The sequence below is a fragment of the Sander vitreus genome, chromosome 8, assembly GCF_031162955.1.
Source record: "Sander vitreus isolate 19-12246 chromosome 8, sanVit1, whole genome shotgun sequence".
Taxonomy (NCBI): Eukaryota; Metazoa; Chordata; class Actinopteri; order Perciformes; family Percidae; genus Sander; species Sander vitreus.
In genome coordinates, this window is record NC_135862.1 from 27,250,562 (window position 1) to 27,394,740 (window position 144,179).

General features: G+C 40.3%; 4 protein-coding genes across 4 annotated transcripts in view; 3 read left to right on the forward strand and 1 right to left on the reverse strand.

Moving 5' to 3' along the window:
- Window positions 1-5,877: 5,877 nt before the first annotated feature.
- On the forward strand, window positions 5,878-7,949 carry LOC144522547 (phosphatidylinositol N-acetylglucosaminyltransferase subunit Y-like). Its single transcript, XM_078257718.1, has 2 exons — window positions 5,878-6,162; window positions 7,253-7,949. The coding sequence occupies exon 2, from the start codon at window positions 7,649-7,651 to the stop codon at window positions 7,859-7,861; it is 213 nt and encodes a 70-aa protein (XP_078113844.1). The 5' UTR covers window positions 5,878-6,162; window positions 7,253-7,648; the 3' UTR covers window positions 7,862-7,949.
- Window positions 7,862-22,944, reverse strand: LOC144522546 (uncharacterized). The gene is made up of 3 exons (XM_078257717.1): window positions 22,765-22,944; window positions 12,362-13,874; window positions 7,862-9,309 (listed from the first exon to the last, which is right to left on the reverse strand). Exons 2-3 carry the CDS (start codon window positions 13,868-13,870, stop codon window positions 9,175-9,177), a joined length of 1,644 nt encoding a protein of 547 aa, XP_078113843.1. The 5' UTR covers window positions 13,871-13,874; window positions 22,765-22,944; the 3' UTR covers window positions 7,862-9,174.
- Window positions 22,945-23,051: 107 nt separating this feature from the next.
- On the forward strand, window positions 23,052-116,668 carry LOC144522549 (F-actin-monooxygenase mical2b-like). The gene is given in 38 exon segments (XM_078257719.1): window positions 23,052-23,218; window positions 35,689-36,075; window positions 39,797-40,004; window positions 46,167-46,283; window positions 49,229-49,330; window positions 50,196-50,351; window positions 50,519-50,619; window positions 55,316-55,573; window positions 55,677-55,792; window positions 56,986-57,112; window positions 57,520-57,610; window positions 61,341-61,488; window positions 67,349-67,548; window positions 73,246-73,340; window positions 74,675-74,743; window positions 75,476-75,592; window positions 80,305-80,496; window positions 81,128-81,433; window positions 81,515-81,640; window positions 82,862-83,383; window positions 84,724-84,825; window positions 84,986-85,078; window positions 88,418-88,604; window positions 88,896-88,969; window positions 92,228-92,309; window positions 97,077-97,235; window positions 99,172-99,222; window positions 100,120-100,241; window positions 100,417-100,500; window positions 100,502-100,627; window positions 100,826-101,001; window positions 101,177-101,547; window positions 103,082-103,155; window positions 103,242-103,331; window positions 113,686-113,779; window positions 115,110-115,212; window positions 115,341-115,414; window positions 115,517-116,668. Coding segments are annotated over 37 exon segments (5,598 nt in total). The 5' UTR covers window positions 23,052-23,218; window positions 35,689-35,811; the 3' UTR covers window positions 115,738-116,668.
- A 26,916-nt stretch (window positions 116,669-143,584) lies between these two features.
- The window catches only part of LOC144522550 (alpha-parvin), a 27,662-nt gene continuing 27,067 nt past the window's right edge, over window positions 143,585-144,179 (forward strand). The window contains exon 1 of the mRNA XM_078257720.1: window positions 143,585-143,904. Within this exon, the coding sequence (XP_078113846.1) occupies window positions 143,754-143,904 (151 nt within the window). The 5' untranslated portion in view covers window positions 143,585-143,753. The remainder of the gene's footprint in view (window positions 143,905-144,179) is intronic.

A 144,179-nucleotide genomic window follows, 5' to 3' on the forward strand; every position in this document is an offset into this window, starting at 1 on the left:
GAGAATGTAGTTTACCAGTTTCATTGAACGCACCGTCTGTGTTGTTTCTCCAACAGCAGCTGCAGATTGTTACATACCGGTGTTGAATCCTCTACAGTAAAACACAGTCAAATGATCGCGGATTGTCGTTGAGGAATCTCAGATTTGATTGTAGTTTTTGCAAGTTCAACGTGGATTATAGGTCAAAAGTTGAATGAACGAGTACTTGTGTCCTTTCGATTTCTTACAGGTTGAGTCGTTGTTGCCCATAACACGCTAGCATTCTGCTAATGAATGCTGATTGGTCAGTGAAGGACTGATTACGATTGGAGATCCCGCTTGACGGCATCCAAAGCAGAACCAGAATGTCAGAGTGAATATTTCGGCGTGGTCTTTAAAACATTAGCAAACCTCGTTCTAGCATGTGTATTGACAGAGAGAGCCTAACCTGTCAGCTGTGTTGTCGAAGCTTCGAGAGAACAAAGGAAGCGACTCAGAGCTTGCCGTAAAGCAGTATCTCTGGCCGTATATGTGTATGACGTCATTGACATTTTAAAAGTCTTTTTATAACAAAAAAACACCCAGCAGTGTGTATTTTCTTAGCCTCACCTTTCGAATGCAACATTCAAATTACTAGACAATTATATCCTGAGAAAAGTGGATTTTGAGGAGTATAGCTCCATAGACTCCCATTCATTTTGCACTGGCCTGTGAGCTCCCCCTATATGGAACTCTGGTGGAACTGCAACCAGTTCAGAAGCCGGAAGTAACGAGAGAGTGGAACTTCTTCCCTTATTAGAAATTCTTTGGTTTAATCCAGCTACTAGCTAGCGGTAGGCTGACGTTAGCTGCTGTCGAGTATAGTGTTAACTAGCGTCATGTGCAGTGGTGTTTGTGTTTCAGAGCATCAGAGAGAAGTGCAGACATATCAGTGGCACCAGATTTCGGTAGCCAGGGTTGGCAGGAAGAAGACGCGTTATTTTTTCTCAGATTAATTAATTGAAATTTATTATTATTGTTATTTTGACAGCCCTAGTATTTTTTTTTACTCTTTCACTGAATTTTTGCTGCTTCAATCCAGATGAGTATTGAAAAGTATTTTCCTCGACTGAAAAAGGCACGCGTTGAGGATGAGGACCAGCCTGAACCAGAGGTATCAGTCTGAAACAGAGCTGAACAGTCCGACCAGTGTAATTAGTTATGTTATTAATTTGTTTACAATATTTTCAGGCTTCAACCAGTGCTGCTCACGCAGAAAGACACACTGGGAGAGAAAGAGATAGATTCGTTAGGCATTGAAGAAAGAGTAGGAGAGGAGGACAGCATCCAACAGCGTGTCAGGAAGTTTGGTTTGCGCTTTTGTTTTTCATGAATATCACATGCAATGCTTCGGAATCGTTCTCTCAGTTTATAAGGAATTTTTGAAATGACAACTTTGAGGTTTGCAGACATGTCAAGTTCTCTCATGTCCTGCAAATCAGAAAAGGCGTAATCCTGGAGGAAAGACACATTTTCAGCCTTACCCTAACCCTAACAGGCCAGTTGAGCACTTTTTCAATATAAGCTACTGTGATCTATGTTTCATTGCCAAAGTGGTCTTGTAGGAGAGCTTTGGCTGCTTCAAACCCTCTTTCAGGACTCATGTGTAAACAGCTTTGTACAAGGTCCCGTGGGCGCCCTCTAGTGTATCTCTCCAAAAAATACATGCAGTCCACTTTAGTAGTACTTTTCTCTTCTACACAGTGTTTAAAGGCTTGCATGAAAACTTTGAACTTTAAAGGATCACCTTCAAACACTGGTATCTCTCTTGGTGGTAGTTGACTTGCCCTTTGTTAAAACAAACAATTTTGATATTTCATTTTGTCTTTGCAGAATCTGTATTGTGGAATTTTGATTAATTGCATGTTCAACATTTTTAATCCTTGCTCTTGTGACGGGTAAGGTTTTATTTTCCACCCTGGAATCTTTGAGCATTGAATCCGAAATGACAGTTGTTTCTTTTGTCATTTGTTTCTCACCATAGGATTCCATTCCATCTTGATCTGAAAAGGCCTGCAAAACTGCAATTTCTGCACCAGAGGCTTCAATCTGAGCATCCATTTCCAATTGCTCCATTTGTTTGAGCAATGACTTTGCCTTTTTCTCCTGTGCATGGTTCCGTTTCATAGTTGCTGCGTGCGCCAGTAGTGCGGCTCTCTTGGCTTCGGCTTGTGCCCGTGCAATTTCAATTGAGGATTTGTTTGATCGACTCGAAACTCTTGATCCAACATTTGACACACTGTCCATTGGTTTTATTTCATTGTCATCAATGTCAACATCCTCATTTCCAGCGGCTCCATCATTTGCATTTGTCAAACGTTTTGTCAAATTTTGGTAAAATTCATTGACACTCAAAAGTTTTGCCTTGAACCAAATGTCCTGTTTTTCCTTTTCTTCCACAGGTAACAACTCTAACAGAGTATTTTGTGCATCCTTTGCGTCATTGATTAACATTTAATATTTGTTGAAGTTTTGGTTTATTCCCATTTCATAACCAGATTCACACATCAACCCTCGTATTGTCTTTTTTAGGTTGGCAGCTTTATTAAGTGTAGATTTTCTTAGTTTCTCTAAGCCATCTATTTTATAAAGCAATGCCTTTGTTGTGAGTTTTTCTGGTCGCTTTTTGACAGAGGCCACACCCTCATTGTCAGCTTGAGCTTGCGCTTCAAAATCAGCGCCAGGTGCAGCTGCACCCACATCAACCTCATCGTCCTCCAGGTTACCGTTTGTTTAACCACTCGTCTTTCATTCAAACGTTTTACCTTTATCACTTGGCCTTGGTCAAAGAAACTGTCCTCAGCTGTCGATGTAGCGTCGCCGCACCTCAATGGCGGATCTAGAAAATTTTACATGGGTGGCAAAGGGGTAGCGAGAGATCTTGGCAGGGTGGCAGGGGAAGACGGTGCATGGGAACCCCCATATGTAAACGCACTGCTATGCCCTACTATGCCCTGCAACACCCTGCTACACCCTGAACTGCTACAACTATTATTTCTAGTCATATTTTCATTATCTTTATTGTTACTATAATTGCCACTGTTCATCATACCAACTGCTATAATCATTATGAATCATAATTCTCTATATCTGTATATCTGTATCCATCTCTGTGTCCCAACCGGCAGCGGCAGATGGCTGCCCACCAAGAGCCTGGGTCTGTCTGATGTTTCTGCCCAAAAGGACCTTTTTCCTTGCCACTGTTGCACCAAATGCTTGCTCTTGGGGGAATTGTTGGGTCTTTGTAAATTATAGTGTGGTCTAGACCTACTCTATCTGTAAAGTGTCTTGAGAAGAGTGAACTCTCTAGCTGAAAATGAATTAAATGGCTTGATCATATTTACTGATACAGACAAATAGAACAGAAAATAGAACAGAATGACTTATTTTATCAGTAATTATGATCAAACAAAAGGTCAAACAAATGCTATGATAGAGAAACTGTAAAACATAATTGGATAATCTATGTATATATGTAAATCTTTACATATCTAACCCTATAACATATACAACCGAAATGGAAATAGCCAAAAACTGAAAACATGTAATGTCACTGAGTGACCCTGTCATCTTCATCTGCCTCCTCCTGATCACTCTCTGCCTCTGTCCCTCTCTCTGAATCTGCAGCCTCCTCTTCATCCTTCACAGTTAATTCTTCCTTTCCCTTTTCTCTTTCACTTATTTCTGCATCTCCTTCTGTGGTTGACACCAGACCCTTCTCAGTTGTAACTGAGAGTGGGTCTGGGCAAGGTTCATTCGCAGCTCATTTCCAAAGGGGCGTCATCAGCGGACGCCGCTCAAATGCCTCTGGGCGCAATTGGCTAGCCCTTCAACCAATCAGACCAACGATCTGGGTGACGTAGCAGCAACAGCGGCATCAACTGGTTGCTGTGCTTTGGTAGCTGCCATGTTGAATGTAAACAAAAAGCTGCTCACCATCGCTGCGCTATTGTCATCATGTAAAGCCCGTCTCAACGGTTGTGATTGGTGTAAAGCCCGCCTCAACGGTTGTGATTGGTGCCTCGATTTGGAAAAATTGGACATGGCCTTGAATGGGCTCTTGGCCAGATTGACTTGCAGAGCAAATCTCAAATTTGCCAGAAGTTCGTCAGGGTTTTCCCAGGCTAGACTTCACCTTCAGAGGCTCGGGGGCAGCTCAGTCGCTCCAGTCTTTGCTGGATGCAGGGCCACCACACCGCAGCAGACTCGCTGTGTACAAGCCAGACTGTGCGAACGCCGCTCTGCACGTTTGATGCAGGGACGTAGCTAAGTATTTGAGGGGCAGGGGGCTAAGATTAGATCTACAATTATTATTTATTATGAATTAATATAAATTAGTTTGTGGACATAGTGGCAGTTTGTTTTTACAAGCACAGTTTTTTGAACACCAAAGTTAGGGGGGCAGCTGGGTGTGCAAGGCCCTACAGTGAGGGGTCAGCTGCGCCCCCTTGCCCCCCTGTAGATCTGCCCCTGCCGCACCTGAGTTTCCAGTCTGCACTGCTCCGCGCAACCGCGTCTAGCTGCCCACGATCTCCAATGCGCAGTCCACTGCCCAGCACCAACCTCCGATGTCCAACCGCACCGCGTCCAGCCGCCCACACTCTCCAATGCGTTGGCCGCTGCACCAGCGCTTTCACTGTCTGTTTTTGCCAGCGCGCTCCGTGGCCGTGATGGACAACAAACACATCGGCCCCCCATCATCCGTATAGAAGTCAGTCAGAAGTTTTTTTACTTCATGTTGCCGCACATTTGTTCCTTTGTTTGGTCGGTAATTAACGCAGCATTGGTGTAGATGCATGTTTTTGAACAAACAATTGCCAATCAATAACTTGCTGTCCAAAAGTTCAAACTTAAAGTTGGATATGACAATCTGTTTATTTTAAATAAAAAAATAATCAAACAAAATGATAGTTCTTTTAGTCTTACCACGTTATCATACACTTTAAATCAAAGTTTACTTTAATTTTAATTTAAATCACCAAATTTACAATACAATACACCTAACCACGGTCAAAAAACTGTGACCTTGCTGTGCGCAACATAGCTGAACCAATTAGGCCACATTTAAATAAACTTTTTCAATAGTCTTAATTAGCTTTGTATCAACTCATTTGGCAATGGCTTAATTGTAACGGACGTTCATTAATATCAAAAAGTTACGCACTAAAGCTTTAAGATTATACATCAATACTATCCCACTAACAGATTTTTGCAAAGATTAAAAAAAAGATGTGGATGCGTTATTCTTCTTGTGATATATAGCTACCCTGAAGACATTTTTTAATTTATTATGGAACTCTTGTTCAAACAATTTGTGAATAGACATAGGCCATGTGATCACTCAACTCCCTGACCCAAATGTCTCCCTTTGTTTTAAACATATATTGTTTAGTTTCACCAATTACACTTCTGCTCTACCAAACTAGTATTATATTATCATCAATATTCTATTACCTAAATGGCATTCATAAATGTAAGTAGGCCTACTCTTATCAGAAACCAGTATTCATTGTGTTTGAAAATAAAACCAAACATATAAATATAAGAACTATTTTATATTCTAAAAATAAAAAATAAATAAAAACGCTGAATGTATGTGCTCTCTATAACATCATATTTAATCTGATGTCATGTTTTTCTGCCATTATTGTAACCCGCGTGGCGGTTATTGTTCATGTCAACTTTCAATAAAGTGTGTTAATAAATCTTTAATACATCCATGGTTTAAAGGATTAATAATAAATGTCAGTAGCTATATGCGTGCACAACAACTTTAGAGTTGGCTGACATGATCACGGAGATCTTAGTGTGGGCTGGAATCAATAAGCGGAACTATTGATAATCGTTTTTAGTAGAAAGAGGACTCATATTTTGGTTACACAGTGTCTATAATCCTGTTGGGGAGTTTTCGCTATGACTATCTTGTTGAAAAGTTTAGGACATATTCCGAATGTTTTCGGTAGATTGGTAACGGAAACAGTTCGTGTCCACTGCAATGTGAAGAACGCACCTTTTATACAGAGGGCAATACTCTCCTCTGTGTCGGTCAGCAGCTTTTCGGATGTGAAGGACGAAGTGCAGCAGCCTTTAAGACACCTCAATGCTTGAGCTCCTAGTATGACCGCTGTCCGAGAAGCCATTAAAGTAAGACGATACAGGATAAACATGTGATTTAGGTAACGTTAGTGACGCGTGGATGGAGCTTGATTAACCTTTTTAGCCTATATTTGTTTCGAAAAAGATTATAGCATCGGGGCTTCAATCGCAGCAAACAGCGACATCGGTGGTTTGTAAAATGCACAGCAGATCAACGTTAACGTTTGAGCCGAAGCACTAACGTTACCACACCTCACTGATTTTAATAGTTGTAGTAGGCCTATCGTTACTGTGAAATACAAGTTTAAAAAACCCTGTATTATTACATCGGTTCAGATATGTGCTGTATTAAATGTAGATGGTAATTTCCAATATGTTACAGTAAAATGTTTTTGTTGACATTAAATATAAAGCTTATTGGTGTAGTGTGGGCTTAGATTAGTATCCACTGAGGGTTCATGTGTTTTAACTAAATGGTTGATATTTATGTAAAATTTCACATCATATGAGTCACAATGTGATGTGACTGGAGAATGATGTTGATTAAATTAGCCCATTACTTTTATTACCTAAAAGCAGCCACAACGGGAAACGTTCCATATTAAATTCATTCATTCATTGTCCCGTAACCCTACGTACTCTGTTAATGGTGTGGTACTTTACCGTCCGACATCGAAATTCTAGACAGCAAAGTATTAGTACACGTTTTTAGACGTAGCTACGTCAATATATAATATAACATTACTTTCATGACAATGTGTACTATAGTACACACAATTAAGCCGTTCTTAAATGCATGTTGAAATATATACCTTAATTGTATTTCCAACAAAAATAAATATGTGACCATGTATATAAATACTGTGGTGTAATCTTAGTTAAAACACCTAAATTGATTACACAATCTAAATGGGATTGCCACATTTGGCAAGTTATTAAATTCAACCTTCATTCAAATACTATTGAGAGATGACTTTTGGTAACGGGTATCAGGATTCATTATGTGACCATGGGAAAGTTGCAGCATGTTATGTAAATGTTACACACTGAAATATATAATATCATTTTGAAGACATCAAAGCATTATTGGAAGCGATGTGCATCATAAAAGAATTATGTTGCTTTTGTCCCGCCACAGGTACAAGACTAAGACCAATGAGCTGATCTAGGAGCTTGGTATTGCCTATCCCATAATTGACGGCATCCCCAACATGATCCCTCAGGAGGCCAAACTCATACAGAAAGACACAGATACCTCAACCACACCAGCACAGGGGTAAAACTCCATCACACCACCTTCGGCTCACTCAAGCAAGCCGACTCAACCTTGTGTTTTAAAGGCTGTTGTACTGAATGAGACAATACTTCTGTAACACTGTGACCGGATCCTGTTCAGGTCAAATGCTTTATTGTATTGCAACACAGTGAGAACCTATTCTGCATTCTAGCTACCTGGCTAAAACTACATGTAATATATCACCTCAGGTATTTATGTACTTCAGTAGTGCCCTGTAATAGAACCCAATCTGCAAGTATGTTCTCCCTGTCCATGATGGTGGGGCTGGTACCAATAGTGTCACTCTTTGGTTTGTTCTACTCTGCTGCAGTGGATGAGAACTTCCCTCAGGGCTGCACGAGCAGCAGCAGTTTGTGTTTCTACAGCCTGTTGCTGCCGGTCACCATCCCTGTCTACGTCTTCTTTCACCTCTGGAGCTGGATAGGGATCAAGCTTTTTAGACACAACTAGGCCATTCTGATTCTGTTCTGTTAAAGGAAAAATCTACCTGAAAACACTTCAGTACAATTAAAATCATCTGTTGGTGATGTTTCTTCCATTTCTGGACCCATTTTGTTTGTTGGTTAATAAAAGGTAAAAATAGAATGGTTTGACTTCACATCAGCACATTACAAGCACAGCTACAATGGAGTTTAATAGCAGAAAAAATTGCTTTCTCTACAGTCACTAGAATGAAGTACTGCTGTTATACAAGAATATACATTGTGATTGAGATAACAAGGAAATGGACACATTGCAGGGCATGAGGCGGAACTAGATCAGGCAGGCTGAAGAAAATTAAATGCAACAAAAAATTACAACTCTTTTTTTACGGTGGAGGGCTTTTGTTTGTAATCAGCTGATAAAAAAAGATTATTTTCCTTTTGAGTAGTGGTACAGTAAATACAGGAAATCCTGAACATTTGGTTGGTGCAGTGTGATGCTCCATGTCATCTGTGTTAATTCTGAGCCTTGATGTAGTTCACATTGTATGTCATGTGACAAATTACATATGCACATTCATTACTGCGGAGGGGAAATTAATAAAGTATAGTACACAACCTAATATTGAAACTTCACTGTGTAATTTTAGAAAAACACTGTTAAAACTCAGACAATATATCTTACAGGTTGAACAGTAAGTAAACCACAGGTTCTACACAATAAATAAACATTTATTGATAAGACTTGCTTTCATACGGAACAGAAAACAAACAACTATGAACTACAATTTGATGTTCCCTGAAAACATTCAAAAAACAGTCAAACTGATATTTAAGGAAGTAATACACAGCATCTGTGCACTTAAAACACTATCAACAATATAAGTCTAAGTTGAAAATGTAAACAATGGACAAATGCATCAAGTCATCATTTATATGATGAATATTTCTTTTTGGATTTTTCTCCAGAAGTTCATTTTGGGACAGAATTTCCTTTCTTATTGTTAAATATGACTGCATTTTTCTTTTCATGTGCCTAATAACATCCAGCATGACAAGTTGAACTTTCTACTGTATATCATAAAGGGATTGACTGCCCTTACACTGTTAACATCACCCTTTTCTACTGTGATTATTACCTCTCAAGAGCAAGGTTGAGATTGAGTTTTATCGTAAAGAGTTGAATTTTAGTTAATCCGATACATGGCTGCTTTTAAATGCCAAGCCACTTAAATACTGTTTCAGACATTAAAGGGTGTCTAGCAGACAACGTAAGAATGTGGCAGCCCCTGACTGCAGGTAAGTGTCAGCAAACCTCTATTTCCGTCCTTTTATATGACCTCAGTGGCCCTTTCTGCTTTTCACCTCTCTGCCTTGAGCAAGTTTCATCAGTGGAGACTCTGGTCTGGGTGACTGTCCTTCTCCTTTTGTCTTGAAAAAGAAGGACTCATTAAGTCTCATCTGGACTGCCCTCACCTGAAGTCAAACAAAAAGTCATTTTGTTACTGAACAGTGGCATAATGTGCACTTGAATTATTAGGCACCACAGTTTAAAAGATAAGGGAAGGCCCAAAACACAATTAGTACGTACATTCCAACCTTTCTACCCTGTCTGTGGCTCTCATCCGTGGTACAGTTTTTTCTTTTTAGCATTGTTCCATGGATGGCAAACATAGTTTCATAGGGGCAGTTGTTTAAGGATTATGTCAAAATTATGTCTAAGATCAGAGGTCATTTTACCCCGTAAGTGAGTACTAACTTTATGTTAATACTAATTTAGCAAAATAATGACTCATAGATGCAAATGTTATGTATTGCACTTCAACGCTAGACACACAATACACGATCATTTTATGGTTTAATGAAAGTTGTGTCATTGTTGCCCTATACAATTTTTTTTGCAGCACCCTATTTCTGTTAAGTCAGGGACACACTGGCCGCGAAAGCACAATTTTTTCATTTTGCCTCCCATGTTATCCAATCTGTCTATTCACACCAGCCGCAATCAGGAGCAGAACCCCCATGGGCTGCAGCGATCGTTTGGCGTCTCCTGTATTTCTTGCGCACTTGAATGTGCCAAACCAGGTAGGTAATCAAATACAGGAAGGCCCCAGCGCAGGCGGATACTTTACAAAGTAAAACACATTTCAAAATAAAACACTTAGGTTTATGGTGATTTTGGCCATCTTGACTTTTTAGCTGTGTCTAGAGTGAGACACGTGATCAGGCACATAGAGGGACACACACACACACACACACACACACACACACAGTGGTTGTTGTTGGGTGACTACCAAACAATGGTAGTATCTATGAGAATTGACTCCCTTTTGGAGCCAGCTTCTATTAGCCATTTGAGGAACTGCAGTTTTTGGCCCTTCTGCATTGGCTTCATTTTTCAGCACCGGAGGTTTCGGCTAGACTGTCCCCTATTTGTGTTTTGAGACATAAATCATTAATTATTCTTAGATAGTATGGGTCATATTTATTTGAATTTACATGAGCTTTATATTTAAATTGTTACCTACAGCAGATTTATGAAGAATCATGTAAAAGTTTTGATGCAAACTATAAAAAGGAAGCCAGCTTTCACCAAGGGGCCACATATTTTATTAATAGAAATGAATTTGGCCCACGGGCCACTATTTCCCTGTTTCTATGAAGGTAAATATGGTGCAAAATGTGAGAGCTTGTAGACTTGATGTGAGTGAAGGTTTAAAGGAGAATTCCGGTCGCCTTTAACATGTATCTATGTTGTTGTCACGTAATGCTGTCAGTAGCGAGAAAAACGAAAAAGAATCGGAATCGAACGCCGTGCAACCAGAAACCAGTAACATAGCTCAAACACAGCGTTCGTGATTCGACTGCTCATGACTGTTTTCTAAGATGGCGCCCGCATGTAAACATGAACGCTACAGTCTTTATAATCTATCTTTTTAATAAACTGTCTGTACGCTTACAAAGTTCTCAATGCTTCGGTTTACATGTAGGAACCCTCATTACGCTACCGTTGAAGTGTGGTGCTATTTTGAGCCTTGTTAGTGGTATAAAATAGTGATTTACCATCTGCAAAGGTAGCATTAGCAGCTAACCACCCGTTTGCGGTAGCTTGTTTAAAGCTAGAGACACATTCAATTAGCATGAAAACATGTCCCAGAGAACGTTCGACTCGGTACACATGTTTTTAACCCCTAGGTTCATTTTCCGCCGGAATTGTCCTTTAACATGTTCGAGATGTCATTACAAGTGCCTTGCCATGTGAACTGATTCCTTCCGAGTGAACACAGTGAATGCGTAGATGATAAGTGAAAGAAATGCATTAAAGTTGTGCTAATTCATACCTCTGTTTAGTTCCGGTGTTCCGGTGGTGAGACGGCAAGACGAGTGCTTAGGGACTGTCTACAAACTGCAACACCGAAAAGCGATACAAAAATATTTTCAAAAATAGGCATGTGCTTATTTTTTTAAAGTGCTGTAGTACAACTAGCAGGAGACAAGTTATAATTGAGGTAAGTTTGGAGACACTACCTTATTTAATCATTAAATTAATAAATATTTTTGTTGTATCTCTTTTCGGTGTTGTAGTTTGTTGACGGTCCCTAAGCACTTTCTTGCCATCTCAACACCGGAACTAAACAGAGGTATGAATAACTTTTATGCATTTCTTTCACATCTACTGCAGCCATATTCACTGTGTTCACTCGGAAGGAATCAGTTCACATGGCAAGGCAATTGTAATGACACCTTGAACATGTTAAGAGGCTAAAAGCATGTTTAAAACCTGCCCCGTTTCAGCCTCCTGGGTGCAAACTGTAGCAGTAGCATAACTCAGTGTAGGCAACACCGATTATTTTCGTTTTTCTCGCTACTGACAGCACTACGTAACAACAAACAACAGAGCTACATGTTGAAATTGACCGGAATTCTCCTTTAAAACATTTGGTTGACTAGCCAGTTACTGTACAGGAGCAGCACGGTGTATGTGGGATTGAGTGGGAATAAACTACAGGTGTTTTTATGGTAATGAAGGAACATGTCACCCAGTGCAGCTCATTTATGTATTTTTAATAGGACAACAATAGCGCACAGAGGCATAAGAAATGTGGATACTTTGACTTTGGATACACACACAATGCTTATTTGTAGGATCAACTAATTGTTGGTTTTGGTGGGATTTTTTCATGGGATTTGTTGACAGTATGAAAAATATAGAATGTTGCCAGCCTCATCCCTTTAGAGCAGTGATTAAATATTGGTTAGATTTTTGGCAGTTTTGCACGTTGTGCCAAGTGGTTTTCAGGTCAGATACTTTTTGTACATCATAGTGGTTTATGAAAAGTTTGACAGAAACAACTAAGGCCCTGCAATTTCAAGATGCATTGAATTTAGGTATCTTTTCTCCTCTGTAAACTACGTTTGACAAAAATGAGTTGACTAAATGACTAAATTCCTAAAAAATCCAAGTGTGATTATTGTAAATTGTGCAAAACATAAATATACAAGGTGGTCGAGTTTCATGTGGTATCACCTGGGTCAGGTCTAGCTTGCCAGTGCGACAGGGGGGCTCGTCCTCGCTGGAGATTGTTGTGTCTGCAGACTCTGACTTGGGGCTCAGAATTGTTGCACTTTTACCTTGTGTGCTTGAAGACCAAGTATGTCGACCAGAAGGGTCTTTCTTTATCTCTACATCTTTCATGTCTGAAGAGCAAGATGGATGCAGGTTGGGCTCTTTGTGGTTGATGCCTTGTATCTCTCCTGGTAAAGACAATGACTTCCCTGACAAACACATCCCAAGGTCTTTTCTGGCCCTGTGCGGCAGACTTAGGTCCAAAGGTTTCAAGTCCTCAAGGTGTACAGTCACTCTACTTTTTTGGCAGAAGTTGAGGTAGGAGGAGAGCTCAGTGGTGAAGAAGTTTTCTGTCTGTGTGGAAGTGCTTTCCATGGACATAGGTGGAAGCGCTGATGGCTCATCTGACAGACATGGTGAACGGGAATGTTTCTTTGACTTTGCAGTATCCAGGGGGGAGTTTACATCCATTGGCTCATCCAGGTATTCATTCACCACACTGGGCGTTACATGTGCAGGGCGTGGTCGTTTGGTCTCCCCAGTAAGGTTTGCATTTAACTCCCTCTTTGTCTGGAAGGATGATTTCTTCTTAGGATGCTGATGTGCTTTGCTTAACCACTCTTCTTCCTCCTCTTCTTCTGTGAGAAGTAACTGTACTGTCTTTGGCTTATGCACATGCTCTTTTGTCTTTCTGTGATGCTGATAGAAATGTGAGTCTTGTGGACATCCTTTAAGATGCTGTTTTATAAACGCCATAGATGTGTGCAGCTTGTCTCGTGGTGTTAACGTTTGAGGACTTGTAGTAACGGCTTTGTCACTGGCTTCACCACTAGAAGGTTCGGGGGGCGGAGAGCTGAATGTCTTCTGGGTGATAAACAGGTCCTGGCTGTTGATATCTTCATTAGTGCATTGAGATTCTTCAGCATGTCTTTGACCCTGGCTGTGTCCTGTCACTGTGACCTGTGAGCAGCTCTCACTGTCTCTCACAGCTTCATTCTCTAAGGGGATGCTCTCTTTGGGAGATTGCTGAGACGAAGAGACAAATTTAGGACGTTTGATACAGATATAGCCTGGTGATAAATCAAATGCCACTTTCTTTTTTCTTTTAGTTTTCTTCTTGCAGTCTTGGTCAGGTTTTAGCTTGTTATAACTGTGTGGATTCAATGTTTCAGGCTTCACAGTAGATTTTGCTTGGGCACTACTGCCCTGTGTAAATATTAAATTGTCATCTAGTTCCAAAGCCAATCTCTTTTTCTTCTTTTCTTTTTTCTTTTCTTTCCTTCCATCAATTGCTTCTTTGAATTTTGAGTGTTTCTTTTTCTTTTTTTTCTGGATGTTCTCATCTGTTTTTATGTTGTTTTTGGATTTTAGGCATTTTTTGTCCTTTTTGGAGGCATTTTTTCTTTTTTCTTTCCCAGGTGTCCAGGCCCAAGACTCCCATAATAAGTCTGTCTCCTCACCGTTGCTCATGGGTCTGTTGAACAGAAAGAGGAAAGTGCATACTTAAAAATAAAGTTACATACAGCAGTCTTGAATACATAGTTTTATATTGGTCTAACACTGGTAGACTCACTCTAATGAAAGGAAATGCTAGATAACAGAAGATTATGCTATCCCTAAATGTAATTTCTAGTTGCTACATTTTTCTGTTACTACTTAACGTTGTTATTACAGAATGTTACAAGCATTTCATTAACAAGCTCTGTGCCAAAACAATGTGGTGTCATCCCACTAGGGGTGTCTTGGTACAGTCTCATATTTCTAGAACACTTTTCCAACTGACAGACACAGCCTTGTAATAAAAAAACTCTGTTAAAAGCAATCCAGTACACCACCACAATACCTACTGTGTTTTCTCTACATGATTATATTGTTATTTTTGTAGCATTTGTTTTACTTAGTGTTTATTTATTTTCATTATCAATTAATCAAAGGATAATTTTCTCGATTAATCATAGTTGAAATGTCAAAGAATTTAAAAAAAATACTGCTTTTCAGAGCCCAGGATGACATCTACAAAAAGCTTCTTATGGCTGACCAACAGTCGTAATCATAGACATATTCAATTTACAATTATATAAAACTGAAAAAGCAACAAACATTCTCAGTAAATAAAAAAAAATTGCCAAGTAAGTTTTTAGCTATGGACTAATTCCTTGATCGACTAACTGTTTTAGCATAACTAGGACTGCCTAATAAACTATCAACCGAGTGTCTATTTATTTTGTCTTTTAACTTATTGGCTTCTACGATTTATGTGTACTTAAGTGTTCAGCTGAAATGGTTAGTTTGATTTATCGATTAGTCCATCGGCAAAAAAATTATCAAAACTATTTTGTTAATCTATTAGTATTTTTTTTAGTTATTATGGACTCTGTTCCAGGACCAGCAGGCTCAGGTACAGCTTCTTCCCCTCAGCGTTCACCTTTCAGAACTCTGCATCCAAGGTGACAGCAACATTCTATATTTATTCTGTTAATTCTCTATTGCTATTAGATGATAATCTGCATGTCGTTGTCTTAGTACCTGTTTATGTGCAATGACAATAACGTTGAATGTTATCTAGTCTACATGCAATAGCAACTAGGCCTGCTCCGAGACATTTTTGGTACTACATTGTAACAGAGCACATAAAAAACATAACAGGATAACGTTTTATATGATGGTCATTTGTACTATTTTAGCGCTTATTTGCTTTTTTAAAAGATGTGCTAGAATTTACTTTGAAAAAAAGTTAATTTCAGTTATCTGTGATATATTTGAAAGAATGTCTTTGCTAGTTAACATGGGAAACTGATAGCATTTCGATTTAGTATGGTAACGTTAACGTTACATACACAGGGGTCTGAAACAATGTAACTATCAAGTTGAAGAAGTGATTCTACTTGGAGAAATGGCAGCATGGATTTACAATTACTTATATTTTCGTATAGGGATACTGCATTTTTCACAGTTTTTTACATTTCAGTCTAGTTAATATTCTACTTGTCTAGTGCAAGTAGTCGCAAAATTTACGAAATCACGATGCCTTTAGCAAAACCAGACTGAAAACTGCTGAAAACGGTTTAGCATTAGTTCTCTTCTTCTGACCGTATGTTTTAGCGGTTCAAAAGGTAAACTTTATACCAAACGATTAATTTTGACCCATGTACCATAAACTGTCATTATACAAAAAACGTTTTTTGCAATAATTAGCTTACCTCAGAAGGCAGATTTAACTCTAGCCGGCTAACTCAACTTCAAAGACACCGTCTCTGCCTCGAGTTCATGTTGCATTCATGTGAGTCTCGTAAGGCCCGGCTTTAAACAACCAGAGAGAACATCTCGTAGTTAAAAGCATTGTATAATATTTAAGGAGTTTTAAAACTACAGAGTAGCTTTGAGGAGAGAAAAACAAAACACTTTTAATCATGAAATGTGCTATCCAAGTAGGCTACTTGAAAGATTAACCCCGGACGGAAGTATGTCAAAAATAAAAGCCGTGGGCGGATTGTCTCAGTGGGTAAAGCAGGCGCACATATACATGGAGGTTTATGCCTCGACGCAGAGGTCTAGGGTCGAGTCCGACCTGTGACGATTTCCTGCATGTCTTCTCCCTCTCTCTCCCCTTTCTCAACAAACTGTCCTGTCAATTAAAGGCGAAAAAAGCCCCAAAAAAATATCTTTAAAATAAAAGCCCAGAAAGTCATAAAGAAATAAAGATAGATGGATAGATGGATAGATAGGTAGATCTGGACCAATGGAAGTATTTTAGCAACACTAGTTGATTTTAGGCTACATGATGCGGTTTAATATTGTGCATTTATCCACCTACGCAGCAGCCAAATCTTTGAATAAGGAGTACATTGGTGCGAAAACGTTCGTAATATAGTTTAACCTAAGTAATTATTGCGTGTGCATAGCATAGTTTGTATAAAAAAGGTGCATAAGTTGCACTGTTTGCACTGTCAGACATTTAGTGTTCACCCTCTCACCGGTAGATGGCAGTATGAGTATTTAAATCTCTTTATGTACAGTCTGTGATTTAAATGTATACTTTTAAATCATCCATTATAAGATAAAGGAAAGGGAAATATACACAGTATTTACAGTATTGCACAGAGGGAATATTGATATTGCACAGTTAAGTAAACATTAATATTGCATTAATATGAGCGAGTTGTCAGTTGTTATGTACAGTCTACTTGGAGCAGTGTTGATTGTAAAATCTGATAGCAGCAGGAAGGAAAGAACAGCGGTATCTCTCCTTTAAACATCAGGAGTGAATTAGCCTGTCGCTGAAGAAGCTGCACAGTGCTGTCAGAGTGTCATGCATGGGGACATGTTCTCCATATTGCATGATAGCTTGGCCATCATGATCCTTTCTCGGTTCTGAGGGCATCCCAGGATAGAGCTGGCCTTCTTAACCAGTCTGTTTAGGTCTGTGTCTTTCTTAACTGTTAGCTCATATGCCAACATTTATCCAAGGTATTGATACAGATGTAGAGTATTCTGGATGATTAATTGAATTGGCCTTTTGGCTGCGCTCAGCTTTCTGGGTACAGAACAGTCACCCCAGTGGCTTATCACAGCAGGCCATGGAAAATACTGCAACATTAAAAACAAGCCTAGATTTACCTCTGTTTTCTTCAAATCTGTGTTTAAATTCACCCATCGCAATGCATGTACTGCAGGTGCCTGTGGATATGCAAATGCTTGCTGTTTTTTTTTTACATAATGCTATAGCCCCAAGTGATCAATTATGATGACTTTATAGAAAGGAAAATGGTTGTACCAATATTATGTCAAACTCATCTTACATACCAGTTGAATTTTTTTTTGGTCATGTTTTACTCCTTTGCAGCGAGCGTGTTTGAAAAGACTGAAGGGTGTAGATGATGTGGACATGGGCCACACATTGGTTGTAATATTCATCAGAAATCTATTCAGCAACATAAAATCATATCCATCTATTACATTGTATCTCTCAGTGTGTCTTTTAGGGCTACAACTAACTGTCGTTTATAATTGAATATATCAATATTTGCTGGGAAAAAGCCCCAAATAGAAAACGATATTCCAATTCAAAGACATGACATTAATGTGGCAGATAAGTAAAGTATTGATTAAACAAAGGCTGACCTGTGATTGGCTGCAGTCACTGAAACCCCAGTGGCTTATCACAGCAGGCCATAGAAAACACTGCAAGATTAAAAACAATCCTAGATTTACCTTTGTTTATCTTCAAATCTATGTTTAAATGTACCCATTGCAATGCATACTGCAGATGCCTGTGGATATTCAAATGCTTGCTATTTTAATGGAAAATGTTATTATATCTGACTGGGACAGAGTGCCATAATCTGTAATGTAATCTGAATTTTGCAAATTTCAATTGTATGGATATTTGCAAGCAATATTATAATTAAATAATTTAATTTAATTTTCTGTTGTTGCCCGATCAGTTCTTCCCTCTGAATAATTTATATAATCTCATTTTTTCCCAGGGAATCTCATTTAATCACATCCAGGCTTTGCCACTGAGTTATAGTAATGCACAGCATGTTGTACATATAACCAAAACTTGACGATTGTATTGAAAACATGGGAAATCATACATTCTGTCAGTATTGTCATAGATAAGAAAGCTTTATTTATACTGAGGAAAATTGCTGTTCAGCAATGCAATAGAAAAGTAGGACGAGTGCAAATGTAATTAGTATACAATACAAATCCAAAATATATGCAATTCCAAAATCAGGCATGGATCAGGGCGATTTGAGAATATGTTAATCCAATTGCAAACTAAATTGTAATATACTTAAATGCATAATTATGTACAGTGTAGAATGAAAGGAAAACTCAATCTATAGTTTACGTAATATTGACAAGTAACACGTTTAGACAACTTGATTGATTGACTTTGCAAATCATAACCAAATTCGGTGATTAAACGTTGACACGTTAATTCATGTTGAATAGTACCAAATATATTATAATTGTAATTATTTATCAAACAAGTAACAGACCAATAGTTTACAATTACATAAATAATTTGTTTGCAAAGTTATAAGGTTTACTTTTAAAATGACATTTGTTTTGCTTCAGTTAGTGATTTATGTTTGAATATATTGTCACAAATCTGACTTCCAAAATGTGTATGCACTTCTAAGTGTTATGCATCGATTTATAGACTTTTTAATATCTTTATTTTATTAACATTAAATAACTACTGATATTGTATGTATAGAAATGTGAAAAATAGGCCATATGGTTCTACCTTTCACATAGATAGAAAGACGTATCCTGTTATAGCCTATTCACCACCAGCTAGCTGGATAATCCTAACCTTAAACCAGCAGCCTACAAGACATGGACCATATACTGTGAAGAAGAACTAAACAATACCTTTTATCTTTTAGACTTTCCAAATTAGCTGTAAAGATCGTTTTATTCTAGCAAAACACTAACCGGAAGTCTACTCTCTGTCCTGTAACGTTCGTCTGTAACGTTTCGATTTGACGCTAGTCTACACATGGGGGGCAGCGCACTTATCATGTGAGTGAGGAACAGGTAGCTGAAGAGAATCACAGCGCCGACTTTACGGGTGTGTTAATCAACCTGTGAGGATAGTTTGTGACTTCCATTATCGTCATTTTGTGGATAAAACCGGGAGGACGCCAGCGGGACTGCTGCGTATTTTTCATGGACTCTCCGGTGTAAGTAGCTGAGAGCCGCGCTCGCGCTTTCGTCTGAGCATGAATAACGTTACAGACTGAACCCTAAATCAGGAATATTATTTGGAAATGGTTCATATATCACAAGCCCACACTGCCAGTAAATGATTTTGTGCTGTCAGTGTAATGCTTGTTTGAGGTTAGCGTTAACTGTTATGGGACTTTGCTGCTGCTGAATTATTTATCCCTGGTTGGTTGTAATTTTATAGATGGTCAAGGTACAACGCAGGTGACTGCAGGCTCCAAACAAAGGTTAACGTTATAATTAACGTTAAGTCAACTGGTTTACAAAAGCAGTTTAAGTCTATGAAATGAAATAATTTTCATAGACTTAAACTGCTGTTAATTACATTGATGGCAGTACTGCCATCAATGTAATTAGTAGTTACCAGGTGTAGTGTGGACGTACGTAAGACATAGGCCTACATACTTGACTGTCAGATAATACACAGATTAAAAGGAAGCGTCAAATTAGCTCGATTTTTACCTGCGCTATACCACTGGAAGTGTATTAAAGGAGGTGGCTTCATTTTTTCAGGGACCTGAATTACAATCAGGATAGAAGGCTCGTCTCATTTTAGAACCCGCAGTTGTTGTGGACTGGTTTTCAGTAGTAGGATATACTTTCACTTAATTTGCACTTTTGTAATGTAATGGATTAGTCTTCATAAAACTAGATCTGCATCCAAACCTAGAGTTCAGTAGGCCTACATCAGGCTGCTGACTGTGGTTTGTCTTAAAGGGAAACTTTGTCGATATTCAACCAACTTTGTATCATAATAATGTTGGAAGTATGTGTAAATGAACTATGGTAAACTTCCTTCCATCTTATCAGTGCCTAGATCTCCCTACTCACAGGCCAGTAGAACAACCACCAAATGACGCAAAACGCATCATTTGGTGGTATGCTGCTGGCCCTAGGGCCTGTTGCTCGAACTGCAGACTGTACTTCCATAGTCTCGCTTTGCCAGACCTACCCCCACAGCGCTGCGGACGGGGGTCTGGCTAGTGGTTTATTGGCATTTCTTTAAACCAATCACAATCGTCATGGATGGCGCTAACGGTGCTTCTGCAAAATAGCCTCGGGAAGGAACTTGTTTTGGTGGAACATGTGCACGTTCAAAGGTTGTTTTAGTCGTGCAACAGAAAACTCAGATTGGACAGATAGTCTAGCTAGCTGTCTGGATTTACCCTGCAGAGATCTAAGGAGCAGTCATAGTTAAGTCAAAGACTTAACTAGAGCAGTCATTAACCTGTAAATCTATTGCTGACAAAATATTATCCAAATGTGCCGGTAAACTGAAATTCCTGTATCGCAGGACAAGGCATCTAGATTATTCTATCAAGAAATTACTGGTTGTATCATTGATTCAATGTCATTTCGATTATGCATGTTGTGCTTGGTAGAGATGCTTTTAAAAGGGTAGGGTTGCTGCCAGTACATGTTAGAGTGGAGCAGTTAAAGTTGAACCATATAAAAATGGTTCATACACAGCATAATCACAATACTAGGGCCAGTGTCCGTTCTTGCTTTCCCTCAAAAGTGTAAATACCAGAGGGGCTTTTAGACGCAAGGTTAAGGCTTTTTTATGGAATAGAGTAGCCAATATTTTTTAATTAGAGTAGACTGATTATTTTATGTGATTTATGATTCTCTGATTTTAGAATGCTTTTAAAACTTGTATGATCTGTATTCTATGTTATTGTCTTTGACCTGAAATAGGTCTTCGTTATGTGTTGCATGTTTTAACACCAAGGACCATGTAAGTGTTTACACTTTAACATGCTATCCTTTGGATTATGTTGTTTGTCAAATCCAAAATAAATCAAATCAAATAAAAACCACTAAGAAAGCGGAAGGTACCGGACATCCAGCCGAAAAGAGTGAAATCTGGCGGAATTTCCGGTGGCAACGGAGCAATCCTGGAAGTGGAGCATCGTAGATGTAGACTAGTAATTCCATACAGACACAAAGAGTAGAGAGAGACAGACTCTCTCAATTCTCTATCTGCACTGCAAAAACAGAGGCTGAAAAAACTCAAATGAAACTGTAAACCTAGGCAGCACTGATCAAATAACCAAGATTCTGTTACTGCAATGCCTATTTCTAAAATGTTTTCAGAAACAAATAATTTCAGCTTACCGTTTAGCTGTAATACAAGATTGTTTGTTACCATCTGTATTGACGCCATTCTGTGTCACTCTACCTTGGATGGTTTAGACATAATGGCTAATAATCAAAATCGTTATGGAGAAAATTAATGGGATTTTTACTTCCGGAACCACACCGTTTAGCTTTATTTGTCTGGTGCGATGCAGTGCATTGTGGTTTTTGTAGGGTTACTAACTTGTTTTAGCAAAAAGGAATATCACAGCTTCTTTTCTGTTTTCTCTGGTCACGTAGCACCAATTTAAAAAAATGTTTGGGCCATTCTACTGCATAGACAGCCCAGTTTTATAAAAAGACCCTCTTTCCAGCAGTAAAATACTTATTTTAGGAGAGAGAACTGGGCATCCACTGGGGGAGCATGCCTATGTTCCCACAGCCCTATGTTCCCACATTTCTAAGAATTTTTCTTTTCACTGAAAATTAGGCCCCATGTTCCCACAATTCCCACATTTCTAAGATTTCTTTCCAAAAGTAGGCCCTATGTTCCCACATTTCTAAGAATTTTTCTTTTCACTGAAAATTAGGCCCCATGTTCCCACAATTCCCACATTTCTAAGATTTCTTTCCAAAAGTAGGCCCTATGTTCCCACATTTCCTTTTTCATAAATGTATATCAGATTTTATCCCCCTTTCTCCCAATTTGGTAGCCAATTACACCCAACCTATTATCCAGTAGCAATGGACTACAGATGGAATGTAACTCTAACCCTAACATAGGGCCTAATTTTAAGAAAAATCTTAGAAATGTGGGAACATAGGGCTGTGGGACCATTGGGCTGTGGGAACATAGGGCCGTGGGACCATTGGGCTGTGGAAACATAGGGCTGACCCCTCCACTGGTAATACACTCAGTGAGTGAGTTTGTATGGCTCCATTCATTTACATGTGTTTATGGATTTGAGATAAATAATGGTTAGGAAAAGCAATTGTTCTAAGTAGCTTAGGTAGTTGCTGAATGTGAGTGTTGGTTAGAAGCAGATTAGTCAGCATGAAGGGCTAATTGGTCAGAAGTCCAGGACTTGGACAAATCCTTGTTAAATTATGGTTTTAATCAGGGGTAGGCCTAAATGCAGGAAAAAAAGGCTTGCGTTACCTCGTTGCTCCTGTTCGTACACCATTACTGCTGACTAAAACATTTGCCATGTGCAACTTTGCCCAACCTAAGTTTTTACCCCTTTTCCATTAGCAGGTTGTATCATTCTTTCTGCGTTGTTGAGAAGCAAGACATGGGAACTTCAACAAACTGAAGCCTACATTTACTACCACTTAACAAGTAAACTGCTAATTTATTCTCTGTCTGATAGCCGACAGCTGTCTGCTCTGAGCTCATTCACCGTCACTCTCTCACACTCTACACACTAAGCACTGAGCTATTTCTTGAAGGAGCTACACTTCTCTTATAACACGACTATAGCCAGACAGAACTTCCTGTAGTTGGGCCGAATGTCCAAACCATCCAACAGTAAGGTTTTTCTTACCTTTAATCCAGCAGCAGGTAAATATCTAGATCAGCAACAGCAAAGTCACTATATACACAATAATATCTCACTAGTAATACATTTAAATAAAAAAATAAATATTCCTAACATTTAAATACCAAGTGAAGTTTAGAAAGAATGAAGAACACAGACGGTATCAGTCATTCATCCTGTCCTCTGTCCTCCTCCCTCTGCTGATGTGATTTACACTGCCTGCAGGTACCGCTGGTAGAGGGAGGAGGGGCTATTTGTCTCAGCCAGCAGCTAAGTTTACAAGTTTCCTTTAACTTACACCAGTGGAGAAGAGCAGAACAGAGCGGCACAGTATGCAGAAATATTGGATTTAAGTACTTGTTTTACCTCACACATTCGGATACGGTCAAACGAATCATTCAGACATCTGTGATTTTGCGATTAAATTAGTACCTTTGAAAATGCTGCTGCTGGATCACAGGTAAGAAATACCTGACTGTTGACCTTTCCCTTATGTTTAAATACAAAAATTGCTATGTGATTGAACCATGGAGTAATGTATGAGGTGCTGAGGTCACAGGTGCTAATTCGAACTCAAAGCCTAAAGACAAACCTGCAATGGTTGAAAGCATTGGACAGTTAGTTAATTTGAGTGCTTGTTTGGCTTCATACAGTAATGACGGTCTATGTGTTCATCAACGTTGTCCCCTGTTTGAGTGGCGCCGCAGTTTGTCTCATCATCTTGATTTTTGTATGGGGTCTTGACTCCTTTTGTGTTAACAAATTGTAACTAAACTGAATATTCTAACAATTGTATATAGAATTTCTTTTGTGTTTTTTCTATTTATGCTTTGATCTTCACTTCCTACTGTTATGCAGCCAACCCTCAAGATGTTAATCTCTGACCATTTCATGTTGGCATTTCCTACTTATCTGTACCATGATGCCTGTGGGGTAGGAAAAAAAAAAGCCGTTGCACAAGCTGTCCCTTCCTGGAATGAGTGGTTGACTTATAAGGGGTTGTCAGCCAAGGGGGAGAAGCAGCAGGACAAAAATACACCAGGGAGCCGAGTGTCACTGGCTGCCTGCTGTCAGATGAGACAGGCCAAGTTGAGCTCCACTATTTTAGAAGATTTTTGAAAGGTTGGGTTGAGAACCAGAATTTGAGTTGTAGAGTGATTGAAATGGGTCCTGGAAAGAAAATGTAGGTTAAAAGGAAAATACGCCCATTTTCAAAATTCATAGGTTATTCCTATGGCCTTAAAGGCTCTGAACACCCACACAAGTGATTTCAGTTATTCCGACTGATCAGACTCTGCTCAGGTTGAAGTTGAGCCGGAGCTCAGATTGGAATCAGTGGGGTCGAAAATCAAGCTGTTCCACTTAGCGCTCCCCCTAGAGGCCTGGAGAGCTTCCGTTGTGTAATCTGGATGCAGCGTTGTTATTTTGTTGCATTTGTTTTCGGTTTTTTGATTGTGTATTTTTCTTTTTGCATCGTTTCTGTTTTTGGAGTGTGTGCGCGCTTTTCTTTTTGCATCGTTTCTATATTTGCAGCGCGTTTGTGTATTTGGTTGTGTTGCGTGTATTTACAGCGCGTTTGCTAAATGCTGCTCGTGTTGTCAAATTAATGAAGAGGTTTTCTTAATTTGCTTTTAATTTGTCTATTTGCGTGTGTTTCATTAAGTTGCAGTGCATTTGCCTCTGTCGGCCACCGTACTGTATGATCTTCCCATTTCTGAACGAAAAGAGTGCAAAAAATCTATAGGTAGATAGATGCAACATTTTTCACTTGAAGGTCATGGAAACACAAAGTGCTTTTCTCACACAGCGCTTTGGGGTGAGAAACACTAAGTATAAACATAACGAGCAGCTTTGAGAAAACACAATTCTCTGAACATCATGCGGTTTTACTGATGCACTTTTGACATACTGCTCACAGCTTCCCTATAAATACACACACATTCTGTGCATTTCCTGCCTCCATTCTGTACTTTTACATTAATGACCCACTCCACTGTGCTGTGGTCTCCCACCAAGGGAATAACAAATATGTAGCTGATGAGTAGTTTTCTCCTTCTAAGCGCCCCTTATCTGTGGGTTAAGTATGGGTGTGTTGCTGTGGACCAGTCTGATGTGGTTTATAGATATTTACCCAGACGTTTCCCCTCCGGAAAGGTTGGCTTGGTATATTGTTGCAGTAGATACAGTTTCAACAGCATTGGGCACAAGATATTGATTTATTTCAAACTTATTTATTGTACCAAGAAAAAGTGTTTAAAGAAAACTTTGATAAAAGTAGTTGGAATTTCAGTTGAAGTGCTGAAGACCGTTCAAGTGTGTGCACTGTAAGCAGTTTAAATGTTTGTATGTTCACACTGACAGCAGTGAAGAAGTCAGTTAAAGTGTAAGATTTAAAGTTGAACAATATGGCTCCATAACCAATAAACCCTTTGCAAACACGTGACCATGTGACGATGCCATGACGGACGGCAGAATCACCGGAAGCACAAGCTAAACAGTGTAGTAGATGAGCAGAAAGTTTCATTAGTTTCAATCAGTTTAAAATAAATAACACTAAATAAACTGTAATAATAATACTATCTTCTTCTTTATGGCTTCTTCTATTGAACAACAAGTTGTCGTGCCATTATCGGTCGAGGTAGGGCATCTGGTAGGTGCTCACAAAGAGCGGTATTTGGAGAAGTTGGGAGATCGCAGGATTGGATACCAACACTTACCTTCTTCCTCCCTCCGTTTCCTCATTAAATCGCCGAGTCTGCCCGACTTCAGTCCACACGATGTGTACCACGTTGTGGTAAACGGGGTATCCCCATACACTGGTGCTGATCTCAAAGCTTAAACACATCGAGGATTATGGCGTTTCATAACACCGAGCCAGTTAGCTGCCCTCTGAGCCAAGCCAACTACTGTATAACACAGCTTTGACTCACACGACAGATCACGATCAAACTGTAAATGTGAATAACTTGTACTAACATTTTGAATTTCCCTTCGTATTAAAGGCAACCTCTGAGCAGGCTAGTGTATTTCAACAGCTGACTTTGGGTATGAAACACAAGTTATCTTGGAAGCTAACGTTAGCTAGCAATCACCTGTTGAGCACCATGCAAAGTCTGCAGCCAGCAGCAAAGACAAACTCCCAAAAGAGCCACATAAAATGAAACTTAAGGGAAGTTGTGCACTATTTAAATACGAAGACAAACAGAGTCGGTGTGGTCTGTTGTTGTTATCACTTTAAGATAATTAAACTTAACCTAACTAAATAGAAGCGGTTTAGGCAGGCTAACGTGCTAGCATTACGTTGCTAATAGTTAGCTCTACGTTAAGAGTGATTTAATATGGGCCAGTTTGTGATACATTAAATATCGAAGGAACCTTTTGATATTTGTGTGTTCCCCTTGTTAACAAAATGACTCAAACCAGACATAACACAAAGCCTACAGAAGCCCACCGAACAACAAGAAATAACAATTTTATTATATGAGCAAACACGAACACGTACGCATTTGACTTGCCGTCCGTCTATAGCATAGCTCTTCCGCCGTCTGTCATGGCGTTCATAATTTGTGCGAGTAGAGCGTGACGTCACGTGCAAAGGGTCTATATGGGTCTGTGTTTAGTGGATTCGAAAACTAAAACTTTGATCAAAACTAAGAATGGAGTGCAAATTTAGGATGCTGAGTGAGTCATGGGAGGAAGTAGGAAAATTGCTTTTCTGGGAAAATTACCCTTGAAAGCCTTGTGTTTAGAGAGGGTTGAGGTCAGGGTCAATTGATCAGAGGTCTGTTTTAAAGTTGAACTTTCCAAGTTTATAAACCTTCTTCTACACTTAGATGCTGGTTTATCTATCTATAAATCGGGATATCTCTGTGTGTGTCCCCACACATGCGCAGTAGAGCAGCGGGGCGGGGAGTTGCTGAATCCCTACAAGGCTCATTAATTGCGGTTCACTACTACAGGTGTCTTGCCAAAAACTGATCATCCGCCAAAAACTCATTACTGTCTATTAGTTGTGTGCAATACTGCAAAATTTGGTATCGATCCGATACCAGGTAAATATAGGTCCAGTATCGCCGATACTGATGCCAATCATTTTTTAATAATGAAGGTGGCTGCATCATCACATTGCTAAATCTGAATACATTTTCATGACCTTTTAAGTGGTTTTGTGATTTTTCCTTTGTATTATTAATAACCCAGGACATAATTTTCATATGCTTGTATACATTTGTTGTGTTAACTGTATTTTACAGCCTTTTTACAAATTATACAGCTTGCCGTTCTTTCATTTTTGGCCTGAAAATATGGCTACACAGCGCTCCTCTCCTCCTCTCTGCCATTCTTCTGCTCCGTCTCTGTCCTGCTTGTGTGTGTGTGCTGCTGGCCGCTGCTGGCCGCTGCCGGGCCTGGCTGCTTACATGCTTGTTTGCCTGGTGCCGCTGAGTCACGTGACGGTACAACATCAAATCACAAGTGAGGGGAGGAGGAGCCAAGTGTGCCTGCTCTGCGCTGTGACAGGAGCACTTGCCAAGACACAGACAGCCAGGTCGCCTCTGTGATGAAACCGCAGCGATGCATACTGGAGAGAAACTAAAACTAAAGTATTGATCTCATTACACTGGTATTGATCAATATCAATACCAACGTTGGTATCGATATTATCGATATTTGGATCGATCCGTCTACCACTACTGTCCATAGGGGTGTGACTAGACACCCAGCTCACGAGACGAGACGCGAGATTGTGCTCACGAGATCGAGACAAGACAAGATTTTAACACTATTTTACAGAAAACTTCAATGAAGAAATAGTCCTTTATTCAATCGAAAATCACAAAATGAAAACCAGCACTGAAAGGTTTTGCCACAAACTCAAATGACTGGCTCTCCTGTATAACTAACAGTTACACTTTTACTTATTCCATATGTATGGTGGAGAGATCTGAGTCTTTTCACTCAGAGAACCAAGGTTACAACATAACTAAGAGTTTTCTGGCAGTAGTTGAGTCTGTTGAGACCAAATGTTTTGTACTTGAATTTGTCATTGTACAGTAGACAGAGAAGTAAAGCTTATTTTGCTAGTTTCACATTGATTATGTTCTAAAGCACAAATAAATTACCATCAAACACTCAACAGATGATTTTTGTGAAGACTAGAGATAGATAGATAGACCGGCCGGTGACCGGAATTGGCCGATTTTCACGTGCTCGGCCATGACCGGCGACCGGCAGGTCAGTCTGACGTATGCCGATTTCATGCCGGTCAATGCTACAATTAACTGACAACATAAGTTATACGAGTTACAGTTCTCAAGGATGCACGCACGCAACAGCACAGTCTCTATTTCCTTTCCCCAACTTTTCCGCCGTGTGTCGCGCGTACCCGCTCGCAGTGTGAAGCGCGTGTCCACGCTATTCTCGCACATGTGGGGAACCTCGTGAATTAACCTACAACATGTCAGCTGTTTGGAAATTCTTCAGTGTGTGTGCAGAAGATAACAAGTTTGCAATATGCAACACCTGCAAGGAAAAAGTAGGGCGTGGAGGGATGACACCAAAAACCAAAATCACATTTTTTTTAGTTGGATATTGGATGTGAAAAGAAGGAAATGGCTCTAACATTGCACTTTAGATGTGTGTGAATTTCCCACACCAGGAGTAATTTATATAGTTCTATTTTATAGTGATCCATTATCTGTTCAAAAAATGTGCTATGTTCTGTGCAAAATGTTCTATTAAAGAAAATAAATATTTGTGTGTGCTGTAAAGTGGTTAGAAAAAAATTTAATCGGAATCGGCTAAAATCGGTTTCGGCTGGCCTAACTCAAAGAAAATCGGAAATCGGAATCGGCCTAGAAAGTTGTAATCGGTGCATCTCTAGTGAAGACAGATGCTCTTTCTTCCTCCTCTGCATTTCATTCATTGCAGCAGTAAACAAGGAAGTAGGCTACTCTAGTATCAATTTATGACCATTATAGGACTATGGGAGAAAATTTCTCTTCGTTTAATATCATTAAAAGTAAAGTTAGCTTTTGCTGTCCGCTTTTTTTATAAGAGAAAGAGAGTGGTCTGCGCAAGACAGCGCCACAGTGAACCGTAAGCTGCGGACGCGTGTGTGTCTCGGCCAAGAGAGAGTACTCTCTAATGTTCTAACGCTGAGTTTTACAGGTGTATTTTTCGCTCTGAGTTTATTGCTCGGCAAAAGTAAACTCAGAGTCAACTATGGACAACGGGCGGGGGTTTTTCGAGAAGGTCCAGCTGCGGCCTGTAGCCGCTCACGCCACACCCACAGGAAATTACGCCCACAGGAAATTACGTCAGCCCCCGGTGGCTGCTCACGCCACGCACATTTCCAACTTTCAGGCAATAAAGTACAGCCTCATCTTGCCAGTGATGGCGGCAATGGCTACCGGGAAGCACCAGGTAAGCTACTGATAATAGTTATTTAGCCCGTTATTGCTTGTTTAAAATTAATATTACTATCTACAGCTATTGATGTCAGGTTGATGATAGTTTATAGTTTATAGGGTTGGTTTTGCAGCACAAAGGCAACATTTTACGCTGCAAAAGTATGCTAACGTTAGCTTAGCCTGTCAGAGGGTTTGTGTGTGTGTTTGAGTGAGGTACTTCGCATGATGATATTTTTTATTAAATGAAAAATGACAGAGTTTCAGAAACACTAAAAAGTTACATATAGTCACTTTAATTCAATTTGAGTTATTGAGAATTGGCTACATTTGAAAGTTAAAGCTTTTACTATTCTACTATCTTATAGTCATTATTTGCTGGATTTTATGTGGCAAGATATGGAATATCTGGCTTCATTATTATTGCTACATGACATTTCACAACATAATTACTGCATTGTCAGATGTATTTTAAACACCAGAAGAAACTATATTACTAATAACTAATTACTTTTAATGTACACCCTGACACATGGTCCCTAGGACATTTACTTTGTAATTGAACTTTTGATAAATAGCTCTGAGCATCTGAAAAAGGAAAATTAGTTTTATTTAACAAATAAATAATACAATTACTATTTTTTTAATGTAATAAAGGGGTGTGAAAAAATAATTTAATATGTACTTGCTGCATTTATTTACTCTCTTTTTCTCTTTTAGTGCTTCGACCCAGAGAGAGCCTTCTACTCGAAAATGTGCCCTATTGTGATCAGCCCAGGACAAAGCCATGACAGACCACCTGATAGCATCCTTTTCATCAAAAGAAAGACAAAGTTTCAACTTGTTTAGGCTCGTTTGAACAAAGGACATTTTAAAAATCATCACTGCATGGAGATATGCCTTGTTTTTGACTCACTGAAGATCTCCACTGTTCTGCTTTCAGAAATCTGGCCTGTAAACTGGATGCTCTAATTTCATGTACAGTATTTTGTCAAATGATTTGCGCTCTGCCTACTTTTCAGCAGCTTATAATTCAACTGAACTTTTTTGTTACTGTGTTCCTACTGAAAATGTGTCATTGTGTTCTCATTAAAGAGTAGTATTCCCAGACTCTCAGGTTTAATTTATTGTTCAAAATCTAAAAATGATAGATGGATCTAACATGACGGTGGTCACCGCTCATGGCAAAGACCACGACAACTCCCCAGAAAATGCATGCTGCGATAGCTATCAGGGTCTACCATAATCAATGATCACATTTGTATTTGTGAGTGTGAAATGTATCAATTATTTTATTTAACCTTTATTTATCCAGGTCAGCCAAGTCGATTGAGAACAAATTCTCATTTGCAATGACGACCTGTTACATTCACACAGTTACACATTCATACCTGGAAGCTGCCCGGTACAACCAGAGTCTGATCTGCTGGCCACTGAGCAGCTCCACTGGAGCGGTTGGGGTTAAGGGCCTTGCTCAAGGGCACCTCAGTGGTGGTAATGAGGGAGGGACAAGCGCTGCTCTTCACTTTCCCCACCTAGATTTTATCCCGTTGGTCTGCGGATTGAACCGGCGACCTCCCGGTCACAAGCTTGCTTCTTTCTGCTACACCACCGCTACTACATCATTGATAATGTTGTGACAAAGAAGCAAAGAGTGAAATTTGTATTTATTTTTCTATTATTCCACCCCAAACTATAGAAAACAGGCTTTTATTTTGAAGGTGAAGAAAACAAGGGGCGTGGTGTGAGCGGCCACCATGGGCGTGGCGTGAGCGGCTACAGGCCGCAGCAGGACCTTATTGGGGTTTTCTGTGCTAATTTCAAGGCTGCTGCTCTGCACTTGTGTACTTATATCGCAAAATAAACCTTGATGAGAAAAGTCACGCGAGATCTCGTCACACCTCTAGCATGTCTACTGACATGCAAATGATGAAATAGGGGACACGCTGAATCTTTAGATGTGCCGCACCCAAGTCGTGCTGCAACATGTGTACCAAGTCGGGGCTCTCCAGTAGGTTGTTTTGTTGCGCACATTTCTCCGGCCATTCTGCGCGCTGCTCAGCCTGATTCCCTGCTTCTAATTCCCGGGTCACATCGCCTAAAACTACCACGATGTGTGATTGCTGCACGAAAAAAGCGGACACATGGAGTCTCTACATGAGATGCAGCCGAACCGCGACTAATTGAACCTGCAACATGTGTTACAGGTTGAGTTATATAAAAAACAAATTACAAAAAAATACATTCACAAGGCGCTTTACTCATGCCATATAAAACCGCCTGTGATAGCACACTGCAAGTTCTGCTTTCAAATGTTTAGTTAAAGTAAAAAGAGAGGCATTATCAGCACACTGTACTTAAAGATGGAGATTTTCAACTCTAATATAATGCTGGATAGTTTAATGCATCATATTTTTAATTGTGATATTTTGTAAGTAGAATCTGAATCTGCAATGTTCTCTGTCAGGTAAATGTATTTTTTTAAATACATACAATACAATATGTAAATATACACAGTAAGTCAGTAGTATAGGCCTATAGTTGCATATTAAGTGCTTTGGGGGCCTTCTGTAAGTTATTTCGGAGTACAATGGTTCTGGAGAAAGCTGCAAGCAGCAATACAAGAGGCCAAGCAATTGGCCCTTTCCAAACAGGCATGTTTTGAATGGGCACTGCACTAGTTACATACATTATCAACATTAATTTATATAAATATGTCAATTGTTTAAAGAACCTCTGACTTTTGAAACCAAACCTAATGCTAAACTAATGTATGCCCTTGCATCCACACATTGCACTACTTTTTGTATTTATTTTGTGTCTGACTACTTTGACTGTTACATGTTTTGAGCTTTTCTTGATATTGACAAGTCAAGATTGGTGTCATTATGGAAACAGATGGTCAACTTCGACAGCTCTCTTTTCAGATTACATCTTACAGACTATGAGAATTTCTTTATTTAAAGCAAACGTCAGCCAAACAACATTCATTGTTTGATTTTCATTTTGACACATTTTGCGTTACTTAGTGAAAACTATTCTCAGGATTTCTCAGAATTTCATGGGCCTTTTGTCCACTGCAGTGTGTCTGTCATTTGATCTCTGATGCAGCAGACTTTTCTGTGGTGTGTTTGTAAGTAGGAGGCAGCAGGTCCACACTTGAGGTCTCTGACATTCCAGCTGTTCACATTTCCTGTTTTCGAAGAAATTACTGATCTTGGAGCCAATCAGCAACACATTCAGGAGCACCATTTATCCTGGCCAAGTATGCACTATCTCTAGGCAGATTTAAATTCTATATATAATAACTAAGGAATCTGCATCAGTGTTCTCTGCACCCTGTCGGTCTGTAGAACCCTCTTCACACACAGTCTGTCTCTCTCTTGGATGTCTTTCTCACTCTGTGTTTTCCCTCTCTCTCTTGGCATCTAGTCTGGGCAGGAACTTGTTGACTCAGCTTTCACACACACACACACACACACACACACACACACACACACACACACACACACGCATTTGCGACTAAAAATAGATGTGTGCGAACTGTAAAATTTATTAAGGAGCACATGTGCGAATACCCTACTGTTGGGGTATTTTCACCTTGCCATTTTTGGCAGATGCGGCGTCCAGTAGCTCTCATGAACTTAGCTATATTTTTGTTTTAATTTGTTGTCTTTTGTGTCTTTGTTACTGTAGCATGTATGTACGTCTGTCAGAGGAAATGTAACCACACTGCAGCCGCTTTCCTCCCGCCATTATACAGCCCCGTTTATATTGTATTGTTTGCGTGGAGTTGTGAAAAGTGTAACCACACTTGGCGACTGCTTTATCGGCATTGCCCTGACTCACTGCGATTTAAACAAGGTGCAGAAGCGACATTGTCCCGCTCTGTCTATACCGAATCTCTGCTGTGCCCCATTCAGGAAACAGCGGCATTAAATTGTATTTCACACTATGATGGTTAAACTTTGTAAGAAAACCACAATTCACATGTGTGCTGAACCATAGGGGCGGTCCGTTGCACCCCTACTGTATATTTAACATCACTGACAATTTATTGATCAATTGAAAATAAATTTCACGAAGTATTGTGCTGGGTCCGGATTGGAAACAGCATTTCATTGTGCAACCCTGTGTTTAAAGTATAAGTAATAACATAATTATTAAACGCTCGACTGTCCTGCTGTTACAGACATGAACTAACCATAGACATGTGCCTCAGAATCAGAATGACATTTATTGGCAAAGTAGGAAAATTGCACGGTGGCCGGGTCACCAACTTTCTCAAATAACGCTACACTAAAATGTCTTTTCTCAAACATTTTAGGCAAGAAACAGACAATGCAGTAACAGAATCTTAATTGAATATTTGATCAGCACTCCCTCGTTTGACAGTTTGATCTGAGTTTCGAGAGACTGGTAAGTTACCCTGTACAGATAACGCCAGTTAAGTTCAGCAACTACGCTTGTTAACTACATTCAAACATGAAGCTCCTCTGTCAATCATCGTCTTAAACCCGCCCCACATGAGATAAACAGTTGTGATTGGCCCATACAGGTTCTCTTTAGCTGGACGGGATGGGGGCCAGACAAATGAAACATCTGCCAAAGCAAATGAAACATGAGCTCGGCAGATTCGTCTCGTTCCCAGGCTAAAGTTAACCACTTCCTGTACCAAGACTCCCAGAATGCACCATACCAGATGTGGTTATGTACAGTACAGCTTCCAAAGATCGCAATCTTTCCCATAGCTTTCTAGCTCTGTGTATCAGTGCACACTTTACTGTATTTTTGCAGTATGTCATGGCTGGACCTCAGAGCCAGACACAAGTAGGGCCGTCGGTCTCTGAGCTAAGATCAGGTTTTTTTCAAAACGGATTCCTTAAATTGAGTGGTTTTCTGATTATTGTGTGACATGGTTAACTGTGCTTTAGGGATATGGATGAGATAAAAAATTATGAATAATCTGGGACAAGTATTCGGGGAGACATACTGAAAGTTGAGGTATTTCAGCTCTTACCTTAAAAACTTCAAAGATGTCCTTGGTCTTTCTTCTTTTTTTTTCTTTTTTTTTAAAGATTCTTTTTTGGGGCTTTTCCCTTTATTTGAAAGTGACAGTGGATAGTCAGGAAAGGTGGGAGAGAGATGGGGGATGACACGCAGCAAGGGGCTGCAGGTTGGACTCGAACCCAGGCAGCTGCAGAGGACTCAGCCTACATGGGGTGCACGCTCTTACTGGGTGAGCTAGAGGTTAAGATAAGATCATCAAAGAAACCAGGAGTCAGGACATTTCTCATACTCTGGGTGAACCGTGAATGATGTTCTCCTAATAGTGCAGCAGGGGAACAAAGTATGTAGTTTGCTGTGTACATCTGCTGTATTTTAGGGTTGTTTCTTCTGTATCTTGTGTCTCACCAAGTTGCTGCTTGTGTGTGATGTGACTATTTTGTCTGTAATCCTGCAGCTGCAGTGTTTGAGCTTCTCCCATGACTGCTCAGCGGAACCCCTCTAAGGGCACTCTCTGTCGCTATCATAATCAGACATTCAGTGGAGCTGGTGGGGGAATATATCTTTTTGTTGTAGAGAAAAAAAATGTACAACTTAATTTATGACTGTTTGAACTTTGCAGGGTAAATGTTGTTTTGAAATATAGTCCTTTTCCGGGATGTATGGACAAAGCTGTGTGTGTGTCCCTGGGCACCTCATACAGAAGCCAGGACATGACACTCTGGCTACATGAGCACATGAACACATTGACGTCTGCAGTTTATTTTCAGTGCAAGCTGCAGACATTCCTTACATTTGGAATGTGACCTCTCCTTTATGTTTTAAAGTGTTCCACCACATAGTGTATGAGCTCATGTTTTGCGGAGGATAATGAACATCATCATTATTGCAGGCCCTGTAAGGGGGATTTACAGTAGTTTGAGGCAAAAGTACGAATGGATTTTGTCACAACCTAAGGTGAGGTACTTTCTGATCTGCCACCAAAAATCAGAGTAGGACCTTCTGTAGTAACCAAGAAGAATTGTTGAACAAAAATTCAAATTTAACAAAACCTGGATGTCTTTTATGATGAAGTTTACAACAGTATTAGATGGACCTCTTTTGCTGCTAAATGCTACACTATGTGGTACACACACACACACTAGTCTCTTGTGGGTTTTCCCAAGAAAATTTGCCGATAGATTGCTACTATGGTGCCGCTCAGTTCAGCAGATCCAGGCAGGTGCAGAAAGAGTTCCACCTGCTTGCCACTGCGGTGTCACTCTTGCCAATGTCCTGATATCTACCTAACACCTGTCTGATGCCTGCCAGGCGCTTGCCACTGAGGTGCCAGTGCCACTTGGAGGATCTTGGCCTTGTTGAAAATAAGCTATGAAATAAACCTATAAGGAGGAAAATGTGCGAAAGCAGGTCTTAATTATCAGTAATCACCATAAGAACAACCTGGTTGTTGATTGATTTAATTTCTAGTCTCTTGTGTCTCTGTCTACAAATCGTTTTTATTTGTTTCTTTCAGAACTAGCTAAGCATGACAGCACACTCCGCGTCATAGGAGTCCAGTTCTGACAGTGTGGAAGGAGGGAACAGGAGAAGGAAGCAGGAGAGGAAGAAGAGAGAGAGATTTTTGTAATTGGAGCAGATGGGTGAGACGGAGGATGAGCGTACAGCGCAGGCCAGCGTGCTCTTTGAGAACTTTGTCAAGGCGTCTACTTGTAAAGGGACTCTGCAGGCCTTCAGCATCCTCTGCAGGCAGCTGGAGCTGGATCCTCTGGACTACAGCAACTTCTACAGCTCACTGAAAGCTGCAATCAGCACCTGGAAGGCCAAGGCGCTGTGGGCCAAACTGGACAAAAGGGCACAGCACAAGGTCTACAACCAGAATAAAGCCTGCCAGGGCACCATGGTAAGAAAGACCAACTGGAGAGGACATTTTACTGGAGTTTGAGGCTACTAATACACATGGAAAACTAGTTTGGTTCAGTATCTTTGCAGGCTAGTGCTGTTTTTTGATAATGGCAGGGTATTCATGCCCGTCTGAGCCATGAGAAACCACAAATATTTAAGTTGTGCTGGCACATGAATGCATCAAAGGTTTTATACGGGACAACAGGGCAAGGTAAACGGCGTTGTGACCTTTTAATAGTGTTGGAGGTTTGCTTGTTCATACAAAAAGCAGTAAAGGTGTGATCACACAAGAAAGTGGCACAGTGGAATTCATTTGCACGTCTTCAGAAAATATGTGGTCCCAGAAGCATGGTGACAGAGTGATTACTCACTGTAGTAGCTAGGGAGCTAACCGCTAACCTGCTAGTCAGTCATAGTAGAGAGGTGAAGTCCCTCCCCTTGCAGTGGACCACCATAGGACCTTATTTTGGAGAGAAAAAAATATGTACAGTAGTAAATATGGAGGGACAAATAATTTTTTGATCCCATTGGAATTGAGCCATGAATTATACATGAGATGTTCGTTAATTTAAAAGATAATTTTGCAAGTTGAGACAGTGTTAGTTTATCGTAAAACTGTTTAAGTATAAGACTGAAAATATGTAATTAGAATGCACTCACCCCAAAGTCATATAAGTGACGTCTCGCTGAAGCTGCAATACCTGTGTGTTTCATGTAACGTTAACGCACACGAGCAAAGCATCTTTCTCGTTCTTTTGCTTCTCGGCTAATAAAAGGACGCTGGATAAAACACATCAGGTAAGATAATATTACATGTGTTGTGGAACATAGCTAGCGAGCAAGCCGAGCATCAAGCAAGGTGATGTATATTGTACGTACAATTGTATTTTATGACGAAAAATGTAGTTCACTGAATGGTTTCACACAAAACTAAGTGGTACTACGACAAACCTACAATAAACTTAGACTTTCTTCACTTGCAAAATTGTCTTTTAAATTTACAAACATATGTGTAATTTATTGCTCAATTCAAACAGGATCAAACTATTATTTGTCTCTCACCGTTACTACCATACGTTTCTCTGTTTTCTCTGTGCTGTAAAAATTATCCACTGACCAAATAATGCCAAATATGCCATATGTTGTTGTGTCAACCTTTTTTTTTTTTATTGTAAAGCAGCAGTAGTAGACGTTCTGACTATTCTGTAATGAATACATTGTGTTTTCTTAGCTGCTTCAAAATAAAAGCCCCCCACTGGTTTACTGGTGGAAGAATGTGACCAGCAGGATTAGCTGCAACTCAAAGCAGCCCCAATTGGCTGTAGGAAAGCTGTAAGTTGAAAGCTGAAGTACGAACAGGAATGTAAGATAGATGTAAGGTTTTGAGTACTGAGGCCTGAAAGCAGAGAGACTTCTAAAAAGAGAAATTTCTCTCATCAGCATAGTTAAATTCATATGTATTGAATCATCAGGTGTGCGCAAGACACAACTTTGGTTTGAGGGAGAAGACAGTATAGATCAGCACCCTGCTGTGATGCTGCAGAGGAAAAGCATGTGTACCAGGCACAGTGCCAGGATTCCAGTTTTGGATGGGCCAGACCAATTGTGGGTGGGCCTTAAATTAAAAACGTTATCAAATCACTCTTTAACCTAATACAAATGACTGACTAATATACCGTTTTTTATATATATATATATATATATTATATGTGCTTACATAATAAAGATTGTAATAGCTTGATGCTCTTTAAATATGTTGTTGCATTGTAAAAAGTTTCGGTGCAAAGGACGGACCTATCCGCGATCGCTCTCCTTGGTTCTGACCAAAAGAAGAGCGCTTTGGAATCTCATACCTGGCTGTGCTATAGCGCATCTCTCCTAACCTAAGGCCTATAGACTGTACAAGTGGTCAGGAATCTAATATTTCCCCAAAACATAGTTTAGTTCTGCTCGTATAACATGAGGCCGAATATTTCACAATTTTGTTTAATTGTTTTAGGTTTTCAACAATACAGATCAACAACTTGTTCATTGACAACATCATCTGTCATGTAAAACAAGACTCAAGTTATTTCCTACCGAGACAAACTGTTACTTTAGTGTGATGATTCATGTTATAAACATGTTTAACAAAAATAAATAAATCGCATTATTCTACTTCGTTTAAGAATGCTTGATTCTGATTGGGGCATTAAGCGTCATCAAATAATAGAACAATACGCCACTTGTATTTTTTTTTCTATCACAGAAATTTCAAACATGAGGTCCATTGTAAAAATAAACCTTGTTTAAAAAAGTTTCTAAAATGTGTCGGAAATCTATCGGAGGGTCAGTCGATACATAGTTTCGCAAGCGAGATACAATGTAGCAACTACGTTATTAAACTAACGTGATCAGATGCAGTCTTGTGTGGTTGCTCTAGAAACTAACATTAGCTACAGTTGAGCTAATGTTATTTGTAGTTCTAAACATTACAGTGTTTTAAAAATGGACGAATTCATTGTCAATTTTAATATATTTGGAGTAGGGAAGACATTTGAGGACTGGTTAAAGAGCGACAAAGACGACGGAATGACAAAAGAAAAAGACAAGGACCAGGGTACCCGTTTCCGAGATCTGACAGATGAGGAGCTGCGTACAATTGAAGACGGGGCCCTTGAATCAAACACGAAAAATCAAAGTTGCTTCACCAAAAATAAAGCATCATTGGCCATAACAAGAGAAAACCATGAGGGAAAAACAACTTGACAACAGTAACAAGCTGTTATAGCAATAGAATTTCACCTGCAGCTCTGTATCGATTATTTTAATCCATATATCTCATATAACGACATAATACAATACAGGCAGAGTAGCCTTCACATACCTTACTGTTATCCTCTGGCGGTCCTACACAATTAAACTCGCTAAAGCAGAAGAAGCGACAGATCCACAGGGCTATATCATCCACTCGCAAGTCAGAGACAGAGGCACTAGCTCCGGCGCTGGTTGCGCTAGCTGCGCTAACCGCGCTAGCACACTGGGGTGGCAGAGACAAAGATGTGCTAGGTGTGGATCTCAGCTCTCCTTCATCTCCTGGTTGCAGCGATGACTCTGAGAGCGTTCGTGCATGTTTAAGGAACCTAAACAACGACTGTTGCAACATTGTCCTTTACTGGAAATGATTTTCACACTTTCAGATCACTTGGAGCTAGCCTAGCATACCGACAAGCTACATCCGATCCCTAACCTCACTGTCTGCTGAAATTGCGCAGAAACATAAAAATAGACATGACCATCTTTTTTTAAATTGTTTTTGAAAACTAAACATTTAGACTATTTTAGCACAAATTATGAGATTCTTTGCCGATTTTTAATAATTCTTCACCAAATTATAATCTATTAAAAGTTTTTTTTTTTTTTTTTTGAAGAAGAAAAGTTTTGGGTGGACCTGTTGAAAAGTGGGTGGTCCTAGGCCCGTCAGGCCCACCCATAACGCCGTGCCTGATGTGTACACGGCTTGGCATGGCACATTGCGACTAAAGCAGGCTAAACCGTGCCTGTGACACACACACACACACACACACACACACACACACACACACACACAGAGAGTTAGAGTTCTTTAGAGAGACTATTTTTTTCTAATACTCAAAACTGTTTTAATCATCCCTACCACCTTGTCCTTTACACCCAGCCCCTCCACCCACATTTTGCCATCTTCTGCCTCTTTTATTCAGTGCCTGATCATTGGCGGTGGTCCTTGTGGTCTGCGGACAGCTATCGAGCTGGCCCTGTTGGGCTGTAAGGTGGTGGTGATTGAGAAGAGGGACACCTTCTCCAGGAACAACGTGCTCCACCTCTGGCCTTTCACCATCCACGACCTCAGGGGCCTCGGAGCCAAGAAGTTCTACGGCAAGTTCTGCGCTGGCTCCATTGACCACATCAGTGAGTATAAATCCGTTAGGGTTGGGTACCGAATCCAGTACTTTTTTGGGTACCGACCGAATTACGTCAGTACTACCGAGGATCGATTCACGTTAAATCAAACCAAATTTCGGTACCTATAAGCGCAAACTTATCTGTCCTCTCTGCACGGTGCTCCACTCTGATACAGAGAGGTGTACGCAGAGGTGTTGACAGCACGAAATGATATCGCCTTGGCAGTTTGTTTAACGTTAAGTCACAGTGAGTCATGGCAATGCAGGTAGTTGCAAGTGGGGTTAGACTTTTAAAAATTCCACGCAGACGCTGCAATATAATATAATTGCGAGCTGAAAGTGGTCGCAGTGCGGTTACACTTCCACTAGTCTATATCCTTGACGTTCCACTTCCGGGGTTGCTCCGTTGCGCCAGAAAATCCGCCGGATTTCCATCATTTAGGCTGGATATCCGTTGCCTTGGGGTTCCTTTGTGTTGGAATTTTAAACTCTGGTTGATTTATGAGGCCTATGGTTAACCTTTTCTCAGATCTTTGCAAGGTAAATCCAGACAGCTAGCTAGACTATCTGTCCAATCTGAGTTTTCTGTTGCATGACTAAAACAACTTTTAAACGTTCCACCAAAAAAAGTTCTTTCCAAGCCTATTTTGCAGTTGCACCGCCGCTTTTCTCCAGTGCTTAGCACCGCCCAAGATGATTGTAATTGGTTTAAAGAAATGCCAATAAACTAGAGCACGTTTTCCTCCCATCCCGAATGCTATGTGGAGTAGCCAGATCCTCTTCCAGTGCGCTTTGGAGGAGGGTCTGGCAAAGCGAGACTACACTTCACTAGACCGACAGGCAGTGTTCACTGTTTCCTTTAGGATTCTTTTTAGCAGTGGGGGCAGGTCTGTCCGAACAGCAAACTAAGATAAACAGTTAGACTACAAACCGACAGCTTTTGTTTTAGCTTGTTTGTCAAAATTCGCTATTTAGAGTAGAGTAGAGCTGTGTTTGTGTTAACATCAGATTGAAATATATCGCTTCCTACATGTGTATGCCTGTAGACAGGTGAGTGGGTATTGATACGTATTTACTTTTATGTTTTATTGTAGCCTACTTACAGTAACGAGCGTATCGGTATCTTTCCCACACCGGTGCATGTCCTGCGTGTTGTAACACATCTCTGCTCTGTGTGTGTGTGTGTGTGTGTGTGTGTGTGTGTGTGTGTGTGTGTGCGCGCGCGCAGCGCGGGCATTGCTGTTCAGAATCCCGTCTATCCTCCAAAATGTAGCGCTTGTATCCAAACTAATTGTGCTTGAAGCTGCAGGCCATCCAATTATGACCTCATCCACATTGTCGAAATCATTTAGATATTGAGCCATTACATTGAAAATCTTTTAGATAACGGGAGCTTATGATTTACCGTAGCCATCCTAACAACACACTACCTGAATGCCTTTTTCGAGTCTCCCGTTTCACTCTCCACAACGCTGTCTTCAGGCAAAAAAATCACGTTGTGAGATCGATAACAGTTAGCTAACTAGGCTGTTTATGTTTCTTGTAATGTTAGCCATAGTTATTTATTTCTTACCTTGATTTTGGTGTCTGCGTTTCAAAGCCAACTCCCGCAGTGACGTTTTTGGTGGAGCTGGTCGTTTAATAGTTGACTCGGAAGAAATTACGTTTTGACAATAAACTACATCAACACTACAGTATGTGGAGTTGAACTGGACTGGCCCAATAACCTCTGAATAGTTCTACTTGTTGTTAAATTGCATTATGTCAGCAGGATCATTTAAAAGGCAACCGCGACTATTGTGCGTCTGCCCTATTTCTGATAGCGTGGCGGAAGAAATTTTGCCATGGCGCACCGCCACAATAAAATCAACATAGAGGAAACACTGCTGTTCTCTATGCCCTTCTGACATTCTGACAGGCTGGAGATTGTAGGCCAAACAGTGTTCCCTATGCCCTTTTGACTGACTGACAGGCTGGAGATTGTAAGGCAACAAGGGAATTCAAAGTGCTTTACATTTATAGCAATTAAAAAGAGATGGAAAATAAAAACAGGCTAAAATAGAATAAGATACAAATTAGGGCTGCAACGATTAGTCAACATAATCGATGATGTTGATTATAAAAATTTGTCTACGCATGACACACTTCTAAAGACGCTTATGCACTGAGAACCTCTGCCTGCTGCTGCCTGCTCTTCTGCTGTTCCAATCAAAATGTGTTTGATAAATGCACGCTCTATAGCGAACAAGGCTCACATTTTAAATTACTTATTTAAAAGGGAACATCTGTTTTTTTTTTATTTCTGTTGAAACCTGGCAACGGATCATGGAGTTTATCTATTTAAATAAATTGTGTCCCACAGTGGTGGTCTTGCTGTTGTCTGGAAAAATGACATTGTCAATTGGTGAACACAGAATCCAGCGCCACTCACACGGGTGGTCATACCTTGGACCTTTATTCGATGTTGCTCGACAACGTGGCGCCTTTTAAAGGTTAGGACAAGGGCTATCAGCAACACTTCTCCATAGATGACCGACACTGTCCGTGGCCTGAGACGGAGATGTCGCAAGATAGAACAACTATGGAAAACCACTGGCCTAAAAGTGCACCGCCTGCATCTCAAATATCTTTGTATTTCTTTTAATACACTGGTGAAGGATGCTCGTACTGCTTACTTTGCTAACTTAATATCTTCTTCGAAAAGAAATCTTAAGATTTTGTTTGACACTGTTAATAACTTAGTATCACCGCCACTCTCCGCATTACCATGTTTCTCCACATATGATTGTAATCAGTTCCGTACCTTCTTTGTTGATAAGGTAACTGCTATTAGATCTAGTGTTCATCTTGTGGCCTGCACACAAAATTCAAGCCATTCTCTGTCCTACGTTTTTGGAATCTTTCCAACCTATCAGCTTACAAGACTTGCTAGACTTGATTAAAAAATGCCCTCTGGATATAATACCATCTTCTCTCTTTTTAAAAGTGTTACCAATTATTGGCCCTGCTGTCTCAGCGGTTGTTGACAGGACATGTCCCGTCCTAATTTAGGCATGCTACTATCCAGCCCATATTAAAGAAAACGAACCTAGATATGCTTTGCCCAACAACTTCAGGCCCATATCCAAGCTTCCATTCTTGTTAAAAAAAATTAGAGAAAGTTGTGGCAAACAAACTGACTGCTGTGTTGGAGAGACACAATATTTATAAGTTTCAATCAGGGCAAATCTACGCAATTTAGGGGTGATGTTTGATAAATCTACACTCGCATTGACTCGCATGTAAAGCAACTAACCTGATCTTGTTTTTTCCATCTAAGAAATATTAGCTGTAATCTGTAGTTTCAACTGCTGAACTTCAGATGCTCATACATGCATGCATCTCTTCCTGCATTGATTACTCCAACTCACTGTTCTCTGCACTTAGTATGTCTACCGTTGATCGCCTTCAATTCATCCAAATCGCTGCCGCAAGGCTACTTACAAGGTCATCTAGACCAGTGGTTCCCAACCTTTTTTCCTTGGAGCCCCCCCCTACTTATGTCTAAGAAAAGCTGAGCCCCTCCTCCAAAACCGAAGTTGAGGTAACTCTCGAGATGGAGCCTTACTTTCTTTTTTGATACAGAGGAGTTATCAGCACTTTTACGTTTCTCCGCCATGTTTCATTAATAAAATAGTGATGCTGTGGCGACAGGAAAAACGAAGATGATAGCAAGGGTCACAGGTTAAGAGGTCCCGGAGGTTTGGCCTACTAAGTAGCCTGCCTACAATTTTAAGCGAGAACAAAAATACATAGTTTTTATACAGACTTTTGTGTAAATCATATATTCTAGTGTATTATCATAATTTGTTTAACATGTGCAAATATTTTTTTTTTTTACCTCAACCAGATAAAAACCCCTGTGATCTTTGCCGCCCCCCTGAGGGGTCCCCGGACCCCAGGTTGGGAACCACTGATCTAGACAGTCTCACATCACCCCTGTACTCAAGACCCTGCACTGGCTACCTGTCAAATATAAGATTCTATTTAAGATTCTCACATTAACATACAGAGCATTGCACGGTCAGTCACCTGCATATGTGGCTGACCTACTGGAACCTTATTTGACTGCGTGCCCTGTAAGGTCCAATATGTCTAATTTGCTAACTGTTCCTCGCACCCAGCTTAGGACCTGTAGCCTTCGAGTCAGTAGCAGCGAGACTTTGGAACTTTCTGCATCCTCTTATGCGATCTGCTGTCTCTGTTGACTCTTTTAAAAAGTTTTTTTTTTTTAAAGTTTTTTTAAACAGCCATTTGGTTGACCTGTTCGCACTTTATTTATTTATTTTATATATTACTTTGTGATTTTTATTCAATTTAATTTTATTTTATTTAGTATCAAATCATAATTAAAGCTGCAAGCAGCGTTGGACGGGCCCTCCCTCCTCTGCGCACGTCTGGGTTACTGGCGGACGCCGATCCTTGCAGCCGACACTGCAAATTGCCACCAATGAAAAGGGAACTCTCTGCTGAGTTCAATGATATCTCACACAATACTCTACGTCATACAGTTCTTTAGCTGGGAAAGAGGGCGTGGCTAAAGCAAAGGGGGCGGGCCAAACCATGACCAATGAAAATGGAACTCTCTGCTGAGTTCAATGATACCTCACACAATAGTGTACATCAAACGCTTCAAAAGTTATGAAAGGGTGGTGGTCTGAGTAAGTGGGCGTGGTTAAAGTATAGGGGACGGCTCAGTATCACATGTCGACCACACATTATAAGTTTCATGTAAATCTGAGGATCTTTCGGCTGATTTCCTGTTGCCAGCGCTATGACCAAAACTCAATATTGGCCTGTAAATGTCCTCAGGCCTGGACTTTTGTTGATCATGGGAAATTTCAAGCAGAATGGACAATGTACACTCTAGTTTCAGCCACTTTCTTGTTCATCACTAAACACTCAAAATGGCTGTCATGCCACGCCCACACCGTTGGATGAAAAGTTTTGCTTTTAATAACTTTTCATCATTGAGGTCTTTAGATGACACAGACTAAATTTGAAGTTCGGATGAAATCTCTCTGAGTAGTTTGTTAAAGTATAGCACCTATAGTTTTGGGACTACTCCTGTTGCCACTAGGGGGCGCTACAACTGAGTAAATATCGGCCTTTATATGTCCTCAGGGTTGGATTCTAATGAATCCTGAAAAGTGTTGAGCCAATTGGACAATGTACACTCAAGTTACACCCACTTCCTGTTTCGATGGCAAAATGCACAAAATGGCCACCCCACCACGGCCATGCCCTATGACAAAAAGTTTTTCTTTTAATAACTTTTCATCTTTAACGTCTTAAGATGGCACAGACCAAAATTGAAGTCGATCGGATGAAATCTCTAGGAGGAGTTTTTTTAAAGTACGACGTGGAATTGGCCAAAATCGCAATCGCAATTTCGAACTTTCAATTCAAAATGGCTGACTTCCTGTTGGGTTTAGGGTATGACTCCAATTAGCTTTTTTGAACGTCTTGACATGCTACATATGTGTACCAAGTTTCGTGAGTCTACATTAAATGTACTGCAGGCGCTCAATTTCTTTAATTTTGTAGGGGGCGCTAGCAAGACATTTTTGTGCGCCTATTCCCAAAACCCTTACAATACGTACATTTTCACCAGGCTTGATGCCACTGCCAATTTTGGTGAGTTTTTGAGTATGTTAAGCCCCTCAAAAAGACGATTAATTTATCGGATAAAGAATAATAATAATTCCTTCAGTTTCAATAGGGCCTTCACCGCTGTCGGCGCTCGGGCCCTAATAATAGTATTAATAATAACAGTAATATTAATAATAATAAACCTGGGCAAAACCAATAAGGTTCTTCCCCTTAACCTTCAAGAAATTCCAAGTATCCATCATCTAGAGCATCTTGACGGGGAACATCACTGCCTGGTATGGAAACAGCAGTGAACAGGACTGCAAGGCTTTGCAAAGAACATACAATAGGCGGTGCTCTACCCTGCCTAAAGGATATTTACATCAGACTCATCATACACATATATATGTATTATTATTACGGTTTTCAATGCATACATGGAAGGAACTGACTGATTGCATTTTACTGAAATTGTAATTTTATGATTTCATGTGACAAATAAATAATAGGAAAATGGAATTTTGTGTATCCACTCCAGGTATCCGCCAGCTCCAGCTGATGCTGATGAAAGTAAGTCTGATTCTGGGAGTGGAAATTCATGTCAACGTGGAGTTTGTCAAACTTGTGGAGCCACCAGAAGAGCAGACTGACGACAGTAAGTGTGTGTGTGTGTGTGTGTGTGTGTGTGTGTGTGTGTGTGTTAAAGGGTCATCAGTGGCAGAGACACACAGGGACTCTTCTGCAAATCTCAGCTATGGAAAGCTGTCTGCTCACCAAATACATATGTAAAAGTGATCAGAAGGTTTCCTATACCTCTTTCACACCAACGACCAGGAATGGACCCTGATTATATGATTAGTGTTCAACCCTTATTTTGGGGTCCCTGGTCATGACAATTCAGAAATGACCCCAGTCACAACCCAACAATTACCTTAAAAGATAGAACTGGGCGGGGCTTTACACATCCTATTCAGTGAACAGCTAACTTGTCACATACTCCAGTCTAGCTGTACCACAAAAACTAATGTAGCTACTTGAATCTATCATTGTACAGTAGAGAGAGAAATAAAGCTTATTTTATGATTGTTTCACGGTGATTACGTTCTAGAGCATAAATAAATAACCATGAAACACTAACCTGATTTTGTGCAGACTGATATCGCCTCCTCTGCATATTTATTGGAACAGCTGGACAAGGAAATAGGTTACTTTTGTATAGATTATTTTTACTATTTTAAGACGAGGGGAGAAAATTTGGGTTTTGCTGTCGGCTTCACGACTCATTTTAAAGGGGAACTATTATATAGCATTTTCAGGTTCATACTTTAATGTTCAAAAAACACTATCTTTCTCATGCTGCCCATGGCTGCTGCACCTGTATTCACCCTCTGAAAGCAACACTCGCGAAAAAAAACCAGTCTGCTCTGATTGGCCAGCATGTTTTTTGCAACTCTGAGTCTCCTGGAATCTTCGCTCAGCTGGAGCTACTGCATATAGCAGGACTTTGTACCGTTAAAAATCACCAATAAAGGCTTCTAAACCAAATACTACACAACTGGACATGTCCCAACAGTAATGTGACCCAAAATTGGGGAGAAATGTCCAACATTGGCAGCCAAGATTACAGCTATCTGGCGTTAGCATGCAGCTACTTAATATTTAGCAGTAGGCTAAAGTTAGATTGTAATGAAACGAAACAGCACTTTCTACAGTAAAAAATCGCAGATAAAGGCTTCTTAACCAAATACTACCCAATCTGACATGTTTCAGCAGTAATGTGACCCAAAATTGGGGAGAATTTAACAACATTGGCAGCCAAGATGACATATTTTACGGCCGTTAGCATGTAGCTACTAGGTAATGAATGCAAGGAAAGTTACTTTATGAACTTGACTTTAAGATTTGTATTTGTTTATTATTTATTTACTGTAAACAAAAGAAAAATGTGTGAATCTGTCATTATTGCACAATTCCTCCAAGTACCTAACTAAAAAACTAAAAATCCTTATCCTTACCAGAGTCAATATAGTGTGCAGTAACTTCTAAATAATTTTGATTACTCACTGGGAACCCCGAAGCTCAACACCAGGCCAATACCAAATGTCAAATAAACGTATAGTTAACCCTTGTGTTGTCCTTCGGGTCCCGGTGACCCAAAGGACGACACAAGGGTTAAGACCCGAGTCTTCTATGATGCTGACAGGTCTGCAGTTAGTTGCCACCCATTTCGCAAGAGCTGGTTTCATCAACAGGTCAGCGAGTAGCACTCTCCAAAATTGTGCTTTGCCTGAGCCCACTAGCATCAACCTGAGTCACGTTAACTGTACTATGCTTAGCTCATAGGTGGTATCTCAAGCTTGACGTGCTTCGTGATATTTTAATTCGGCTTTACACAATGTGCATGTGGCATTCGACTTGTCTACTGAGCCGTCCAGGAGTTTTGGAAAATAAAAAGCACCATTCAGAATTGTGTTGCTGCTGTCTTTCTCCATCATGCCTGCAGCCTGCAGCAGCAGGAAGTGTAAGTATGGCAGCTTGATGATAAATAAAGGTGCAGCAAAGGGTCAAAATAGTAGCCTGTTAGGCACGACGCGAAGCCGAGTGAAGTGTAAAATAAATTAATAAATGGCGGCATGCGATTAAAAAAAATATACGCGTTATGCTCGGCCCTTAATTGCATCGCGATTAACACGTTAATGCTGACAGCCCTAAATTAAACATTTACTTATTTTCATACGTTTACGTTCTAACACTGGGTTTTTATAGTCAGTTTTCCACCCAAGCACTATTTTACGAGCAAAATATTTATATATTTAGCAGCCTACATCTATTTTTTTCATAGAGGCAGTCTTCGCTCTCTGCTGTCACATCTCTGCCTCTCTCACCCAAGTGAGGGAGTGGTGTAGCAAATCTCACAGCTGACATTTACATTGATGTAAAAATGCAAATAAATCAGTGACTGCACGGGCAATTAAGTGATCAATCCCAAAGTTGTGGTGTTGAAATAAAATCCCGCCCTTTTTGTCGGAGACCAATCAACACCGAGTAAAAATGCGGTTGATTTTGTGATGAGACTGAATACAACACTGCCGAGGTCTTTCAACACAGCTCTGCTGACTGGAAGTGCACGCAATCTGAATTGAGACGGTAAACAAAGTGAGAGGAGGGCTAAGTAGTTTTAGTAGTGAGTAGTTGTAAAAAATTCTCGCACTATCATAAAAAATTCTGTCGCAGTCTGGAGCCCAGCACTGCATGGTTCGGCTTGATTCCACTCAACTCACATTTGGTACCAGCCAGGTATAGATTTCATTTTCCACTGCTGATAGTACCTCCTCAGTGTAGGTGGGATTCTCAACTGATTGCCATAGCCTGCCGTGACATCATCTTCTACACAACAATCATTGGATCCTTTCAAAGGCAACGATGACTGCACTTTGTCAATTGTACAGCATAGTGTACAGTGTCGTTTTGCGGGCTACCACTTATAAAAAAAAAAAAAAAACTGGGGCGAGTGAATTGGGGTGAGATAGACCAGGGTCAGAGGACTGAGTTGAGTTGAAATTTAAGTGGACCCAGCTGGTTTGTTGTGTTCTTCCTCAGGTCCTGGGTGGCGAGCAGAAGTCCGGCCCTCCAGCCATCCTGTCTCAAACTTTGATTGTGATGTGGTGATTGGAGCCGACGGACGCAAAAACACATTAGACGGTGAGAAAGAAGGAAAACCACAAACAGGAGTGGTACTGTGGGGTAAACTATAGTGGTTGATATGGTTCAAAATAAGTCCTCAGAGGGGTGGACTCTAGCTCACCCAGTAAGAGCGTGCGCCCCATGTAGGCTGAGTCCTTTACAACGGCGCGGGTTTGATTCCGACCTGCTGCCCTTTGCTGCGTGTCATCCGCCATCTCTCTCCCCCCTTTCCTGTCTATCCACTGTCACTATATAAAGGGAAAAGCCCCAAAAAATAATCTTGAAAAAAAAAAAAAAAGTCCTCAGAAAAGATTTGTTCTTGACCTACATTTGCAGGACTGCAGTCAAAGCACTATTTATTTTTTACTGGAAAAGAGGTGAGGTATTGCAAAGCGGATTTTAGTAACTTGGTAAAGGATTTCCTGTTGACATAGTTTTAACTGGAACCTTAATAGTTTGTATGGAGTCAACGGTGTGTACGAGTGAGTGTGCTGGTTTATGAACTGCAAAGGAGTTGAGCTCTGTCAGGGAGTCATTTATGTTATGTGTGATTCGTGTTCATCTGTGTAACTGTTTGTGTGTTGTGCTTATGTTTGCTGACACAAAATAACTGATTACAGAAAGCAAACAATCCTTGTAAATGGTTTGCTTCATAAGCATTTGTATCTCCATGACAGCTGGAAAACTACCTTTTGTGTAGACCTACTGTAGCTAGAAGGGTCAGCTACTCTTTAAATAGTTATTTTTGTTCTTTCTATGAATCCAATTTTGACTGTGAACCTCTACTGTATTTAGATATAAACCAGCCTTTATTGAAATATGTTTTACCAAAGGTTTCCCTCTGCGTAGTTCAATGCTAAGGTTTTTTTTCCCTTCTTGGCAGGTTTTGGTCGCAAAGAGTTTCGAGGGAAGTTGGCCATCGCCATCACAGCTAACTTTGTCAACAGGAACACCACAGCAGAGGCCAAAGTAGAGGAGATCAGTGGCGTGGCCTCCATCTTTAACCAGAAGTTCTTTCTGGAACTTAAGGAAGAGACAGGTCAATTAGGAAAAATTGTGGCACCAGAAACCCATACTACAAAGCCTAATTTTCTCTGTTTGAGTTGTATACCATTCAGGGCTGTCTGTCTGCTTTTCACACTCTAATTGATTTTTCTTGAAGCATTTTAAGTACCCTTTGTTAAGTAAAACTGCTCATGTTTTCAGGAATTGACTTGGAGAACATAGTTTACTACAAAGACAACACCCACTACTTTGTCATGACGGCAAAGAAGCAGAGTCTGCTGGACAAAGGGGTCATCATGAATGTGAGTTTACACATGCATGTGTAAAAAAAGCAAACAAAAAGCTTTATAGAATTTATTTTATATGTGCAGTTGTCTCCCCAACACATGTAGACAGACCTTAATTGTAGCTTAACTTAAATGTCAATGTGTTGGCCTGCCTGTTTTCATGGTGTGTACCAGCAGTTATGTCATTTAACCTATAAAGGGCCTGACACCCCAAGGAGAGGGCAAAGAACTAGTGGTGATGAAAATTTTATTGAATTGAAGCCCGACTGTGGCATTGCCTCACGTCTCTTCAAGTCGCCTGTGTCCTGGCCAGTGCGGAATGGGCCAGAATTGGCACTTCTGATTTTTGTCCACATGAGTACCGTTACTTCTTACTGAGTACCGCCACCTCCTGCGGTGAGTAGGTACGCACCCCTAACCACCTGCATAACTGCGTCTCTCAGCTATAGATAGGAGCTTAAAGGTCTTATGACATGCTGCTTTTTGGATGCTTTTATATAGGCCTTTGGTGGTCCCCTAATACTGTACCTGAAGTCTCTTTACCGAAATTCAGCCTTGGTGCAGAATTATAGCCACTAGAGCCAGTCCCACAATGTGCTTTACTTAGGATGTGCCATTTCTGTGTCTGTAACTTTAAATGCTATTGAGGAGGAGAGGGGGGGCAAGGTTGAGGGTGGAGGTGTGGCCTTGACCAACTGCCATGCTTCGCTTGTTTTCAAGCAATGATGTCGCTCTCTTTCTCATGGGTGGGCCAAATTCTTCCTCATGATGTCATAAGGAGGAGATTCCAGATTGGCCCATCTGAGCTTTCATTTTTCCAAAGGCAGAGCAGGATACCCAGAGCTTGGTTTACATCTATTGCCATTTCTAGCCACTAGGGGACCATAGGCAGGCTAGGGGAACTCCCATTAATGTTAAAAAACCTCATAAAGTGAAATTTTCATGCCATGGGACCATTAAAAATGTCCTTGTTAACATAGATTATTGTATTGGATAAACATATTATTGAAACCCTGATCGCTTTACTAGACTACTATGCAGCCACCCGACGCAGGAGGACACAAGTGTGCAGCACACGGCCGGAGCATAATCCGGTTTCCCCGGCAGTCACCAAGTCCTGCACACCAGACCAGCAAGCTGGCGGATGCAGCCGAGGCAACGTTTGCGATTGTGGCAGAAAAACATTATGACAAGAGGATTGTAAAAGAAGTTGAGATTGCGCACAGCAGACTTTTGCTCTGGACGGGCCCTCGCACTCTGCGCACATCAGGGATGCCAGCGAGTTTCTGGTCAATGTGGCGGTATATTTCGGTGACTGTCGGACTTAAATCCCTCAATGGAGTGTATGGCGTTGGAAATTACATATTTCAAATTGTGTGCACTACTTCCTGTGTCCGCTATGTGGCGCTACAGAGAACACACACTATTTATACGTCATGTTGCTGTATATCATGTTTAAATCACATTATGTAAATTTCAGGTAAATTGAATGATTTTAGTCAGGGCTTATTTCCTGTTGCCAGTAGGTGGCGCTATGACTATAACTCATCATTGACTTGTACATGCTCTCATGTCTGTTCTCTAACTAAGCATAAAAAAATTGGGGCAGATTGGCCAATGTACACTGGAGTTACAAACAACTACTTGTTTCATGATGTAACCTTGAAGTTTGCTGTGCCGCCACGAAGACGCCCTTTGACAAAAAAATCACAATCTTCAAATTGAAGCATCAAGGATAAAAAAAAAAAAAAAAGAAACTTGATAAAGGATGTCACGCTGAATATAAAGTACTCTAGCTAGCTTTATTATTAGCTATTTTCAAGCTGCTCATCTCATCATTATGCTTATAAATCTACCTCTAATTTCAAAAACTTTTTTATTTAGGAAGTTGTGTAGATTATGAATGAAGTGTCATTGAATAAATTCACTCTTGTAAACTCTATGTATGTTAAGGAAAAAAAATCCCCTCTTAAAGGTGCTGTAGGTAGGATTGCGAAGATCCAGGACTTAGCCAACATTTTTTAACATCGACAACTTCTCAGTCCCTCCCCCCTTTCTGCTAAAGCCCAAAACGGTCTCCTAAGCCCCTCACCCCACAAGGGAGAATGAATGCGTGTGCATGAGCAGTGATTTACACATAGTTAGACACCCCCCCTGGCCCTGATTGGTGCATCTGAACAGGCAGCTGTTGATTTTTGCAAATCACACTACAGGTTGTAGGTGGTGCCAGAGGAGCTGGATTTTTTTAATTTTTTTTTAATTGCCATGTAGTTCTACTCGAGCATAGGGTCAGTTTCAGCAAATATGACAGAAAATTAGTTGTATAAGTCTTACCTACTGCACCTTTAAATAGTCAGGTTAAATCATTAAAACAAAACCAAAGGAGAAGGACAAACAATAGGGATTTAGTGATTAGTCGTTAGGTCCACACAAATGTACGTCTGTCTCGTTGCTCATTGGTTGACTGAATGTGCTGCTGCTCTCCCCCACTAAATGAACACACTCAGTCCAGAGAGCCACATGAGAGCACATTCTTAGAATTATTAGCGACTTTGACTAAAATTCTAATAATTATTTTGACTAGCTATTGAATAATATTTTTCCTTGTAGTTTGTGTTGACTAAAGTAAGACTGAAACAAATACTTGTAGACAGGAATGTGTGTGTTTGCCAGGGCGGTGAGAAGCTAGCTTTGGCAGTGAGTGATGGACCTCCATAGGGGATGATAATGAAATTGGGCTTTAATTAGATGGTTGCTCTCTCTCACATTTCTTCTATGTCCCCCTCACACTCCCACACAAAAAGACATGAGTCAGAGGGTCGATATCCTCTACAGAGATTAGACAATACAAATGAGGATATTATTATGGCATCAGGATGCAGTGTGTCAGTAACGCTCCCACCCAGAACACACACACACACACACACACACACACACACACACACACACACACACACACACAGAATAACTCAAACATGCTCGCTCTCTCACACACACACACACACACACACACACACACACACAATATCTCAAACATGCTCGCTCTCTCACACACACACACACACACACACACACACACACCTCGCTGTGCCCTCAGTGGATCTCTGTCTCATCTTACATTGCCCATTAGTGAAGAATCATATCTCACTCTGTCAGCTATATGGCAGCATGCACATATGTGGCCAAAGTCCTCATCACTGATAATAGCTCACTTATTCAACAAACTGGCTAACTTGGTTTTAACTTGTCATTATCTTTTAGTAAACACACCAGTCTAAATTTCTTTTTTTATTTCTTGAGAAATAACGTCATTTTTATTTTGATAAAATATCTCACTTTGGTCAGTCAAAACAACATGACATAGTTATTTCCTGAGTGACTCAAAGGGAGATGGTAGTGCTGCTCCATTATGGAAAAAATCTAAATCACTAATTATCTTGAAATCACGATTGTTTAACACGATAGTCATTGAGGTTGTCTTCTCTTTCTGTTTCTTTTTTTGTGATTAACAATTTTTTTTAAATTTTAACACAACATCTGCCCAGGTATCATTAAGTAAGTTAGTTAGTTATGTTTTATTTCTGTGTCATGCCAAACATTTTGGCCCATCCCACATGGGATTACAAGACACCACAAATTTACTTATTTAACAAACATCTTCCTGTCGCATATACAAATCATTCGGAGAAATACATGAATACAAATATATACATATACACACATATACTACATAAACTACTTAGGACCCAACGTATTATGTGTTTATCTGTTCAGTTTAGGATTGACCCATCTCCCAGAACAAATAATCTTGGGCTGCAATCCGAAATAGGTGATCATGTATCCCTGTCCAAAAGTCCTGGACTTCATCACAGGACCATAGGACATGAAGTAATTGTCCATCGTCTGACCTTACATTTCTGACAATTTGATGTGACTAAACAATCTTGGGGGAGTCCAATAGAAGCTATGCATAATCTTGAACTGAATGAGGTGCACCCTCACATCACGTGACATAGTTGTAATATACCTACAAATTGTTTTTCTTTATTAACGTTAGTTGGTCATACGTGACTTTGTGCTTATGTTTCAGGTGGTTAAACAGATTAGTTTTAATATACCTACAAATTGTGTTTTTTCTTTATTAACGTTAGTTGGTCATACGTGACTTTGTGCTTATGTTTCAGGTGGTTAAAAAGATTTGTGGTTTTACTAAGTGGTTCAGACACCACAGTGTAGCAAATCAGATGATGTCAGATTCATCAAATCACAGAATTTGCTCTCCCCTTTGTGCTCACCAAGCGCTGCTTCTATCACTCCACCATCTTTACTCACTCTGATTTTTAAATGCCACCAGATACCACAAACAGGAACTCGCTGGCTGAGTAGGTGTATCCTTTGATAGGGGCGAAAGTCCGCGTGTCATTCAAAACAAAAGACATAACTCGCAAAATGTGCAACACAGTTGTTTTTCTCGATTACATTGTTTTTGTGGTTGTTTGGAGCCAAAATCGAAATCAGGTGGGGCAACATGTTTAGACTGATCAATCACTACTGTAGAGTTTACACTCTGGCCTTCAATGAGCAACAGCCACTTCTGCTGTTTTTCTTCCCTTTTAAGTGGAAACAGCTGCTTGCTTCTGCTGGAAGCAAGGTTGATAAGAAAATGTCAATATTCTCTTCCTTAAACCTTTCTCCCCTCGTCTCAATACAGGACTACATGGAAACGGAACGACTGCTAAGTGCTGACAACGTCAACCAGGAAGCATTGCTCTCATACGCTCGTGAAGCAGCTGACTTCGGCACAAACTACCAGCTGCCATCCCTGGACTACGCCATCAACCACTACGGGCAGCCTGATGTTACCATGTTTGACTTCACTAGCATGTACGCCTCAGAGAATGCTGCCTTAATCAGGGAAAAACACGGACATCAGTTACTGGTCGCACTGGTCGGAGATAGTCTGCTTGAGGTACAAGGTGGCAGTGACAGCAGAGTTGTTTGATACTCTAGCCCACCCTGACTGAGGCTCAGCTTGTGTGTGTACACACTGACGTCATGTTCTCCCTTTACAGCCTTTCTGGCCCATGGGTACAGGTTGTGCTCGGGGTTTTCTGGCAGCCTTTGACAGTGCTTGGATGGTGAGGGGCTGGGCACAGGGCAGGAGTCCTCTGGAGATACTGGCTGAAAGGTATGTGGGTTCATGTTTCACTTCCTGTAATTTTAGATGGGCAAGATAGATTTTCTCTGGATTTCATACAGCTGAAAACAAGCATCAGACCAGACAGTCAAGGGCAGTTAGTCAGTTTGTCTGTACAACACTTTGGTCCAAAGCAAGATAACTTGGCCAGACTCTAGTGGGTGTGTTGCCCAGAGGATGAGAGAGGTTTTTGGTTACTCAGTGCTCATTTATTATTGTTCCACTTTCAGGTCAAAATTACAACTTGTGTATAATTTTTCAAATTATATAAAGTTTTCAAATACAAATATCAAATGGGAAGAGTACCTTTTGCTGAGCAGAATTATGCTCCACAGTGTATGAACCATATACATGGTTTCTTGCTCATCCATGCCCTCTAATTGTTGACTTTGTACACAAGAAATGAGATACAATGACCAGTTTACTGTGAAATTTTCTGTGCAAGTTTATGCCCCTCAGAGGATGAATGCTCATGTCTTTAGTGACCCTATGGCCTTTCGTCTCACTCCACTGTCAGTCCAAACTTTGCACTTGTATACAAGAAATATGAAAATGTTAAAGGCAAATTGGCTTACCATTAACTGACTATAATCATGCTCCCCAGAAGATGGGTCATATCTATTTTAAAAACTTTGAGCTAGCTAGTCCTAGCACTGCCCTTCAGCTAAAAGTTTCTTGCAGAATATCTCATAATCTAATTGGCCGATTGGTAGAAAATTGACAATGCGCATTCATGTCTTCCAATGGATACTTTATCTTTTACCTTGTGACTTTATATTAAAAAAATACCTAAACACTAAAACTACCAACAGCTTAAACTTTAGTTTTTACTCTACTGGTAAGGGTTTATAAATACTGAAAGCAAATAAAAATTCCAGCCTTGGAGCCAAGGAGCCATGATTTTTTTATGGGTATTTCATGTCACATGAATACAAATAGTCTTGTTGTCACCCGCAGAAACAAAGTAAAGTAGGAGTAGTCAAATAAACTAGTCTAGACATGTCTGGTGGAAATGCACAAGTGATGTAGATTTCATGTTAAAGGTCTTTTATATATAGTTTTTAAAAACTGAAATGTGCTTTCAGCATTCCTCAGTGGTTACTATCTTCAGACAGATGTTCGTAGTGTCTTCGAAGCTGCAGTATCTTGAATCTCCCAGTTATATCTGCCTTGTTGTTCCTCAGAGAGAGTATCTACCGGCTGCTGCCTCAGACCACCACAGAGAACATCAGTAAAAACTTTGAACAGTACGCCATTGACCCTGCCACCCGCTACCCCAACCTCAACTCCAGCTGTGTACGCCCACACCAGGTCAGTCCAACACTTGTATAACAAGAATAAACTTTGTTTGTATAGCAGTTTTATTAATAGTTACAAGGTGCTTTTTAAGGAAAAGAAGACAAAAATGTGAATAAAAACTAATTCAGATGCCCTTGCAGTTACAGTACGCATGAATGAAACCAGATATCAAAGGAAAAAAAGTAATTAAGATACATTTTAGATAGGGGGTCTTAAACTCAGTGACAGTGACATTGGATTAAAGTGTTTCAATCTTATTTGAGTGATAAAGATCAATTTTATCATCATTAACATTTTTTTTAATCTGGGATGTTAAATTTTTAAAGAAGAAAATATCTCAAATAATCTCAACAAAAGCTAAGAAATGCCACTTTTCTCTTTACCAGCAAGCTCAGAACGTTTTTTTTTTTTTCTTTCAGGTGCGTCACCTGTTCATTGACAGCCAACAGGACTCGTGTCACCTGGAAAGAGGAGGACCCACACGTAGATCAGTGAACTTGTCCAGACGAGGTGAGATGCAGAATGACTATTTGTCTATTTTCCCCAATCCGCAAACACAAAGTGATGATTTTGTCCTGATGGCTGACTGACACATTCAGTGTCATTGTGCATGAAAATATTGATTAGTAGGTACTAGAGCTTTCCTCATCGTTCCTAGATTTAAAGCTATAGTGCGTAGTTTCTGCCGCCCCCATGAGGAATTATAAGTAATGACAACAAAACTGTCAGCACGTCCACATGATAACAGCCTTACATGACCGCGCACCGCCACCACGCCCCCTTCATACAGTTGCTTGTAACCAAGGAGGACACGGAGGATTAAAAACACATGATGGACTCTTCAGAAGAGGTAATTATCTTCACTCGAGTTTCTGCGCGGGAAAGTCACTGGACGCCACAATCTTCTTAACATAGCCATACTGAGAAATACTGAGAGTTGTGTGGAGCTGATAGTCATAATTAGCGTTGTAGCAACTTATTTGGCAACGGTTTATAATGTAACGGATGTTCATAAATATCAAAAAGTTATGCACTAAAGCTTTACACTAATACATATTAATAAATGACATGTTGATGTTTGAAAGTCTCCAGGTTTTGATTAAATGCAGATATAAATGTAATAAAAAAAAAAAAATTAATTTTCTAATATTGCACCTGTCAATACAGAACGAAATATTCTGTAGCCTATTTTGCCGTCAATACTGCTGACGTTGTCTTTGCTGTAATCAAATCAGTATGTGATATGTATTTATGTTTAACATGGTATTTCATTTTATCAATGGGAAACATACATGCGTACAGACAAGGCTAGCAGCAGCAGCGCCGCGTCAGACACGTTTCTGGTGTGTAAAAACAAAAAAAATACATGCAGCCGCCACGCAGCTGACACGCAACAGAAACGCCACGCTCACACCTTAGTCTTAGTCAGCAATCTTGGAACCCATCGGCTAACGGTCTGACGACGATTTAGCCTCTGGGGGCAACGGACAATATTTTGGGGGTTCTGGCTAATCTCTATGAACAGATACCTGCATATGAATGCAGATAAATTAAAAAAGCTAATAAAAAGCAAAATCTTCGCCAGATGATAGCCGTTTCCGAGATCGCATTTTGACCAATGCGTTCTACCTCTTTTGCTCACCACACAGACTGTTCACTTGCATGCAACCAAAGCCTGCTCAAACTTGATTGCACAATGTTACTCACACGACAAACCTACTACGAAAACCAGAATGTTTCTGATTGCAAACTTTTGTCCGTTGCCTCCAGATTCTGCATTCATGTGCAGTTATCTGTTTATAGAGATTAGTTAGCAACTGGAATCTCACCAAAATGCAACCTGACAGTCGACAGACGTTTGATTTTATTTTCACATTGTTTTTATATACTTTATTGTTAAGTTATGTTTTAAGAACCTAATTGAAAATATGTCAGAATCAAGAATCAGAATGCATTTTGGGTTGACTAATGATTTAATATAAATTGATTATAGGGATGGTATGGTTTGTGTTCATGCTGCTATAATAACTATACAGTAGAAGCATCAAATATCTTTAGACAAAGTAGTGACAGTGAGGACTGCTGGCAACTACTCAGATGGGACTGTATTCTACTTTCAAAGCTCCCTGTTATGTTGCAATGGTAATCTGATCATTCTATGAGCAACCACTAAGATAACGGCCCCATTAACACTGCATGAAAGCTTTTGTTGATACCTTTATAAGTGAAATTAAGATGCTTTAGCTACTGCAAATAAAATAAAATCAACACTGAGTCAGCCAGTCAATGCATAAAGAATTAAGTTTACTCGAGAAAAAAGGTTAACATCTTAGGTAATGCCAGGCCCCACTGAGGGGAAACTTTAGCCCTAATTCAGTCACAGGCTGACACACTTCGTCACAGACAATACAGTTGGATACCATTACACCCATACACATGGGGGTCGAACATGATGCCTCTCATGCTCTACTCTGCATCAGCAAGGTTAGACCATTGACAGTAACAGTCTATGGGTTAGACTGACAAACAGTATAGGGCTGATACAGTTGTCTTTCATATGATGGGAGGTTTCTCCCTGAGAGGAACAAGTCATTGTTTAGTCATAAATTAAAGCAGCATTAATAAAAAATTTTAGGCCACTTCGGGGCAGCAGAACAAGCTATAAACCCAACCTTCATTGCAACAAAAATACAATAGACATCGCAACTTTTATTGCAATTTTTTACAAAAGCTGCCGCGAAATCAGGCATTTTGGGCTGCAAAAGGCTGCGATATCCTGGAGGGACTTACTGAAGAAAGCGACAAGTGTGTCAAGCGAAGCACTGGAGGCGTCTTACGCTGTATCATTACTTGTGACTAAAACAAAAAAGCCCCATTCTATCGCTGAAGACCTCATTCTTCCGCAATAGTTTTGGCTGAAACTATGCTTGACAAAAAATCAGCCGACATACTCAAGACAGTCCCATTATCAAACAACAGTGTCCCTTCGGATTGATGATATGTCCAATAATATTGTTGGACAAGTGGTGGATAAAATGAAACAAGCAGGTCAGTTCGCTTTACAGTTGGATGAAATGAGTGCAGAGGCTCAGCTCCTCGCATTTTTACGTTATAAAGATGTGTCGGACATTAATGAGCATATTTTATTTTGTATGAAGCTCACAGGAAAAACGAATTGCAAAGACATTTTTCAGATTATAGACAGCTTTTTTAAAGACAGCAATCTGGAGTCACATATGTACCGATGGCACGACAGCAATGGGGAGTCCATGGACTACTTGGGCGTGTGAAGAAGGTAAACCCCGACATAAAGTGGATGCACTGTATTATTCACCTGGAGGCGCTCGCCAGCAAGAGAATGAGCCCTGAGTTAAGTGATCTTTTGGATGACGCAGTTAAGGTGATTCATTTCATTCAGTCCAGGCCAATGAATCACAGGCTGTTTGAAAATTTGTCATGGCAGTGGGTCAGAGCATGAGCAGCTTCTGCTTCATACTGATGTTCGCTGGCTTTCTCGTGGAAAAACACTACTGCGACGGTTTTAACTTCACACTGAAGGGTTTGTTTTCCTGAAAGATCACTCGCATCTCCTTGTGTGTTTGAGGACGCAGAGTGGGTTGCGAGTCTGGCATATCTTGCTGATGTGTTCACCAAACTGAATGACCTCAACCTGTCACTTCAAGGCAAGGACTCGTATATCCTTAACATGTATGACAAAGTGAACGGATTCATAAGGAAGGTCAAATTATGGGAAAGGAAATGTTAGGATCGAAATGTGAGCTGTTTCCCACTGCTTGATGCCTATTTAGCCACCACAGATGTTGACAGAAGTGCAGTGCTGAAAATTGTTAAAGCACATCTGTCCAAACTCAACATCGATTTCAACCAGTACTTCCAGGATATTGAATCGAAGTCAGCTAAACTTGACTTGGTGAGGAACCCATTTATTGTGAATGAAAGCAGTAGCAGCAGCCTTCCTGTAAGACTGCAGGAAAATGTGATGAATTTGTCTGCTGACCGTGGGCTTAAGATGGAACATGCTGAAAAGTCATTGACAGAGTTTTGGTGTGATGTTGAAGGAACATCCTGAACTGGGAAAACGTGCAAAAAGTCACTGGTGTTCAAATGCAGAGTTTTCTTGTATCATGGAATCAATGCTGTATGTCAAAGAGCAAACTTACTGTACACCAGCTTGACAGGATCTTGCTGAAATTATTGTTGACTCCATTGTCTCATGTAGAGTCTGAGGTGCATCCTGGCCGGCTGTTGACCTGGTGTCAGAAGCAGACTCAGGGCTACAGAGGGGTCGACGTCATCAACCTTACATCTTCCTGGAGGAGCGGCCTGGCCTTCTGTGCTCTCATACACCGCCAGAGGCCTGAACTCATGTAAGAACCGGACAAAAGCACACACAATCTAGTCAGGAAACACAGAAATGTTTTTTCGTTCGGCTTGTGAAGAGTCTGAGCTGTCCAAACTGGCTGTCTTTGAACTGAGCAGCTTAATAATATCAATGAGCAGGACAACATTTATCTTTCTATTTTAAAGTAGTGTGTAGACAGTCAGTTCTCAGTCAGTTAGTTAAGCTTAATTTAATATCATTGAGATCAAGATATTCATCCAAGTGATTGAGGTGAATTTAACCGCTGATTAATCTCATTCAATAACAGGGTATCATATAGTCAACACTTTTTTGTTCAGTCCGCTCACACACAACTGAGAAAGCAAATAAAAGTGTCAGAGTGATCGGTTGGAATGATATCATTTATTTGAGGAGGGCTCATTGTGTAGACTCAAACACACATCTTAATCCTTGTCATAGCAGGTAGCTGTGATTCCACACACTGTACTTGTACAGTGATGATGTTTGCATGGTTGGTGTTAATCAACCAGTCTGACACACTCTGTTCCCCAGAGAAAGAATCCTAGTCATTTGGTGATCCCTCAGCTTTACTACTAGACTACTACATAAAGTACATACATGCTTACATGCTAACATGCTTAATATTAGCCTTTTACCATGCTAAATGTATGAAAACTAATATGCTAAACAATCTTCGATAAGTTGCTATCGTTGCTATGTTAAAATGGTAAATATGCTAACATTAACAGCTTATATGCTAAATTTTAGCTTGTTTTTTGTGGGGTTTTTTAGATCCATTTTTTATGTTTTTTTGTATTTAGAACACACAGAACATACGAATACAATTGAACAAGAACAAAAACACTCTCCCACCCCCCACCCTCTGCGGTCTCGAGGAAAACAAAAATAAACAAAAACAGAAGTCACACCTTGCCTAGTCACTCTCCTCTAATTCTTGTGATGCTGAGGTCATTAGGACTGATACATGTGCTGCTGCGTTTTTCCATAGGTCTATAGTCGATGATTTGGCTTTGTTAATCCTTGCTGTAGAGAGCTCAAGCATAACTATGTCTAGAAAATACACCAACCAGTGCTTTATACAAAGCGAGTGGGGGGGGGGCAGCGCTGAGCTATCATTTTCTTGGTTGCGGTTGAGCCAGCTAACCAAACTTTCCTCTGTCTCCCAAGCAGGTGTAATTGAGAGTCGTCATTAAGTAACAAAACAATCGCGTCAGTAGGAAGTCGACATCCTATCACATCAGATATTATTGATGTTGTTTTTATTCCAGAACTCATGCACATGTTAACACTCCCAGACCATGTTCAGGAAAGTTCCAATTTGTTTAGGTTGGCAGAACGTACAATAGGGAGTGGGAATGACTTTAGAGACGTATCTCTTCTGAGGAGTCCAATATGTCCTATGCCATATGTTGAAGTGGATCTGCTGGTGATTTGGGTTCTTGGAGCAATGGGAAATGTCCCAAACTGTCTCCCAATTAATTGCATTCCCCTCAGGGCTCAGCTCTCGCTCCCATTTCCTTGCTATTGGGAATTCTCCTATGGATACTTGCAACAAAGAGCATAGATGTTGGACGCTAATCCTCTCACAGGAAAATCAACAAACCATTTAATGACTGGGTGCACCTCAAGACTGTTTCCCCATGGTACTCCATAACATTTTAGGGCTGATCTTAAGTGCAGATACAAGAAGAAGGATGTCCTGGGGACCTCAAAACTAGCTCTTAGGTCTTCAAAACTCAACATACCTTTCTTATTGAATAACTGGTTTACAGTATAAATGCCTCTGTCACTCCACTGCTTACAAGCAAAGGCAAAGGGTTTGTTACCAGACATTAAGTGTGTATTGTGCTAAATCGCGGTGTTCAAATGCCACTTGTTGATGTAGCATAGTTGCTCCTCCACCTGTTTAAAGTTGGTCAATGTGTTGGTGATAATAGGGCCAAGGCTAGCATACACTTTTTTGGACACACACCTGCAAAGGCAAGGTCTTGCAGTCTTAGACTTCCAGTGAGGTTTTGCTCTATTTCTCTCCATGGAACTGTAGATGAGGGGTCCATCCACTCTCTGAGGGCCCATAGCTGAAAGGCTCTGTAGTACACTTTAAGGTTGGGGAGGGACAAGCCTCCCGTGTTTGAAGTACGTTGTAGGGTAGAGTATTTTAGCCTAGGTTATTTATTATTCCAAATATATTGCCGAATTAAGGTATCGAGTTTCTTCCAGAAATTTATCGGTGGGGGTAAGGGATTTCTTAAGGGTTAAGAAATTCACACGAGGAACTATGTTCATTTTAACAACAGCAATCCTGGAGTGTAGTGATGCCGGCAGTGCAGACCAGTTGGCCCGATCCCTTTGAACACTACTTAATATAGTTTCATAGTTGTCCTGGACAACTCGCTGTAGGGATGCATGTATGGTGATGCCCATATATGTAATTTTGCTTTGGGTTGGTATTGTAACACTAATGGTTGATGCCACATGCCTGTTGTTCAATAAAAGAAGATTAGATTTATTCCAATTAATTTTGTAGCCGGAGATTGAGCCAAATTCGTTGAAAATCTTGAGAATTTTTGGAATAGAGTCCTCAAGATCAGCAATGTACAACAAAATATCATCTGCAAATAATGATATTGAGCTGATACTGGATTTAATATGGATATTACAGATTTTATTTTGCCTTATGGCTTAGGCTAACGGTTCAAGAGAGATTGCAAATAGCATGGGGCATAACGGACATCCCTGTTGCGAGCCCCGTTTAATGGCAAACAGCTGAGAGTGCAATCCATTGGTTGAGACTATGGCCGTGGGATTCACATTTAAAGTATGTACCATGTCAATAAATTTGGCCCCCAAACCAAGCCTCTCTATTACTTGCCACAAGTAGTTCCACTCTAGGCGGGCGAAAGCCTTTTCCGCGTCCACTGATAAAACTGCTGCCATTGTTGGAAGGTTTTTCGCTTTTTCTATTACATGAAATAGTCTACGTATATTGTCTGCAGCATGACGCTTTGGTATAAAACCTGATTGGTCGGGGTGGACTAATTTCTCGATAAAGCACTCTAAGCGGAGAGCTAGGACTTTGGAATAAAGCTTAATATCAGTCCAGATGAGGCTGATGGGCCTGTAATTTGAGCAGGATCTGTACCCTTCTTTGGCATTACAGAAATCAGCGCAGTGTTGGTTTGTTGGTGGCAAGTACCCTTCTCTATGGCTGAAGTTAAAGCTTGTAAAATGGTAGGTCCTAATATGTCAAAATACTGTAGAAGTTCTGATGGAATTCCATCCAACCCTGGTGTTTTCCCTTTTTTTAACTGTTTTCAATGCTGATTTAAGTTCCTCTAAGGTTATCGGTTGACCCAGTTCTTCTGCCTCTTCTGGGTCGAGAAGAGGCAAGTTTAGTTCTTTTAGGAACTTCTGGCACTGTGTCGGATCTGGGTTGCAGGAGGACTCATACACCTTTAGTAAAAGGATTGAAAAGTGGCACTAATATCCTTAGGATTTGTTGAGATACCTCGGTCTGTGCGGATGCTGTTGATAGTTCTGGATTCGCTTTGTTTTAATTTCAGAGCAAGCAATTTGCTTGGTTTACAGCCGTTAAAATAGTAATTCAGCTCTCCTTCTTAGCAGGTCATTCAGCTCTGTTCGACTTGTGACTAGAAGAGTTTGTGTAGATTTAGAAAAACAAGTCTTAAGACATTGCTCTAACGATTTACAGCGTTCTTCCAACTCCGCTCTCCTTGCCTCTCATTTTCTCTTCAAATTGACCGTGAAGGAGGATGTAAAATCTCTAATAAATACTTTAGTTGCTTGCCATGTATATGCAGGGTCAGAAACTGAGTCGGTATTAATTGATATAAATTCAGCCAGTTTGGTTCTAAATTCTGTATCAAGAATGAAGGTGTAATCCTTGCTAGTAGGATTGTGCATCCTCCATATATCTGTAAGATGGTGGGATTCCATAACTGCTTTAAACATGTCCGATATGCGTTTTTGGGCTTTTGTGTGATTGACCCCTGATCTATCCTTATTTAAATCAAGTACTGCATTCATGTCTCCCCCTTTTCATTAGTGAATATTCGTTGAGAGAGAGCAATTATGGGTTAGGCGCGGAAAAAACTTTCTTCATATGTAGCCGGTGCATATACTGAAACAAAGGCTATTTTCCTACTCCTTATCGTGGTACATATATAAGATAGCCTGCCTGATAAGTCTTTACTGTTTTTTTCTACTGTGAGTGCGCATTTCCGCGACAGCAACACGATGGAGCCCTTGGTTTTGGTGTCGTCACTAGATGAGGCAGCAACCTTAAAGTATTTATTTTGCAGACGATTTATATCTCTTTTACGTAAATGTGACTCCTGTATAGCGCCACGTCTGTTTTTCCTTCTTAAATAGTCCAGGAATTTAGCTCGTTTCATCGGCACGTTTAACCCCCTGATGTTAACTGAAAGGATTGAAAGCTCAGCCATCTTCAAAATTTACACGCATACGTGTCTCGAGTACCCTACCGACTTTTGCTGACAAATCTGTAGCAAAGGGTGAACTGTTGGCTCTGAGCAAGGTATGACAACTAAATTTTAGCTTGTTAACATCAAGTAGCATTAGCATTCACCTCAAAGGATAGTTGAGGCTGACAAAGCTTAGGCTACATCCACACTACTAAGTTTTATTTTAAACCGGCTTTTAAAAGAAACCTTTAGCATTGATTCAGAACCAATCTCCGCTTATACTAACACGTCTGTAAACACAAAACACAGACCATTCACATACACTGGGCATGCGGTTGGGCATGGGTTTTGCCGAGGTTTTCATCCCTGCCAAGAACTGCATCCACTCGGGCAACAACAATAATTTCTGCTGAATAATGCATGTCCCTTAACACTCATCACTGCCGAAAATTGCATCCACCTCACAGGCAGCAAGGAAATGCTGCTACTGGTAGGCTATGGAGTCTAATAAAACATTGATGACTCTAAACAATCTAAAGTTATAGACTTCAGATCAGGTATCATCAAAGAAGAAGTTTACATAGTTTTTAAAAAGTACTTTGCCATAAAAATTATTATTTGTCCATGTGGATGCAATTCTCGGCAGGGATGCAGAACTTGGCACGACATCTGTAATTCTGCTGTACACAGGAATCATCGCAAATCGCTCAAATAATAGCTTGTCTTCTGCCCATGTTGGCAGTAGTAGCATTATAAAATGCAGAATTTGACTGCACAACAGCTGCTGACATGGACAACAAGTTAACGCCTTTCTCGCTCGCTCGAGGCCGCTGTGTCCAAGCCGAGGCGCAGAGCATGACCTTACCGCATGCTGATACGTTACTAGTCCAGGTAGAGCGAGCGACTGTGTCACTACAGCCAATCCAGTCTGCTCAAAGTGATGGTCTTTTTCACAGACCCATATTACATATTTCACAACACTACAGAACAGACCAACTCTTACTTCTATACATTTTTTCTATTTCCTCATTCCTTAACCATTTACTTAACTGGAAATCTGATATTGTATTTTTCCTGTTTACGTATATCTTCCAGGACATTGTGAATTCCTGAGGCATACAAACATGTGTAATGCATTTCCTTCCTCACGTAACATTTGCAAAGCCTATGGTGCATTTTTACTGTTACCAACCATCAATAATTCTTTAATTCTGCATGGCATTGTTTTATCTTTAACTCTTCTCCATCACTTACTGAATGAAAAACAACTAGATCATAAAAATGAGATAAAGCAGTATCCCCTTTTCATAATCTCAACTCACAATCTTTCTCTCTTGCCAGTGCTAGAAATAACATGTTTGTTTCAAGAAACAATATAAACTCACACACTAATTTCCCCTCACTATTGTTCTTCCTCAGTGACTATGACTCTCTTAACGAGGAGGACATGGCGGGGAACAACCAGTTGGCGTTTGACTTGGCCGAGCAAGAGTTTGGCATCCAGCCAGTGACAAGAGGGCGCGAGATGGCTGCAGAGGCTGAACCAGACAAGCTACTGATGGTTCTCTACCTTTCTAAATTCCAAGAGGCCTTCTGGAGCTCCCCAGAAAACAAAAACGGTCAGGCTCCTTCCCACTTCTGTCACAGAAAATCAAAACATGCTGATCAACTTATTTCATTAGCTGCTGTGAACCCTTAAGCATATACCATAAACTGAGTGTTATAATGTAAAAAGTAAGGGATTAAGTAAGGAGTTAAACTCTAGTGTAAATTATATTTAAAGTCAAAAACTAAATGTGAAGTAAATGTAAATATATGGGAGGGTGATGTTTTCTAGTAGAAGTGACAGAGAATGGCAATAGGGAGAAGCAATAATCATTGTGGAATAGAATAATAGCTACATAGTTTTATTGAAGTTTTAATTTTTCAATAGTTAAAGGCATAAATTATGTTTTATTGTTAAAAAGGTCAGTCTAGGTAATGGTAATCTTCTACTGGCACTCAATATTGTGAATGCTAAGGACGAAAGAAGCAGTCCACTGGATGATTGATTCAGTAGTTTTTGTTGTCCTTATTCTTAAATGTAAGGTCAGTTGTCATTAAATCCTTGGATCTAATTGTACAGGACTGGAAACAAAAAACTTAACACAACACTACTATAACTAGCATCCAAAATACCAAAGAATTCAGGGTCAATGCCTCTCTGGCTTCTCAACCACAGTTTGACAAAAGAAAGTGACAAAGTAGTTTACAAAGTCACTTCAGCATATGAAAAAGGAATCAAGCCATAAAAAAATCAGATGGGGAAGAACCTGGACAAGCTATACAGTGCAACAAAATATATTTACAAAATCCATATAAATCCCAAAATACTGCAGCCAGTGTGTGATGTCTGTCTTCAGTTCTAGAGTTGAAGACAACTAAAAGTTTAAAGAAGCTAATTATGTCACATTGAGGCTGCTCTTCAAAAATCTCTGGTGTTACAGCTGCTTTGGACACATTTTGTCTTTTCAAAGTCTGTTAAAATCAGTGTAAAGGGGGCTCCCTGGTAGCTCACCTGGTTGAGCATGCGCCCCATGTACTAAGACACAGTCCTTACCACAGCGGCACAAGTTCAATTCCGACCTGCGGCCCTTTGTCATCCCTCTTTCTCTCCCCCCTTTCCTGTCTTCAGCTGTCCTATCAAATAAAGGCCAAAAAGCCTAAGCAATGATCTTAAAAATAAAAACAGTGTGCAGTAAATTTTAAAGTATAGACCCATTTGAAATAACTGAGGCTTGGGGACTATTTTATCTACCGAGTGAGCTAGAGTTGCATATTACACAACCGTGGTAAGGTTATTCCCTGCCAGAGCCATGACTGGTATGAGTGCTATGTCTGCTTAACTTTGAAGGCCCTCAGCTGGTCACACCACAGCTGTAAGCTCCAGCTTCAGCCACGTTTCACTTCTAGTGCTTTAATGTTAATGTCCTGCGGCTGACTGTTGTCCCCCACTCTGCTTTCACCATGGAGGAATCCACACCTCTGAAAGGCTGGGGAAATAATACTGTATACCTTCAGTGATCCATTTTCACAGTTCATTTGCTTGCAGACATTTTAGGAGCTTAAAGAGGAAAACCACCTCAATTAAGAATCCCAATATGTTATTCCCATGGCCTAGGAAAGTTCAATCAGTATTTGTAAACATGAGCTACTCTCGCCAGAAATCAGAGAAGTAAGTCTCAAACTTTTGATTTCATTAAGTATAAAGTCTGGAGCTGTCCCATAGACAATCAATTGTCCCATAGACAATCAATAGGAGACCCAATGACCCACCAATATGGACCCACAGATGTTTGTTTTCTTTTTCATACCAATTGAGCTTTATGCTATTGTATTGTTCTCAGTTTTGAAACAGAAAATGTACTCATATACTTATAACATTTTCCTGGGTGCTCTTAGTGAGTGTGTTTACATGAACATGAATAACCCGTTTATGATTGGGTTATTTCAGTATCCCGTTCATCCCATTTTCAGAAACCTAGATAAGCCCTTATCCTGTTTTTGAGAAACCCAAATATAGGGTTGTGCAATATACCGATGATATATCGATATATGAGGCTAGATATCCCCTTAAATTTGGGATATTGTAATGTTGATGTGAAATGACACAAGTGTTGTCTTTTCCTGGTATTAAAGGCTACATTACAGTAAAGTGATGTAATTTTCTGAACTTACCAGACTGTTCTAGCTGTTCTATTATTTGCCTTTACCCACTTAGTCATTATTTCCACATTATTAATCATTATTTAACGAAAATGTCATTGTGTAAATATTTTGTGAAAGCACCAATTGCCACAATATCGCTATCGAGGTATTCGGTCAAAAATATTGTAAAATTAGATTTTCTTCATATTGCCCAGCTCTACCCGAATGTGCTACCTGGACTACTCCAAATGACACAAGATGCTGTTGCATGTACAGTATACACCTTATCTCAGAAATACAAACAGTGGTGGCAGTGAATACGTCCTACTTCTGGGGAGATGAAGAAACATAGTTTTGTTCTTTGGTAGTGAAAGAGGCTTCGTATTTTCATCCAATTTTCCCCTGTCCTACGTAGTGGTAGGGACAGAGACAGGCTGGGACCAGTAGGGAGGACAGTATTATAAGGGCAGCGTAGCCTAGCTACTTTCAGGAATAGCTCAGTACGTGTTGTGTGTGTGTGTGCCAGTTGAAAGAGAGAGACCGTGGATGAGCTCAGAGCAAACAGCTGTTGGCGATCGGAACAAAGAAGAAATTAGCATTAACGTTGTGAAGTTGTAGTAAATGTACAGTGATTAATATTGTTTTTGTAAACAACACAGCGCCTGCGCAAATGCACTTATCAGTAACCAGGTTACTAGTATTTGTCATGTATACAGGGAGAATGAATAACCCGATTTCTCTGCCCTCATGTAAACCCCATACCCCGAATATGATCCTAACAGGGACAAGCCACAGAAACTGGTTATACATTTCCTTGTATTTATGTTATTGGTATACTCAGTATTATCTATAACACTTTTCCCAACTCATTGTCTAAGGAACAACTTTCAATATTATACTTGATGACATCACAAATTTGAGTTTTAATTCAATTTTATTTATAGTATCAAATCATAACAAGAGTTATCACAAGACACTTTACAGATAAGAGTTGGTCTAGACCATACTCTATAACATACAAGGACCCAAACATTCTAGTGAAATCCCCAAGAGCAAGCATTTAGTGCAACAGTGGCGAGGAAAAACTCCCTTTTAGGAAGAAACCTCGGACAGCCCTGGCTCTTGGTAGGCGGTGTCTGACATTGCCAGTTAGGGGTGTGATGAATAGTGGCAATAATAGTCACAATAAAGATAATGGAACAGTGACTAGAAATAGTAGTTGTAGTAGTTCATGGCATAGCAGGGCACTGCAGGGTGTTACAGGACATAGCAGGGCACTGCAGGGCGTTACAGGACATAGCAGGGCACTGCAGGGCGTTACAGGACATAGCAGGGCACAGCAGAGCGTAGCAGGACGTAGAAGGACGTAGCAGGACACTGCAGGGCACCGCAGAGCGTAGCAGGGTGTAACAGGGCATAGCAGGGCGTGCAGCTGGACCACGGCGACAGCTGCAACCATGATTTTAGTGCCACCATAATCCAAGGACACATGCTGGTCGAAAAAAAAACATAAGTATCCGGGGAATAAGCTCCCCAGAGCTAGGTCAGTAACAAGCATTTCTGGGACATGGATGCACACAAATGGAAAGAGAGAGGAGAGAGAAGCTCAGTGTGTCAAAGGAAGTCCCCCGGCAGTCTAAAACTATAACAGCATAATTAAGAGAGACAGGTTAAGGAGAGGAGCCTGGTCGGTCTAGAACTCTCCCCAACCGGATCGGGCTGTACTGGCCTGCCTCCCTCTACTTTGATTATATTATTGATTATATGGTAGATGAATCGGACGACTATGACGAGAAGCAGGTGGGACGGGCTAAGTGGGCTAAATGCAGAGAAGTTAATACAGGAGAAATATGATCTCTTTTCTTAGTTCTTGTCAGAACACACGCTGCAGCATTCTGGATCAGCTGGAGAGTCTTAAGGGTTTTATTTGAGCATTCTGATAATAAGGAATTACAATAGTCCTGCCTGGAAGTAACAAATGCATGGACTAGTTTTTCAGCATCGTTTTGAGACAGAATGTTCCTAATTTTGGCAATGTTTCGAGGATGAAAAAAGGCTGTTCTTGAGGTTTGTTTTAAGTGGGCATTAAAGGATATATCCTGATCAAACTCCTAGATGTCTGAAAGTAGTGTTGGAGGCCAGGGCAATACCATCCAGAGTAGCTAAAGCTTTGGATAATGAGGTTCGGAGGTGTTTAGGGCCCAGCACAATAACTTCAGTTTTGTCTGCGTTTAACGTCAGAAAATTGTAGGTCATCCATGATTTTATATCTTTGATGCATGCTTGAAGTTTGGCCAACTGACTGGTTTCGTCTGGCTTGATTGATAGGTATAATTGGGTGTCATCCGCGTAACAATTAAAGTTAATTGAGTGTTTCCTAACAATATTGCCTAGAGGAAGCATATATAAGGTGAAAGGAATTGGTCCAAGCACTGAGCCTTGTGGAACGCTATGGCTAACTTTAGCGTGCCTGGAGGATTCTTCGTTAACATTAACAAATTGAGATCAATCTTTAGAGGGAGTTGCTCATATTTTTGGACTTTTTTTATTTCATAGGAATAACATGATTAACAAATTTGAAAATGGATGTAGTTCACCTATGGTTTGGCTATATTTAGTCAAACCATATGTGTATATATGTATTATATGTATGTAATTACATATGTGTTATTGTACTATAGTGGCCTTAATGTAAGTTGTTCTGCAAAGTTGTGTCAGTGGGTTTTGGTCAATTCTTGATATTGATTCTTATTATTATTTGATTTTCTACTGATTGTATAACTCTATTTATGTCCATAGTTCTCATGCTGACTCAGTTCAGATTCATATTAGTGTTGTTGGATTAGGTTGAAAGTTGTTTGTGTGCAAACAAATCAGGTATTTGGACATTTAAAGCCCCTTTGTGTCCTTATTACATTTCAAAATGATTCTGAAGACGAAAGCTTTTGGTTTTAGGAAATGTGAAAATGTGTGTCTCTGTTATATACCACCACTAGGATTTGACACTGTTACTGTGTATTTATGTATCTTAAAGGAGTTTGTCAGGATCTGTGATCAATGCTTTTTGGCGTTTAGAGTTTCAGTGTTGGACTTGGTGACAGCTGATAGAGGTGACAAATCAGCTTTGGGAGGAAAATGCATGTTGCGCTTGTAATATTTCAGAGGAGAAAAAAGTGCGCCTCTTGTCAAGTATCTTGTCTTGATCCTGTGAGGCTGATACATGGCATAGCATATATCTAGTGTGTGGTATATTTTGATGGTAAACAGTAGGAATTTTAACAAGAGGTGTACATCAAAAACAGTGAAAATGTGAGTACAAGGACCGCATAAAAATACACCTTCTAAACAGTTTTTCCAGCAAGTTGTTTCATTTCTAAATCTCAATAATATCAATAATTAAGCTATCATGACATTTTGGCAACGTGTTTTATTCCCCCCTGCTGTGAGCATGTCCTCGATTGTTTTAAAATGGGAAACCTTGGGCTTTAATTTCACAAGGATCCTACTGAACAACTTTCCAGTGTTCTGTATCTTCATGTGATATTAAATAGTTGTAAGTACATTGTTCTGAAAATGAATAAATAAGCTTAATATGATAATATGATTGTATAATGATGTTTGTATTCCAGGTTCGAGAGAACCACAGGAGATTGGTGAGGGATATCTAGCTAAAAGCAACCACAAACTGCTGAACCTGCCTCAGCCCAAGAAGAGGATACCCAGGGTAAAGGCAAATTTTTCAATTCTTCTCTCTCTGTCATTTATTTGATGTTTTCCATGGAAGATTAAAGAATCATTCTCTTCCCACCTTCCTCAAGGCATTTTTCATTTATTCACAGTACACTATTCAGTCATTGAAATCTTGATTAGATAAGCTAAACCTAACAGAAATCAAGGTATTGTTTGTAATAAACATGTTGGGCAAGATACTTCCAAAATGTAATGCATAATAGATTACTAGTTACTGTCATTTTAGAGTAATTAGTTATATTACAGTTTTTCTGTCTCTGAATTGCAATGCCTTACACTACTGTTGCGTTACTTTTCAGTTACTTTCACCAAAATGACAGCGGAAGTATGACTTGGCAGGTAGCTTGTGAATTTCACCTCAGGAGTCTCATCTAAAGTCTCATCTTTATCCAATTTAATACATCATTATTCATATTTTGTATTATCAATCTGAATCTGCAAAGTAAGCTATAAAATAAATAGTGAAGTAAAACGTAGGCTACAATAGACCTACTTGACTCCGAATTGTAGTGGAGTAGAAGTATAAAGTAGGAGAAAATGAAAATACTCAATTAAAAGTACTTTACAATTGTATTGAAGTATGGTATAGTTACTTTCCACCGCTGATAAAATGTAATGATATTAATGTAGCAAGCCTAAAAGTTAATTCCTGACATGTTATCTGTCAGTTGCTTGGAAACTCTGCTCTTCGCGCTGACGTACAGTTACCTGTTGGGACACAGATGTTGTCTCTGGTTCTGGCTCTGGCCACGGGAACAGTGATGGGACAGCACCTCACTTCAACGCAGCGTAATAACTCCTGAAAATAATGGGAGTATGCCTATGTCCATCTCGCAAATGTATCCGTTTATACAGAGAGCTCAACCATCGAATTCCAGCAACAGGAAATGACACTTAAAGACTTCTTTTTCTGTGCCGAAATGTTTCGCGGTGTTGGTGAAATCTTAAAAAAAACAAAACACCACTTAATGTCGGGTTAAAATGCATTGTAACTTGCGTTACTGATATTGTAATTATTTATTATACATTATTATAATTGTGTTACTTTTGTAATGCGTTACTCCCAACAGTGGTAATAAACATTTTATCTAATTACAAACGCTAGCCGTCAATCTGCACAATGATTAGAGGGATTGTTGTGTGCTCACGTGAATTTTGTTGTATAATTAGGTTGCAGCTTCAGCTTTTACACTGATCACAGTCTTGGTGGTTCTTTGTTCATTTGAACACAGAGAATGATCCAGATGGAAACATATACAAATCAAAGTCTCTGTGAACTAATCTTTATTGTGGTGTCTACTGTCACAGGATGACAATAAGCTGGAAGACAATTTTGTTAACAAGAGACGGCGAAAGGGCAACCACTTCCTCACAGAGGTAGGTTCAACAGGAGATCTAAAATGTTCCAGTTGTTTTAAGATAATAGTGGACCATCAGGTTTTTCCTGCATAGAGGAATTTTTGGCGCCCCCCAAAGAGGTTTTAGCCAGCACAAAAGGAAAATCACCAAACCAGAATGATGAGAATTGAGAGTAAAAATAGCAATATAAATCCTGTTTAAATGCGTTCAAATGTCCTGTTTAAATAGCAATTTACCAAACAAACCGTTGAACAACAGAACATAAACATGAATACGAGCACCAGCCTCAGTTTTATCGTCCAGAGTCAGGCTGTATCGCACTCTGTCTGTGATTTTAGCGGTAGTATTTAAATATTAGTATTTGTTTTTAACCAATTTTGTTATTTGGGGTTTAATTTGCTCAAGCATAATTAACATTTTGTTTATCAAATTGTTAGAAACACCGGATTTCTGTTAAATAAGGTAATACAGACTCATTTCCTTTACTGTACGTGGACCAATTATGCTTACTGTCGTGTGTAGTCACCCTCCAAAGGCTCATTCTAAGTCAGAAAAAACCCTGACCATAGTTTGTACCTGCATTGTTTTTGTGAAAACAGGACCTCATCTTTCTGACATAAGTTCAAAACAACATAAGTAACACTTTGCTCTGTGTGATACAGTATGTGGCTCAAATTGACCCCACTACCTGCTACTCTTTCCTTCTCTCTTACCTCTATATTTCCCTCTGTGACCCTGGCATGGCAACAGTTGTCTTGTCACAGTACACCCCCTGCTGGTGAGGATGGGGAGCTGCGGGAGAACAAGGTCCGCTCCATGGCTACTCAGTTGCTGGCCAAGTTTGAGGAGAATTCCTTGACAGCAAAGGTATGTAGCAAAGTGAAAGACGTATCAGATTCTTTTTTTCCAACTTGGCCCCAAAACAGCAAAGATAAATATTTAAAATAACCAAAACTTTGAAGCTGATTGAGAAAATACATTTTCAGGGCTTTTAATTGGGTTTCTGTCACATTCACACTCTTGATATCCTTTTTTTTATTTACTTTGTAGAAAAGTTCCTTGGGAACAAAAGAAAACTGATTTCAATGTCACTGACTTGTCTGTGTGAAATTCATGATTATATTCATACCAGAAAGGACTGTTTTTTTATACCATGAATTTAATTTTCAGACCCACCAGAGCGTTGAATTGGATTTTGGATTTTATTTACATGGAATTATTTGCTCTCACTGCAGCTGACTAACTGGCTTAGTATGGAAGCAAAGAAAAGCGTTATCATTTGAATCTTATAAGCTGCATAACTAAATACCTAATGTTGACATTTAAAACCACTTTATCTATTCAAATGTATGATGTTTGAGTTCCCCTCTTTAAAGAGTATTTTTTTTAATTTAGTTAGTTTGAATTGCTACTAAAAATATTTCTCCCTCTTAATTAAGGGCTTGCGTCATAAAGAATGACTAATAGATAGGACAGAGGTCTGATCAATTCTATTCAGGCTTAGCTGCTTATCCTAGTTTGACTTTACTTGAATTTTTAGAGTTTATGTTAAGTGGTAGTTTTTTCTTTTCTTTTTTATCAATAAATAGGAAATTTCAAAAAGGGGATTTAAGACCACTATAAATTCAGAGAGATGGAAAATATTTCAATGCTATAAATTCAGTGGCATTTAAATTTCACAATTAAATATTACATTGCTTATAAGATTCAAATTTGTATGGCTATTTTTGCGTACATACTCAATAATAGAGTAGATGTAATTGTAAAACTGCACTGAAAGCACACTGCTTGCATGTGTGTGTCGTTATCGCGTTATGATGAACATATTTGAGAAGCCAATAAAAGCAATAACGACAAAAATAGTTGTGGAAAAATGTGGGAGCAGCTCAACTTTAACTAGGTCTTTTAACTGGGGAGGAAATAAGATACCCAGATAAACGATACCTTGCTTTGGCCACTGAAATGTACCTGATTGGAAGGCTGTTACGAGGCACTGAGCTGTTAAAGTTAAAGCTTCTGACTTGGACCAATTTACCCTATAACCTGAAAACTTCAAGAAAGAGTCAATGATCCTGAGCAAACAGGGTATTGATCTGCTAGGTTCAGACACAAAAAAATATTGTATGATCCTCATAAAGCTTGTGTACCACCCTTCCTACCATAACTCCTGGGAAGTTAGTCTCCCCCCTTATGGCTGCTGCCAAAGGCTCTATGGCTAAACAAAACAACAAAGGAGACAGAGGTGAGCCCTGTCTTGTTCCCTTTCCAAGAGCAAAATATTTAGGAATTAACCCATTAGTTTGCACAGCAGCCTTTGGATGCTTATACAGCACCTTAATCCACTTTATAAAAATGCTGCCAAACCCATACATTTACACATATAGCATATAGCCCCATTCAAACATATGAAACGCCTTTATGGCATCAAGGGAAATATCAGCTATTGAAGATTGTTTATCAGCTACAGAACATGCAATATTAATGAGACGCCTGATATTATCTGACGAGCTACGCCCGCGAATAAACTCCACCTGATCAGAATGAATTAGAGAAGTAATAACCTTATTTAATCTATTTGCCAACATTTTTGAAATAATCTTAACGTCTAACTGCATTAGGGAAATTGGAAAGTAATTATTACAATCTCCTGGGTCTTTACCTTTTTTAGGAAAGGAAGGAGAGGTTATTGGTGGCAGTGTGCCCTTCTCCAGAGCCACTCTATATACCTCTAATACAAGTGGAGCCAGTTCACTTGCAAAACTCAAAAATTCTGCTGTGAAGCCATCGGGCCCTGGGGCCTTACCCACAGGCAGGGCCCCCATCACCTCTTTAATTTCCTCTATAGTCAAATCCGCATCAAGGAGTACTCTTTGCTCTTCTGTCAGTTTGGGAAGACCTAGTGACTCTATGAAGGAACACATTTCTTCATCAGTAGAGGTAGATAATGACCTATAGAGATCAGTGTAAAATTCTTTAAAAATCTTGTTACTATCTACAGTTACTATCTGTCTATCTACAACAACTCCAGAATTGGATCTAACTGCAGAAATAGTGGAAGCTGATTCCCTCTGTTTGTGTATCTAGCAAATAATTGTCCTGCTTTGTCTCTTGATTCAAAATAATGTTGTCTTGCCCTTATTAAATTAAAATCAACCTTCTGAGATAGAATATTATTATATTGGTATTTTATTCGAGGCAGGTTTCTTAGGCCATCCTGTGACATTCTTCGTTTAATCGAAACAAGGTGAGTCGAGGTGAATTAGGATTAAGCAGTACAATTTCACCACAGTGCCATCCCAAACTCTAAGTGTCTGTGTATTTCCAGGAGGCATATATCTCTTGCTGAAGCTGTCAAGTTTGGGTTATGCTTCTCGTCCACGAGTAGCCTGTAATTTCTTCTGCGTGGTGATATGGTTTGTGGGTGTTGTCTGGTAGAAAGGTTCCTATATGGAACTGCTCACAACCTGGGGTCTCATTTATAAAACTAAACTATAAGTGTACGTACGCCCAAAAACCCCAAATGGCGTACGTCAAAAAAAGTCAGATTCATAAAACCGTGTGTACGCACATCTGTAAGCAATGTTCCCTTTATAAATCAGAGATTACCTACAAGTGTGCGTACGTGGATCAGCCTCTTATCCCGCCCTGTACACACATAAAAGTCAATGCAAAGCACCTCATGAATGCTGATCAGTATATGAATGACAATGGCAGTTGTTACACCAAATCATGATGACTGGCGAAAAAAAAGCAAAACACTTCTCAGACGTTCAGGAGTTGCTGCAAATTGAATTATAATGTCGGCCTATTGCACAGTATAGAGAAACCTGATCTAATAATACGTCCAAAACGGCAGGCATTACGGCACTCAGGGACAGCTTCGATATACCAGACGTATATAATAAGATTTAACAGAACTATATATTATATCCAAACAAGCCTTAGTGATAAGTTAAAGATTATATATAATATTTATTAAAAAAAAAACACTTAGCTGTCTGACATTTCCCTCTGGAAACAGCCGGTTTCTCCAGAGTGGCGAGGACCTGTAGCCTATTTGGACCGGGATGGACCGGGATGGCACGGTTCCGGCGCGTTGCCCTCTCTACTGGACCCAATTCAGTACATAGATCCAAGAGCTCAGCTTTAGGGAATCTAAATCGGCATATTAGCCATCGTCATGGTCCCTGAAGTCTCTTTTTCTCTTGATTCTTCCATTAGCGTAGTCCTCCTGCAGGGCCAGCAGTGCCATCATGCAGCATTACGCACGGGTTTACCGCAGTATTTATATGTTTACAACAATTTGTGATTGTTAACACCTTGCCAACACAGCATCAACTAGTGGTATCCCCCACCTCGGGATACAATTTGAAGACGAAAGCCTAAGCAAACACACTTTTCTTCATGCAGGTTTTGTCACAAACAGTATTAAAGTTCGGACCGATAACGAGGACATTAAATGTAACGATTGCGCGAGAGCTTAACGGCTGTATTTTCAGACTTTGTCATTTAATGATATATGCACAGTATTAAAGACCGATATTTAGTTATTTGCAATGTGTTCTGCCATTATCTAATACTAGGGTATTTGATGCTATCCTGTATTCCATGCAGTCGGGCCATCCCCTTCTCCTGCAATCCGTAGCGGACAATGTGACAGTGAGACAGCGCCGATTAAACATTAATAAAAAAAAAATTTAAGATTTGACTTGGAGGTGTTTATGGAACAACTATCACTCAGTACAATGCAAATAACGGAATAATGGATTTAATCTTCATGGTAACCTGGATGATATGGGGTGAAAAAATGTGCGTGCCTTGAGGCATCAATACTTGAAAATATTAGGAGTAATCGTTATTCCCATTTACTTTCTGCGGTTTGACTTCAGTTCACCACCTCACCATCTGCGTCGCCAATTCCTGCGTACGCATGGGTCAGAGTTTGCGTGGAGGACTGCACATTCTCCCGTCAAATTTTTTATAAATCACAACCTTTGCGTGGGAAGTGGAATACGCACATTTTCAGCCCTGTTTTGTGCGTATGCCACGTTTATAAATGAGACCCCAGGTCAGTGGATTATCTTGAGTAACCAGGTCATGATTTCTGGAAAAAGGCATTGCTGTTGAGTTTTTAAAATGTATTGTTGTGGCGCCTTTAACACCCCAAGCCAAATGCCATCTGATTTCATTCATATTCGAGAGAAAGCAGACATCTCTACGGCCAAGGTCTCCCACACTAGGCAACTCTCACCAAAACAATCTAATTGATTGTTTGGTGTGTCACTGATAAAAAGCACTACAGGTTAGAGGAAAAAAGCGTATTTTTAATTTTGTGGTGAACTGTCCCTGAAATGAGCTTCATATGTTGAGGTTAGTGCAGCACCTTCACCATAATGTAATGTTTACATCCAAATCACTGCCACTCTATTGACTACTATTCTGTTCCCAACTTCCTTAAATACCTGTATTTTATTGCCAAATCATGTACTATAAATTTCCAATCTCTCAAAACTTTTTCCTTTCCTTAAATTTCCTTTACTTTCCTGTCCTTTTTCCCTTTCCTCTCAACCTTGCATCAGTCTGATGAGGATCCATCCAATCCCTACTTTTCCTCTCCTCTGTCCCCTTCCACCACCCCACATCCTCTCTTAAAGGAGGAGGAGGAGGAAGAGGAGGATGAGGACCAGGAGAAGAAGGAAAACCCACGTTTTGCAAAGCCCAAGAATGTCCCCCCTCCACCTCCTCAACCTTCTCCTCGTCCCAAGTGGCAGGTATGCCTCCCTCTGAACAGTTCTCAGCTCTTTCTCTTGTGAATGTGATTGGATGGGTTATGTTATTGATTAACAGCCATTTTTTGGCACTCTTATTTATCAAGCTTCTAGTCTATATCCTCGACCTTCCACTTCAGGGATTGCCCCGTTGTTGCCAAAAAACCCATCGTATGTCCTTTTTTTTCGACCGGATTTCTGTTATCTAACGCTTCCTTTGTGTTGGAATTCTAAACTCCGGTTGATTTATGAGGACTATGGTTAACTGCTCCTCAGATCTCTGCAGGGAAAATCCAGACAGCTAGCTAGACTATCTGTAGCGCCGCCCAAGATGATTTTGATTAGTTTAAAGAAATGGTTTAAAGAAATGCCAATAAACCAGAGCACGTTTTTCTCCCATCCCGGAATGCTGTGTGGACTAGCCAGACCCTCCTCCGCAGAGTTGTGGAGGAGTGTCTGGCAAAGCGACACTATTAAGCTTGAAACCTTTTCTTCCACATTTTTAAAGCTGTGAGTTTCATTTAAGCATTACAGATAAGTACCTCATACATACATACATAATATTTGTATACCTACTATAAACCCACACCCATCTTGTTTCCTCTTGCACGTTATCTTTTCTTCCTGTTTCTAGCCATCCATCTACCTCCGCTTACTGGAGAATCCCAGTGCTGTGGCTCAGCAAACCACTTTCCTCTATTCCCCCACATCTTCTCACCCTCAGAGTGGCTATAGTCTCTCTCCTTCACCCTCGCAGTCTATGGGTCAATTAAGTCCTCCCCGCTCACCGAGCCCTAATGGTACTGAACAGTACTACACAGAATGCACCTCTCCAGATGTGACAACCAGTCATTTATCTGCTTCTACTCTATCTGCTTCGGATATTGACCATTCCTCTGAGAGGTCAGAGGAGTCAATGCAGAAGGTGAATTTCAAGCCAGTTCTGTACAATATTCCTTATCACAACTTTTACGAACAATTTGCTTACATCTCATTTTCACCACCACCTGCTGTCTAGCAGAATAAAGCCCAGAGACTGTCTACTAAAGAATATTATGGGAGGAGTATAAAAGAGAGAGCGGTTCTCCTCTCCTCCATGTTTCCTGGGTCCAACAAACCACCTCCTGCTTCTGTTTCTGAATCAAAGGTTATGTATTGCACCAACATTTTCATGCTTGACTATTGACATAGTTTAGACTATTGCATGTTCATAATAACAGGGTGCTTTTTGCACTTGCAATGCACTTCACAATGCATGATGGTTTGATGTGTAAAAAGTGCAGCACAGTGTTTCATTTTCAATCGACTCTATGTTCATGTACAGCTTTCTTTTTTGGGACTATGACCTTCAAATTGATTATAATAGTTTTCATCCAAAAATTTGTACTGTCTGAAAGTTTTATGATCTTATCTAATAGTTCTAGTTCTAAAACAAATCTAGTTTTTTAATAATGGTACTTAGTACCTGAAATTGACTGAAACAATTTCAAAGAGGGGAATTCAGAACAAATTCATTTCATTCAAATTCAGTGATATTCAAATTTCAACACCACATACTCCGTAGCAAATTCATTTCAAAATTAGGTATTCAGTTGCTGCTAACATTCAAATCATTATGGCAATTATTTGCTTCCATATTATAGTATTGTTTGTCAAATAAATCATCTATAAATGTCCAACTTGCGTGTTGGTGGTGGTGCATTTAAGACCCCAAAAATGTGTTCCAGTAAGTATTCATTACTGAACAAGCAACAGTTAAATGTTGGGGGAAAAAAACAACTTTTTCCTTAGGTATTAATTCCTAAGATTTTAACACTCAAAAACTTCAAGAGAAGAATGATCTGCTTCATCAGGATTGTATGTGTGTGTGGTTTAATCACATTTGAGTACCAGTGGCCTGGCAGCATGAGCAATTAACCCTACAACATTCACTACATTTTGTTTTAAATATTGCTACTTTTTGATTGGTGCACAGACATTCATGACATCACTTTTTTCCAACTAAGCCCCGCACATTTCAAACCAGTAAAAGGAGCACAAAACTTTTCTAACTTTGGTAGAAAATTGTGTGGTAATGTAGAACTCCTGTGGACATGATAAGAAGCTGAATAAGAAAATAGGTTTTCAGGGACTTTGGACAATTTTGTAGCCTGTCTGCATTCATACGCTTGACATTATTTTTTATTTATTTACTTTGTAATAAGGTTCCTCTGTAAAAACAAAAGCAAACTGATTTCAATGTCACTGACTTGTCTGTGTGAAATTCACTAAGCTTTTAATTTGATGTGATCAAGTTACTGTATTTCCTTTCCAGTCTCATCCTTCTGCTCTACACTAGTCTTTACATTTGTGTTTGACTCTTCTTTAGGTGGAACTATGTTCCCTTCCTTCCTTGTCCCCACCTCCTCCTCCTCCTTCTGCCTTGGTTTCAAAGAGCTCTACAGTCTACCCTGTAGTCCACCCTGTCCCTGACCCCACTGCCCAGGCTGGTTTCTCCTCTATCCCCCTGTACACTGCTGGACACAAGGACAAGATACAGAAAGACTCCTCTACTCCTTCATCTTACACCGACTCACTCACAAAAAAAAACGAGCAAATTTCTTCTCTTGTTGTTGATTCCTCCACATGCAGCAAACAAACATATGCTGCCCCCTTTTCGACTTTCTCTGATGAGAGCCAGGAGAGCTCCTCCCCTTTCTATGATTCTGTTGTGAATTGTGAAAATGGACATAGCAGTTTAGCTCCCTATTCAGTTTCTTTACTGCCCAAGGGAAGCTATGGAAGGATGCATGAGAGTTCTCTGAATAATCTGGAAAGTGAGCAGGAGAACGTCCCAAAAACTCAGAAGACATTTGATGATAAGAAATTATCCGAAAGTGATCAGATGAAGGTAAAAGTTTCCTTATGCATATCAATAGTAATAATACTAATAACTGGCAGATCCCCAGTGAAAGCATCCTACTCTCAGAGCTTTCCAAATTTAGAGCCGTGCAGAAACCTCTGAAGGGGAAATGAGAATATGCAATTTTAAAACACCACAGCGCTAGAGCTATGTACAGCCACAGTATAGGTGGTAATACAGGTGTTACTATTCAATATAGTATGATGTATCACAAAACTGTAAGCAAGGAGATATAAAAACATATTGCAGTATAAAGAACACACCACCATGTGCATAAAATCAGAGTTAAAAAAGTTTATTTTTGTATGCAGCCAGAGCAGTGAGATCTGCATTCTGTGGGATTACTAAGGTAACATTTCACTTTACTGTATAGCCTAGTACTCAATTTTTCTGATAATTCACTTACTAAGCAGGATCTTATAGTCTACATGTTCTCCAAACACTCACTGAATATTATAAGTAAAACTTTTAAGACAGGATGCTGTCGATTGCCCCATCTGCTGTCGGGATCTTTTTGTTTACATCCAGAGAACTGCTGTCATCTCGTGTGTATCGGAGAATGACACAGTATATAAGCAAGGATGTATTATACGAATATGGATATGGATACAGCATTCAAGGTAGAGCCCCTTCATTCCTATGAGTGTTGCTCAGTGGCCCATGAAGCCACCATGGGGCCAAAAATTACCCGGATGATCGCACCGCTTCCGCATAGTACAGCCCATAGAGCAGGCGCACCGGAGACCACCACCGGCTGAGCCGGCTACTTCCAGTTTAGCACTCCACTAACTTGTATGGGGATTAAACGATGTAATGGTGCGGCTCTTCTAGACTTTCCAAATGTTATTGGACAGAATGGATCAAATTATGATAGTGAAACAAGTCATTTTGCTGAGGTTGTGACTCTCAAAACAATTGCATCCACTGATTTACAGATGTATCTTTCGCCATGTAATTCTATGGGCATCACTAAGATGCCAAGGGGCGGGAGTTGCAATTCCACCGTTTGGCCGATTTGTTAAATTTGCTTTAAAGCCCAGGTCACTTCCTTTCTTACTCGTTAGCATCAAAATGCCCGGCACAGACTCACAGCTGCGCAACAGCTATAATTCTATCTAATTCTTTATGAAACCAGGCCCAGAATATTTTATATTTATTAATCACGTACTTCTGATTTCCTTCTTAGGAAAGGGTTGTGTTAGATTAAAAACAGTAAATTCACAAAGGTAGAAGAAGAATAAAAGGAACATTGTTGGCATTCTGTTTTTTATATGACACATGTCCTGTGTAACATTGTACGACTGATCTTCATTCTGATGTTTATTTAGTGCAATGGGAGCTGCGTTCTTGAGAACCCCAAAGGAATCACTCAAAAGTCAATTGTTCGCTCTGAGAGTTGTCCGACAGGAGCTGCTAGTTACATTAAAGAGGTACTAGTCGATACCTCAGTCTAAATGCATGAATTGAGAGTAAATCATGCTTTTTCTGCGTTTTCATCGGTATTCTTTCTAACTCCTGTCTGTGGTTTCCAATTCCTTCTTTTTTCTTCTTCATCCTTCTGCCCCTGTGTTTTCCTGGCATTAACCTTAGCGTACAGTCGGAAAGGTATCATCAGCCATAGATGCTAAAGCTCAGATATTGGCCGTCCTGTATGAGACAGACCACAGGCCCAATGCCACACCGGTAAGATGCATGTGCATGTTGCAGAGACAAATCTAACCCAGAGTTAATGGTCTTTTTTGTCGTTTCAAAAATAGAAGTGTAATACAGTTTGTGTTATAGCAACATCATCATTAGGACGAGTAATGAAATGTGATTTTAAAATGCATTTTGTTGATTTCTTTTTTCTTTCTTTTTTTTTTAAATTGTTTGACTTTTTCAACAAATGACAGTGACATAATGCAGTCCCAACGACTAAACACGCATACTCATACGAACATGTGTAGCCAAATCAACTCAGAAATGATTGCTTACACATGGCGCAACTCCAGTATACACAAAGTATACATTACCAGTGACCTTCTTTGACTACTGATATATAGTTTGCCAATGTCTGTGGTTTGCTCAGAGTAGGCCAATAATAGATGTTATATGGAAAACGTAGTAACGCATTATTTATTATAAGTTACTAAGATCATAAGTAATGAAAAATAGTTTCCGCTGTGTTGTTTTCACTCCTGAGAACAGAGTATATAGCAGGACTTTGGATCGTGAAATATCACCAATAAAGGATTCTTAACCAAATACTACACAACCGGACATGTTCTGGCAGTAATGTGACCCGAAATTTGGGTAGAAACAAAGCCCGTCTACGGAAAGCCGTTCCACTCCCTATTCAGACCCATAGTTCCACCAGAGTTCCACTGGGGGTGATCGCGGTCCAGTGCTAAATGAATGGGACTCTATGGAGCTAGACGGCTAAATGTGTCTCTTTCGCCCAATTGTCGTTGAGAAATCTCAGATTTGATTGTAGTTTTTGCAAGTTCAACTTGGATTATAGGTCAAAAGTTGAATGAACGAGTACTTGTGTCCTTTCGATTTCTTACAGGTTGAGTCATTGTTGCCCATAACACGCTAGCATTCTGCTAATGAATGCTGATTGGTCAGTGAAGGACTGATTACGATCGGAGATCCCGCTTGACAGCATCCACAGCAGAACCAGAATGTCAGAGTGAATATTTCGGCGTGGTCTTTAAAATATTAGCAAACCTCTTTCTAGCACTTGTATTAACAGGGAGAGCCTAACCGGTTAGCTGTGTTGTCGATGCTTCAAGAGAACAAAGGAAGCGACTCAGAGCTTGCCATAAAGCAGTTTCCCGGACCGTATATGTGTATGACGTCATTGACATTTTAAAAGGTTTTTTAGAACAAAAAAGCTTTTTAGAACAAAAAAGCTTTTAAAACATACAGCAGTACGTACAGCAGTGTGTATTTTCTTAGCCTCCCCTTTCGGATGCAACATTCAAATTACTAGACAAAAAATTATATCCTGAGAAAAGTGGATTTTGAGGGGTATAGCTCCATAGAGTCCCATTCATTCTGCACTGGCCTGTGAGCGCCCCCTATATGGTCTCTGGTGGAACTGCAACCAGTTCAGAAGCTGGAAGTAACGAGAGAGTGGAACTTCTTCCCTTATTAGAAATTCTTTGGTAGAAATGACCAACACTGGCCACCAAGGTTACAGCTATCTGGCGTTAGCAAGCAGTTACTAAATATTTAGCAGTAGGCTAATGTTAGATTGTAATGGAATGGAGCAGCACTTTCTACCATCACAAATCACAGATAAAGGCTTTTAAACCAAATACTACATAACCTGAAATGTTTCAGGAGTAATGTGACCTGAAATTGGGGAGAATTTAACAACATTGGCAGCCAAGATTACATCTTTTACTGCCGTTAGCATGCACCTACATTGGAGAATGTTAACACCACAGTAGCTCAAAAAAACACTCCAGTAGTTCCTGCCTGGAGCAGATGACCAATCATAGAAGGCCTGCTTGGAGTTGCTAAGCTTAGCCAAGGGTAGAACATTTTTTTGAAACCGGAGCGTTCAGAACAGTTGAAAATCTGTTGAAAAACATTTTAGCTCATGGGGATTTCTATGAAATACGTTTACCTCGTTATTTAAAGTTTTGGCCACGTTTAACATGAAAATCCGACATTATAAAATTATAGATATGACATAAAATACGGAAAATCATAAGACTACCAAATTCAACTGGGTAGAAACTTTAAAGGGCAAGCTTTCAAAAAGTTGTCCATCTGGAACCTTAATTGGGAACAACATACTTTTGCTAACATTGAGTCTATACCCTGATATTTGTTTATTTAAAAGGGAAGTTATTTCAGGGACTGCTCTAGAAGGGTCGGAAACATAAATTAATAAATCATCAGCAAATAACGACACTTTATGTTCTCCCATTTGGTTGATTTCTAACCCTATTTATGTAACATGTAGTTTTGGAAAATTGCATGTAAAGATCAGCAAAGGAAGATCAAAAAGAATGTTCCTGTTTCCATGCTGCTCCCAGCTTTGACAACAGATAATCTGCCTTTTCAGGCTCTAGTTCCCTGGCCACAGGGGGCTCCATGTTTGAGATGTTGAGCTTTATTTCACATTTATAATTGTTTCTATATTTTATGACATGGCATGAAGTAATTTTCTACATTTCACTTGAGAGTTGAATTGAAATTTGGTAATTGTTAATTAATTCAGTTAATCTACATTCAGACTTTTGGAGTTGACTTGAGACTTTTTGGGAAATACATTTATTTTTTCAAGTCAGTTTTATTTTGGCTTTCTTGCCGAGAGTTAGATGAGAAGATTGATACCACTTGCATAAATGAGGGTGGTATTGATCTTCTTATCGAACTCTCGGCAAGAAAGCAAAAAAAAAAGCCATTTTCCAAAATATTGAACTATTGCTTCAAGAATCAACACTGAGCTGGGCCTCGAGCAAGCCCTAGACTGGCAAAGATCATTCATTGTTTTAATATCCTGGTTTTGGCAGTGAGGTCTGTGGACTATTAGGAGTACAGATGTTACATTAGGTTCCATTTGACGCGCTTGCTTGACGTCGGTCAGATATTTGATCTATTAATCCCTTTCACTGGTGGGAGTTATGGATCATTCCATGCAGTGATAATAATGCAATGCTACTGAGGCTCATGTCACACTTGGTGTCAAGTTTTATGTTATTACATGTTAACTGGGAATGTTTACTTAAGGACAGGAATTACGTTACTTGACCTCTTCCTTGTCGCTCTTATCAGACTTTCCAGCCAAGCGCAAGCTAGCTAGCTTGGCTAATTTTATGACATTTATGTCTAGGATAGGTACAACTGCTTTTAACAGTTTACTATCTACTCGTTGCTGCTGCTGCTATGTGACTAATTTGTTTAGTGTACTTTTTTTGCAGGCATCTCTGAAATAATCAACAACTATTAAAAAATTAATAAAAACTTGTCTCAATGGCAGCATGTAACATATCTCTAACCTTCTCTGCGTCTTCTTCCTCTCAGTGTGTGGTACGTAAGGACCTCCCTCCCGGTCTCGGCGGCAGTGACATTTGTCACTTCTGCACTAAGCGGGTGTACGTAATGGAGAGACTGAGCGCTGAGGGCTATTTCTTCCACCGGGAGTGTTTCCGCTGTGACATCTGTAATGGCACACTCCGTCTGGGAGGGCACATCTTCGACTCGCAGGAAGGTAAGTTTAACTCACTATGGATGGTTTCACCCCACCTGTGAGTGAAAGTAAAAAAAATATATAGGTAGGGTATTTTTGTTCTGTTAATAAAGTTTACTCACTTTCTCCAGTGAAACCCTAGACACCTGACTTATTGTCCTTCTTAGCCTTGTTTTAGCCCTTTATTTCTCCAGAGGTTTACATGATGTACTGTACATGATGTATGTTGTTTTGTGTCAATGTGTCATTTAAGGTGATTTGTATTGTACTGGATCTATGTGGATTTGGGATTTTTGTGTGCTTCCTTTTTAGCAAAGTTCTACTGCAAGATGCATTATGCCCAGCGTCAGTCCAGCACTCACATGGGGAGGTTCAGAAGGAGAATGGTAAGGAACACTGCAATGGTTATATGCAAGAAACAAAACTATAATTTCATAAAAAGATTGTGAAAGTGCGTTTGCAACCCACTAACCATTTTGCATTCAAAGAACGGAACAGTTACTCCTTTACTCGCTTGCTGTCCTTTAACTGCTACACAATTAGCTGGCATGCTGCTACTCAGGTACAGATTTGTCACTAGGCAATTGCTCGCCTTGCGGGAGGAGCTGAATTGAAAAATGTGTGATATTTGTTGAGATGCAAATGGGAGTGACCTGTACAGGCCTATAGATACTTTCGGATTTGGGTCTGGATTTCCAGGCTACCAAAGTTCATAAATGGATGAAACGCCGCTGTATAACTGGTCACATGGTGGTGCTATTAGTAACTTGTATATACTGTATATTTCAGGGCACTTGTGTGCCTAGTCATTTGAAAGAGGGCGTGGCCTATAGTTTTTGATCCATGGAATTCAAAGAAAAAAAAGTAATCTTCTTTTCACGGTTTAAGAGTTACCAGTCAAAATGCAAAGTGCTTATGAGTAGCCACGTGGAGGCACTAAGTGTAACTTGTTAGAATCTCCTGGCAAACGCAGTAACACAGACTCAGCAGCACTGCATCAATGAACAAGTATAATCATCGGAACAGCAATAGGAACAATACATGATGACTATTCTGTCATCCTCAGTAGGTCGCAATCAAACTTCACATTTTACAGTTACACTGATAACATCTATGTTCTTGTCAATATATTTCACCAAGTCTTATGTTATTTTTGCCCAAGGTGGCAGATTTAGTTACTTCTTCTGCGAGTAAATATAGCCAAAGTATCCACCATTTTGACTCCACTTTTATCACATATTTAATAATAATAATAATAATAATAATAATACATTTATTTGATATAGCTCCTTCTACAGCAAAGTCACAAAGTGCTTGACATGATAAATAATGTTAAAATCCTGTAAGACCCAAACAAAAAAATGAGCAAGCAAAAAAAGAAAAAAAATACTAATGGAAATAAAAGATTTAAGACTTAAAAACCCAAATGAGACAAAAGCGGGTTTAAAGAAGTAAGTCTCCAGCTGCTTTTTAAAAGAATCAACAGAGACTGCAGAACGTAAGACAATCTAAAGGGCGTTCCACAGAGTCGGAGCCACCACTTCAAAGGAACGTTCCCCTTTAGTTTTTAAACGACTGCGTGGGACCGCCAGTAATCCCTGGTTAGAAGACCTGACGGACCTGTTAGTAATGGATGGATGGAGCAGGTCAGAGGTATAAACAGGTGCCTGACCATGCAAGGCTTTATCTGTCAGAACAAGAACTTTAAATTGGATCCTGAACTTGATAGGAAGCCAATGTAACGTGAATAAAATGATAGTGATGTGCGATGTCCTGCTGGACCTGGTCAACAGCCTTGCAGCATCGTTCTAGACCAGTTGTAGACGGTCCTGGGACGAGTTGCTGAGGCAGGTGAAAATGGAGTTGCAGTAATCAAGCCGGGATGATAGAAAACCATAAATGATCATCTCAAGCTCAGATTGTGAAACAACAGCTCTAAATTTGGCAATGTTTCTCAATTGAAAGATACATGTACGGGTCAGTGATTTGATATGTTGATCAAAATACATATTATGATCAAATATAACACCAAGATTTCTGGTTTGGACTGTACAGCTGAAGAAAGAGACCCCAAATGCTGAACAACCTTGGAAGCATGGCACTAACACAAGATTAATTGTGGAAATTTGATAGGCCTACAGTTGATTTTGTACAGAACGAACCAGGCTTTAGCTGGTGTGAACAATGTGGCCTCATTTGTTTCCCAATACTTGACAAGTCACACTCTGTAATTGTAATTTATTAGAGCATTGCTAGCTACAAAAGAAACGTTTGTGACTAACCAATGTACGCTAGTTAACTGGCGTTGCAGAGAGAACATAGCCGGTATTTATTGTTCCCATTCTCTGTAGTAACGCATGTGTGACATGTCAAGTATTGAGTACAAAATGAGGCCACATTGTTTAAACAAGCTAAAGTAGGGGGGGGGGGGGGGTTGATCATGCACAACAAAACAAAACATGCAAGAATGAAATACCCTTCCAATACCATGGATTTAGTGCCACTCGGCCAGCCGTGCCAAAACACTTATGCACTTCAATATCCAATGGAAAATAATCTCAAAATGAAATAGCACAACGTGGTGTCAACATAAAACACAGCGTGTTCAAGACGGGGAGCATGATACATTTTTAGTATATCTTGACGGCTGCTTAAATGGAAAGACCAAAAAACTTGCTAGGGCTGAGGATGAGCCCAAGCACATCAACACCTTATCTGATCTAGATTTTTCCCACCCATCTTAGCGCAACCAACACTGCCAGCATCTCCAATGTGTAAATCCCTAAATTATTGAATGTTCATCTGTTGATTCCGATTTCTTTTGCTTCGATTTTCTTTTGGTATTGCTACCCCAAATCCTGGCATAATACCTCAGGTTTCTTAGCACCAGCTGTATTAGCCTGTGTAAAATCACTATACTCTTTCATTACATGATATTCAAATGCACTTATTAAATATATTTTAAATATACCTTTTTCTATCTTTTTTTACCACTAAAAAATACCAGTCTATATCAGGCCACACAAGCATCCATTGAGCCACCACCACAAGCATTTTACTTACCTCTGAGAGAGAAAATGGGCTGGTCAATGAATTGATTAAAGAATTTAGTCTTCAGATAGAAGTTTTCAAGACCAGCAGAAAGTTCTGTCCTTAGCAGTGTGCCATTGCTTCAGAATTAATTAGCAGTGTGCCATTGCTTCAGAATTAAAGAGCAATCAATAATCAGAATGGCCCATGAATTTTACAAGTCGGGATCTCGTTTTCCGAACTCCAAATAAAAGCAATATAAGCAAACGCCCCCTGGGGATGTTCGTGCCCATTGATTTAGAAAGGGCAACATAGATGCCACATAGAACATGTGTTTTGTGTTTTATTGTTTAGAGTGTTTGAACAACACATTGACACCAGAAAGAAAAAAAACAAATGTCATATCACCACCAGAAGCACAGCACAGGTGTCATATTCGCAGACATCAATTTGATATTGCTCCAAAACTGGAAATAGTTGCACAAAAAGGTTTCAGAAGACTACAAATAAGGATGTAGGATTACAATAGTTTTCCTTTACTTTTTTTTCCTTTGTGTAATAGAAGGCTATGTTGTATTTCATAATTTTCCTCCTGTGTGTCTTGATTTGTGTAGGAAAACCAAAGCCGTGGCACACCCTCGTCATTGGACAGTGGGAGCTACTCAGCGACCGGCAGCGTCCAGATCCAACCCCCAGGTACCCTGGTTTCCTTGCTTAAGCGAGGCCTGAGCTGGCCGACGCGTGCTAGCCGGGCTGTGTGTGTGTTGCCTCGACAGCTTTTGGGAAGTGTGTATGAGTCTTTCACAGCTGTGGGGTCCCACATCAGAAGCTACTCGCATAACTATGAGTTCCTGTATGAGCTGCTGAGCCTGAGTTGTCCTCTGCTCTGCATGATGCATGAGGTGCTGGAACAGATCTACCAGGAGCCTCAGCTAGCCCAGCAGCAGCTCATTGGCCACCAGCTTACATAGAAAGGGGAGTAACAAGGGGCTTGTGCTCTTGTACTGCCCAAAATGGTAATTAGTAATATATTAATATGAATTATAATAATTATTGATCAGTAATAACTTTGAAACCAAATCATGTCTGTATTTCCTACATTCAAAGTTCCCATGGTCATTTTAGTTTTGTGTAAAGTGGTTTAAAACTATAAAAAGTGCTTCACTTGATTAGCTTCTGCTGCTTGTATTCAGTGCCTGTTGTGAATTTTGCCTGCAGTTACAGTGACAAAAAGCCATCATAAGCAAACTCTCACTCTATTGTGTTATTAAATTGTACATGCTGAGCTGACTTCAGGGGTGATGCATGTATAAAAGGCTGCAGCCCTTTGTGCTGACTCTGTTGTTAATGAGCTCAGATTCCCCAGTATGTGTTGTCACTGTCAGGGTCTTCTGGTGTTGTGCCCTGCTGAATGCATCTCTGACTCACATGGGCTTGTTCCAGGCTGCTTAGACTGTAAGCATCACCCAAAGGTGCTATTAATGACATATACATCACACAGCTGTCACTAGATGATATAACAGATAACATTAAATGAAATCTGTTCCAGTCATTTAAATCAGTGATCTTGTCTGGATTGTCACTAAATGTTAAATCCTTTCGATTCTGCACTTCAACCATGCTTTGAAGTATCGAAAAAAAATCTGTTTTGATAACACCACCAAGGCACTTTATTCGGAGTGTAACCTGGAACATGCCCTGGGCCCCCTGACTCTGGACAGTGAGGTTTTATTTTTCATTGAACCAGACTTATGTCAGTGGTTTTTGACGTTACTTTGACTCAGCATATTGACTGCAAACACCATAACTCTATAACCACAGAGATGTGCAATGGAAATGCCAAAACAGTATTATAATTTCCGGAAACACGTCATTAAAATTATTTTTTATTTGTGGTAGGTAGCATTTCTCTTTGCTATGTATTTTGTTAAATATAATTGACTGATTTCACTTTATATATTTAGGGCTCATTGTTTATGGTTTTCATTTTACAGGAAAGGAAATGGCAATTTATTTTGACTATATCAAAAACTGTGAAAATGACATCACTAATACAAAAATCTGGGTGAAAATCAAATGATAGAATACTGGATTGCAAAAGTAAATGTTTAACCATTCAATCATTCAACCATTTCTTCCCACTTTGAAATTCTGCACAAAATCAGAAACTAATTTTTCTAAATCTCTTTATTTATTCAGTTTTCCCGTATTTTCCTAGAAATTTGCATTTAAAAAAAAAATGTCAACAGCTTTTGGATGCATTGCCTTTTTTCTCTTTGAAAATCAGTACAAGCCAAAAACAATGAGCCTTATCTATCTCTCAGGAGTGAACATTTTTGCTTTTAAAAAACCACAAAAGACTATATATTCCTGACTGAGTGAAACGATTTTTTATTTATTTTTTTATTTTATTTTTTGTAATTTTTGATTTTGTAGATGCATATTCTATGTTGTAAACTATGCCTAAAGTGAATTTATCATTTGCTTTAATTGTGCAGAATTAAGGGTCAATTCTTTGCACTGTTGAAGCACTGACCTGTTTTTGGGCACTCATATTTGAATGTAATGTATCACAATGTTATTGTGATAACTTTACTTTCAACAGTATGTTTCATTGTAATTCTAACCACTCAGTGTTTTCTTTCCATCTTCCATTTTCCTTTTTTTCCCTCCCATATCTCACAAATGTTTTCCTCAAATGATTTTTTCTGTGTTTTGTTCACTTCATTTTGTTCAGTCTGTTTCAAATTTCCAGTGCTGCACCCTCTGATTGACTGCTTTCTGTCAGTGGGGAAGGTGATGATTGGCTGGCTTTGGTCATAGGATCTTTTTGTGTTGCTTTTGCATTGGCTGCCCCTGTAGCCTTTCACCTAACCCAGATTAACCAATCACAAACCAGCACGATTCCACAGTATGGCATGCAGTAGTCTATAAAGGTGTTATGTGTAACATCGTAATATATTAAATAGAATTCTAAATTATATATTATACGTTGATTAAATTACAAGAAACAAATTGCATCACTTCTAGTTCATCCCTACCTAATGCCATTCACACTTTTAGCTCGTGTTTCTCAAAAATAAGACCATATGCCCTTTAAAGGTTGTGACTAAGATGGTGAACTTGGTAAACATCTTCAAGACATTAGCATTGTCATTGTGAGCATCTTAGCATGCTGATGTTAGCAATACAGCCTCACAGTGCTGCTAGCATGACTGTAGACTCTTATATGTGTAATAATGTTTTCCTTCCTGGTCCTAGCATTTATGCAAAGTTTGCACAAGTATACAATATGTGTTGTTGGACAACAATGGAGCTCTATGACACAGAGGAATAAACTATATCAGGCTTTAGCTAATAATACCTGTTAGTAGGATTGATTGATTGTTTTTGTTGGTCTTTTCATGGGATTTGCGGACAATAAGGAAAGTATGTAATAAAGCTAGGCTTATACTTTAAAGCCTTTATTGTGACCAAGTTTGAATGTTTTAGCTTGCCATGAAAGCCCTCAATGTCATAAAACGGATCGTAAGCAGATTTCTAAGTCAGACCTGGTCGCACACAGCAAAACCTTTAGTGGAGAGGTTTTTGGAAGCTTGTGTTGATGGTTAATTGATGCACACATAGCACCTTATGGTTGGTTTGTTTGATACTTAGTCGTTCTGTTAGTTTGGTGTCATATCATCCAACCTAACCTCACTAACACTTGTGTTGTGTTCCTTCCTAACACATCTCAATGCCCCTGGATTTATTTTCCTCTCTCTGATGTATCATCAGCAGCAGCCCCCCTTCTTGTCAGGCCATTTGAAAGTAACAAATGTGTCCACCTGTATGTGGTCTGTCTGTGGTTCCCTTTGTTTCAGAAGGAGGCCCCCCCCCCTCCGAGCCCCTTTCCAGATCTCTCTCCTGTACCTCCTAGACTTTGCTCAGGAGATCAGCAGCCCCATAGCAGCTTTTTGCACACTGCCAAATACATTTTGTTGGCTGTATTCTGTATGTTTAGTAGTTGTGTTTCTACTAAGTCTCGGAGCAGCCTGCAAGCATTGTTTTTTTCTTTTTCTACATTGTATTGATAATTACTGTAAAATTGCTTAATTTATGATTATTTATAAGCTGGAAAAAAATAAATCAAAATTGATTTCATAAAAAATTTGCTTCGTGGTTTGTTGTCAGTTAATTGAATGATTCCAAGAAACTGAAGCTTAGACACGATAGGTCAATTTTCAGTATATTTCCATATCTTTTAACCACAATATTAACAACTTCATCAAAAAGCAATTTCTTTTTCCACCTGTGCTGTTGGCGTAACATCACCCACATAAATCATGATCACAATCACAGCTTTTGTTAACTCAGCAAATAACATGTGCTTTGTAACAAATGATCAAAAACTAAACCTTTAGGTTTGCAGCGGAGGAGGCACCGAGTTTGTTATCGGGGCCTGAGCACCGACAATGTAGGTCAGCGTAGGCCATATTGAAATTGGTCTGTTTATTAGGGCCCGAGCACTGACGTTGGTGGCAAAGGCCCTATTGAATTCACTATGTTTATTATTATTGGGGCCTGAGCATTAAAGTGCCAGGGCACACTCAATGCTGCTTGCAGCTTTAATTTTTATTGTTATTCATTTTAATGTAACAATAGACAAAAGAAACATTAGGCTACATATATGCAAAAGCTTAGCCATATTCAAATAATGTTGAGCAAAGTTAAATTGAACCTTATTGAACTACACTCAGAATTGAAGTGAATCACTTGTCAGTTCCTCCTGTCTGCTTCCTCATGGGTTCTGCGCTATCCTTTACTCTGGGTTTGGTATCTATGTATCATTTGGTAAAGTGTTATTCTCCTGTGGCTGTTTAAGTCATTCCAACATTTAGTCAAACCAAAGTGAGAACATCAATACATACAAGTGGAAGAGTCACATTGATAAAAGCTCTGGATATCTATTGGCTGATATCATACTGCATACAAAGGTTATATCAAGGTATTTCAATTTTGTTTGCTGTGACCAAGTGGGATCACCTTTGGAAAGATTATGTACAATGTTGACTTCATTACTCTGTGAGTACTGTTATGAACATGCCATGTATTTGATCAGTTGCAGATAGAAATGAATATTTTACTGTGGAGTGTGATTTTTATATGGCATGTGTAACTTTCAGATCAGAAACTATATTACATACAAACTATAACATTATTTTCACTAAGTGTTTTTACTATATGAAAAGTATATTACGATATGTTTACTGCCTAACATGAATTTATTTGTTTGGTACCTCTGCATGCTACACTGATTGTTAGATTTAGTACACAAGAAGTGCAAAAATGGCTAACCAGTGAGACAATATGCATGAAATGACTGAGCTACATGCTAGTAAATGTTCACTGTAACTTAGGTTAGCATTTAGGCAAATCTAGTTAAAAATTAAAGCCCACCTACTGTTTTTTTTTTGTTTGCAGGTGGGGCGTCCAGCTTGCATTCAGAGCTTGATGAAGGTCAGAAAAGCGTTCCTGAAGACACAGAGATGGCTATTGAAGCTCTGGATGCTTCCTGTATAGTCAAACCAACAGCACAAGATACTACAGGGGCCAAGGGCCAAAGCCAGGACAGTAGTAAAGGTCAGAATCAATCCATTTTGTCACATGAAATCATACGAGTTCGTTCAAGTGTGGCTCCTTCAGTACTGTAAGTGATCTGATTTTTAAGCTCTGGGTACATACTGTTTCTGTTTCAATGACCTAAAGATGGTAAGATAATGTGCTGCACAAATGAGTGTCTCACGATTTGTTATAACTTGAAAATATGATATTCCCTGAAGGAGAATCTTAAACTGGCTGAACTTTAACAGTGACCCTATACTTGGTAAGTGTGTGTGTTTTGATTGGAGTCCCTCCCTCTGTAATGTCTGTGAGAACAGGATGCGACTGACTGTAGGTTTTCTGCCACACTTAGCTGAATGTTTGTTATTTTATCTGAGTAGCAGTTTTCCTGGGCTCAACAGTCTGTCCACACACGTCTGCACATGCAGGAACAATGCTAATTCAACAGTCGTAGCTTTTAAAGCTGCTGCATTGCCATGTACTGGTGTATTTAGTTGTTGCAGAGTCTCTTGGCTGGATATAGTTTTTTTAAATATACTTGTTTTTTTTTAATAGATTGACCTGTTTTTCAGCTTGTGAGACAGTAAACATAAAAAATCCTCCATGTGTTCATTCAGACACTGTAATCTCCGGTCCTTTGTTCAGTTTAAGATAAACTATACTGAGTGATAGTAAGCCACCAGCATTAGTCAAGGAAACATACCAGTTAGTATTAGTTATAAAAATGTGTCTAGTTGCACAGGTATACAGAAGATGTCCTGTAGATTTGTACATTAAAAAAATAAGGTATGGATTACTCAGTGTAACTGATGCAGCCGGATGTGTTGATTTACATTTTTTAATGTGAGCAGTCTATTCATTTAAGTTTTTAGCCATGCTAGCGCCGGGGCTTTGGGGATGTTGGTTGGGAGTCGGTCCACTACCATATCTCTCGACTTAACTCAAAGCACAGATGTGTCTATACATACAGCCTCAGAGCCGCTTGCATGGCCATATGGGTGTACTTTGCTTCATATATTTCCCCCTCATTTACTATTGACATATACAGCTGCTATACATACTTATTTTCTCATCTTCTATTTATGAGAGATGATGAGCCTTATTTTGAGATGATGCTAATCACCTGTAATCACTGAATATGTGACATGCTGTAAGTGTGGAGAACCAGAGCCAACGCTATTTCCAGTTTATTTATTTATTCAGGGACAGTGCACATTAATAAACAATTCTGTCAATATGCCAGAGTTAGCCAGAAGGCTATTTTTCATCTGCAGTCCCTAGATAGATGGTAAAAGTCACCCTAAAAGAAAGTAAAATTACATATTTACAATATTAAAAATTACAATACATTTAGTAAAAAGTACTATTAAGCTAAAATGTACAATAAAACATAGCAGACCAACAATCAGACCAACATCAGACAAAGACATGAACACATGCACACACACAAGGCAAGAAGCCAGCAGGGGGCAGTGAGAGCAGGTCAAGAAGTTAATGGTAATGTTGACAACTCTGATTATCAATGAGCCATTTCTTTAACTGGAAATGGAATGTACTATATGTGTTTAGATTTCTGATGGTTATGGGGGTGAGGTTCCACTCAGTAACTCTTGAACTCTCGAGCAGAAAAAGCAGTTTGTCCAAATACACTGTTCCTAAATGGAATGATGCAATCTCCCCTCGCTGCACCTCTGGTTCTGCTGTGATCAGCTGTTCGGATGTCGACAAACTGGTGGAGAGGAGGGGATGATAAACCGTGAATAATTTTATAGACAAGACATAGATTTGAATATTTGACCATGTTTTCCCAGTTGAGTAATCTGTGTTTTTGTAATATTGTAACTGCAAGCAGGATTGTTTCAACCAAGCTGTAATATTAACCTGTAGTTATCATGCAACAGGTCGCTTTCTTTTGGTCTCATTTTGTTTTGACCTCTATCTTTCATCTCTGTAGATTACTGTAACACCAAACAGAGTAATCAATGGAAACGGAAGATCAGAGCGAGTGAGTACCTGAGTTTCATTTATATGTGTGCTTTCGGTGATGTGTACACATAAATACAAGCATGCAGTGTTAAATATCAAAAAACTGTCAGTGGGGATGTTTCCTAACGGACAAGAAAAGGCACTGCACAGTGACTGTGTCTGACAGATATGAACACTGTACGTAGCATGTACAACACTAGAGGTCAGTATTGTTGTTTTGAGAGCTGTTCTTTTGTCTCAGAAGGCAGAGCACTGCAACTTCTGCTACTTGGGCGGAGTGATTTGCTTGCAGCACCTGAAAAGCCCTGTGGTAAGGAGCAGAGAGTAACAACGGTGCTTTTCAGGTGTTGCGTTAATCACTCCGCCCAAGTAGCAGTGCTTCGTCTTCTGAGAATATAGTTCCCAGTATGTATACGGTTACAAGATGGCTGTGTCTCATGTGACCTTGTTATTTGTATACGCTGTGACTATACAAATCACAACATGTAAATAGGAAAATGTTGGTGTTAGTTTGTCAGTTATTGGGAGCAGTAGGCTAGATGGAGCCGGTTACCTCCAGGATCTGTGCTAAACTAGGCTAGCGGTGGGTGCGTCAGACAGAGTTACGACACGCACGGAGATGAGAAGGGTATGTATGGACTTATCTAACTCTGGGGAATACGGTGAATAAGCTAAAGTCCTAATAAGTCAGCGTGTTCCAACAAACAACTGAGCTTTCGCAAAGTTTTTAAAGTGATGTTACTGTTTGAGAGGCAGAATGTCACAAAATATTCAAAATGAAAATATTTAGTATTTTGTTTTAAAATCGATTAAATAACATTGCATTACATTCATTTGGCAGACACAGTTGTTCAAAGTGACTTACAATAAGCTCTCCCAAACAACAACTAAGAGTGTACTTTCTGCCCTAATACAGCCTTCCCTCTGATCTTCATCAAGCACTTCCAGAAAAGCTGGCCTCCTGACAAAGAGGGACCAGAGACTGTCCCTGAAGTGGACTCTGACTTTGAGGAGATCCCTTTAGCAGGAAAAGAAACTGTATGTCACATGGAATTTATTCTAGATTTACTAGAAGCACTTAACATGAAGTGTATGTGTACTTTTTTTAAAGCAATGTCTTCTGCATAATTATGCAGAAGACACTGCATAGATATTTTTAATAATCCTGTGTTGGCAGTCTTTTTGTGCACTCACAAGATTCCTGTTTTCTCAGAACTCTGACGGCAGTTCCAAGACATCAGCCGAGAAGAGCAAAGAGCACTCAGCTACAATAAAGACAGCCTGTAACTTGTCCACCCCCAAAAAAACGCTTGATGTTATCTCTTTCTGAAAAAGAGAAGCTTCTGAACTGGGACCTTCTGGTCACACCAGAGGAAACTCCGATTAACACAAACACCAAAAACAAACATCAACATAAAGACAAGGTGGAGTTAGTAATTTATTAAGGCTATATTAATTGTTATAAAGAAGAATAGGCCTGCATATTTTTTTTTCTGCTCTTTATTTCTCACTACTCTTCCAGTATAACACAGTGGTCCAAAGACAGTGATGTCAGCGAGATAAGAGGAGTTAATTCCACATTATGTAAACCACATTTTTCCTGTCCTCTGATGTTTTATCAGGTACAAGCAGAGACAGAAGCAGATAAGCTTCAGACAGACTGGGGCCAGAACGTGGAACCATCTCAGAGCCAAACCTCTGCCTCGTCCCCCTCAGCCTTTCAGCTTATAGCAAACGCCTTCAGAAGGACATTTAGTGTGACCAATCCCTCCAGCAGGTCCAACACTGCAGTCACAATGTTTGTATAAAATACTGTTCATTGTTTATTTTAAGCACCACATTAAAGCTCCTGTAGGAAAGATTTTTCTGTAAGACTCCAAACGTCTTATCAGTCCAAACTGCCTCTCTTGCAATTCATTTCTGAATTTAATTCAAATTGAATGTACATTATGATTTGTCTTTTACTTTACCAGGAGGACCAAACGTGACGGTCCCTGCAAACAGAGGCCCATGTCAGAAGGAGCGTTGAGCTCTAGCTCCCTCTTAAGCATCATGGGTCCAGAGTCATCCAGAGATGAGACGAAAGCCGGCAAGCGTGAAGCTCAGGGGGCATCTGCAGGGGCTAATCCATGGGGAACCGGGCGAGACCTTCCCTCTCTGTTACAGCAGGTTTCCTTAAAGGGCTCTAGTCACACTGGAGGGGTGTTCACTGACAACATGGCCTCGTTGCCAGGCAAGAGGGTGAATTTGTTCTCATCCCTGAGCCTCAGGAAAAGGGAGGAGTCAGAGAGTGAAGGGCAGGACCAGGAGGTGCAAAAGATACTCATCAACCTCAGAACCAAAGGTTAGTGCAGTGATTCCCAAAAGTTTTGGCACTTGATCCCATAGAAGCCTGAGCAATAGAGCAAGTGGAGCAAATGCATCCCCATTATTTAATTATTTGAAGCAGTGGTAATTTCTCTACCCCACTTTTTGTCTTTTTAAAAATAAACTTGCAGTATTCACAAAGGAGCCAAATCAAAGAGTCGGCTCTTTGAAATGTAACGTGGCTATTCATATTTTTGCATTAGTCCTGTTGATTTAATTATTTGGGATCTAATCTAGATTAATATAGGTGGCTGTTCCTTGACAAGAGGTTAGGTGGTGTGGAAATGCAGGAAATTTGTTTTAAATTACAAAACCCCCAGACCCCCTTCCAATTATTCATGTTTGCTCCACCTAGCCGCACCCATCCATCGTCCTTCAAAGGGGTGATAGAATGCAAAACTGAGTTTACCTTGTGATAGTTGAATAATGACAGTTCGGTGGGTAAAATGGGCATACAGAGAACCTCAAAGTCCCATTGACACCCCTTTCCTATGCAAATCTCACAATTTGAAACTGCCGCTGAAAACGGGCGAATCCCAATGAAGCTAATAGTTGACGTCAACATGGCTGTACCTAAATTGGCTCTGGTCTGTACCTTTGTCACGCCCCAAAATTTACATACAGACCACTGGTCTGAGACCAGCTGGTGTGGTGTTCTGAATGTAGGTTGTGTAGATCTCAGACACTAGTTTCCATGGGAATTACAAAGAAGAAAGTTTGGAAGTTTTTCAAGGATATTGAAAATGAACCACGGTCGTAAATGCAGTGTTCCAGGCTGCACAACAGAATACTGGCCCATGTGTGTACATGTACACACAGGGAAAAGTGTCTAGAACTTAATTAAGGAGTAGATATCGGACAATGGAGGGGGAGTTGTGGATCTAACGCAGCGTCGCAGAGGACTTGCAATGGGCGGTGTGCTGCTGGAGCTGCTGTGGAGCTGCCTGCCGGCGGCGGTTCATGGTGTGTTGACTTTTTTTTTGTTCCCAACATGGATCGTCGGGGAACATGGGGCTTATGGAGCGACCAGGACGAGACATGATAAGAACATAGTAGTTACAACTCTGTCTGTGTGCCTGTGGGCTTCACTCTCCGCTAAATGTCCCCGCGCTGAAACACTGAACTCCCAAGGGTAACGTTACAACAACACTAGTTGTAATGAAAGGCCCAGGGCCATCCAGTTCAGCGGCGTCTTTCTCCAGTCGCGTCCCACTGTCTCTCCTACCTACACCGGCCCCCGCACCCTGTCTCTTCTCCCCTTTCTACCTGCCTGCGCACTGTGACAGTAGCCAGCTTAAAAGTGAAGCACTATGCGACCCCTTGTAACATGCTGCTTATGTCAATGATATATGTTATGAATTCAACCAAAGCAATGTGTCCAATTGTCATGGATAGATTCACACCATGAAATATTATAGGTTTTACAAGTTATACATGGAAGCAGTTTGTTTGTACAAACTTAAAATTACTTGGCTATTCTAACTTTTTTAATTTCTTTTGTTTTAATCTAGCCTCCAGACAACAGAATCTTGAAGAGCCTTCCTCTAGTGACGATGAAAATGAAAACCTGACATCCAATCAGAAGGTTTGTACAGACCATTTATATGTACAGCACAATGCAGGGAATTGTCATAGATACTGTATTTGCATGTTCTGTACTTCTTGTCCCAGCTGTGTCCAGCGAGACAGAGGAGGAAGCAGGAGAAGACGGTGACCCAGCAGGCTAAAAGAGAACTGCTGAAGAGGCTTCACAGAGCTCAGGTACTATTTAGATTCATTCATTTTTAATGAACTGGTTCACTGCATCTCTTAACGTGTGTTAAGGACAGTTTTTCTTACTTACACCTTACCCGCTCGAATACAGCTGCTGAAGTGTTTCTTTGAGTATTTCGCAACTCACAAATATTCGCCCTTATGTTAGCTACGTTATGACGTTAGTCCTAATAGTCCATGAGCCAGGGCCCTAAATTTGGGCCATTGGTATCATCTGGGGGGACAAAGTCTCATAGTGATTTTTGGCAAGGTATACACCCCTAGTACTAGAAAAATCATGATAGCAGTGCAGGGGTGGTAGCGAAATCACTTTTTTTCAGCTCATGAAGTTACTAACCCCCTGAGATAAATTCCGTTTTTGAAATCTGGTGTATATCTGGTTTAGGCTCATGGTAGGGATATTGTCCATATTCTATAATATGGTGCTTGGTATCATTGGAAAGGGGACCTTTTGGGCTTTCATTTAAGCCCAGTACTGAATCTGTCTGACAAACACAGAGGTCAAATGACTTCTTTAAACCAGAAATAACACACATTTTCTCACAATTTCCGCCTAAACTGTATGCTTTCTTGTATCCCTGTGGCATGAAAGAACACCAGGGACACAAAACTCAACAACTTCAATACTCAAGGCACTCTGATGATTCAGAAAATGTATAATATACCCATACTATTTATTTGTGAGAGCCTTAAATTAGACTTGTGCAGCCAGCCCTTCAAAATAGAATAGCTTGAATCCTTGCTATTTCTAGAAAGTACGCTAACCACTGTTTTATACAAAGCGAATGAGGGGGGAGCCAGCGTTGAGCGATTATTTTCTTGGTTGCAGTTGAGCCAGCTAGCCCAATTTTCCCAAGCAGGTGTAATTTAGAGTCGTTATTAAGTAACAAAACAATCGGGTCAGTAGGAATTCGACATCCTATCACATCGGATATTATTGATGTTTTATTCCAGAACTCATGCACCTGTTCACACTCCCAGACCATATGCAGGAAAGTTCCAGTTTGTTCAGGTTGACAGAACGTACAATAGGGAGTGCGAATGGCTTTAGAGACGTATCTCTTCTGAGGAGTCCAATATGTCCTATGACATATGTTGAAGTGGATATACTGGTGATTTGGGTTCTTGGAACAGTGGAAAATGTCCCAAACTGTCTCCCAATTAATTGTGTTCCCCTCAGGGCTCAGCTCTCACTCCCATTTCTTTACTATTGGGAGTTCTCCTATGGATACTTGCATCAGTTTAGCATAAATCTTGGACACTAATCCTCTCACAGGAAAATCAACAAACCATTTAATGACTGGGTGTGCCTCAAGACTGTTTCCCCATGGCACTCCATAACATTTTAGGGCTGATCTTAAGCAAAAATAAAAGTAAAAGGATGTCCTGGGGACCTCAAAACTAGCTCTCAGGTCTTCAAAACTCAACATACCTTTCTCATTGAATTACTGGTCTAAAGTATAAATATAAATATATAAATATCAAATGTCATTTGGTCACAATTCTTAAAAAAACAGGTCACACACTGCTGTGGGGTGGCATCTCATTCTTCAACCAGCAGTCCTGACCTCAACCCCATTGAACACTTGTGGGATCAGCTTTGGTGTGCTGTTCGTGCCAGAGTGACCAACACAACCACGTTGGCTGACTTGCAACAAATGCTGGTTGAAGAATGGGATGCCATCCCACAGCAGTGTGTGACCAGGCTGGTGACCAGCATGAGGAGGAGGTGCCAGGCTGTTGTGGCTGTGTATGGTTCTTCCACACGCTACTGAGGCTCCTGTTTGTGAAATGAATAAATTGTTCAATTGCCAATATGTCTTGTTTCTTCAAACTTCAATCATCCAATCCACCAAACACCAAACAAGTCAATGGCAGAATAAGCTGTTTGGCATTGGCAGAGAAGATTTGGCAAATTTTTCATGGGCGCAACCCACATACTCAGCACCGCTGCTCATCCCACAAATGCATGTTCCTTACAAATAGGGCACCATTTGAAAGGGAACTAAACAGGCTTTCCAATGGTATAAGATTTATTGCCAAAAAACATTGTTACCACAGAGAAATAATCTACCAAACACAAATTTCCTTACTTTTTATGCTAAGTTTATATATATACAGGTGCTGGTCATATAATTAGAATATCATGAAAAAGTTCATTTATTTCAGTAATTCCATTCAAAAAGTGAAACTTGTATAATGTATACATTCATTCCACACAGACTGATATATTTCAAGTGTTTATTTCTTTTACTTTTGATGATTACAACTGACAACTAATGAAAACCCCAAATTCAGTATCTCAGAAAATTAGAATATTGTGACAAGGTTCAATATTGAAGACACCTGGTGCCACACTCTAATCAGCTAATTAACTCAAAACAAAAAAGGCCTTTAAATGGTCTCTCAGTCTTGTTCTGTAGGCTACACAATCATGGGAAAGACTGCTGACTTGACAGCTGTCCAAAAGACGACCACAAGGAGGGCAAGATACAAAAGGTCATTGCTAAAGAGGCTGGCTGTTCACAGAGCTCTGTGTCCAAGCACATTAATAGAGAGGCGAAAGGGAAGGAAAAGATGTGGTAGAAAAAAGTGTACAAGCAATAAGGGATAACCGCACCCTGGAGAGGATTGTGAAACAAAACCCATTCAAAAATGTGGGGGAGATTCACAAAGAGTGGACTGCAGCTGGAGTCAGTGCTTCAAGAACCACCACGCACAGACGTATGCAAGACATGGGTTTCAGCTGTCGCATTCCTTGTGTCAAGCCACTCCTGAACAAGACACAGCGTCAGAAGCGTCTCACCTGGGCTAAAGACAAAAAGGACTGGACTGCTGCTGAGTGGTCCAAAGTTATGTTCTCTGATGAAAGTCAATTTTGCATTTCCTTTGGAAATCAAGGTCCCAGAGTCTGGAGAAAGAGAGGAGAGGCACAGAATCCATGTTGCTTGAAGTCCAGTGTAGTTTCCACAGTCAGTGATGGTTTGGGGTGCCATGTCATCTGCTGGTGTTGGTCCACTGTGTTTTCTGAGGTCCAAGGTCAACGCAGCCGTCTACCAGGAAGTTTTAGAGCACTTCATGCTTCCTGCTGCTGACCAACTTTATGGAGATGCAGACTTCATTTTCCAACAGGACTTGGCACCTGCACACAGTGCCAAAGCTACCAGTACCTGGTTTAAGGACCATGGTATCCCTGTTCTTAATTGGCCAGCAAACTCGCCTGACCTTAACCCACCCTAATCTATGGGGTATTGTGAAGAGGATGATGCGATACGCCAGACCCAACAATGCAGAAGAGCTGAAGGCCATTATCAGAGCAACCTGGGCTCTCATAACACCTGAGCAGTGCCACAGACTCCATGCCACGCCGCATTGCTGCAGTAATTCAGGCAAAAGGAGCCCCAACTAAGTATTGAGTGCTGTACATGCTCATACGTTTCATGTTCATACTTTTCAGTTGGCCAACATTTCTAAAAATCCTTTTTTTGTATTGGTCTTAAGTAATATTCTAATTTTCTGAGATACTGAATTTGGGGTTTTCATTAGTTGTCAGTTATAATCATCAAAATTAAAAGAAATATACACTTGAAATATATCACTCTGTGTGTGATGAATGAATATAATATACAAATTTCACTTTTTGAATGGAATTACTGAAATAAATCAACTTTTTCATGATATTCTAATTATATGACCAGCACGTGTGTGTGTGTGTGTGTGTGTGTGTGTGTGTGTGTATATATATATCTATATATAAATCAGTGTTTCCTCTGTTATGCCCTCCACAGTAAAATTTCTGCCGCCACGGTATCAGAAATAGGACAGACACACAACAGGGTTTCCGCTATGTACACCGCGCACCGCCGCTCCTTCAGCTATTTATGAAAAGTAATAAAGTCGTAATTACACGACTGCAGAGCCGTCTGCTCTACTGAACTCAAGCGAACTGTCATCCGCTCTCTCTCCCCTTTAGGGTGAGCAACTGGAACAGTGACAGGACGTCATCACTCGCGAAGTCATGGCAACCAAATAAACAACAGGGCGTGTACTACTTGTCACTCAATCTTAGGCAAAGTGACAAACAGCGACAATGAAATCCGCACTCACGCGGGTCCCCTGAAATATGACAGCTACAGTTTATTGGAAAATAGCATCGTGGACACTGAATTTGATGAATTTACTGTTTATCAGACCCCAGATGAGACAAGAAGCTAACGTTAGTGAACGCTGTGGTCCCTCTGCCTTTGACTCCCCGCTGCAGGAGACGCTGTATTCCTCTGACACGTTGTATTAACACTTTTTAAAACCGTTTTCCAGGTTAGTGGGGGTGCATACCTGTAATAGTTTGTTGTCATGACCATAGTAGTGAACAGATGCCGATTTCTCAGTGCATGTTTATTTTACACTTATAGCCAAGTGGAACACAAGCCATACAAGTAATGTGCGTACATCTCACATTGCATCACATACTACGCTGACACTGTACCCCTACGCACGTCTCATTAACCTTGAGTGTATCAGTGCGCGGCACTATATACTACATCCCCCTTTCTTAACATGGATATTAACCTTCAACACTTGAATTGCTGACAAATCTGTATTGAACATCATGTGATGTACTAATAAACTCACATTAATATGAAGTTTGGTATTGTTCTTCTAATTTGTTAATACCTACAAGACACTGACTGAACAACATCTATCTTGTGTCAACTTCTGTAAAAGGCATGTTGAATAGACAACCTTTCTGCCAAAGATAGCATATTATAAGAGAACAATATTTCAGACTTCACACATTTCACCTATTCAAGAAGATCTGTTACCAAACAGTTATCATATTATATTAGAACGGATAACCAAACATTTCACATTTTAAAGCCACTTTTCTTGTCATGTCATTAAAATCTTTTAATCTCTTTTTAGTCTTACAAGATGTGGTCCCAAAGCTTGACATCTCTTACTCGAACTCTCAGTGTTGACCCATCTGAAAGTCTTTAAACCTCTCAGGTCTGACGACTCGTCTGCTCCTGGGGTGAGTTGGATTCAGTGTGGATGAAGGCTGAGAGTCTATACTCTCTGCTGCACTTGTACCTGATGAGTCTGGCAAGTCCTCATCCACGAAGTCTGTATCAGAGGTCGCCTGAGTGCAGACTGGCGTTATCCTCAGATGGCGCCTGTAGTGCTGCCCAGATGAGGATACAATGTTGTAGGAACGAGGTTCGCTTCTCTCCACTGTCACCACAGCTGGACGCCAGCCCTGTGCAGTCTCCATGTGCACAGTGGCGCCAGGGCTCAGTTCAGGAAGCTGCTTTGTACCTCTGTTGTAGTACTGTCACTGTCTTTTCTGTAGGTCTTGGAGAACAGAGTGTGCAGGCTGGAGAATGGAGCTGGAGCTTGGTAGAGTGCTCCTCAGCACCCTGCCCATGAGTATCTGAGCAGGAGAATATTCCATACCTGTGACAGGTGTGTTCCTCAGGGTGAGAAGTGCAAGAAGAGGATCTGTTCCTGTTTGTTGTGCCTTCTTAATCACCTGCTTCACAGTTTTTACAGTTCTCTCTGCTAAGCCATTAGACTGTGCATAGCCTGGGCTAGAGTGAGTGAGTTGTATGCCCCATGCTGTTGCAAAGTAACAGCATGGTAGTAGTAGTAGTAGTTGTATGCATTTCATGACTTGCAAATGGAACGTGGTCACACACAATCTCTTTTAGAATTCCTAGTCTGGAAAACACTGATTTCATTTTCCTGATGATGGTGTGTGATGACTTGTCCCTAATGTTCAGTACCTCTGGGTACTTTGAGAAATAGTCCACTGTCAAGAGATATGACTGACCTTGAATTTCAAAGATGTCTGCTCCCAACTTGAGCCATGGGAGCTCAGGTATATCGTGTGAGATCAACGGCTCTCTCTGGTTTCTTGGCTGGAACTGTTGACATGCGCTGCAGGCTTCAATCATTTGTTCGATGTCTCTCGTCATTCCTGGCCAGTAAAAGTGTTTTCTGGCTAGTGCCTTTGTACTTTGCATTCCGCCACATGTAGCTTATGCAGCATTTCTTGTTTAAGCACGCTTGGAATGATTATTCTGTCACCAGCAAACAATATGCCGTCTCTCATTGACACAGTGTGTCTGATAGGCCAGTATTGTGCCATACAAATATCCATGTGTTTCTTGTGATGTGGCCAGCCATGTCTGTGCCTGCTTTGCAGGAGCTGTAGGGTTTCATCTTTCTGTTTCACCCTTTTCTAGAGATACTGTGCTGAGAGCCTCCGTGGGCTCCAAAGTGTAGATCACTTTCTCTTCAGCCATGTCATCCTCTATTGTGTCTTGTTCTTGTATGGCAGCTCGGGACAGTGTGTCTGCAATCAGCAGCTCGTTACCTGGCTTGTAGAAGACATTTAGGTCATTTCTCTGCAGTTGGAGTAACATCCTCTGTAGCCTGGACGGAGCTGTGCCCAGTGGCTTTTTTAGGATGTTCTCCAGTGGTTTATGGTCTGATTGAACATTAACTCTCACGCCGTAAGCGTATTGATGAAACTTTCTGACAGCGAACACAATGGCCAATAGCTCCTTCTCTATTTGTGCATAATTCCTCTCAGGCTCAGTCAGCACTCTCGATGCATAGGCTATTGGGTGTCCCTCTTGTAGCAGACATGCTCCTAGACCGTCCTTAGATGCATCGGCCTGTATGACAAGCTGTTTCTTTGGATCAAAGAACTTGAGCACTGGTGCATTTGTGAGGGCCACTTTGAGCTTCTTAATGGCTTCATCGTGTTCGAGTTGCCGCAGCCATACCAGGGTTTACGCAGCAGCTGTCTCAAAGGTGCTGTGAGGGTGGCCTCACCTGGAATGTATTGTGCGAGGTATTTTATCATGCCCAACATTCGCTGTAGTCCTACTTTATCGGTAGGTGGCGGCATTGCTGTGATGGCTTTAATTTCTGCTTTGTCTGCCTTCACCCCTTCTGCAGTGACATGTCCCATGTATTTAACACTGTCCTCTTTAAACTGTATTTTGTCTTTATTGATTTTCATTTGCTTCTTTTGCTCTGGCCAACACTTTCTGTAGTATCTCGTCGTGTTTCGTCTCTGTAGAAGCCGCAATAATCATATCATCGGCAGTGATATGAACTCCTTCAATGTCTCTGAAGCTTTCACAGTTGCATTGCTGGAAGACCTCGCTTGCAGATTTGATTCCAAAAGGTAGGCGCTTGAATCTGTATCTCCCCCATGGGGTGTTGAAAGTGCAAAGCAGCGATGATGTTTTGTCCGGCTTCACCTGCCAGTAACCATCTTTCTCATCAAGCACAGAAAATATTGTATACTGTATACTATATATATATATATATATATGACGAGGTGCTACCAAACACTGAACAAGACATTTTTAGGCGAACAAAATGTTCCAATTAACTTTGATGAAGTGAAAACACAGTGAGAGGATCCGAAGTTTAAAATGAAAACATGGACAACACCCAAAAACAAGTTCACAGTTATTTTAATAGACACATTAAAATACACGACACACACCTGATTGACAGGTCGGCATGTAGGCTATGGCTCAGGTGGTAGAGCGGTCGTCTACCAATTGGAAGGTCGGTGGTTTGATGCCTTGCAGTCCCATGTCGAAGTGCCCTTGGGCAAGACACTGAACCCCGAATTGCTCCCGATGCTGTGTCATGAGTGTGAATAGCGTGTAACTTTTTGATATTAATAAATGTCCGTTAAATTCAAGCCATTGCCAAATGAGTTGCTTCAAAGCTAATTAAGACTATCAGCTCCACACGACTCTCTCTGTATTTCTCAGTATAGCTATGTTCAGAAGATTGTGTCGTCCGGTGACTTTCCTGCACAGAAGTTCGAGTGAAGATAATTACCTCTTCTGAAGAGTCCATCATGTTTTCTTAAAGGAGAATTCTGGTCAATTTCAACCCGTAGGTCTGTTGTTTGTAAATTTTTGTAAAAAGTTTGTAAAAACAAAAACAATTGGTGTTGCCTAAACCGTGTTACCCTCCTGCTAGCGTTAGCACCCAGGAGGCTGAAACCGGGCAAGTTTTAAACGTGCTTTTAGCCTCTTAACAGACTTAGACTTAGACTTCTCTTTATTGATCCTTTTGGGATGACTCCCGCAAGGAAATTAGATTTCCAGCAGCAGATTTCAGCAGCTTACAAAACACTTGTATAGAAAATAAAGAGGTATAAAAAAATACAGTATAGAAAATACAGTATAAGAATAACAATAACAATAAAACTTTTAGCTAAATATAGGAAGTAAACAAAAAGTAAACAAACAGTAAAAGAACAATTAACTACAGATAAATAAAGATAAATATATATATATATAGGACTGTGTATGGCATTATGTTATTATACAGTGAATAAATTAGCAGTTAAGAGCAGTTAGAGTGTCCAGGTATGTATGTGAGTAGATTATTAAGTAATTGCATAGTGAATGAGTGAGTGGCTACCACTCCTTCCCTTCCTTCCTGTTCTGTTCTGTCCTCTTTACCCTGTTTCCTCCTCCCCCCGAGTGAGGAGTTATAGAGTATGATGGCATGAGGGACAAAGGACATGTTTGAAATGTCATTACAAGTGCCTACCCATGTGAAGTGATTCCTGATAATCCTCCGTGTTTTCCTTGGCTACTAGCAACTGCATGATGGAGGACTGTGGGCGTGTGCACGATCACGGAAGGCTCATATCATGTGAACGCGCCGACAGTGTTGTTGTCATTACTTGCAATTCCTCATGGGGGCGGAAATTACAGACAGAAACTACGCACTATAGCTTTAATGTAAAGATTAAGACTGGGTTGTCTTATTTCAGTCTGTGGGTTGGTAAGTGCTCCAGATACCAAAATGTATGTGCACAAGTACTAAAAATGTGAGTTTTTCATGATATGTCCCCTTTAAACTCCCAAATGTTTTGTGTTATGTACAGGTTTTGAGATATCTGTCTCTTAGATTTTTTTCATGACCCAAATACAATGAAGGTTAATGGAATATTGTGTGGTGTTCACAGCATGTAAAACTTGTACCATTGTAACTGGTTTCTACCAAAGATATGGTGGCTTCAAAAACTGTTGACAGTAGTGGTGTCACGATACCAAAAATTCAGTAGTCGGTGCCAATACCAGTAAAATAACACGATTCTCGATGCCGATTTCGATACCACGGTAAAAAAAATATTTAAGATTCCATGACTTTAACTTGAAACTGAACTTCTTTATTAAAATATTTGAAAATATCAAAATGGCATAACAAGACATACAAATCATGTGCAATAGAGCATACTGCATAATATGATAAGTGCAATGAACAACTAGTGTCCTCAGACACATTCCAGTCTTGCAGGCATCTTTTCAAAAGGTACTGTGCAAAAACAACAACAGTGTTTCTAACAGTTGCATGACGAGAGACGTTACAAACCCCGGGTAAATATAGAGTCCAAAAGGACGCCGAGAATTATTTCCTTCTTAACAGGTAGCTAAGCATTAGCTTCAGGCTAATTTATCACGGCTACAAGGGACAGGCATTTTGTCATTTCAACATTCGTGTACTCACATTGAATTATATAGCTAGAGTACCCGAGTTGGTTACTCGCAAAAACAATTGAGACACTGCCAGTAAAGTGTTCCCGACTGGTCCTGGCTAACCGTGGCTAATGCCACCATGCTAACCCTGCTAACTGCTAATGCTACCGTAGGAGCAGGCAAGCGAGCCACGGCTCTTTACAACGTGTAGCCTGTTCAGCGGCCGTAGCCGACAACGGTGAGTTATTTGAAGCCAAGCGAGGGGGGCTGTAGCTAAATCGTAAAGAGAGGACCATGAGTTTGCAGTGAACATGCCGTTTTTTAGGTCGGGTAGAGTTGACTCTCGTATGTACCGGAAGTAGAAAGACGTGACTTCGGCCACTTCTTCGTGACGTCCTTCTTCTGAATCGATCGACTGGAACACTCTGAAGCGCATACTGCCCCCATCAGTTCCAGAAGAGGCGCAGCACCGATGCTGCTAACACTTGCATCGTCGCAAACGGTGCCTAAGATGCTTCAAAGAAATGGGCATCGTCAGTGTTTTGTAATTTTAGAACCGGAAGGTATCAGTAGTATCGGTTCTCGTGACATCCCTAGTTGACAGTGTGTTCTTTTCAGAGTAGGGACACTTTCTGGAGAGATATTGCAGCAGAGGTTTTTGTGAGCACCACCAACTTTCACTTACAAAACCCTTCCACTTACATGTCATTGTGGTGGAGGCTGAAATCTCAGAGAAAGATATCTCAAAACATGGATAAATAATCATTTCCGTTGATTATGTGTGTCACATAATGTTCTATTTGTGTATTGCCCAGGCTATCCAGAGACAACTGGAGGAGGTTTCAGAGAAACAGAGAGATCTGGAGGAGAGAGGAGTGGCTATAGAAAAAATCATAAGAGGAGAAACAGGTGCTGAACAATATTCCCACACACAGACCAGTACCTTACAAAAGGTCTTTGAGCCTGAACAAGACATCCCAAAGCTACTTTTAATGACAGAACTCTGAACCATAACACCTTGGTTTAATCTAAGTCTACAATACAATAGAATTTCACTGTGAAGCCTTATTCTTTTTTTTTTATTGCTGTGCCCATACTTTTCAGACCAAAAAAAGCATTGCCTTGTAATTAGGGCTGTCAATCGATTAAAAAATGTAATCTAATTAATTACATTCTCTGTGATTAATTAATTGAAATTAATCGCATACATAATTAACGGTGCCTGAACCGATACTTTTTAAGAAAGGAAAAAAAGAAAAGGGGAAAAAAAAGGGTACTAAACATTGACATTAAAGAACGGCTTGTTTATTGCTAAGGCCATATGGTCAAAATGAAATGTTTAATAATAATGTATAACAATAACTTATTTCACTAGTAAATTGCTGTTAAACAACAAAAACAACCAACAGATGGTAAAGGACATTTACAATAACTTCAAATGCACCACGAGGCTGTAGTTTACCAGTTTCATTGAACGCACCATCTGTGTTGTTTCTCCGACGGCAGCTACAGATTGTAACATACCGGTGTTGAATCCTCTACAGTGAAACACAGTCAAACTTTACACCGTTTAGCGTTAGCTGTCAGCATTGTAACCGTGTTTATCCAGCTACTAGCTAGCGGTAGGCTAACGTTAGCTGCTGTCGAGTATAGTGTTAACTAGCGTCACGTGCAGCGGTGTTTGTGTTGCCTGTATCGTCTTCAGAGCATCAGAGAGAAGCGCAGACATATCAGTGGCACCAGATTTTGGTAGCCAGGGTTGACAGGAAGAAGATTTTTACAAGTAAATGTTCCAATTAATAATCCAGGCAGCACATTCTCGTCTCCCTCCTTCATTTTACAGTCGAATGGTGGCTAGAACGGCTCCGGGTCAAATGTCAATATGGAATGGATTAATCTGGTTATTTTTTTTAACGCGTTATTTTTTCTCAGATTAATTAATCGAAATGAACGCATTATTTTGACAGCCCTACTTGTAATACTACTGACTGTTAATGTGTGTACTCTCAATAGACAGTGACAATTGCGACAAAGCAGATGGCCTGTGTGTGTTTGGGATTAAGGTTTCATTCCAGTTTTTTTGTAATGGCTTTATGTAATAAAAATAAAATTCTGAAACCTTTTTTCTTTTTCTTCTTCAACCTGCCTCCGTCCTTCCCTCCCATCCCTGCTTTGTTCATCCCCACCGATCTCCCTCTCTTCTTCCTCCCTCTATGCTTCCTCACTTTTGCCCTCCCAGAATCATCTCAGACAGATGACGAGGCCCAGCTCTATCAGTCCTGGTTTAAACTTGTTCTGGAGAAGAACAAATTGGCCCGCTATGAGTCTGAACTCATGATCTTGTAAGTAACTGCATCACAAGACACATGGCTAATTATTGACTTGTAAAGGAAAACATCAATTGTTAGTATTGTTGCAATTCCTATTTCTTACCAGTAGAGGACATCAAATGTCCTGCTCTCTTTCTTAGCGCTCAGGAGCTTGAACTGGAGGACACACAGAGCCAACTGCAGCAGGATCTACGACACAGGATGGCAATAGAAGGTAAGGGATGAACAGACACAAACACACAATCTGATAGTCAGACATAATAGTACATAAATGTCTTGCTGCTACCTTCCTCCACTCTCTTCAACCTCATTTCAGATACAAAGAAGAGTGCCTCTGAGCTGCAGGAAGAGCAGGAGATCCTGTCAGAGATCATGAGGACAGTGGAGAAACGAGACATGTTGGTCTCTATACTAGAGGAGCAAAGGCTGAAGGAGAGGGCTGAGGATAGGGACTTGGAGAGCCTTGTGCTGTCCAAGGGCTACGAGTTTCACTGGGCCCAGGCCGATGAAAGCTGGGGGCAGGAGAAGCTGGAGTGAAGGTTGAATGTTGAGCATCTCAGTGGTAAAGAGCAGGATAGATAGTAAAGGGTAGAAAAGTACTGTAAGGCTCTACATAACACTTTTTTTTATAAAAAGGGTGCATTTTTACCATTCTAGTTTGTATCTAGCCTATTATCATCTACAAATCTAGCTAATGTGGTGAGGATGGGAATGTAATGAAATCATCTAGTCTCATTTTGTGCCGGTATGCTGAGCTCAGAATCTGGGGAAAATTGAAATGGAACTTGAGCTAATCATTTTGGCACATAAACCAGCTGGCTTGTTTTACATTTGTGTCATAAATCGAGAGATGTGCTTTATGTAATTCACTGTTAGTCACTTTGTAGCGCGTGTGTGTGTGTGTGTGTGTGTGTGTGTGTGTGTGTGTGTGTATTTTAATATTGTTATTTTTTCACTTTGTGCTGGAATGCTGTCAAATAAATATTAAATTGGATTTACACCCAGACAACATTGAACACAAATGTAATCCTAACCACATATTTGTAGCCAGCTGGTGAGATGTACCTCGTCTAGGTGGCTAAAAATTTCACCTTTTTACTCCATTGTGACTCAAGTTGGCACATAATTCAAAACTGAATCACAGGGCAGAAAACTGCATCTGCACAGGTTGAAACTTTCATGCATGTTGCACATCTGGCCACACCCTAGTCAATGATGTCACAACCCTTGTCTTGCATTAGCTGTCAAGGCAAACAACTTTCTGTGGCATCACAGATTGGGTGTGGCCAGATATGTGACATGCCTAAAAGTGTTGATACTTTTTGTAATTCAGAGTAGATTTACCCTGTGACTAACTACTGTCATGTTAAACTGTGATTGTTTCATTTGCTGGTTTAAACCTAGTGTGTGGGCTGTGAGTCAAAATAAATATTGTGTTTACATGAGTTTTAGTAAAAAGTAAAAAGATCCACACTTCTTATTTAGTCCCTGTGCTTTAAATATTAAGTTTGTTTACATGTGAATTAACACTAAATTCAGAATAAGTTATATATTCATGCTAAAAACTGTGTTATGTTTGTATATGTTTTAATGTTATTCTGCTTTAAGTCTTTTAAATGGAGAACAAAAGGATACAAATTAAAGCTGCAAGCAGCGTTGGACGGGCCCTCGCGATTCTGCGTGCGTTACTGGCGGACGCCGCTCCTTGCGACCGTGCATTTGCGCAGCACTCAGACACTGCAAATCATCAGCAATGAAAAGGGAACTCCCTGCTGAGTTCAATGATACCTCACACAATACTCTACGTCATACAGTTCATTAGCTGTGAAAGGGGGCTTGGCCAAACCTTTACCAATAAAAAAGGAAGTGTCTGCTGAGTTCATTAATGCCTCACATAAGGGTGTACATCAAACGGATCATAAGTTATAAAAAGGGGTGTGGCTAAAGCATAGGGGGGCGGGTCAAACATCACCAATCAAAAATAAACTGCTGAGTTCAATGATACCTCACACAAGACTACCTTAAATAGGTCACCAGTTATGAAAGGGGGCGTGGTTTAAGCATAGGAGGTGGGCCAAACCACCAATGAAGAAGGTACTCTCTGCTGAGTTCAATGATACCTCACACAAGGGTCTACCTTAAACGGTTCAAATGTTATGAAAGGGGGCATGGCTTACGCGTAGGGGGCGGGTCCAACCATCACCAATGAAGAAGGAATTCTGCTGTGTTTAATGACACCTCACACAAGACTCAACCTTAAATGGTTCAAATGTTATGAAAGGGGGCGTGGTCTGTGTAAGTGGGCGTGGTTAATGTATAGGGGGCGGCTCAGTATCACATGTAGACCATACATAATGTAAATCGGATGATGTTTGTCATATAAAGCTGATTTCCTGTTGCCAGCGGGGGGCGCTATGACCAAAAGTCAATTTTGGCCTATAGATGTCCTTAGGCCTGGACCCTTGTCAATTGTGAGAAATTTCGTGTACACTAAAGTTACAACAACTTCTTCGTTCATCGATAAATGCTCAAAATGGCCCCCACGCTACGCCCACACGTTGGACGAAAAGTTTTGCTTTTAATAACTTTTCACCATTAAGGTCTTTAGATGACACAGACCGAATTTGAAGTTGATCCGATGAAATCTCTAGGAGGAGTTCGTTAAAGTACGACGTGGAAATGGCCAAAATCGCACTAATTTCAAACTTTCAATTAAAAATGGCGGACTTCCTGTTGGGTTTAGGGTATGGCTCCCATGAGCTTTTTTGTACGTCTTCACATGCTACATATGTGTACCACGTTTCGTTAATCTACGTTAAATGTACTGCAGGGGCTCAATTTTTTAAGTTTTGTAGGGGGTGCTAGCGAGCCATTTTTGTGCGCCTATTCCCGAAAGCAAAAATTCATTTGCCGGAAGAATAATAATTCCTTCAGTTTCAATAGGGCCTTCGCCGCTGTCTGCGCTCGGGCCCTAATAATAATTCCTTCAGTTTCAATAGGGCCTTCGCCGCTGTCGACACTCGGGCCCTAATAAATTAAAAATCTTGACTACTGTTATAGGCATGGCTAGGGGGGCAGAAAATATACAGAAGCCAGACCACAGTGTAATAATTTGTATCTGTCTGTGGACTGATGATGGATGGGTCCCCACCCCATCATGTCTCTCTCTGGTGCAGAAAGGATGGAACCGCCACACAGAACTTGCTCTTGCTCTGGTTCTCTCTTATATCTGGAGCTGGTATAAAAATCAACAGTACACAGTCTCCATCGACAGTGTAATATGCTACTGCACGCATTCAGATCTCCAGCTTGAATGTATTTCCTACATGACTTCCACAACGGACTAATACAAAATGCATTGCGGGCTGCTTATGTTTTTGTGGCATGTCGGTGTATGCATTTGCTTTGGACCCACTGTGAGACTTATACCTTTAAAACTATCGGGGTGGACTGAAATATAAAAAATCCAGTATAATATGCCATGCTATTTATACTTGACCTAGTAATCAGACATTTACTTGGTATAATAACCCAAGAGTAGCTAACTGACAGGGATTTTATCTTGTGGTGTGTGTCGTTTAATTGCATGCTATGTTTGGGACTATCCGGTCTCCTATGCTCGCTTCTCTTGGCTTTGGGGAGAAGGAGGACGCTGGATGTGGCCCCGAGTGTCCGCTGGGGCATATGGATATCCCTTGATTAAAGGGTAGAACACTGGAAAAGGCTCTTACACTGATAGACACACTTTTGAGAGAAACAAGGCTAACTTTATAATAAAGAGTTATTCTTTGGAAGTTCTGTCTGTATTTCCACTTAAATGTGCACTTATTTAAAGCTACATTGTGTAAGAATTTCTCCCATCCAGCGGTGAAATTGTATATAACAACCAAATGAATATTACTTTCTAGCCCCTCCCATTCCGAGCGCATTTTAACTTCTACGGTGGCCGTATTATTCCAAGAAGTATGACTTCGTCTGCGAGTATTTCTTCCAGTGTAATAATAGTTTTACGTTATTTTGGTACCATTTCATTGCTAACATCAGCTATCAGGTTCCCAAACATATGCAAGCTAATGTTAATAAAGTATCAGTGCTATCGTTATTCTGTATATTGTACGAGATTAATAGTGTAAGGCAATGTTTACAGCGTAGGAGTGAAGCAACAGAGGTTTTTGTTTTTAATATATTTCTCTGAGCAGTATGGACAATCATGTCAATGAAACCGAAATTAGCTCTTAGTATCGCCATCGTTTACACACAGCTGTTCTAGCTGTAGCTAGTCTGTGTTACAACTCCATTACGTGAGTTGTCTGCCAGGGAAATCACGACACATATGATTAGACAATCCTTTTTCAACATTGACGCGAGGAAAAGTATCCTAGACGTCGTTCTAGCGTTGTGCACAACCATGCTATAGTTGGTCAAGCAACTATAAAACTTTGAATTTACACAAATAGGCAGAATTACCTTTTGAGAGAAAAGATCTGACGCAAACCAAAGGGGAATCGCCACTACAGCCTAAAACAGGCAACACTTATATTCTCTTCAGACCACGACAAAATACCTCCCAAGAAGAGAACAAACACCTTTACCACCCTTAGCTGCAAAACGTGGTACGTCTCCCAAAATCTAAGCTCCAAAGAAAACCTGGCCAAACACGCACCAGGACCAAATCCACTAATCTGCACATACTTAAAAAAAAATGTACTTTATTAAATCAAATTAACGACGGTGCGGGACACATTGCACAAACTAGGGCGACGGTCAGGGCCTTAAAGACACAGAGGAGAGTCGCTGCACTTTGTCATAGCATGGCCACTGCTGCTGTAAACGACCTAAACAACAGAGACGGGACTTTATGGTACGTTCAAGTCCTGCTCTGTAAACTTGTGTTGCATTCCATGTTGTTGTAAATTACCCTTCTGCCATCTAGTGTTTCTTCTTTTAGTTGTAATGACTGTAATGACTAAAAAAGTTGTTATAAGTTACTGTTATTGCATTTTAAATAAATAATTTACATTTGACCATATGGCCTTAGCAATAAAAAATTGCCATGCTTTAATCTTTATTAATTCTTTGTTATTTAATCACTTTTAAGGACACATCTGTTGTTTTGCACAGTTTATATAAAGGAAAACGTTTTCCGTAATTTTTCTGCAGCTCATTCTGTTCAAACAATTGTGAGAAAATCGTATTGTGAACTTAAAATCGTGAATTGTATCAGAGAATTTCTAATAAGGGGAGAACTTCCACACTCTCGATACATCTGGCTTCTGAACTGGTTGCAGTTCCACTCTGGTTCCACATGAGGGTGCTCAAGGGCAAGTGCAGAATGAATGGTGGTCTATGGAGCTATACCCCTCAAAATCCACTTTTCTCAGGATATAATTTTTTGTCTAGTAATTTGAATGTTGCATTAGAAAGGGGATGTCAGGGTACAATGGCGGACTCAAGTGCACGACTCAGGAACCAGAGGTAAAAGGTAAGTGATTTATTGTTCGAAGAACAATGCAAGCAACGGTACAGGCAGTCCAACAGGCAGGAAACGTGGTCGATATACAGGCAAAGGATCAGGATACACTGGGAAAACTAGACGAGAAAATGCTGGAAAGTGAGTCACACAAGGAGCTACAACAATCTGGCAAAGGGGGAGTATATAAATACACGGGGGATGGGAAGACAACTACACACAGGTGAATCACATTAGGGCAGGGGCAGATAATCATAAAAGGCGGGAAACAAACAAAGACATGAAGACAAGTGACCAGGGATGTAACCAAACAGTGGATTTCAACATAAAACAAACAGCAAACATGAAACCAACTAAAACACACAAACTTGACAAGGATAAAAACATGACAGGGGAGGCTAAGAAAATACACACTGCTGGGTGTTAGATTTTTTTAAAGTCACTTTTTTGTTCTAAAAAGCCTTTTAAAATGTCAATGGCGTCATACACATCGTACAGCCAGAGATACTGCTTTACGGCAAGCTCTGATTCACTTCCTTTTTTCTCTCGAGGCATCGACAACACAGCTGACAGGTTAGGCTCTCCCTGTCAATACACATGCTAGAATGAGGTTTGCTAATGTTTTAAAGATCACGCCGAAATATTCACTCTGACATTCTGGTTCAGCTTCGAATGACAAGCGGGATCTCTGGTCGTAATCAGTCCTTCACTGACCAATCAGCATTCATTAGGAGAATGCTTTTCAACTTTCAACCTATAATCCATGTTGAACTTGCAAAAACTACAATCAAATCTGAGATTTCCCAATGACAATCAGGCCAAAGGGACAAATTTAGCCGTCTAGCGCCATAGAATCCCATTAATTTTGCACTCGCCTGTGATCACCCCCAGTGTAACTCTGGTGCAACTGCAACCAAATTCGGTACAATGGCGCTAATTAGGGAGTGAACAGGCTCTCCATAGACAGGCTCTGATCGTATCGAATTGTGAGTTGAGTGTACCATTACATCCCTACTTTTTGTATGACGTATGGCAGAGATAAACTCATAAACACTGGAGAAGGAAGCCCTTGCGCTGGATTAAGTGTAGAGGACATTGAGAATATCACTGCCCACGGCATCTTTTGACCACATAGCCAACCAAGTGCCACCGAAGGTGGTGGGATCCATCAACAAGAGATCAGAGACTGTTGTGCCCACTTTGCCGAGACCTGGCTCCTGGATCGGGCTACTGCACTTGACGGGCGGACTGTGTTCCACGCGGACAGAGCGCAGGACTCCGGTGGGATGAGGGGGGTCGGACTCTTTAAAGTTATTTAACGTTACATCACCGATGCTTGGTGCTCAAAGTCAAAAGTTGATGGACAATAGGTACATCTGAGTTCTCTTAAATTGCATCCCCGGCTCCTCCACTTGCCTCCCTTCCTCACTTCTTAGTCCGTCCCACCGAGGAAGCACGGGAGAGACACGAGGAAATCATGAGAGGAAAAAGAAAACAAAGAAATATGTTTTAGAGGGATGAGACGTGCTTTCCTCTGAAGCGTCACATGAATTCATCAGCTGTATGGGCAGGGTTAGCAATGCTTTCAGCTCCATGGCTTCCGGGAAGGCTGCTCTGGTGTATCCTCGCTTATAGCACTTCAGTGATCCCTCCTCGATGCTCGGTCCTTGCTCCTTGGGGCAGAAATAAGATCTGCCTTTACGAAGGAGGGACAGAATAACTTCCGGTTCAGGAAGTGAGATGCACCTAATGTTTAGATATAAAATATTTTTAATATTAAGATGCCAACCATATTCACAATAGATATAGAGACTACAACAACTGCATTTCGTTGTAAAAACAAAACAAAAATATTACAATAAATGAAACTTGAGCCTGATTTGACAGGTGTATTTTGAAATGAATAATAAACTGAATAATATTTGTCATGGAGAGGGGTCTCTTCTAGGCAATCAGACATTAGCCTGACTTTTACTGGAATAGAGGTCGATAAAGTCTAAATCCTAGTTTATAGGAAAAAGTGTAGTATTAGCGAGCATGTTAGCAATTTTGCCAAGCCAGTTTGACAAGTTCAGTCTAGCTTTAATTTCAGCTTTTTGGTAAGCCTACCTGTCACTAGTATGACAACAAACAGGTAAAAAAAATGGAAGGGAATATGTTTACTTTAGATTAAAGCCTGTGTTAGTGAGTATCCAGCCAGGTAAAGGGTAGCAGGATATATGTTTTTATAGGCCTAATTGTATTTAAATTTTATTTTAGAAGTTATCTGTTGTAGTTATGACTGATAGCCTACTGGGGCAGGGCCATCACAGAAAAAAGGAAATTAAACGAACAACTAAAAGCTAAAAGGGAGAGACAGACGACGGCCGAAACTCGATTCACTCTCGGTTGGACTTTTAACAGCTGGAGACAATTACGGGATTGTAAAAGATTCAAAGCAAACTCTTAATGCTTTGCCTCGTGACACATTGACAGTGATACCCGGTATATAGTGCGTTCCATTTACCTCGGAACTCAGAAGCCGGAGCTGGGAATGACGTCACACCTGAGTTGAATGCGTTCCACTTACAAATCGGATTTTTCATTGTGGGGATAGCTCTAGCCAGGCTAGCCATTGTTAGCAATACCAATAGTTAACAACGCATTATGCCGTTTATGTGCATATAAACAGCGTAGCAACATGTCCACAGATAGAAGTTGGACAGGACTGTGTGTATAACTGTATGTTACTACAGCTTTCACAACTGTTGATGCATGGGGCATCCATGTTGGATTTTGAACTCAGGGTACTGCAAGGTTGTCCGAGTTCCAAGCTCGGAAATCCAAGGTCAGGGGGCGTGTTTCCGACTTTGACCTTGGAAAATCTGACTTCCGAGTACAAATGGAACGCACTATTAGCTCACGGTACATTCAAAGTAGGCTAATTTACCGTAGCAACACTTGAAATGCATTGATGCATGTGTAACGTATTATCTTATTGTAAATGAAAGATTTTCTGTCTAAGCTAAATATTCATCGCAACTATGACCTCCCGGTAACGCTAACTCAGTAATATGCAGTGGGTTATACAGCACTGTGAAGAAAACCCTTTACGACAGCAGGTGTGGTAAAAACACTACCGCTTCTGTCCAAGGCGGCCATCAACACAAACTGAAAGTTACATATAGCCATTTTAACTACATTTTAGTTTAGTGTCTTTTTTTCGTCGACGATACATGATATCGCCACAGTCAGCGTTTAATAAGTTTGTCACGATTTCGATTTTAATTCAAAATCGACCGAAATTAAGTAACAATCTCGAACTTCGAATTAAAAAATGGAATCGTTGATGCTGCCACGCCCCCATGTCACGTCCGGTTGGCTTGCCAAGCGGAAAAAAACCCATGTCTTGAAGTGCTGCAACCGTTCTCTTCATCCCTAGCCAAACCCACAAACAAAAACCAACATAGTGAAGCCTCTTGCTTTTAGTTGATAATCTTTGATTGCCTCCTTAGCGGAGTTACCTCTGGCTACGGCCAATACTCTGACATAGCTCCAGAGACTGTACAGCTGTGAGCATGGGGTTGGGGTTTTCTGGTAGAATCACAGAGGAAGAAAGGAAGACGAGTAATCCACTTAGAACGAGGCTAAAAAAACAGGACCTTTTACTCGTTGCCAAGGGCTGGCAAGCTACGGAGCCACTCATTGGATGGAATCGGCCTCTTCCAGGGTTGAGTGTTAGCACCTTTTTAGTTTGCATTTGCCGGTGGAATTATCAAGGCGGACTGGGGGTGTGTCTATGACGAAGAACGTGTAGGACCAAAAAGCGGCGATCGCTACAAGTCGCAGTCAGTGTCCAATTCCGCCACGCTTGCCTCAGTGCAATATCTATACGGAGGTTGGGTTTAGGAAAAGAAGAACAGAGAAAGGACACGTCACATGCCGGGACACGATCCATGGTATCTGGGGGACGCGGGACAAGAACGGGACGGCTGTGCTTAGGAAAAGAAGAACGGGGAAAGGAAACGTCCCACCCGGGCCACGATCCGCAGTCTCTGGGGGATGCACGACAACAACGGGACGGTTGGGTTTAGGAAAAGAACAACAAGGAAATGAAATGTCACACGCGGGACATGATCCCTGGTTTCCGGGGTTTACGTGGATTTTCACACGAAAGATGCTCCCATTGAAATACATTAGTTTAAAAAAACATGCTGACCACCACGAAAACAACGAGCTAAACGTGTCCGTGCACACAAATCAATAGATTAAATAACATGACCATTTCACGAACTGCTGTGAGACTGGGTTGTATGTTCAACTGTTCGGAAATAGTTTGTTACGAAACTTAATTGTTCAGAGAAGACTATGGACATGGCTGTTTTATTGTTTTTGTTTGTTTTGTTGTGAATTTGAATGTCATCTTCTGTGAAGAAGACTGCAGTTACAAAAGAGACACTAGATGGCAGGTTATTTTGTTTCCAATTGACTGAAGATATGTTATTGTTACATGATGTTGTTAATAAATGTTTTAAATTTGACAATGTAGTATGGTACATTGCGAACAAAGGTCAGATATTATATTGCATAAAAGTCTAGTCTACAAATGGCATAGCAACCTGTGCTTTAAAAAAAATAAATGTAAAAATCGAGAGTCGAATCGAACCGTGACCTTAGAACCGAAAATTTAATCGAATCGAGGATTTGGAGAATCGTGACACCCCTAGCGTTTAATGACGGCAGTGCTGTTTCGTCATATATCATTAACAAATTATTAATTACATGTCATTTAGCTGACGCTTTTATCCAAAGCGACTTACAATTGCTATATATCAGAGGTTGCACACCTCTGGAGCAATTAGGGGTTAAGTGTCTTGCTCAGGGACATATTGGTTGATGTATCGCAGTGGGAATCAAACCTGGATCTCCCACACCAAAGGCATGTGTCATATCCACTGCGCCATCATCACCATAATTAAGCCAAACTGTAATACTGTCAAAAGTGGAAGTTCAAATGAATGGACTGAAAAGGCTGAAAGAAGAAATACTTTGTATTATTATCAGAGATATCCATTGCATAGAACAAAAAAGCATCACCCTAAAGAGCTGAGAGTGAAATATATTGCCTGAAAAGAAGTGGGCTATTTTTGCATTGGAAAGGATGATAGACAAAATGAATTAATTACAAGCATATTAAAAAAAAGAAGAGTATAAGTTAAGGCATGGAAAATCAGTTCATGTATGACCTGAAGTTTACTGAAATGTACTTTAAATTGAAAGTAAGGTCTTTGAAGTAACTTCAAAGACCGGTGTGCGGCCACACCTGAGAGAGGAAAAACAAACATGTCGACTGCACCACTCATCAGAAGCTTTGGCTATAACAAACTTCATAAAAGGCCCAGAAGAAGCACTGAATGCAAAATATGTGAATATGTGGCTAGCTCAAAAACCCTGTTTTTACTTAGTACTAAGATCACAATATACTGTATTTATATAGCGCTTTTCTAGTCTTAACGACTACTCAAAGCGCTTTAACATAGTACAGGAACCATTCACCGTTCACACAAGTGAAGTATATATTTATGAGAAAGTGACGACTATATGTATGTGCAAGTGAAGCATGCATGTACATGTGCAAGTGAAGTATATATTGTATGCACAACTGAAGTATGCATGTATGTGCAAGTGAAGTATATATGTATGTGCAAGTGTTTAGTACCAGTACATATGTATGCTCAAGTGAAGTATTCAATTCTGGCCTAGGCCACCTGTTGTTCTGTGGTGTTGCGTTAACTTAACACATTCTATCTGATTAAATGAGTTAAATAAGCTAATTTCCATCTGCTGATCTACTGGCTTTGAACAGCATGTCAAGGCAAAATATGCCAGCAGTTATCAAGACTATAATAACCATAGAAACAAATATATGATAATAACGTTATCGTTCCATTATGGTTACTCAAGTCACAAACATTAATTAACGGCATTGACAATCCTCATTTTGCATTTTGCTGACACAAAGTTAAAGTTAGGAATGTAAACTTTGATTTGCAGAACAAATTTTAAAACTAAATTAACGTTAGCATGTTTTACCATAAGTGGCTAACGTTCTAGACAGCCGAGGAGAGCAGCAGTCCACAAACCAATGGGTGACGTCATAGTTGCTCTGTCCACTAATATTTATATATATATTTATTCTATAAGGCTGAAAAAAATAGTACAATCTATGGCTGTACTGTAGTGCTGTAGTGAGCGGCATGTGCCGCCAGGGGATCGGCTTGTATGCCTATGTACCACGATCTCGGCGTCACTCAACCCGGGTGTCAAAATTGAGGAGCATCTCGCTGCAGCCCGCGGCAAGGCGGGGCGCCCACATCCAAGTCAGCTATTTTTTGTTTGTTTATGTCACGCAGCTTTAAATCCCCGGGCACTTGGCGAGGGAAAGTTTCTGGACTTCGCTAGGATTATGCCGCAGAAGAGAAGGACAGAAAGATTAGAAGAGGCGATTATGTTGGCAAGTAACAAACAAGCTTAATTTTAATTGCAAAAAAATGTGTTTGTGAAATGTGTTTTTGGTGGATCTAACTACTTATACTGAGGCTCGTGTTTTACAATTAGCCTAGCACTACACTGTACACTTTCTTAAGCTTCCATAAGTTTATCATCGTTTTAAAGAAAGCATTCCTCTGAAAGCCTTTGTGATTTAAGTTGTCAAGTAGATGTTAAGTTAATGCACATCACGACATCTTTTGTGGTGCCAACTTCATAGCTAGGACATAGCTTAGCTTCAAGGACATCTTGGCTGCTAGCTAGGGGCACAGCACATGACGTGATGACGTGTATACAGCGTGAAGGGAACAGCAGGATTAGACAGCAAAATAATTACATCATAAAATATTCTGATGATAGTAAGTAAGTAAGTAAGTAAAGTTTATTTCTGTAGCACATTTAAAAACAGCTCGCGCTGACCAAAGTGCTGTACATAGCGCATTAGCCACAGGGTAATAAAATAAAAACAAAATACAGTTACAAATCAGTGGTTTAGGCTAAAACGACATCAAAAGACAAACACTTAATTACATACATAGCAGAGTAAGACAATTAAAATGCCGGAGGACATGGAGGAGACCTTGGCTGGAGGAGCTGAGGGACCTGGGAGCTACGTGGGGGTGAATGATATCCGCTATGTAGCTGGGGGCCAGGGCGTGAAGAGCTTTAAAAACCATCAACAGTATTTTAAATTGTATCCTAGACTGGACTGGAAGCCAGTGCAAGGAGGCTAGGACAGGTGTAATGTGTTCACACTTTTTTGTGTTCGTGAGCAGCCTAGCCGCTGCATTTTGAACCATCTGAAGCCGTGCCACCAGAGTCAGAGGGAGCAAGGTAGAGTGAGTTACAATAGTCTAGGCAGGAGGTTATTAAGGCATGGATGACTTTTTCCAGATCACTGTATGACAGAACAGACTTGAATTTGGAAATGATTCTTAATTGGTAAAAACTGGTCTTTACAATAGATGATATTTGTTTCTCCAGGTTAAGATGGGAGTCTAAAATAACACCCAAGTTACGTGCATGGGATTTAACATAGGGGGCAAGGGGACCAAGGTTGGCAGGGATTGAAATTTTTGATTTTGAAGGGCCAAAGACAATAACTTCAGTTTTGTTATCATTTAACTGAAGAAAATTCTTAGCCATCCAGATTTTAATTTCTTTCAAACTGTCTAAAATAGGCTGCATGGAGTTGCTGGATTTAAGTGGGATGTACAGTTGGGAGTCATCTGCATAGAAATGGAATGAGATATAAAATTTTCTGATTATGTTACCTAGGGGGAGCATGTAAAGGCAGAAGAGAACTGGACCCAGAATGGATGCCTGAGGGACACTATAAGACACAGGGGCATGGGATGAAGAGTACTGGCCTATGGATACTGAAAAAGAACTTTGGTGGAGGTAGGAGTGAAACCAGTTTAGAGCTGTACCCTTGATGCCAACCCACTGTTCAAGACGCTCTAGTAGTGTACCATAGTCTACAGCAGCCATCGTCAACTGGCGGCCGCGGGCCAGGCCAAAGCTTTTAGTCTTGCCCGCAGAATAATCACGAATTCAGAAAATGTAAAGAGGAAAAAATGCGTTCTGTTATTTAGCATTTCAAGCATTTACAGCAGGTAACATTACACAGGTAGAGCACAAACCCAGCCCCCTGTATTTGCATCTCTATTCACATGCTGGGATTCTGTACAGCGATGCCTGCGCTCCACACACACAGCTGAGCCGAGATGTGTGTGCGTTAAAACACGCAGTATCTGACTGGGAACGATACAAAGACGATAACCAATGGCTGCTGGAGCAGATGAACTCACGCTAGTCTCGTTACTGTAAGTAGGCTACAATAAAACCTTTGTGAGTAAAAGTCAATACTTATCAATGCACTCACCTGTGTAGACCGGCATAAACATGTAGAAAGCATATTTCAATCTGCTCTGTCTGCTCAGTCCACTCTTGTCCACCGCGATGTTTTACGCAAACACAGCTCTACTCTGCAAATAGAGAATTTTTACAAACAAGCTAAAACAAAAGCTATCGGTTTGTAGTCTGTTTCTTAGTTTGCCAGGAATCTTGAAATTTGGACAAATTCTTATGAACTTAACTGCTGGCTGAGCGAACCATTCTCTCCGCTGGAGCGGTAAATGTGGATGTATTAAGACCAAAACATATACATGTGGCTACTTAATATGCACGTGAATGACGCGACCATTATGTTTGCGTTCTTCATTCTTGATGATGATGGTTGTATTATTTTGCAACAACATTGTTTCATTGCATATGAGGCATACATGACGAATGCATAGCCTGCTTATCTGTCTATTCATCATTAAAGCTGGGCTTTTCCATGTCACTTCAGCCTCTTTGACAGTGACATTCTTACCTGACAACAGCCGTTTCTTTCTGCAAGCATTTTCCACCAATCAGGACGCTGCATACTACAACCATGTTTCCTAATCACATACTTTAACCATCACTCCTCAATGAACTGCCCCCTAGTCTGAGATCTTTTTCTACTTAAAGAGCCAGTTATCATTAGTTTCCATGTTTTTAGGAGTTTTGCTCACACTAATACACATACATACATATACATATATATATATATATATATATATATATAGCGCGGCAGAAAATATCAGCCCGGTCCGGTTCGGCTCGGGCAGAGAATCAATCAATCAATCAAAAGAATAAATATTGATTTTCCATCTGAATCATCTTTATGGTTGATATTGAAATTTCAATGCAAAATAAATGTTGAATCACCATTACCATATCGATGAAACCTGACATTATTAATGTTGATGGCAACAACATTGGAATAACATTGATCTATTGTTATCTTTATGATTGATTAAGCATTGATGTTTGGTTTACCGGGTGATATTGCCAATGTGTTGAAAAGTCATTGATTTAGAGTTGACCGGGAAACGACCTGTTGTTGAAAAGCCATCAACATATAGTTGACCGGGAAATATGATTTAAAATGCGTCGATACATAGTTGACCAGGAAATATGATTGAAAATCCATTGATTTTTGGTTGACCAGGCGATCATCGGGTGGTAGACCAACGTACTGCGCGGACACAGATCATTTCGGGACCCTTGGGACCCATACGATCAGGTAAGGCTGCTCATGTAATGTTCAATATGAATGAATTGTACTGTTAGGCTACAACTGTTACTCGTTAACATGATGGTTAGTGTAGTAATACCCACGTAGTGCTGCAGTCATAGATTTTGTTAAACGTCAAAATCTGCCAACGTTAATGTAACTTCGGCTATCGTGGTTCTCTTCCAACAGGTTACAATAAGTTAGCAAAACCTCAGACTCCAGTCTATTTTTGTGATAGCTAGCTCGAAAATGTATGTCTGTACCATTATACATTAGGGGAGAATGTTGTGAAATCTATTAACACAGCACCGCTATTTCTTCTCAGAAGTGAACACCGGCACGCTAGCATAGTGCAGCCTGCCAGGGCACTTTTCGTTATAGCTGCCACGTCACAGCAACAATTTCTGATATTGATACAAATGCCAACGTTTGTGCCAGCCAAACTAAATTAAATTTCAATGAGATCCAAAATGAACCCAGATGGACTGCAGCAAATGCATACTGTAGTAAGTGGCTGACATCTGCACACACTCCATTTTCTCCACAAATAATCTCTCCTAATCTATAAAATACCAAACTGTCGGTATAATGGCAACAGCGTTCTGTGTTGCTATCTTGCTAAGCCGTCCAAAACAAGTTTGTAGTTTAGCCTAGCCTACTGGTTAGTTAGACAGCCGAAGGCAGCAGGCAGCTAGCCTGGTTGTGCCTCGTTCATTCATTCATTCCCAGCTCATTTCCAAAAGGGCGTCACCAACGGACGCCGCCCTTCAACCAATCAGACTAACAATCCGGGTGACGTAGCAGCCGGAAGTTCGTCAGGGTTTTCCTTTCTTTAACTGTGTATGGGGTTTCCCCATGGGTTTCCCAGGCTAGCCATGAGGCTAGCAGGCAGCCAGTGTGTGTGTTGCATGGATGTATTAAGAGACGGTGTGTTGCTGTTACGAGTGTCAGGAAGTTGCATTGGTATTCTAATCATTCTAAAAACAAAGTCGGCAAATTTAATATTCAGAGTTTACAACGTTGTTATTGCTGATTAATATTAATAAACTAAAGAGAGATACTTGACATATATGATTTATTTATTTAAATGTATATTTTCAACAATATTATTGTTATAGGTTAATGCGCCCACATGACTCCACCACACACAGATTGTAGTGGAACATGGCATGCTTTTATTATCTTAAAGCTGTACAAACAAATTGGCATATACAATATACCAACAATATACAAACAACAAGCAGCAGAGTTTACACATAGCCTACAGTAGGGCCATACCAATCCAAAGTTTGGACATAACTCATGAGTTTTTCATTATTTTGATTAATTTGACTACTAACATACCTGCCTTTCCCTACTGAAATCTAACACATAATCTAAAATGAAGACTAAGACAAGAAAAAAATGCACAATCCTATGTGTGTTATTTCAGGACCATCAGTTTTTCTTCCACAATGTAAAAACAGTCCAAAGTGTCCAAACTTTTAACTGGTACTGTAAATTAAATCATGTAACACATACAAATATAACAAACTGTATAGATATCTTAATACATACATAATGTGCATAAAAAAGAACTACTGGTTCTGTTCAGACAATACAGCACAGACACCCGGAGGTGCCATGTGACAGAAAATTTGTGACGTGATAGGCCGTGACGTGATAGGCCTATAGGGTACCTTGTACTTAAATGTAGTAAACGGAGTCAATTATTCATGGTTGAAAATTGTTCGGTCTTTAGAAAAACCTTTGCAAAAGAACATGTTATCATCTGCTTTGTGGGGAAATAATCAGGGCAGTGGTTGATTCTGAATTAAATTGCTGTTTACTGACACTGTGATTTACTTTTTGTCCTTTTTTCAGATCATTAATCCACTTAATTTATCAAGTAAGCAAGTATTTAGTATAATAAGCCTAATCTGATAATCTTTTTAATATCTGTTTCTGAATCTGCACACCACTGCACTCACAATGGCATCACGCTGGTCAAAGAGGTGCAAATGTAGGTCAATGCTTGAGGCCACAGAGTCAGAGATACTACGGCAGTTTAAGGAGACTTTAATAATACAAATATGCAAGGCAACACTGACACAGCATTGGAACACGTAGAGTGCCCAAGGGAAGTAGTAGATCCAACTGTTTCAACCTCTAGCCACTCAGTTGTAGAGGAGCTACCAGTTTTAGGGAACTATGAGCCTAGTTCAGAATTCAGTGAGACCCATGAGTCAATAGACACAGCTAATTATGTTGATTCAGATGATGTTGATTCAGATGATACTGAAACTCCAACTACAGAGTTTTTGATGACGAGTCTGAAATTTTTGGCCTCTACATTTTCAGTCTCTCAAGTGGCACTAACTGCACTTTTGAGCATTTTGCACGTGTTTCATCCAGAATTGCCTAAAGATGCTCGGACAGTTCTGAGGACGCAAGGTAAAATAATAACTAGGAAGATGGAGGGTGGGGAATACTATCACTTTGGCCTAGCCAATGGGTTGATGTCGAGGTTTAAATCTTTGACTCTACCTGCCAACTTGAACACCTATAAGTTGCAGTTCAATATAGATGGATTACCACTATTCAGAAGCAGTAGACTTCAGTTCTGGCCAATTCTTGCTATGGTAAATGTGGATTACACCAGATCTCCCTTCCTTGTTGGCCTGTTCTGTGGTCTTAGCAAGCCTAAAAGTGCATCTGAATTCTTGGGCCCATTTATTAAGGACCTTAATGACATTTTGAAGAGAGGTATAATTTATAAAGGGCAGCAGCTAATGGCAAAAGTGTGCTCATTCATTTGTGATGCCCCTGCACGAGCCTTTATTAAAAACACAAAGGGTCACAGTGGTTACTCAAATGCTTTCAAGTGGGTGAATGGCAGGGCAAAATGACCTTTCCTGATGTCAATGCTAAATTAAGAACTGACACAGACTTCGCCTCTATGATTGATGAGGACCACCACTTTGGTGTTGTGAAAATGGTGACAATGTTCCCATTAGACTACATGCATTTATGTTGTCTTGGGGTAACCAGGAAGTGTCTGTATATTTGGATGAGGGGCAAATGTCTTGCAACTAGGTTGGGCAGTAAAACAATTGGGGAGATTTCTGTGAAGTTGAAGGCACTGACACCTTACACTCCAACTGAGTTCAGTCGCAAACCCAGAGAACTCTCAGAAATTGATAGGTGGAAAGCAACTGAACTCAGCATCTCAGTAACTCGGCATTTTATGCTATACGCTGGCCCTGTAGTGCTGAGAGATACGATTCCCCTGGAGATGTTTAACAACTTTATGTTGTTTTCTGTTGCTATGCATCTCCTTTTATCTCCTGGGACATCAGAGAAAATGGTGGACTGTGCTCACGAATTGCTAATTTAATTTGTGTGTCACTTTGGGCAGCTATATGGCAGAACTGAAATGACTTACAATGTCCACCAGCTGACACATCTGGCAGCAGAATATCATCTCTATGGTCCCTTAGATAACATTGCTGCCTTTCCTTATGAGAACTATTTGGCCCAACTAAAACATTTACTGCGCAAACCTCATTTGCCTTTACAGCAAATAGTTAAAAGGAAGGAGTCATATGTCCAATACCCCTTTGAATCAGCCAACATTGACTGTTACAAAGTGTGGGACTTAAGCAGCAGTGTTGGTGTTGTAAAGCTCCAAATAATAAAAAAAAATATATACTTTTCCCCGATAAAAAAGAGTTCATTGCCATTCCCCTCATACATACAAATTAAATCATTTTCGTAAAATCAGTTAATAAAATCAGTTCATGTGTTAATAACCAACCATTATCTTTACCATAAACAAATAGTATGAAGCAGTGGTGCCTTGTGCAGTTCAACAGGGGTGGAACAGAAGTTGTGCCACACATATGGCTTCAGGGGGAGAAGGTTTTCTGGCCTCCATACCCTCCAAAAGAGTCGGGCAAGGTTTGTGCGGCCATCAGGAGGAGGGATGAACCAACAGGGGAATGGCAGACTTATGAGCCTGTCAGTGTCGTCATAAGCCGAGGTGGGTATTTTTAAATCTGGTTGACATTTTATCATAGCCCTTTGTATCAGTATTTCATAACAACTTTGTGTTTGCAGATACCTTTGAGGAAGCAGAGAGGTGCCTGGAAAGGTTTTTGAAGCAGCAATGCAACACTACCGACATCCAATCAGAGGAGGAGAAAGAAGTAATAATGAATTTCCAAATTCATAGTGCGAAGTTGCTGAATTGTATGTGCACATGGCCATCATCAGAAATATATTTGTTTGCTGTAACATCGGAATAGTTTTGAAATTTTGAATATCACAGTAACTACAGATGAACAAATGTAAATAATGCAGTGTATTTATAGTTTGTCTCCCAAAATTTTGTTCCCAGGTATAGGTGTTACGGTTGTATGTGTTCCCTGTGCTGTTTGTCCGTTCTCCTCCAAATCTCTACCTTTTGTTTGCCCCTAAAGGGCTGCCTAAGGGTGGGGTGTAACAGAGGCCACAGTGTGGTGTGTGTAACAAAGTAAGCGGAGAAGCTAATTCAGTTTAATAACCTGTAACGTCTTTTATACCCCCCCCACCCCCAACTCTTTTTGTCATACACACCAACAGCCTCCAGCCCTCTGCAGTCTCCCTCTCCATCCTCCCAACTCCAACCTCTAGCCCCAGCGAATTGCCAGATCATTTTTGATAACCCAACCAGCTACGAGACCCTGCCCGCCCCAGCCAGCTGCCAGTCTCCGCTGCCCTACCCCAACAGTCAACCTGTTACCTTCTCTGCTGAAGATTTTCAGTTCCCCCTCCAGTCATTGCCAGTGGCTTCTGCCGGTACTCCCCGGTCTGCAGCCAATTTCTCTCCAGAAGGTATGTTTTAGAAAAGAGAGTTTCATGTTATTCCAAACACCTATACCCAGTCATACAGATAAAACAAATGTTTTTTCAAAGTTCAATGTTCATGTTGTCACAGACTCAAGAGACTCCGCCAGGCAGCTTTTAAAAGGCAAGTGCAAAACTGAGATTATTATAAGATTCCATTTCCAGTATATATGAACGGAATGGCCCTGTGATTGAAATACCTAACGATTACAGTGGTTTGCATTCTCTATGGAACAGTTAAAAACTATATCTGCATTAAATATTGTGATTGGTTGTTGATTGGTCGCTAGGTTAAATCCCCTACCTATAGCATTTAACATCCCTCGTATATAGTTGATATTGTGTTGACCATTTTTTTTTTCCACTACAAAATAAAGGAATGCTAAGTTTTGCACTCAACCCAAAACTATTTCTTATTCCTGTTAATAGATGTAACCTTACAGAAGCTGCTCACCACTGTCACGGAGTTGACGAAGTAGGTGAGGGACCTGCGGCAGGACTTCCATGAATTCCGCCAGTCCTGTAGGTGTAGCCAAAGTGCTGGGGTGGTGGGCTTGACGGCAGAGCCACTGCAACTGCCTCTGCACAGCATGGAGGAGCTGGAGAACGCAGAGGTGATACTCCAGTCCCAGGATGCTAGGAAGGCAATGGTAATTATTTAATGGTTAAAAAGTGGTTACATCATTCTTCTGACTGAACTTCACTGCTCTGTAGGGCTGTGCAATTAATCGAAATTTAATCGTTGATTATGATTTTGGCTCCCAATGATCATAAAAACAGAATAATCGAGAAAAACTATTATTTAGCTCATTACATTTTGCAAATAAACTCTTATTTTCTCGTGTTCTGAATGAAAAAATAAAGTTTAAATAGGAAAAGTATTAAGGCAAATTTCACAGTTGTATGTGTTGTTTTTTTACTGTTGATTTATTTAACTTTTTCCATTGTTTTTTAAGTTCAATAATTGCAAGATCTTTCCAGAAGTCAACGAGTAAACGTGTTAAATTACCGTGATTTCAATATTGACAGAAATAATCGTGATTATATTCTTTTCCATAAACGAGCAGCCCTACTGCTCTGCCCAATTTTGTTAAACTGTTTAACAAATCTGTTAATCTGTGTTTAATCTCATCCCACATATACGGTGGCCCTGAAGTGCAAATCACAACAGCAATAAGAAAAACGCAACAACAAATCATAAAACACTAATAGCAAATAGGAAAACAAAACGGCAAATATGAAAACATTTAACAAATCATAAAACACAACGGCAAATATGAAAACACGACAGCAAATAGGAAAACACGACAGCAAATATGAAAACACGACAGCAAATAGGAAAACACGACAGCAAATATGAAAACACAACGGCAAATAGGAAAACACGACAGCAAATATGAAAACACGACGGCAAATATGAAAACACAAACACGACAGCAAATATGAAAACACGACGGCAAATAGGAAAACACGACAGTAAATAGGAAAACAAGACAGCAAATATGAAAACACGACAGCAAATATGAAAACACGACGGCAAATAGAAAAACACTTCAATAAATCACAAAACACAATGGCATTAACTTCTACCGGAAAAGGTAGGGCCTATCTAGCAGAGGACGGACCCTCCTAAATCTTGAAGCAACCTTGTCATTTGTTGAAGTGTTTTCATATTTGCTGTTGTGTTTTCCCATTTGCTGTCCTGTTTTCCTATTTGCCGTTGTGTTTTCCTATTTGCTGACGTGTTTTCCTATTTGCTGTTTTGTTTTCATATTTGCCGTTTTGTTTTCATATTTGCCGTCGTGTTTTCCTATTTGCCGTTGTGTTTTCCTATTTGCCGTCGTGTTTTCATATTTGCCGTCGTGTTTTCCTATTTGCTGTCGTGTTTTCCTGTTTGCTGTCGTGTTTTCATATTTGTTGTTATGTTTTCATATTTGCTGTCGTGTTTTCCTATTTGCTGTCGTGTTTTCATATTTACCGTCGTGTTTTTATATTTGCCGTTGTGTTTTCCTATTTGCCGTTGTGTTTTCATATTTGCCATCTTGTTTTCATATTTGCCGTCGTGTTTTCATATTTGGATTTTTAGGGTTAGGGTTGGAGGAGCCGACGACAAGCCGACAAACACACTGGCGCCATCTTGCTCCTCCAACCCCTCATCCAATCATTCTGAGCCTACTAAAAGCAGGGAACTGTCCTTCCAGGAATGGTGTGAGAGCAATCATCTCACTTAACACTAATAAAACTAAGGAGATGATCTTTGATCAAAAAGAAGTGGGCTCTCATGACCCTATAGGAGTGCAATTGAACAGGTGTCCTCTTATAAGTACCTCGGCATCCACATAGACAATTGCTAAAATGGAATGTGCATTGCAGTCAAGAGAGTTAGTTAGTTAGTTAGTTAGTTAAGGCTAATCACTCAGTACTGATCACCAAAATGCACATTTTGAGGGCCTCCCGGACCCAGGAAAATACCTTGAGGGTGGATCCTATAAATGTCCATGTTGTTATTACTCCACCAATATCTTGTACAAGATGAGACTTCACCTTGATAACCACATGCAGCTTGCAGTGCAACACAAAGGTATGGTTTGTCGGGATGGACAATATGTGTATGCTTGATGTTGAGCATCAGTCCCGGATGGATATGTAAAGGATAATGAACGACACAGCTTTGATTTATTTTGTTTAATTATGCACACTTTGGCGGCCGTTATCCCTTACATATAGGCCTAGATGGTAAATCCGTGACATTCTACGATGATCAGATTTAGTAAAGATATTAATGTTTTACATTACTGCCTCCACTGGGCTTGACAGGTGGCATTAAGCATCAGTGTAGCATCTTATGTGGTAAAATGGGAGATTTGTAAAGAGTAAAAGGGGAAGAAGGAAGGCTCGCATACCCACACTATGCAATACCCAGTGGACGGCACTTGATTGGGGGATGGGAAATGGAGGAAACTTGATATACGAACCCTGCACTCATCGCATGATATGATTGTTTGACTGTTTTCCAGATAGTCATCAAAATACTGCAGGGTGAAGGTCTGTCTAGACTACAATCTGAAGTCCTGATGACCAAAGGAGGCATCCCATTTTAAATATCAATGACATGACAATCAATGACCTGTCCGTCATGCTCGTGGCTCGACATGCTCGTATCTTGTACTTTTTATACCTGTAATCCCCACGCTAGTGTGTGTGTGTGTGTGTGTGTGTGTGTGTGTGTGTGTGTGTGTGTGTGTGTGTGTGTGTGGAGTGGTGTTATGTCTTGCCCCTGGTTTACGTTCAGTGAAACACAGGCCATTCTGTGGTCGGTCTGGGTGTTTTGAAAGTCTGTTTCAAAACACTTGATGCAGTAACTCCAGCCTCAGTCCACTCCTTGTGATGCTCCCCCAGACTTTAAATGGCCTTTTCCATGACAATCTTCTCCAGGCTGCGGTCATCCCTGCTGCTTGTGCACCTTTTTCTTTCACACTTTTCCCTTCCACTTAACTTTCTATTAATGTGCTTTGATACAGCCCTTTGAGAACATCCAACTTCTTTTGCAATTACCTTTTGAGGCTTTCCCTCCTTGAGGAGGGTGTCGATGGTTTTCTGCACAACTGTCAGGTCAGCAGTCTTCCCCATGATTGTGAATTCTACTGAACCAGACTGAGAGACCATTTAAAGGCTCAGGAACCCTTTGCAGGTGTTTTGGATTAATTCGCTGATTAGAGTGTAACACTTTGAGCCTACAATATTGAACCTTTTCACAATATTCAAATTTTCTGAGATTTTGAATTTGGGGTTTTCATAAGCTGTAAGCCAAAATCATCAAAATTATAACAAATAAAAGGCTTGAAATTTCTCGCTTTGCATGTAATGAGTCTATATATTAGTTTCACCTTTTAAGTTGAATTACTGAAATAAATGTATATAAACTTTTGCACGATATTCTAATTTTTAGAGTTTCACCTGTATGCTTCTGGTTCACCTGTTGTTAATTGTTAATAAAGCAAAATCGGCCCTTTGTACATTTGGTTGTAATGGAGACTGAATTCTTGCTGTTAATATGAAAGCCCATAAACGAAAAACAACACACCATTTTACTTTTGAGGGCTAAATTAAATGAAATATGGCTTGTTTTCTGTTTGAACACATTGTCATCAATATTAACAAGCTTTAAAATGACCCATTTTTCAAATTTGATTATCGTATCACAATCGCTGCTGTCAGTCCCATAGTAGAACATGACAGCGCTGCGTGTGTTTGGAACTATACAGGCTTCCATGAACCACGTGACTACCCCGCTAGCGAGATCAAAGAGTCTCTATGGCTCTGCCATAGACTATTAACAGTCTACCATGATTTTACCCAGAGCCGTATATAGGCCTATGTCACACAACAATTGAAGACCGGAAGAACGTCTCTGAGTGGGGATACGGCTCTTCTGGTTAGCTTTTTAAAATGGCGGAGCCCGATAGACACTGCTGGACCAAGTCTCTCCGCAACCTGCCTAAAGTCACCTACAATGATGTGGTTCGGATTGTAAATGAACACTCTCAAAGTAAAAAACATTTTGAAAACAGCAAAAAAGGCAAAAGGTACAAGACCGTGTACAGAAACTATCATAGAAGCTTGCTCTAGCCGTTCGCGGTTTTGCGGGTACGGTAAACGTTTCTATGGTAACAGCGAGTTGGACCAATCAGAGACGTTGCTGTTACACTTAGGATTGTGGGTAGTGTAGTTTTTCTCCATAAGATCGTGGATAAAACATGTTTTTCTTAAAACAAGGTTGATTTCATACAGACTTCTAGCTTCTACAGGAGCAGAAACTTCCGTTTCACAACCACGTAGCTCAGGGTCAGTCTACCGGAACGGATCGGATGGTTTAGACATTATGGCTGATAATCTCAATCCTTATGGAGAAAGGGACTGTTGACCGGAAGTTCTGATTCCCGACTCAGCGTTCTGGAAGCAGGAAGTGTGACAAGGGAATCGAATGTTCTGAGCTGTCCTGTTATGCGATTGGTTCTGAGGTGGTCACGTGTTTCGTGGACTCCATGTTGGATACCAACATTTATCTGAATCCCATTGACATGGTGCAGGGAATAGTGGAAAAATGTAATAAATTATTTAAAAAATTATATAAATCACTGAAAAAATGCCCAACTGTTGCGCGTTTGGCTGCAATGAAAGACCGGGAAGCAGAAAAAGATTTCACAAGTTCCCCCGTGAACCAAAAAGGCGAAAAGTGTGGGAGCTGAAGGTGAAAAGAGCAAACTGGAGGGCAAATGACTACTCATTGTGTGAGGTAAATGTCAATTTCTCTCTTCGACTTATGATAACAAATTACATAGGACAAAGTAATACCATCGTTAATGGGTACCATGCTGTCAAAAAAGTTCTAACATTGCTTTAGAAATGAATGAAGTTTGAAGTTAGCCATGCCTTATGCTAGCGTTAGCTTTTTCGCTAGCACTCCATGTACCTGAATGCTTGTGATCTTGCCATAGTCATGACTTGAATTTAAGCTGGTCTGACTTCAATTGTCATCTGTAACTCAGATGTAATATACTGTGACCACGCAGGCATGTCATTTATGTTGATTTAGATCACCAAATATTGTAAGTAAGTATTATTAATACATAACTTTGCCTCGGTTACTACTAAGTTATTATTGTTAGCGTGATAACGTTAAGGGCTGTAGTAACGGACGGTTTTTCTATGGTCTATGGAGCACTGCCCCCCCTGGTGGCTGAAACTGGGAAATTGCACTGTTTCAAAAATGAGTGGAATAATTATGTCTGGCATGACCAGATCTTTTATAAATATTTTAAATAACACAAAACAACCAAATGGTGGTAGGTAATACATCTGATTTCATATACTGCTTTATTAAAAAAAATATTTTTCAGGGCTCTGCCTCTCACCTAAGACCATTGTCGACACATATGCAGGACGCAAAAAACTAAAATTACTGTTGCACTAGTCTGGACATCTTGCTGTGCCAACGTTGCAATAAAGGTTGCCTAAATGCCATGTAGCCTATATAAATTTGCTGTCAGCTTACTAATTGATTGCACGTTTTGCGTAGATTTTGACTTTTATAGCCTATGTTTTATTCCACTTTGTTTAAAAGGCGAAGTGGAGAGGCCTCGTTCACCTGTTTGGAGCTGGCTGGTGAATGTGTTGCTCGTATCGGCCTTGCTGGATACACCATGACTCTGTTTGTGGATCTAATGATCGCTGTGGATTACATTTTTTCGTGTCATTGGATTACGGCAAAATACAGATCTTTTTTCTTAATGTGTCTTAACGTTTTATGGTGTGACTGCTCTTCGTTTCTGCGTTTGGAGAGGCGTCTCAACAGACTGTAGGTCCAAAACTGATTGTTCACTGTACACTGTTTAAGTGTCGGGGCATTCCGCCACCGTCTGTCTATTGTGTTCCAAGACAGCCGTGCCGCGATTGGATTTCATAAGGGCGGATTGTTAAATTGTTACAATGTAATTTAAAATCTGCTTTAAAAATAAACATATACAGGTGCTGGTCATATAATTAGAATATCATGAAAAAGTTGATTTATTTCTGTAATTCCATTCAAAAAGTGAAACTTGTATAATGTATACATTCATTCCACACAGACTGATATATTTCAAGTGTTTATTTCTTTTAATTTTGATGATTATAACTGACAACTAATGAAAACCCCAAATTCAGACTATTGACACCTTGCACAAGGAGGGCAAGACACAAAAGGTCATTGCTAAAGAGGCTGGCTGTTCACAGAGCTCTGTGTCCAAGCACATTAATAGAGAGGCGAAAGGGAAGGAAAAGATGTGGTAGAAAAAAGTGTACAAGCAATAAGGGATAACCGCACCCTGGAGAGGATTGTGAAACAAAACCCATTCAAAAATGTGGGGGAGATTCACAAAGAGTGGACTGCAGCTGGAGTCAGTGCTTCAAGAACCACCATGCACAGATGTATGCAAGACATGGGTTTGTTGTGTCAAGCCACTCTTGAACAAGACACAGCGTCAGAAGCGTCTCGCCTGGGCTACAGACAAAAAGGACTGGACTGCTGCTGAGTGGTCCAAAGTTATGTTCTCTGATGAAAGTCAATTTTGCATTTCCTTTGGAAATCAAGGTCCCAGAGTCTGGAGGAAGAGAGGAGAGTCACAGAATCCACGTTGCTTGAAGTCCAGTGTAAAGTTTCCACAGTCAGTGATGGTTTGGGTTGCCATGTCATCTGCTGGTGTTGGTCCACTGTGTTTTCTGAGGTCCAGGGTCAACGCAGCCGTCTACCAGGAAGTATTAGAGCACTTCATGCTTCCTGCTGCTGACCAACTTTATGGAGATGCAGATTTCATTTTCCAACAGGACTTGGCACCTGCACACAGTGCCAAAGCTACCAGTACCTGGTTTAAGGACCATGGTATCCCTGTTCTTAATTGGCCAGCAAACTCGCATGACCTTAACTCTATAGAAAATCTATGGGGTATTGTGAAGAGGATGATGCGATGTGCCAGACCCAACAATGCAGAAGAGCTGAAGGCCACTATCAGAGCAACCTGGGCTCTCATAACACCTGAGCAGTGCCACAGACTGATCGACTCCATGCCACGCCGCATTGCTGCAGTAATTCAGGCAAAAGGAGCCCCAACTAAGTATTGAGTGCTGTACATGCTCATACTTTTCATGTTCATACTTTTCAGTTGGCCAACATTTCTCAAGTCCTTTTTTGTATTGGTCTTAAGTAATATTCTAATTTTCGGAGATACTGAATTTGGGATTTTCATTAGTTGTCAGTTATAATCATCACAATTAAAATAAATGAACATTTGAAATATATCACTGTGTGTGTGTGAAGAATGAATATAATATATAAATTTCACTTTTTGAATGGAATTACTGACATAAATCAACTTTTTCATGATATTCTAATTATATGACCAGCACCTGTATGTTTATTTAGCATGTTTGTTTTGTCCATATGTGGTCGTGCTGTGTTCCCCAAGTGGTAGGCCAGGTCTCAGCTGCTACAATGAGTTTTTTTTTTTGCCCCCCGGCTCGAATGTCAAACTCCACCTATGGTGAAAATAAGCAATTTATTTCAAAATGGCATATTAGCCCCATAGGGTTACACTGTAGAGTCATCTGACGATGGTATCCAATATGGCGCTCATGATTTGAGTTGGCCAAACTCTCTATACCTCTGGTTTTACCTATGTAACATTTAGCTACCCAAAACCGTTGCGAAGCATGGCCTCTTGTGGTGTATATTTACTTCCACTTTTTGGGACCCCTTCGCTCTCATCCTTCTGGTTCCCCTCGGACAGCAGCTGTGTCTCTGAACCCGATCACTCCCGCTCCCCGCGGCAAGCAGCGGCCTAGGCCTGCCTGCTCTACCAGCCCTCCTCTACAGAGGAGGGGCCACACACTTCAGCCAACCTCAGGAGAAAATGTCTGGAATCCGTTTCCGCTTTAGGGAGTGGACGGTGATTTTTCTTTTCTACTTGACTTTCCAACCAACCTTAATTTCCACGACAACTCGGACAGTTTGTGCTAACTGTAGGGGATTGAATTAACGTTACGACGATGGCTTCTTCGCCTCAGAAGTCCCCGTCCTCTCCGAAATCTCCGTCGCCCAAATCTCCGACGCCCAAATCCCCATCTTCCAGAAAGAAAGACGACTCTTTCCTGGGAAAACTTGGTGGAACTTTGGCAAGAAGGAAAAAGGCGAAAGAAGGTAACGGTTAATGTTAAAAAGAAAATAAGCAGTTAGAAACTGACAGAACCGTGTGAGTTATAACAATATTTTTTACATCATAACCGACAGCAGTAAAGTTAACCTTACAAGTTAACTCTTGTAGTGTAGGAATAATCCACACACATTTAACACTTTTAACGTTAACGTTACGCACCCACATTTCAGAGAGCGAACACGTTTACACTAATTTATACACATTGTTTTTTTTAACAAATTTATCACAAAGAAACACCATTAACTACAACGTGTGTGTG

Excerpts from the sequence above, each read along its gene's own strand:
- LOC144522546 (XM_078257717.1), bottom strand. The coding sequence starts at position 13,870 with ATGAGCAACGGTGAGGAGACAGACTTATTATGGGAGTCTTGGGCCTGG. Across the intron at positions 9,310-12,361 it reads GCAAGCTAGACCTGACCCAG|GTGAGGGCAGTCCAGATGAG; the intron begins GTGATACCACAT and ends GTTTGACTTCAG.
- LOC144522547 (XM_078257718.1), top strand. The coding sequence starts at position 7,649 with ATGTTCTCCCTGTCCATGATGGTGGGGCTGGTACCAATAGTGTCACTC.